The sequence below is a fragment of the Notamacropus eugenii genome, chromosome 3 (assembly GCF_028372415.1).
Source record: "Notamacropus eugenii isolate mMacEug1 chromosome 3, mMacEug1.pri_v2, whole genome shotgun sequence".
Classification (NCBI taxonomy): Eukaryota; Metazoa; Chordata; class Mammalia; order Diprotodontia; family Macropodidae; genus Notamacropus; species Notamacropus eugenii.
In genome coordinates, this window is record NC_092874.1 from 170,279,151 (window position 1) to 170,401,123 (window position 121,973).

The following is a 121,973-nucleotide window of genomic DNA, read 5'->3' on the forward strand; positions in this document are numbered from 1 at the left end:
GTGTCTGAGGCCGGACTATAATCCAAGTCCTCCTGACTCCAGGCACAACCCTCTATCCACTCCACCACTTAGCTTGCCTTAGTTTGATTCTTAAATGGTCAGAAAAAAATATAACCTATAATAAAATAAAGTTCATCAGAAGGTATAATTTGAATTTGACGTATAACATACAGCTTTGATTGCTACATTTTGAGACATATAGAAAAAGCAGGATTTCAAGCTAACAGAGTAACAGTGGGTATAATTACAAACCAAAATAAATAAGTTAAAAGAAAAAAAAGAGGATCTGATAGCAGTATAATGACTTGATTTTAACCTTAACGAACATTTGAGTGCCTACTTTATGTAAGGCACTTTCAAAGCCCTGGTTTAAAAAAAAAGCAAAACACCCTCTTGGACTTAAGAAAATCTCCAACTTTATTTTTCAAGAAACATCATAAAGATGAATATACTAAAATAGCAAAACTCATCTCAAACTCGGTGACATTACTGAATGACAACCAAAGACCTCACCAAGAGGTTACATTACAAATACAGATTACTTTAAAGTTTCAGCAATGTCAAGCCCCTCAGATTCAAATGATGGAATGTTTTTCAACTTGCTTCTGAACGATTAAACAGAGCGCATCTTGTTCTATTAGCAGAAACATGGCTCTGACGAATCACTTAGACATCCACTGCCAACAAAGCTAACTTTAAAATAAACTATTAAAAAGGCTGTGAAAATTAAATGCTTATTTTAAATAGTGTCCAGATTCCGTAACAGATGAGATTAATTCATGGGGGGTGGGTGGGGTGAGGTATTAAATACTGGTGGTTTTAAGTACAATCTTTTTATATAATTTACGAGGCAAGTTGAATACTATGGAAAATTTCCTTCACAGCACATTTAAAAGTTTGAATTTAAGCAACATTTACAGGAAAGACATAGCTGTGCTACCATGATGGCTAAGAGAATAATAAAAGGCTGTGCCTGGGTCTTCTAGTCCAGCCCCTCCCAATCTATTTTTAAAGGTTTAAAATTCCATCCTTGAATAGTATTAATAAACTTGTTCTTGGCTACAACTTGGCATACAAGACATACATCAGGGAGAGTCAGTTCCTTTTCCTCACCCTTCATGTTACATAACTGCTCACAAAATTTGGAGATTTCTGGGAATACAATCAGCCAGTGGTCTTTGTGTCCCCTTTTGTCCCCAAAACACCTCAGTTCTTTGGTGGGGGGAGGGGTTTGTGGAGGGGAACATTTTAATTGGGGAGAAGTAGAAAATAGTGTGAAAAGAAGAGCCACTTTTGAGCTGCAGAAATATCATAGGAATTGGACATATCAAAATTAGAAACTGGTTATGCATTCAAATAGCCTTTGGGTTTCTTCTGTGTCATTCATTCCCAATAGAACACTGCTAAAAGTGCATCAAGGTTATGGGAAAAAAAGGCTGTATCCTGTAGATACTGAACGGAGACTTCATCAAACGTTATGAAGCGGCGTTCAAATGTGTGTGTGTGGGTGTTCCCAGTCTGACGAGACTTGTTTTCTGAAAAACCACCATTCTTATCAAAGTCCTCGCCATCCTCTCTCCACTCTTCACACTGAAATTATAGTAATACAACTATAAAGCCTTTACTTAAATCTTAAAAAAATTCTCATGCAACCCAGATGGCACATTCATCTGCAGGGGGTGGGGAGTAAGTGCATGTTTTGTGCTAAAACAAGCCTCCCCTTCCAAAACAGATATACCAGGCACAATAAAGATCAGAAATATGAACAGAAGGCCTTACTTAAAAAAAAAAGATAGAAGGAAAAACACAGATGGTATAGTCAGAACTAGTATTTCAAGACAGGTACTTCAGGACAGAAGATGATTATAAGAGGCCAGGAAGCGAGTGGCTCAAGAATGCCAAATAAAAACAACCAAAAAAAAAAAAAAAAGGTTATGGCATTTACAATCCATGAAGTCAATAGGTTTGAAAGGTCTATTGTTTGTTCTCTACCTCCTTCCCCCTCTCCATTTCTTGGATTTTGCCTGTGTGTGGAAAAAGGAAGACTTAGAAGTGTGGCAGGATGCATATCTTCCACAGGGAGATACCAATGTTCAAATAGGGGATTGTGGGACAGCAATGTGAAAGCTTGATGACAGCTAGAACCAGTTTTCCTGGAACCTCCAACCCCACAAATGGCACAGCAATGGGGAGTTGTGTATTGGCCTTTAAGTGTTTATATTTGTTACAGACCAAGTATCTCCCAGACATCTTCGGTGAGGGAAAGGATCTCTGTGTTACCCCTAACATTTCTTCCCCCTCCTGCCTCTGCCTCTTCAAGGGGGAGAGCAGTGTTGTGAGTATTATCACCATCCTGCCGGACTGGGCCAGCCCATCAGAACCCTCTCCTCTTGCAGTATCCCTCTCTGCATCATCCATCACAAAGTTTCCTTTAGTAGCCCTAGCTTCCTCAGAGCCTCTCGGCGAGCTTCTTCTGTGGAACCCCGGCCAGCAAATTGAACAGTGATGCCTTGGGGGCGGAATCCTACAGCTCTTGGGAGAGAGCCTGACCGTCTCCTGACATCTTGGCTGACAGCTGGCTGCCGATGTTCATAGAAACTCTTGGCAGCATTCTGCCGCGTGATCTTGTTGGGAAAAGCCGAATCTGGGCGGAATGTTATCGTCTTGCCAGTGGAGACAAAAGGGCTGGGCTCACTCTTCAAAGCCTCATGGATACTCTGGTAGCCATTGGGTAGAGTTGTGGATTGTTCTGTTTGTACAGCCTTGGAACACTGATCAATACTCGGTTGTTTTCCTTTTCCTGGACCTGGGGCTTCCCTGATGATGCTCAACTTGCTCAGGGCATCACACGTGGCCTGCTCAGGAAGGAGACTTCTTTTTTGATCAGTTGGCTCATTCTTCTGTAACCGATCTTCCATTTCCCCTGGGGCCAGGAAGGCCACTCCATTGATGTTGGCCAGAACCTGGGCCTTGCGTTCTTGGACATTGACTGCTGCTTTGGAGATGGTCTTATTGAAATCCTTCCCAGCACTGTTAGTGACACTGATGTTGCTTGGGAAGCGATGAACCTTAGGGACGGTCTGGGAAGCCAGGGTATGCCGGTGCCATGGGGAGTGCTCACCATTTTGAGCAGATGGTGAGGCAAAGGTCCTAGTCTTCCATCCATTGAACCTCCCTTCCACTGAAGTGGATGTAGGGGATGGGCCCTCATTTCCTGCCCATCTCTCAGAGATCCTCTGAGCAATAACAAGTGGAGTGGGTACAGAGTGCAGGAGTTTTGGGTGCTCTGCTGGAGGAGAGGATGAAAGAAGCTCCTTCCTGGGAGATGTTGGGGCTGAGACAGGAAGGGGAGGGGCTGGAGGAGGGTTGTTTTCAGGAATGGTGGAGGCTGGCAATGAAATGCTATCAGCTGCTTCTGTTTTGTCTTCCAGGGCAGGCAATTTATCTTTCTCCATGCTTTCTGATTCTGAAAAATGAGATAAGAGAAAACCATCATAAGTTATTTTCCTAAGTGAAAGTAAATTCACTGATTTCTTTACATTGAATTTTAAATGGTCTTAAGGGCTATTTTTTAAAGCACTTTTGTTGCCTGAGTTCCCTTGGCCTCTGCTTTTATTAAAGAGTGGCTGGGATCAGTACATTAGTGATGGTAAAGTGAACAAAAAGATGGCATTTCAAGTCAGAACACTTGGCCTGAGTCTTGGCTTTGCCATTCACTTTGTAGGCCTTGTTATTCTCCTGGTCTTCACTCTTGATTGTGAAGCATTTTATATGATACAGATATAAACTATTATACCAGCAAGTTTTGAAATTGTCCATTAATAGGAGACTCAGAACCTATGCCTGCCATTTTAATAGAGGGGGGAAATAGACATTAGAAGGTTAAGTGGCTTATTTAAAAGCGACTTCAGTTATACAGTTCAATATAGACTCTAGCTTGTTCTAGATGAGGTAACCTTGAGTACTTAAGCTAAAGATTTCAATAGCAGAGCAAGTCTGTTTGTAATCATCAGAAGTACATTTCTGAGAAGACCCAGATGGTGGTTTCTTACTTGATAATGGGCCTAAGTTGCTATCAAAGAACTTTTGGGCACTCCCTTTTGCAAAAGGCACCTTTCTTCTGTTGCTAAATACAGCATGTTCCCTTCTTGATTACTAGGGTAAGGAAATAAACTGTTTGCTTGAAAAATCACATGTCCACATAGACACAACAGTATTTATGTAAAAATTCTCCCAAAAGGTCATTTAAGTTTTAAAATACAGTGGCAAATCAAAGTTTGAAGAAATAACCATGAAGTTAAAGCAATAACTCCTTGGGAGATTATCTGCTACCATCCTTCAATAACTTTCTTCCAGAATTCTTGAGGTCCTACAACTGGAGGAGGGAGGGAATAATGAGAGAGAATAGAAAGGAATGCCTCATCTGATGCCTCATCATGGCATGCTAAGGCTATAGTAACAGGGCACATGGTCTGATAGGACCTGCCAAGATAGACAGCCTTTGAGTATAGTTGTGGTGATTGGCGTCTATTGTTCATGGACTGGTCCTGCTAAATGTAAAGAAGTCCATTCTTCTACTCTTGGAGACCATATACTAAGTTGTAGAGGAGTGGTAATCTGTATCTATGAGGCAGTACCTATAGCAATGAAATGACAGAGCCTGGATGTATTGAAGGGGTAGACCTTTCTCTTTCTGATACTCTAAATTGGCAATGGCCTCTCTCAGCCAATAGGAAAAAGGCATATAGAGTTCCTTGTCCATATGCTTCTTCTTGTTCCCCGCCTCAAAGAAGAGAAATGGTATTCTCCGTACAGAGTAAACAATTCCATTTCTTAAAAGCCCAATTTCCTTTAAGAAGAAAAAGTGTGAAGAGCTACCTTCAAAATTGTGGCAACCAATCAAGAGAACTTTGGGTAAGCTGTCTGGGATGAAAGCATGGAAAGAAGCACAGCATCCTGGGAGCATCGGATCACAGAATGAGAGCTGAAAGGAACCTCAGAAGACATCTAGTACAAACCCTTCATATTACAGATTTCAAAACTGAGGTGCAAGGAGATTACATAATTTGCCCAAGGTCAAACAGACAACATTAGAGAGAACATTCAAACCTGGGTCCTTCTGATTCCAGAGCTAAAGCTCTTTTCAATTGTTCCTCATGATAAATCTGGTATAAGTTGGAAGGTGCTGTGTGGTAGGTATGTGTTGGGCCAATCCTTGACAAAAATTTAGAAACTCTCATGAAAAAGTTATAATTTTTTTAATTTTTAAAATAAATAAAAATATTTATATTTTTAATTTTTATAATATAATGTATTATAATTTCAAAAGTCATTTGTACACCTCCTTATTCTGTTTGTGACTTCAGCTCCTTTAGGGACTTTCTTACATGTATGTCTCTTTAATCACAGGGGGCAAGACAAGATGCTGGCTTGTCTGGACAATCCAATTATCATATACACGTTTCATCCATACAAAAAAACAAATTTAAAATTTGAAAAGCCTCAACAGGTTTCTGCACTGACTAGCCTTGGTGAAGTGTGTGTGGGGGGGGGATTAGGGGGGACTAGTCCTCAGGAATATTAACTGAGTCAATAGGAACCTGGAAACAGCCTTGTTAGTTTGTATTTCATGCTGCACAATCACCTGCTACTTGGGCCACGTGCCGAAGGCATTTCCCTTCTTGGTCCTCAGGTTTCGGCTTCACCAAGTCAATGATATCCTCTGGCTCAGAGTGACTGGAGGCACTCTCTTCCAGTGACCTTGGAGAGTGACAGTGGATACCACTATCACAAAGGGCTTCTTCCTCCAAGTCATCTTCTAGGGAGTCAATGGTCTCTTCAAAAAACAGGATGACGTCCTTCTCTTCATGGGTAAGGTGCTTCAGGCTTTCATCATCCTACATGTTGGGTGGGGTGGGAGAATGAAGGAGAAGAAAAAAAAGAACAGAGCAGTGGTTTTAATGAAGTGGAAACAATACCATAAAAGAGGGGTCGATATACAACAGAGACAGGGGTCCACTGCTGTCTGAAATTTCTTGCTTAGGGAGAGGATGGCAATCAGTTTGCCTGATCCACAGTGTAGATCAATCAGTAACCTTAACCTGCTTGCCATTTTACTTGCCTGAAACAAATATTATTCAGATAAAGTCATCAGAGGCCTATAGGAGTACAGGCTGATTGAGTTGGTCTTGGCAGAAAAGTGAGCTCTCCTTCATTAGTTTCTTGAGAAAAATCAGTTTTTATCTTATTTTCTAGTCTTTATCGCTGTAATCTCCAAGCTTTATCAGGGAAAAAGAAAGGGAGGGAGGGAAGGGGGGGAAAGAGAGGAAGAAGAGAAAGAGAGAGAGAGAGAGAGAGAGAGAGAGACTCTAATAATAAAATACTTGTTATTCCTGCTACAAACATGGATAAAACTAAGGAAGATTAAAGTTGGATAGGGCCGTGACCTGTGGTCTGAAAGGCTTCAGAAGGACTGTCTGAACTGAAATACCTCTTCAGTGAGTATGCCATGCTGTAAGGACTCACAATGACACTGCTTCAGAATAATGTCTTGGATTCTTTATAGCCAAAACCTAATATACTACTATTTAATGTTATAATAGCCTTCTTCCTCCAGCTGCTGGTAGCCCCTGCCCAATTACCTCGCTTTGATTTTGTCTATACTTTGATATGAACATATTTCCTTCAATAGAATGGAAGCTCCTTCAGGGCAGGGCCTTACTTCACTTTTTTTTTTGAATCCCCAGTGGCAGGAACACAGTAGGTGCTTAAGCACATTTAAAGCATATTAAACATTTGTTGATTGACTGATAAATCCCCGAAGTAATGTGGTCTAGCTGATTGGCTAAGAGGCCAGTTAGATTGCTAGTGATGATTAATTAGTATCTGAACTCCTACAGCATGAATTTCCATGAGTATCTAAGCCTGCTTATCATCATTACATTGCTTAGAAGTGCATCTTCTCCTCCCCAGCAGATGTAACTAGAATAACTCTGATGGATAACTGCTAATAGTGACATTTGATGAGAAGTTATGAGGGATTGAAAAGTCTGGGGCATGAAGCAAAACTTTAGTTAAACTCCTGGTTAAAACTCTGACCTGGGGCAGACAGATACTAAAAGAGGTTAAGGAAGAAGTAATGAATTATTTTGTTTAGGGATGCCCCCCCCCCCAATTAACTTAACACTGGCCATTTCCTACCAGCCTCCATTTTCCAGTTTAGTATGATTTAATATCCTTCTGATTTGAGATCTCCAATGCGGACAAGCCTACTTTGACAACACAAACAGAATCTGAAAGTATTCCCCTGCCATAGCCCCCACTTACTAAGCAACTCCACAAACAGATCACTTGACAATTAAAATTTTTTTCAATGACGAAGCATTTGTTTTCTCTCTCTCCCACCTACTTCCCTTCCCCATTGAAAAAAGAAAACAACGTTCTTATAATAAATAAGCATAGTCAAGCAAAATAAAATCCCATATTGGAATCTCATTGTGCATACATTCAGTCGAATATTTAGACCTTCTGTCAGAAGGTCTCACCTTGGTTATTGTAACAGCCCCCATCCACCATCTCCAACCCAACCCTTAGGCAGAAGCCAAAACCTTCTTAAGGCACAGGTTACTTCTTCACTCAGAAACCTTTAGCAGTTCCTCACTGCCTATTGAACAAAATACCAACTTGTAGGCCTGGTGTTTAAACCTCTCCAGTTTGGTTCCAACCATACTTTCTAGTCTTATCTGACATGACTTTTGTTCACATAGTCATCCCATATTCTAAATTCCAGCCAACTGGTCTACTAGCCTGTGCCCTGAATTTAATATGCCACTCTCCTCTGACCTTACACTTCTCCCTTAACAATACTGTTTGATAATAATGTGGTGAAAAAATTATAACCAAAACTGGATATTATAATATCTAATATTAGATCCCACCACTATTCCTCATGCCATTTCTTTTTCAAAATCATGCTTACTTCATGATTCAATGCAGAGGCCTCCTCCATGAAGCTTTGCCTGATGTCTTCAGCTAAAAGGGACCTCTCCTTTGTCCCCATCACACCCTACCTTGTATAGTTAGTTATGTGTGGAAAAAGATTAAATCCCCCTGTCCCCCCACTGAGGAGAATATAAGCAACTTAATCTTTGTGCCTCCGGGGTCCAGCATTGAGCCTTGTACATAATAGGTACTTGAAAAATGTTTATTAACTTAGAATTACTTAATGAAAAAATGGTATAACTGTTGGTCAGATTCCATAAAAACCAATTTAACCCACAATATAGCTGAAATATGTGCATTTAGATTTACACAGAAACATAAAAACAAGATTGGGAGTAGACTCTCTTAGGAAAAGTATATGTTTACATACGTATATATGAATACATATGTGTATATATCAATACCCATATATAAATCCATAATGCTCAATTGTAGCCTTGGGTGGTGGCTAGGGGAGAGGAAGGGGGACAAAAAAGAACAACGTATAAACTGTACAGCAGAGAACAAAAGAAAACCTACAAGGAAGCAAAGAAAAGATGGACACCTTTTCCACCTAACACACGGTATTTAATATCTAGGCTTTCTTGAAATGAGGTTATCGCTACATATTCTGAATCCTCTCCTACGTTCTGCTGCACACGTGACATTTTTTTCTTTTCTTATTTTATATTTAAGTTTATAATGTTTCCTTTTCTTTTCCTATTATGTATTTAAGTTTTAGTATTTGTCTATAATAAAATTTTTAAAAAATAGATTTACAAAACAAAAACAATATAGTAGCGAACAGCCTGCCATGTAGAACAAAATATTTCAACAAGGAGTCTTATGCTTGTTAAGACCAGTAGAATGTAAGCTTCTTACATCCTATGAGGCAGCTAGATGGTGCAATGGTGCAGAGTGCTAGGTCTAGAGTAGGAAGACCTGAGTTCAAATGTGACCTGAGATACTTACTAGGTGTGTGACCCTGAACAAGTGATCTAACCTCTATTCGCCTCAGTTTCCTCAACTGTAAAATGATGATAATTATAGCACCTATCTCTCTGCGTTATTGTGAGGACCAAATGAATTAATATGTATAAAACACTTAAGGTAGTACCCAACACATAGTAGGCGCTTTATAAATGCTTACTCCATTCTTGAAGCCTGGGACTTTTTTCATCTTTTGTCTTTTCATGCCCAATACCTAGCACTGCTCCTCTGAGGTTCCATCTCACATTCATCAGACTGGTAAAGATTACAAAAATGGAAAATGATCATTGTTGGTGGGGCTGCTAGAAAACAGGCACACTAAAACAGTGTTGGTGGGGCTGTGAATTGGACCAGTGTTACTGGAAAGCAATTCAGAACTCTGCCCCCAAAATGATTAAACCATTCATACCCTTTGACCCAGAAATATCACTACTAGGTTATACCCCAAGGAGATCAAAGAAAAAGGAAAAAGTCCTGTATGTACAAAATGTTTATAGTAGCTCTTTTTTTGTAGTAGCAAAAACCAAAACCAAAACCTTGTCAATTAAGGAGGTATCCATTTATTAGAGAATGGCTAAGAAATTATGGTATGTGAATATTATTAGGGTATGGAATATTATTGCACCACAGGAAATCACAACACTCACCATTTCAGAGAAAATTGGGAAGACCCGTGTGAATTGATTCAGAGAGAGGAATGAATGTAATTGATGATGAGAGCAGTGATTAGAAGCAGTAAAACAATTTATGCATTATAAAAAATAAAACCTCATATTTACTTAGCATTTAAGGGTTGCAAAGCACCATACAAATCTCATCCAACTTTTTCTCAATCTTCATTCTCCTTGACTTATTTACAGCCTTGGACACTGTTCTTCACCTCTGTGATGCTGTGATGCTGTTTTCTCCCTAGGTTTTTGGGATACTGCACTCCTGGTTCTCCTCTTACCTACCTGACGACTCCTTCTCTACATCCTTTACTGGATGTAACCTCGAAAAAAATGTTAGTCTCTGACCTGGATGATGTCTTACACAGAGTCCAAGTGAAAAAAAAATGGATCCTTTAGATAGATACCCCTGTTTACAGATGATATTGTGCTGACTGCATCAAACCCCAAAGTACTGGAGGGCTTTTTCTGTGATATTGAGGATTATTCAAAAAAGATTGACCTAACAATCTGTACAGGAAAATTACATACATGAAAAATGCCACTTGTCCACCCAAGGACATGTAGTTGTAAAGCCAGTCTATTTATTGTAGCAGTACTTATATCTAGTACAGGGACTATTGATAAGCAATGAGTTATGCCAGAGTTGAAGAGGAAAAATTTGGAAAATAGCACAGTTCTTCTGATGACCCAAAGCTGTTCCTTGGAGCAAACCCGCACCTTTTTAATACAAAGGTTCTTCAGGTGACGCTATATAGTTGCTTATTTCGAAACTTCACAATCACTAAAGAATCAAAGTTGTGGGTGACCTCAATGTCAGTGAAGCTAACGTTGGTGAGACTAAGGACCATTGACATATTTCTGTTCCTGATCAGTGAGGAAGAAAGACCATAAGGTATATCACCAAAGAAATAGGAAAACAGAAAAGGTGACAAGCTGGTCAGGTAGCAAGAGTGAACGACAGCAGATGCTCCAACAAGGTGTCTTCTACATACTGTAGAATGGGAGTTTCTTGAAGGTGGTGGTACCCATGAATTACAAAACTATCTAAAGGACAGCCTCCAGAATATGGGATGGACCTTACTTGGGGGACCTATGGAGCACGGGGACAAGAACTTCACAATAATAAGGTGGATGGGTGGCGGAGTGATGGAGGCAATGACATGACTGAGATCTTAGAGGCACTGAAACACTCAGGTATGGACAGAGAAAACAATACCTTTGTCTTTTAGGCATCCTAGCATAAGGGTAGGGACTGGATCTAGGATTTCATTGCTATGGAGAACTCCTGGAAAAGAGAACTCTTCCTACTAATGCAGAATCTAAACCCTTTTTGTCAGCTTAGTCTTAGAGCAGGGGTTCTTGAGTGTGTTGCGTTTTTGTGACCCCTTTGGCACTCTGTAAAGCCTACGGCCCCCTTCTCGGAATCATGCTTTAAAAATACACAAGATTACAAAGTAAATAAATTATGCTGAATCACAATGACCAAAATTAAGAAAAAAAACACCATCAAATTCAAAGACCCCTGCCTCAGAGAGTTGCCTAGGATAATGGGAGGTTAGGGGACAACAGATCCAGTATGAGTTGGAGGCAAGACTTGAACCCAGACCTGCCTGGCCAGTCAACTTTTTATCCACCATGCTCTACTGTGTCTTATGAACAAAATATATGTTTTCTAAAAAAATTTCTTTAAATATTTTCTAAAAAGTTTTTCTTAAAGGAACATGCAAAACACATAAAACACATTTAGTCACAAGTCCTTGTACTAGTAATTTTTTAAAATCTGGAAAACCCTTAAGACAAGGAACCCACACATTCACCTTGAATGCATTAGGAAAAACAGGTGAATGGAGAGGTGGATGGTGGCTTTTATGGAGCTTCAGGTTCTTTCAGTGATTGATGGCAATGGTATTTTAACACATCCAGTTTCTCTTAGGACTGGCTTTCCTGTTCTCTCACGCAGGTGGGTCACGAGCCCTCTCTTAGCTAAGGTTAGGCTCACTGGTTCACAAATGTAACAGATGCCTGATGATTCCACTCAAGGTTTCCCGATTTCTCAGTCTCACTTAAGCTCCTGAGACATTCACTTCCCTTTGTTTTAGTTTCTCTAGCTGTCACAGGCAGGAATAAGGCTTTGACCAAATCTGGCCACTATTCAGAAAATACCGACTTTCCTCCACCTCTGTTTCTCGCGCCCCCTCCCCCCCATCCCATCCCAATCTCCTCCATCTGGCAGTACTCATGGCAGGACTCAGATGGGTACTCTGACCTTGGGCAAATTCTTTGGCCTCTCTTCAGCCTCATTTTCTTCATTTGTAAAATGAGAAGGTTGGACTAAAGGATCTCTAATATCCTTTCCAAAAACATAACTCTGGCAGTAGCATGAGCAGGAGGGAAGAAGGGAGGGAGAGAGAGAGATGAAGAGGAAAGAGAGAAAGAGAGAGAGAATGAGAGAGGAGAGAGGGAGAGAATGAGAAAGGGAGAATGAGAGAGGGGAGAAGGAGAGAATGAGAGAGAGAGAGACAGAGAGAGAGAGAGAGAAAGATAGAGAGAGTCTGACCTGAGCAACCTAGTCTCTGTTCTGATTATGAAAGGGGCTTGTATAAACCTGTTTCTTCTAAGGATAGTCACTGAAATCTTTGGTGAACACCTGTGATGTACCATTGCTTTTGCTCTTAGAAGTTTCTTAAATAATCAACAAATGAGAAAGGGCAACTCGACTTTTAACACAGAGCAGAAAGACAAAGAGGGAAAAAATAAAATAGAAAACATGGCCACAAAGTTTCTTAGGATCAGATGGAGCTTGAGGGGGCAAAAAAACAATCTGTTTTCATTCATTCAGAATTCAGTGTGTCTGCTTTGCAAAAGTAAGTACAAATGACAGAAAACAAACTCTCTGTTTCATTTTAATTGAATTCCCTTCCTACAAATATGGATTTTTATATATAGATCTGGGCCGTGAAGGAAAAGAAAATGCTTTAGAATTCCCAATCATTACATACTCAACATAGTGAATAAAGTCTTTCCCACATGTCCACACTTGCTCACATCCCTCTCACCCACTTGTTGGAATATCTCCAATGTGTATGGGAAACTATACTTTCCTTCTGAGGTATGGGGTGTGTGTGTGTGTGTGTGAGCATGTGAGTGTGTATATGTTTTAGGGGTTGTACACTGGGAGACAGTACATACAGGAATACTAAGAAGACACTGCTAACATATTTTAGGCAGAAGAGTTTCAAAATGCTAAATATATTAAATCAGTTATGATACAACTCCCTGAGTCAACCTGCTCCTTCAGTAAAAGAGGAACACTAAGTGATGGGCTCTCCTCCTTGCCATTCTAAGGGAGAACGAAGTATATATTTCTGAACTTACTTCTAATTACCGTGACCTAAGAACAGTCTGGCCAGTGAAAGCTAAATATACCTGTGCAAAATTGCTAGACTCCACCTATAGTTCCATAACAGCTCAGAATCACAGAGAAGCCAAGAAATCCACTAGATTAGAATTTTAGTTCTTATTTAAGTGAAAGATGCAGCATTGGCAATCTTGGAATCTGTATATCTATAGTATAAGTTTATGGATGGAATTATCATCATCGTCATCATCATCATCATCATTATATCGTCATTAGCTTTAGGTAGATGGGGAGAGACAGCTATTGTCATTAAAAAAATCATGACAAGTACTGCATATGCTAAAAAAAAAATCAGTACTCTACCTGATTATTATTACCTACAAAATATTGAACTAACCATCCTACAAGTGGCTATTTGATATGTATAGACTTTTACTACATGCCTCTTTTCAAGGAAAATACACTTAACACAACTCAGTTTTTTCCTAAAAAGAGATGTGACGGTTAGAATATTTCCAAATATAATGCATGTAATCTGTCAGCCACTGTCCAGCTGGACAGGGAATCTGGTTTTTTTTTTTATTGTTTTTGTTCTGTTTTGTTTTTGGCTAGGGGTAGTGTGATATGGTAGCATCACTTGTGAGAACATGCTCCCTTTTAGCCAGCTAAGCATTTCTTTATCATTGCTGTATCATTCATTTGGCAAAGCAAATTGATAAGATAAAAGATGACTGCAGAAGAGGCGGAGAAAGTAAGTGAAAGAATGAGGGTCCTGTGACTTGTTGATATTTAGTCATTTTTCTCTCCCGTCCAACTCTTCATGACCCCATTTGGGATTTTCTTGGCAAAGATATTGAGTGTTTTGCCATTTCCTTCTCCAGCTCATTTTACAGATGAGGAAACTGAGGCAGACAGGGTTAAATGACTTGCCCCACGTCGCATAGCTAGTAAGTGTTTGAGGCCAAAGTGAAACTCAGGAAGAAGAGTCTTCCTGCTTTTAGGCCTATAACTCTATCCACGTCACCACTTAGCAGCCTTACTACTTGTCTTTAAATTGGTCATGCAGTTTCTTTTGGGACAAGACTACAAATACCACTCTAAACTGCTGATTTAGATATTCCCTGATGTCTATATAAAACTTCAGAGTCCACAGCAATCATCTAAGGATGCAGAGTGCAGCAACTATTGGTACTTGTTTTAAGAACTCTATATCTATTTATGGGGCATCAAGGTGGTATAGTGGTTAGAGTTCCAGGCCTGGAATCAGGAAGACTCATCTTCCTGAGTTCAAACCTGGCCTCAGACACTTACTAGCTGTGTGACCCTGGGCAAGTCACTTAACCCTGTTTGCTTCAGTTTCCTCATCTGTAAAATGAGCTGGAGAAGAAAGCGGCATGTTATTTTCAAAGCTCTCCTTTTTATTTGTGTTGCCTACTGACCTTTTCTCTGTTCTCTTCAGTGCATATACCATCAAATACCATTTTTTCTTATTTTTCTTACCTTTTCTCCCCATTTTGGTAACCCTTCAATACTCCAAACTATACCTCTCTCCTCTAAATTGAAAGAAAAACAAAACTTTATTTCAAACATACATCAAAACAAATCCCTACATTGACAAGCCTTATCCCAAAATACATGTCTGTCCTCTGAATTCATTACCTCACCCACAAGAGACGGGTAGTATGTTTTATCACTGGTCCTCTGGAATTGTGGCTGATCATGCATTGACCTTAATTAAGTCTAAGTTTGTTTTTCTTCACAGTGTTACTGTTACTGTATAAATTGTTTTCTTGAGTCCTACTCACTTCATTCTGTATCAGTTCAAACACATCTTTGCAGGTTTCTCTTAAAATGTCCCATTTGTTCTTTCTCATGGTACAATAATATTCCACTACATTCATAAACCATAACTTGTTCAGCTGTTCCCCTAATGATGAGCACTTTCTTAATTTCCAGGTCATTGCTACTATGTTAAAAGGACTGCTGCAAATACTTTTGTATGTATCAGTCCTTTTCCTCTTTCCTTAATTTCATTATTGTACAAGTCTAGTGGTGTTATCACTGAATAAATGGATATAAACAGTTTAAAGATTTTTCAATATGATTTCAAATTGCGTTCCAGGATTTCTGAGTCAGTTCACAGCTTCAACAGTGTATTAATGTGACTTTCCCCCTGAAAACTCTCCAAGAATTGTCATTTTAGGGGATCTTCTTTGTCATTTTGATGAGAATGAAGTAGAACTTCAGAATTCTGTCTAATTATTATTAGCGGGTCAAACTTTGTTTTTCATATCCATTGAGGGCTTGAATTTCTTCTTCTGAGAACTGCCTGTTCATTTCCTTTCGTCATTTATCTATTGGGGAATGACTCTTGATTTTAGATATTTGAACAAGTTTTTTAAAGTTCTTGAATATCAAACCTTTATGAGAGGAACCTGGCTCAAATTTTTTTCTTTCCCTAGCTAACTTTAATTTTAATTACAATAATTTCATATAAAAAATTTCATGTAATCAAAATTGTCCATTTAATCTCCTGTGATTCTCTGTATCGGTTTTTTGGCCATGAACTTCCTTTATCCGTAGCTGCCATAGGTGTTTCCTTTCTTGCTCTCTAATTTGCTTTATATCTAAGTCATAGGTGTGTGTATATACTGGGAACTTATCTTGGTATGATGAAACCTAATTTCTGCCACATTACTTTATAGCTCTCCTTGAATAAGGAGTCCATGTTCTAGGATCTGGGGTCTTGGATCTCACCTGATTTAAACCTTCATCGAAATTCTATGGGCTATAAGAAAGGTTAGACTTGGAAAAATGAACTGTTTATAAATGTACACTTACCATCCATTGTGATAAAAGAATGCCTTTAAAATGATGAATTAAAGAATGTGTCAAAATCTTGTGAGCTCAATCCCAAATTGTGCAAAAGCAACTGATCACAGCAAAAGGAGGACATGTTGGATGTTAAAAGGTTCCCCTCCCCACAAGGAGAAAAAAATAAAAAGGAGGGCAACATGTAAGTTCCTTGAGGGCATGGAGCCACTTACTTGCTGTGTGACCCTGAGCAAATCACTTTCTTTTCCCCTCAGTTTCCACATCTATAAAATGGGGATTTAAATAGCACTTACTCACAAGATTGTTGTGAGTGAGGATCAAGTAAAATAAGCTATGTAATGCACTTTACAGATCATACTAAATCACAATATAAAGGTTAGTTATTCTTATTTTTGCTTTTGTATGGCTTACATATTGCCCCCTTTTTATTTTGTTTTCTTTGTCATTCAATGTTGTATTTACACTTAATTCTCATACATCCTTGCAGGTTGTGCTAATCCCACTTTTGCTGAAAGGGGACTCCCTGGACACAAAGCTAATAGAGTCAAGGAACAAGCCAAATGTGTCCAAAGCCAAATATCCATCCATCCATTTTCAGAAAGAAGATGATGACTGAATTTTAAATCTGGATTTCTGTACCACTCCTCCAAATACAGGCATGCCTTAGACCTGGCTAGAGACAAAGGGCGCTAAATGAGTCTAGTAAAAATGTATTTACCTGATGTCTTGAAAAAGTAATGAAAGGGGATTTAATTGAAAAAGGAAGAAAGACAGGTTAAAAAAAAAACCTGACTACAATATTCACCAAGCTAGATACCATAGAGGATAACTGAAATATAGAAGGAAGAAGAGCTGTAGCCGCTAGCCAGAAATTTGCAGGAGACAAAATTCAAGACAGCATTTGATTTCTAAACACAAATATCCCAAGTTGAATATATGTAACAAAAAGATGGACTAGCCTGCTTAATGTAAGGAGGCAAATCTGACCTCATGAATGGTGCTGGAGGATAGATTTGGCTAGGCTGGAACGTACCCTCTAGAACTAATCGTTAAATTTTCAGTGTGAGCATGTAAACCTTGGAATTCTTCCAACTCTTGTTGGTTAAACATTTACCAGCACATTCAAAATAAACAGCATAGGTCAGACGGGAGTAGGGTGGTAAATATAAAATAGAACACAGTAAATTATGAACTCCTTGAGAACAGGGACTGCCTTTTGTCTCTTTTGGTTTGGTTAACTGTTAGCAATATGCCTAGCACTTAAGAGGTATTTATTGATCGAAAAAAAAGATTGAGGACCAGAACTGTTTTCAATATGTCACATGCAGTCTTAGAACTGCAGGATATAATGGGGCCTTATATCAGGCATTAGAATAGAGAGGAGAACAAGGAAACGACAAATAGTCAGTGCCAGTTGCTAGTTCTAAGACTTGTGACCGCAGACAACTGACACAACAGGGAAAGGATTCATCTAATCCAACCCTCTTAGATTAGCCCCTCGGGAACAAGCATGCAGAGGCTGATGGGTAGAGTGTAGGCCCTGGAATCTGATACCCCAGGACATTTATACAGGAAGGGACTCAGAAGGGACTCTGAACTGAGTTCCAGGACCCAGTGAATCCCAGTTTACCTTGCTTTGTGACCATGGATATTGGCAGGTAACCTAGGCCTCAGAGGCCTCAGGCATTTTACCTGTAAGAATGAAGGGGTGGGGCTGGGCATGGTGGTGCACATTTGTAATCCCTGCTACCCAGGAGGCTGAGGCTGAGGCGCTGGTGGATCTTTTGAGCCCAGGCATTCCGAACTTTACTAAGTCTAGTACCAACACGGTTAATCCCTGGGAAGGAGGGGAGGGAACCATGCTGCTTAAGGAGAGGTGACCTGACCTAGGTTGGAAATAGAGTAGGTGAAAATTCCTGTGCCAACCCGTGAGTGCCTGTGGTGCCTGTGAGTGACCTTTGAACTTCCAGCATAGGCAGGATCGGGAGACTCATTATCAATACCAAAGAAACAAACAAATGAAGGGGTTGACCTCTGTGGGCCCTTCCAATGCTAAATCTACGATTGTATGCTCCTAGTTCTCAGCTTCTGTTTCCTCACCTGTGAAATCAGATTAATAATACCTGAAACACTCACCTCACTGCATTGCTGTGAGACCCAAATGTGGCCGCCAAGCACTCGGCAAACCTTAAAGTGCTTTTTAACTTATCATCCTCCTTTTTAGACAAGAAAACCCAAGAGAGGTGAAGAGATCTGTCTAAGGTCACGAAAGGTTGTAAGTGCCAGAAGGGACTGGAAACCAGGTCTTCTGACTTTAAGGCAGCTAAGGCACGTAGGGATAGGGTGCCGGACCCAAGTTCCAGTTTGGTCTCGGACATTTACTAGTCACTGTGACCTTGGGCAAGTTATTTAACCTCTGTTTTCCTCAGTTTTCACAACTGTAAAATGGTGATCATAATAGCACCCACCTCCCTGAGTTGTTGTGAAGATTAAATGAGATTTGTAAAGCACTTAACCTGGAACATAGTAGGCACTAAATAAACCTATCTTTTCTTCCTTCCTTCCTTTCTCTCTCTCTCTCTTTCTTCCTTCCTCCTTTCTTTCCTTCCTCCCTCCCTCCCTTTCTTCAAGTCCAGGGAATCCCCCCCCCCCCCATACTATGTCATATTATCTCCCATTCCACTTCTCTGACCCTCAGTTTTCTCATCCGTAAATTATAACTTTCATGATGACCTTACAGGATTGTTTGTGTTGTAAGGATCATGAATACAAGGATTACGAATACAATTCATAAACTATTAAGCATTATATAAAAATATATATTAATAAAGGCTAAAACTGCATCCGCTTTTTTTGGCTACTAGGTCATATCACTTACAAACTGATAATGGGGGTGAGGGAAGGAGAAAACTGCCCAAATACATCTACCTCAACAAGATACCACAGGCTGTTGACTTAACCATTAGGTAGAGAATACCATAAGTTCTTGGGAGAGTAGGAAAGCATCTCAGAGTTTTACAGTTAAGGAAACTGAAGCCCATGGAGATGAAGAGACTTGTCTAAGCTCACACAGATTGCAAGCGTCAGAGGTAGGATTTGAACCCTGAACAGGAAGGACAGCGATAGATCTCACGGACTCAGATGTTCATGTACAAATGCACAAAGCTCATCTCTCCCTGTACCCCATTTCTTCTAAGCCTAGGTTTAGGTTGTTAGATCATGGCAGGCTCCACATCGATTCCCCCATCAAAGAGTTCAGCACCTGGTGCAGTTTTCTTTTCCATCCTAATCCCTCCCCTTACATTTGGGATGGCATCCTTTCAGATCTTTGTCCTCACTTCAACCTCCTATCACTCCATCCCTCCCTCCTGCCCCAGTCTGTCATTCTTGGCTTCTCTTTCATCCCTTTCAAAATTTCCACCCTGCAGTTAAAGCCATTCAGCTCGCCACTGTTGTCTACTTTTGAATTCCTTGACTCTGTCCTACTGCTGATCCTTCCACTGACAACCCACAATCATAGGTTACTCCTACCATTTATCTGCATCGGGTTCCCCCCCCATATTTTTTTAAATTATCGACTTAACAAACATGACCATTCCGTTATGCAAACTTTCAGTATACAGAAAACAGAAAAAGGGATTGTACATGAAACAGTGAGCTTTTGTTATAAAGTTTGAAATCATGTATATGTTAAAGTATTTATTTAAATTAATATGGTAGAAACAAAATGGCTCTATGTCCCTTTTGTCTATCACTTCCCAAACCTCCTTATCCCCAAAGGAGTTCTTTTTTGTAACAAATATTCACAATAACGTAAAATAAATCCACATAATGCCAATGTCTGAAAAATGCATCTCCTTTCCCACTTCTGGTGTCATGTTTCATCAGCAATCCTCTGAAATCATAATTGGTGACTATATTGATTAGAGTTCTGTTGTCTTTCAGAACTGTTTTGCTCAGTTTACCGTGGCTGTGTTTCTGATTTTCTAGACTTCAATCTCACTCTTCAGCGGCAGTCTTGCCCTGGAAAATCCGTCCCGCTGCCACGCCAACATCCATCTGTCATTGCTGAGTTCATTCCCAGGAGAGGGACCCAGGCCAGGCCAGCTAACATTCATTCTCCTCCTGATTGTACTTCTGATTTTTTGGACTTCAAGACCATGCCTCAACACAGATACCTTCATCAATCACCCCACTCCTGCCCATCTTCCCTTTGGTTTTCTTTTTCAATTGTTTCAGTCATGTCTAACCCTTTGTGACCCCTTTGGGGTTTTCTTGGCAAAGACACTGGAGTGGTTTGCTGTTTCCTTCTCCAGCTCATTTTACAGATGAGGATCTGAGGCAAACAGGATTAGGTGACTTGCCCAAGGTCACACAGCTAGTAAGTGTCTGAGGCCAGATTTGTGTATTATCTTCCTCCATTAGAATATAAATTACTTGAAAGCAAAATTGGTTTTCTTTTTGTTTATATTTGTTTCTCTAGCACTTAGCACAGTTCCTAGCACATAGTATTACCTGCTCATTTTGTAAATTGTTATGATACTGTCTATTTCACTCTTTATCAGTTTATACATGTCTTCCCAGGTGTCTCTGAATTAGTCATATTTGTTGTGTCATGTCAAACAATAATATTCGTTTGCCTTCTCTGAGCCTCTCCCCTTCTCTCAGTTCATGTACAGCTACCACCCTAGAAGAAATGCTCAACACTTCTCACATGGGCCATTGCAGTCCTCCTAATTTTTGGTCTGCCTGACCAAAGACTCTTCCTTCCTTCCTGACTCAAATAGTTGCTAAAGCAATTTTCTTAAAATGTGAGGCTGACCATGTGATTCCCCTACTCATTTAACTCCTGTGGCTCCCTATTACCTATAAAATCCCATATAAATTCCTCTGCTTAAAGCCATTCTCAACCTGGTTCCATTGTACCCTAATACAATACTCTCCTTCACATAAAGACTATGATCTAGCCAAAATGGCCTTCTTGTTTCTCACATATCTATTTCTTCATCTCCTGCCTTTCCCTTATATTTGGAATGTACTCCTTCTTTACTTCTACCTCTTAGAATTTCTAGTTTCCTTCAGCATGAAGTCTTTCTTGATCTCCTCCCAGCCCCTCCATCCTCAGTTAGGGCCTTTCATTAGTGCCACAAAACCCCCAAACCTTTACTTTTTACATACTCATGTATGTCAATGTTTCCCTTCCTCCCCTGTCCTTCCCAATCCCCAACAGACCAAAACAAGGTCTTTGAGAGCTAGGACTATTTCAGTTTTTGTCTTTGCATCTCCACCGGCTACCACAGTGCTGACTGCATACTGACATGCAGTAGTAATACTTAATAAATGCATGTTGATTGATCACCATTCTCCTGCTGCTGAAATCTGTCAAGCAAGTCACCAAACCATGCCAAATGGGTCCACTCCAAATCTGGGTTGTCTCAACTGGTCCCTCACTGCTTCAGGGCAATTATTCTATTTCCTGATTGATTCTTTTCCTGTACTCTACAAGAGCCATATTTGAAAACTTTTCTTCTCTCAAACCTCCTATTCTACAATTTTCTCCTCAGAGGGGCATCTTGGGTAACATTTTAATAAGAAATGCAGTCTAGGCCTCAGGCTCATTCCTCTGGATGTTCTCCTTGGAGCTTCACTTGCAGCCCCTGAAGGTAAAGGGCCACGTCCCCTCTCCCACAGTAGCCAAGGCCCACAGCACCCTCCTCCAAACTCCCTTCCAGTTCTCCACCAGCAGCCGCAACCCAACAGAGAGTGTGTCATCTCTGGAATGGGTCCAGCCTGTGAGAAGAGGAGGGTCAGTAGAGGAGGCCACAAAGCCCTGGGTGAGAGGCAAACTCCATCACCTTCTCAAATTGGAGCTCAAAATTGATGGTGTTGGCACTGGACACTATAGGACAATGGCTGCTGCCCAGGTAGAAATTGAACTGTCCCCTGAGGTCTCCATGATGCCAGTTTCAAAACAACAAATATCCTGAGTTGTTCCAAGTCCCCTCTAGCATCGGGAACCTAAATTGACTCTTCCAATCTGGGCTGGCATCTGTGGGTCAGTCCTATCTAACCTTGAACGGATTTTGACCAGGGCCTTCTTCCCTGGTTAGCTCTTTCCAGATGCCTGCTGTCCCTAGACCTGCTGCCCACCCAGAACCTGAACTGTCCCCTGATGTCCCCATGATGTCAGTTTCAAAGTACATAATGCTAGAGTGTGCCTCACCCTACATTTGGAGTTGGGATATGGAAGCTTGCCTCCTTTCCTTTGGCTGCTTTCACAGCCTGACTCCTTACATCTCCTCTGAACCCTCTGAAAACGAAAGATACAAATAAAGAATTCCTCCATCAAAAAAAAAAAAAAAAAAGGAAGAAAATGTAGTCTATCCCCCTCATCACAAACTTCTTTTTCTTTTCTATTCTAGACCTTAAAACCCCTAAACATTAATTCCCTTCCCCCTGTCATTCTTTGCTGTAATCTCTGACTCAGAGGGTTTTCTCCTCACTTCTCTTCTTTTTGTGTCATTGGATTTGGTCCCCTCCATTCTTCTCCAAAAACTTGTCTCTTTGGTCCCTCCCCCACCCCCAGTCTCCAGTTCTAAGTTCACTGGCTGCAGTCTACAAATCCAATCAGTTCTCCCCATCATTAAGACAAACAAACAAACAAAAAATACTTCACTTGATCCTATAACCTCCTTAAGCAATTGTACCATATCTCTCCTCCTTTTCAGGGCCACATTCCTGGGAAAATCTGCCCCTTTGTGCTCCCACTCATTTCTCAGCCTCTTGCAACATGGCTAACGAATCTTAACTGAAAGTGCTGTCTCCAAAGTGCTCAGTGTTCTCTTAATAGTTAAATTTGCTTCTCAGTCTTCATACTTCTTACTTCTTTACTGACCTCTCTGGAGCAGATGACTGCTAATAATCTCCCCCTTCCTGGACACCCAGCTATTACAACATGGTAAGTCATCTCTGATGTACTATCCCTTAACCTTTGGTCCTCCTAATGCTCTACCTTGGGCCTTCTATCATCAGATCCTTGGGGCTCAACTACATGCAGATAACTACCAAATATCTATCTATTGATCAATTGATCTATCACTCGCCCTGTTTGATCTCTTCAATCTCTAAGCAGACATCCAACAGGAAATACAAATACACCAAGTCCAAAATGTAAATTATTATTCTACATGCCTTCCCCCAGAACATCCCTTCTCTCTCCCCTCAACGGAAAATGCAAACATATGGTAAACATGTGGGTAAGAATTAATAAAAGGAGAAATAAACAATATTGTGGCAGCGGTTCAGAACACCTGGCAAGAAAGAAGAAAGAGATAGTTCAAGAAACAGATCAAACTTGACATAGTAGTGATGAGGGACTTCTGTACATCTACTGGAGCATTTTGTTTGCAGAGCAACTGTTAGGCCACTAAGTGGAGCTGAGGATCCTGGAGCCAGGAAGACTCAAATCCAGCTTCAGACATCTATTGTGATCCTGGGCAAGTCACTTAACCTCTGTTGGTTTCCTAATCTGTAAAATGGGTATAATAATTGCACTTACCTCCCTGGGTTATTATGAGAATTAAATGAGTAATATGGATAAGTGCTTTTCAACCTTTAAAACACTAGTTTGAAATACTAATTATTGTTATTTCTTAATTCTAGTATCTTCCTTCTATTATTTCCTGTTTGTCATATATATACATATATGTGTGTATATGTATGTATATGCATATATATGTGTATATGTATATATGTGCACACACACACATATATGCACACAGCTTGTTTGTACATAGTGTTTTACATGTCATCCCCTCAGATCATGAGCTCCCCCAGGGCTCTTCCTTGTATCCCCAGAACTTAGCATAATACCTGACATAAAACAAATGCTTAATAAATGCTTACTGACTGACTGATTGATATTCGACCTTCATATGTCAAAGTGATGAGAGAAACCATTATGTCAGACCTGATGCTGACCAGTATGGAAGAAGTTACTGGTGAAGTAGAAAGAATGAAAACATTGAAAGGGAATGACCACGTCACCTTAAAACTCATGATAAAGAAGGAGAAGAAATTCAGGCAAGGCTGAACATATATTTAGATTTTGGGAAAGGTTTCAGAGTTCAGAAGAAGGACAGTTATGTTCCCAAGGACTGAAATTATACAAGGAAAGTTAGTCCAAGAAGTAAATGACATGCTTCGGGATGAAATTCTGATGACACAAATAAAAATCATTGTGAGGGGAAAGAAAAGGAGTAAGCTATTCCAAGAAACTGAAGCGGATCCATCATGAACTCATTCATCAACAAAGGTTTTTTTTTTAATGCAAAAGTTGAAAACCAGAGTGTCTCAACTGAGATGAATACCATGAATGTAGGACGGTCCTCAAAGAATGGTGTCAGAATATTAAAAGCCCAGAATGAGTTCATACTGGTGAAGGATGCCAAGGTCAGCAAAAAAGGGATTTTAAAAAACGACATTGGGAGCAAATATTACTTAGTATAAATTACATAGCTTTGTTGAGGAAAAGCCTACAACAAAAGTCCTTCTCTAATGACTCATCATGACATAGAAGTGACCCTGATAAGACCACCAGCACTGCACAAGCTGGAGCAGCCTCAAGTACAATCCCAGAGATAGGATGCCTCTGCTGTCTTAAACACAGAGGGGCTCGTCACCACTTAGCTTGGTTACGTTCTTTGGCTATAACAGCCTATCCAACAGAGAACGGCAAAATAACCTCCCATGTTGTGTTATTTTCTTCCTCAATAATATTGACACAGTAGTGTAAAAAAGGTCAGAGAGTATTAAGAATCATAGTTTTGGGGTTGCCTATGTTAACAATAATTTGTCTGGCAGTATTCTAAATCTGAGATTTCTATCCAGTGATTATGGAATTGACAAAATATTGAAAGAACTAAATCAACATATACCTTAATAAACAATGACTTTTAAAAGGGCATAGGGAAGAATGGTGGAAAATTCTGGGAAATATACCTTGAGGAGATAGAACAGAGTGAACTCAAAGGCTCTTAAACTAAATCTGAGTAGAAGCCCAAATATTTTTGAGAGATGAACATGCCATACATAGTGCACATTGAGCAAATGAAATCGATTGCTTTACTGTGAAGGGAATATCTGGGTACTAATGTGAGAATCATTTCTAAATAATCTGTTAGGTCAGACCATAAACTAGTTGGAGCAGAGATCTGAAGCAATCAGCACTGCACCACAAACTAGAAAGGCAAAGATTAGAACAAGACGCTGCATGCATTTACAACTCTTCTCATTTCACTGCCAAACTCCTAGAAAGGATCTCCTAGTCTCACTGCCTCTGATAGTCTCACCACCCACTCCCTTCTCCACCCCTTAGAGTTTGGCTTCCAATGGACCTCTTTACTGAAACTGTTCTCTCAAACGTTACCGATGATTTCTTTTCTTTATTAAAGTAAGTTTTTATTGATGCCTTTTTTGGTCTTATGTCATCATAGTTCTCCCCAGGATCCCACCCAAAAACATCTCATATAACAAATAGCATTTTTTAAAGACAAAGTATGAAAAGAAGTAAAAGAGGGGAAAAAATCAACACAATTGATTAATATATTCAAAGAGTCTGAAAACATGTGCACTGTGTAACACCTGTGAACCTCCCACTTTCACAAAGATGTAGGTTAGAAGAGCCATCTCAAAATGGGTGAATTCTTAATGGCTAAATCTGGAATATACTTCCATCTTATCTCCACTTTTTAGAAGTCATACATTCTTTAAATGTTAAATTCAGGTGCCATTACTGCCATAAAGCCTTCTCTTAATCCTCCCTACTTTAGAATAATCTCTCCTGTCTCAATTTTTCTTATATTAGATTTGTGCGCATGTTGTACTGCTCTCCCCTACACTTCCAATGAAAAAGTAAACTCCTTGGAGACAAGAATAATTTCATTTTTTCCCCTTTATATCCCCCAAGGGCCTTGTTTGCCTTGAACCTAGTACAAATTTGATAAATGCTGAAACAAAATAGTTCCAACATGATCAGTTCATACAAGCTGTTAATGTAGGAGTTCTTAATCTTTTTTTTTTTTAATTTTCTGAACCCACTTGGCAGTCTGGTGAAACTGAGGTCCCTATTCTAAGATCGATTTTTAAAATATTTGCAAAAGTATATTTCAATATAATTAGTGTCCTTTGTAATCCTAGTATTTTATGCATTTAAAATGTTATTTTGAGATGGCATCCATAGACTTCAGTAGACTGCCAAAGGGATCCATGTTACACAAAATATTAAGAACCCCCTGATCTAAAAGAAATTACACAAATCTGGAATAATAACAGATGACTGGAACCTATCTGCCAACTGAGTTGAGAAACTCAAAGTTCTTTGCAAATAGCCAGCAAGACTAAATGGCAGATATGTAGCAAGAGTGGCAACACTGAACTAGAATTCAAGTCCCTCTTCTGTCCTGTACTACCTGGGTGACCGTCAGACATGTTGCTTCACCTATCTCTACTTCAACAGTGGCACTAAATTTCAAAGGCTGCTTACTGGTCTCATGGTACCCTGCACAAAGTAGATCCTTGATAAATGTTTGATGAATTGAAATACCAAAGACTTGCTCAACGAACAACTCAATAAAGACTCAATCTCAAGCAAGGCAAGGCAGCTTACTAGTAAGCACCTGAGATTTATGGAGTTAAAGGGTTGTCTCAATTCTTTTTTTCCTAATTTTATTTATTTATAAAATGAGAATAATGACATTAGATCTTCACTTACTTCACAATTGTAAAGAGGTAAATCTGTGAAGGGTCTTAGCTTTAAGGAAAGGAATTACATACTAATCATATGACTTACTTCCTTGAGCCTCAGTTTCTCTATCTGTACTGAGGATAACACATTACCTACTCCACAAAGTTGTTACAAAGAAAATGCTTCTGTCCCCCTAAAAGATAGGGGGGAGAAGGAAGAGGAAGCAACTTGACATTGCTCAAAGGAAGAAGATACAACCTGAAGAACAGTGGATGAGCAAAAAAGAAGAGGGAAAGACCAAATCTCAAAGGGATTAATATGAAGCAAAAAAAAAAATCGTTTTATTTGACGTCAATAAAGCTTTAGGAGCCTCTACGATTAGCAGAGAAGACCAAAATATTTCTTTTCTGAGCTTTAGAAACGTTAAGATTTATGCTTGGTATAGGTTTATATATACATTTTAGGAATGTACTAACCTTTGTGTTTCCTACATTTACTACAAAACTTACATGGGGTTAGAGATTATGAGCTACAAAGGAACTCCAGAGATCCAACCCCTCCTTTGTTTAAGAGAGGAGGAAACTGAAGCCCACAGAAGTTAAATGATTTGCCCAAGATCATACAAGCATTAAGTGTCAAAGATACTTTGAACCTAGGCTTTAAAAATCAATCAATAAGCATTTATTAATCTCCAGTCACTATAAGTGCTGAGGATACGAAAGAGAGACACAGAGAGAGAGAGAGAGAGAGAGAAAGACTATCCCTGAGCTTACAGTTTAAAGCAGGAGACAACATGTAAACAAATATCTACACAACAAGCTATATACAGGATAAATAGGAAATTAATAGCAGAGGGAAGGCAACAGAATTAAGAGGGTTTGGGGAAGGCTTCCTGTACAAGGTGGGATTTTAATTGGGACTTAAAGGAAGCCAGAGAGGTCAATAGTCAGAGTGGAGGAGGAAGAACATTTCAAGTTTGAGTGACAGCTAGAGAAAATGCTAAGAGATGTAGTGTCCTGTTCATGGGATTGTCAGGAAGCTAGGATCACTGAATTAAAGAGTCCATGGTGGAGAGTAAAGTATAAAAAGACTGGAAAGGTAAGAGGTTATGAAGGACTCTGAATGGCAAACGGAGCATTTTGAATTAAATCCTGGAAGCAATAGGGAGCCAATGGAGTTTGTTGAGTACGGGGATGATGCAGTCAGACCAGTGCAACAGGGAAAATCACTTTAGTGGCCAAATGGAGAATGAGTTGAAGCTAGAGAGACCTGAGGCAGGTAGACCCACCAGCAGCCTACTGCAATAATCCAGGTGTGAGGAGATGAGAGCCATGACAGTGTCAGAGGAGAGAAGACAGAGTATTTGAGAGATGTTAGAAGGTGAAATTGACAGGTCTTGGTAACAGATTGGATATGGGGCTAGTGAGGAGTCCAGTATGATTGTTAAATTGCAGACCTGAGGGACTGGGAGGATGGTGCTTCCCTTTACAGTAATAGAGAAGGTGGGGTGTGTGTTGGGGGAGGTAGGAGAAGGGTTTGGGAGAAAGATCATGAGTTCCATTTTGGACATATTAAGTTTAAGATGTCTGCTGGACAAATTTAGTTTGAAATGTCTGATAAGCAAGTGGAGATGAGAGACTGGAGGTCAAGTAGAGAGAAGGGGCAGGATAGATAGACTTGAGAATTATCAGCATAGAGTTGGTAATTACAAGCATGGGAGCTGATGAGTTCACCAAGGAAAGCAGTATAGAAGGAGAAGGCCCAGGATAGAACCCTGAGAGTCACCTAACAATTAAGGGGCATGATCTGGAGGAGGGTCCAACAAAGGGGAAAGAGAAGGATAGATCAGATATTTAGCAGCATTGCCACTCTACCCTTCTCTGTGAAACACAGCATATGGAACTCAAGACAGGGAATCTTCAATAACCAGTTAAGAAAAAGAGTATTCTCTTCTCTTTAACCCAAGCTATGATCTTTCAGTCTTGTAAATTAAGGGACTTAACTTGGTATCTACATATAGAACTTAGGTCTCTGGGAGTGCATCTCTATATTTCTTATATGGCCTAACAGGTATGCAATTTAACATCCTCCATGTTTGCAAAACTGGTCTGGAGACAGAATTTCATATTTAACTTGGGCCCAGAAATAGAAACCATATATTCTCAGGGTGGTGCCCAGAATGTTAAATTCCATTCTAATCTGCCTCCTCTCTGTACCTTGGTCATTTCATTTTCTCTGAAAGAGATTGGTTTCATTCTCTTTAATTTCTCCTGAATTTATGCCATCATTGTCATGAGAAATCAGGGATACAGTGGCAAAGAAAGAGCTTAAAAGATGGCAGGTGATATGGAGAGTCATAGAGAAAACTGGGGTGGAAGACAGTTGTAGTCTGAAGCTCTCAGTCCAAATCCTGGCTCTGCTCTTTACATGTCACCCGAGGCAAATCACTTCACTTTCTTGTAACTTGGTTTCCTCAACTAAAAAGGAGGCTAATCTTTCTGTACCTAACTCAAAGGATTGTTGTGAAGATCAAATGCATGTAAAACACTTTTAAACCATAGCAGAGTATATGAGTGTCATTTACCATTATAACATATAAAAAGTTAGTATTGTTTTTACGTTTAAGGCACACATTCAAATCCTCAGTATTTTTGGAAGTTTTCTGTTAACTGGTTCTATTCTAAAGAGTTAGTAGGTGCTTAAGTATAAACTGGATGATTGATAAAACCATAGAATTTGACTACAAATTTTGAAATTACTACCTGTCTACAAAAGGTCTCGAAAGCACATCATGTATGTAGTCTCTTACCTTTACAACATCCATATGAAGGAATAAAGTAGCAGATACATTGTTTAAATCTGGAAAGGCAGAAACTGAGGTATTAAAAGTGTCACATTATTTGTTCAAATTTCACCTCAAATAAACTAAATAAGTTCATTCCCCAAACAAAAGCTCCTTGAGGACCACCTCAATGATTTCTAAAAGGTAAGAAGAGACAGGATCTAAGCCTTCAAGTCAATGGATGGTCAATGAACATTTTTTGAGGACCTACCATGTGCCAGGCACTATGCTAAGAACTGGGGATACAAGGAAAAGGAAAAAAAAAAAGTCCCTGCTTTCCAGGAGCTCACAATTTAATAAGAGAGACAACAAGCAAATAGTTATGTATCCTATCTATATAGGATAAATAGAAGTAATCAATAGAGGGAAGGAACTAGAAGTAAGGGAGACTAGGAAAAGTTTCCTGAATAAGGTGGGATTTTAGCTGGAACCTGAAGGAATCCAGGAGGCAGAGATGAAGAATGAGAGCATTCTAGGTATCAGGGACAGCCAGTGCAAATGCTTGGAGTCAGGAAATGAGTATCTTGTTGAGGGAATATTAAGGAAATCAATGTCAATGGATTGAAGAGTCTTGGAATAGGATGAGAAATAGGTGTAAAAACACTACAAAGGTAGGGTGGACAGGTTATGAAGAGCTGTTGCCCTTTACTAATTAAATGAGTTAATGAAAAATCTTAATATGTCCCACCTCCATTATGTAATTTCAAGAATGTCCACAATGTGATCTACACAGCTAGTAAGTGTTGGAGGTCAGATCTGAACTCATGAAGATGAGTCTTGCCAACTCCAAGCCTGGCACTTTATGCATTGTGCTACCTACCTGCCCTGCAGGCTATACCATCATCTTTCAATTGGCAGTAAAATCTGAGAATCACAAAACTAGAAGGCATTTTGCCCATTGTGACCTCTGAGATCAAAACAGAATTTTCAGGTCAGCTGGGTGGGCTGTCTCATACATCTCAGAAACACGTCTTCTCACAGTCTGTCTCCCATGGGTTCTATCAGTTTGGCAGCAAGGCTATGTCACCAGGAATGACCACTCTCTGGTGATAACAGATAGAATGCTGCCATATTGAAAGCTCAGCAGAACCCTGCCTGCCCACTAACAAGCAGAAATGCATCTTGGAAAGCAGGAATTTAACTCTGATACTACACTTTATACAATAGACTCTAGTTTATCTCCCCCCACCCCCCCAGACCCCAGGATTAGGGTGAGGTAGAGTCTACACTTCCCTGACAGACCTTTCTCCTTCTCATCTCTCTGCTTACACACAAACACAGCACCAGTTATCTGGTCTGACTAACTGGAAAGCTGCCATCCAGGAAAAATGAGGAAGCCTGCAACACAAGTCATTATGATAATATATTAATAGGAAAACCCAACTCTAATCTTACCCAGAAACTTGACTTTGCTTCATGAATCATCTAAAAACATTCTTATCCTCAACTATATCCCACACCATAAAGTTGACTGTGATCTTAAGGTCAGGAAGTATTTTGACTATAAAATGAATTTAGGAATAGGGATTAAGACTGGATCCATAAAGTCACTGACATAGGGAACTCTCAGATGAGGAAACGCCTTGTATCAAAGTAGGTTAGTATCTTCTCTGCAACTTATTGTTTTAGAGAGTTGCCTAGTTAAGTGACTTATCCAGGGACAAACAAAAAGTATGTGTCAGTGGCAGGACACACATATGTGTGTCTTCTCGGCTTTCTGCTGACAGCCAGTTCTCTATTCACTATATCTATATATGATTTCTCTCAAAAATGTGAAACACATTTTTAAAGAAGTTTTTAAAAAATTTGATGATTTATAATTTTAACATGTTCTGAACACATTAAAAATATGTACTTAGTAGCTTTTTAAAGACTTTTAAAAAAATTTGATAATTTTTAATTTTAATGTTTACCCAGCTTTTCTTTGCACATGAAAAATATCTACTTAGTAGAAGTTTCCTGGGCACATTAAAATACTGGTAATGAAGAAAACCAATGAGAAACAGATACTTATTCAACTTGAATGCTGATTCTAAAAAGAAAGAAAATAGGTTAAAATTAGGAAAATTAGGAAGACTGAGAGATAGACAGCACCTTTGGCTGAACTCCCTCTTCTTCTCTTGTATTCTTCCCTACCTGGGAGAGCCCATGACAGATGGATTCACACCTTTACTTTGGGCAAGTAACTTAGCCTCTCTTGAGCCCCATTTCTTCACTTGTAGAGAAAGAATTGGTGGGACTTGGCAACTAATTCTGAACTGGGGTAATATGGAGAATGGTATTGCCCCCGGTAGAAACATGGAAATTGCAAAGTAAAGGCACATTAAGGAGGAAAAGATGCTGAGTTCAGCTTTGGACACACTGACTACTTTTGGATTTCAGGTAGAGATTCAGCAGGTAGTTTGAGATGTAGGATTGTAGGATAAAAGGATTATTGATGCTCTTGTAGGTTCTCAAGTACAACTCTGGTAGTCCCTTCATTTTACAAAGGAGGAACTTCTGGCCCAGAGAGGCTAATGGACATGGGAGTCCAGGAGAGAGATTACACTTAAAAAAATAATTTTGGGAATCCTTTTGAGGTTATACATCTGTATGAGTGTACAGAGAAAGAGATGACAAGTGGGAATATGCATAGTATGATTTTGTGTATATATGTATAGATGTGTATGTTTATCGATATCTATATATATGTGTATACGTATGTGTATATACACACACTTATACACACGCACATATATACATTTAATTGTAGCCTTCTTTAGGGCAGAAAAGGCAGGGCAAAAAATAAAGTTAAAAAGTACACAGCAGAGAACAAAAGAAAACCTACAAGGAAGCAAAAAAAAGCTGGATAGCTTTGAAAAGTGTGCAATATTTTCTTACATAGGTTTTCTTGAAGTGGAAATTTATTGTTTTATATTGAATCCTCTCATTTTCTGCTGTGTACCATGGAAATGTTCTTTTTTTTTTTACTTTTCTCATTTTGTATTTAAGTTGGAAATGAATAAAAAATTTACAAAAAAATGAAATAAAGGAGAGTATAGTGGTATCACAGATTGTGAGGAAATGTATTTCCAAGGTGTCTGTCAGAGCCTACCAGGCTGACCTGACAACTGTATGTTTTGAGCTCAGAATGATATGGCAAAGTTGTTTCCAACTTTATGATTCTCAGATTTTACTGTTGAAGGTGAGGTGACAGTAAAGACCATATTGTGGATGTCCTTAAGATCATTGAGAAGAGAGGTTGGTCTGCTCATCAGCTCATTGAGTTAGTGGGTAGCAATGGGTGTAGGTCCATTCTCTTCTTGCCTTTTACAATGACTTTTTGAGTAAGCTTGAAACAAATCACGTTGTACTTTAATATCTCAGTTTCTGCCTCTTTTGATTTAAACAACGTCTGCTACCGAATTTTCTTCCTTCACATAGATGTTGTAAAACTGTTTTTCAAAATGTGATCCAGGGATTCATTCCCAAGACCCAAGGGTCCAAAAGTTCAAAACAATTTTCATATTTATACTAAGATGCTTTCATTTTTAATATGGTAAATATTGATAGACATAACTTACACAAAAGCTCTTTGAAGAGGGTGGTGTCCTCAGTAATTTTTAAGAATGTAAAGGGGTCCTGAGATTAGAAAGTCTGAGAACTGCTGCTGTAAAGTTAAATGTTCTGGGCTTGTCCACAGCAGAAGAAGGATAATCAGTAAGCACAGGCACTGAGTATACCTCAGATTGGTTCAGCTAAGCCAAGCTCCCTTACCTGAATTACCCATAATGATCCAGCAGTGAAACCCCAGGAAGTAACATTAACAGTCTGAGTTCTTTGTTTTGAGGAATGTCTCAATTCCTTTTTTTCTTAAGATTCATAAAGATTTTATTCAAAGGAGTATTTCAAGGTACATAAAGGAGGCTACAAATTAATGTGGTTAAAAGTGAAAGAATCAGGTGATATGTGTGGCTGTATGCTCACCAAAAACCAGGGCAAAAATCATCTATTTGGTTAATAAGGATCATCTAAGGCAGAACTGAAGCAGAAAGAAACTCTGACAACCACTAAGACCAACGACAGCCTTCCATTCATAGCATGCACCTGGCAGTCAAGGCCTTTGTTTGAAGGAGGCAGATGCCACTCAGAGCATGGACAGATACAGGAACAGGGAGAGGGATTAGGGTTGGGGGTTGTCACACCAAATGTTAGACAGGAATATCAGATTCACAATAAGGCCCTTAAAGTTCAAAAGCTGGAGATTTAATATCTCCTAACTAATTTATTAAGCACCTACTATATGCCAGGCATTGTGCTGAGCACTACAGATTAAAAAAAAGGCCTAAGACAGTCCCTTCCATCAAAGAGCTTATAATCAAATGGAAGAGACAAAATGCAAACTGATACAAAGCAAATTATATACAGGATAAATAGGAAAGAATTAAAAGAGGAAAAACACTGGAGTTAAGAAGGGTTAGGAAACACTTCCTGTAGATGGTAAGATTTTAGCTGGGACTTAAAGAAAGCCAGAAGGGTCAGGAGTCAGAGCAGAGAAGAGGAGAAAGTTATGCCATCTTGATCACTAATTGACCCAATGCCAAATTTTTAGACATCTATGAATAGCCTTTTCTCAGGCTGGCCTCCTCTTGAACCCTTCCGTGTACCACCCTGCAGAGAATGCTCAGGACAGTCCCATTTTTCACATCTGTGTAGTGGGTAGTTAAAACAACTCTTGGTCTTCCAATGCACTGAGCCCTAGAGGCATTAAAGCAGCTGGAAATTCTTTTCTTCTCATGTCCCTGAGCTACTTGCAGGGTGCATCCTTGCTCAGTGACTTCTCTTCTCATTCCTGTCCCCCTTCATCTTGAGCCAGACATACTGACATTGTATAATTCATTAGCTTACGCTATCTGAAAACATGGTCAGATGCCACAGAGTATGTGACAACAACTTACCTGTATACATGTTGCTAAGGCCTCTAGGACCTCTTTCACCCTTACCAAGGGGAGCACTAACTTCTTTTTATTTTTTTTTATTTTTTATTTTTTTAAATTTATTTATTTATTTGACATTCATTTTAACAAAATTTTGGGTTCCAAATTTTCTCCCCTTTTATCCCTTCCCCCGCCCAACACCAAGCATTCTAATTGCCCCTATGACCAATCTGCTCTCTCTTCTATCATCCCTCTCTGCCCTTGTCTCCATCTTCTCTTTTGTCCTGTAGGGCCAGATAACTTTCTATACCCCTTTACCTGTATTTCTTATTTCCTAGTGGCAAGAACATTACTCGACAGTTGTTCCTAACACTTTGAGTTCCAACTTCTTTACCTCCCTCCCTCCCCACCTCTTCCCTTTGGAAGGCAAGCAATTCCATATAGGCCAAATCTGTGTAGTTGTGTTGTATAAGACTAACTATATTTCCCTCCATCCTATCCTGTCCCCCATTGCTTCTATTCTCTTTTGATCCTGTCCCTCCCCATGAGTGTTGACCTCAAATTGCTCCCTCCTCCCCATGCCCTCCCTTCCAAAATCCCCCCCACTCTGCTTATCCCCTTATCCCCCACTTTCCTGTATTGTAAGATAGGTTTTCATACCAAAATGAGTGTGCATTTTATTCTTTCCTTTAGTGGAATGTGATGAGAGTAAACTTCATGTTTTTCTCTCACCTCCCCTCTTTATCCCTCCACTAATAAGTCTTTTGCTTGCCTCTTTTATGAGAGATAATTTGCCCCATTCCATTTCTCCCTTTCTCCTCCCAATATATTTCTCTCTCACTGCTTGATTTCATTTTTTTAAGATGTGATCCCATCCTCTTCAATTCACTTTGTGCACTCTGTCTCTATGTGTGTGTGCGTGTGTGCATGTGTGTGTGTGTAATCCCACCCAGTACCCAGATACTGAAAAGTTTCAAGAGTTACAAATATTGTCTTTCCATGTAGGAATGTAAACAGTTCAACTTTAGTAAGTCCCTTATGACTTCTCTTTGCTGTTCACCTTTTCATGCTTCTCTTCATTCTTGTGTTTGAAAGTCAAATTTTCTTTTCAGCTCTGGTCTTTTCATCAAGAATGCTTGAAAGTCCTCTATTTCATTGAAAGACCAATTTTTCCCCTGAAGTATTATACTCAGTTTTGCTGGGTAGGTGATTCTTGGTTTTAGTCCTAGTTCTTTTGACTTCTGGAATATCATATTCCACACCCTTCAGTCCCTTAATGTAGAAGCTGCTAGATCTTGTGTTATCCTGATTGTATTTCCACAATACTTGAATTGTTTCTTTCTAGCTACTTGCAATATTTTCTCCTTGACCTGGGAACTCTGGAATTTGGCCACAATGTTCCTAGGAGTTTCTCTTTTTGGATCTCTTTCAGGAGGGGATTGGTGGATTCCTTGAATACTTATTTTGCCCTCTGGTTCTAGAATCTCAGGGCAGTTTTCCTTGATAATTTCATGAAAGATGATGTCTAGGCTTTCATGGCTTTCAGGTAGTCCCATAATTTTTAAATTGTCTCTTCTGGATCTATTTTCCAGGTCAGTTGTTTTTCCAATGAGATATTTCACATTATCTTCCATTTTTTTATTCTTTTGGTTTTGTTTTGTGATTTCTTGGTTTCTCATAAAGTCATTAGCCTCCATCTGTTCCATTCCAATTTTCAAAGAACTATTTTCTTCAGTGAGCTTTTGAACCTCCTTTTCCATTTGGCTAATTCTGCTTTTGAAAGCATTCTTCTCCTCATTGGCTTTTTGAACCTCTTTTGCCAATTGAGTTAGCCTATTTTTCAAGGTGTTATTTTCTTCAGCATTTTTTTGGGTCTCCTTTAGCAGGGTGCTGACCTGCTGTTCATGCTTTGACTGCATGTCTCTCATTTCTCTTCCCAGCTTTTCCTCCACCTCTCTAACTTGATTTTCAAAATTCTTTTTGAGCTCTTCCATGGCCTGAGCCCATTGAGTGGGCTGGGATACAGAAGCCTTGACTTCTGTGTCTGTCCCTGATGGTAAGCATTGTTCTTCCTCATCAGAAAGGAAGGGAGGAAATGCCTGTTCACCAAGAAAGTAACCTTCTATAGTCTTATTTCTTTTCCCTTTTCTGGGCATTTTCCCAGCCAGTGACTTGACCTCTGAATATTCTCCTCACACCCACCTCACCTCCTGATCCTCCCAGCCAGCCCTTGGGGTCTGAGATTCAAATGCTGCTTCCCAGCCTCAGGGCTTCCGCAGGGGTGGGGCTGCTATTCAGTGTGAGATTAAGTTCAGGTGCTCAGGTAGGGGCAGGGCTGCCTCACGGGCTCAGTTCCCTCAGGGGGTTTATGCAGAGACCTTCAACAATGGATCAGGGCTCCTGCCTGCTTGGGGAGCCCTGGTCTGCCGCTGCCTCAGCTGCTACCTCCCGAGGGGGCCTGAGTTATGGGGGCACCCCACTCCCCTCTTGACCCGCCAAAGAGACCCTCTCACTGACCCCCGTCACCTGTGGGTGGAGGGACCCGCACGGCTGCTGGAGATTTCGTCTCTGAAGCCTGCTCGGATCTGCTCCTCTCGGTGCCGCAGGCACGGCAGGGCTGTGCTGGGCTCCCAGTCCGCAGTGCCCAGTCCGCAGAGTGAAGGACCTTTTGCGAGAGGTTTGCAGGTCCCTCTGGAACAGAAATCTCCTTCACTCCACTGTTCTATAGCCTCTGTTGCTCCAGAATTCGCCGTGAGTTCCTTTTTACAGATGTTCTATGGGTTGTGGGTTCGGAGTTATGTGTATGTGCGTCTTTCTACTCTACCATCTTGGCTCCACCCCCCACTAACTTCTTTCAAACAACACCTCAATACCTTTTTAGGAAAAACTAGCCTAACCTGCATGGGGGTGGGGGGGAGGTTAAGATATTGCTTCTACCATAGTAAGAGACATCTTTGAAGTGCATTTTAGTCCTCTGGCAGAAAAGTAGTCATTTCAAAATTTTAAGTCAAACTATGTATCTTTATCAGTTATATACAAATACCTACTAATTTAAGAACAGTGCCAATAAACAGATAACTTCCAAAAATATCATGACCTTAAATGCTTGCCTTAAACCTAATTATCTCCATGTAGATGATTCTCAGATCTACTTATCCAGCCCTAACCTCTTTCCTGACTCTCAATAACTTACTATTGTACACTTAAATTGGATGTCCTACAAACATCTCAAATTCAACCTGTACAAAACAGAACCCAACCCCTGTCCTCTCCCTAGTATCCTGATTACTGTCCATCATTCCATCACCTTCCCAGTCACCTAAGCTCATAACTTGTGTCATCTGTAAGTCTTCATTAGCACTCACTGCAAATATCCAATCTTGCCAAGTCTTTTCATTTCTACCTTTACAGCGGCTCTTATGTAGGTTCTCCTTCTCTCCCCTTATAAAGCCACCAGCTCAGAGCAGTCTCTTATTACATCTCACCTGGACTAATACGGTGGCTTTCTGGTTAGTATCCTTGCATTAAGTCTCTCTTTAGTTAGTCTATCTTCCATCTAGTTGCCAAAGTGATCTTTCTAAAGTGTGGGTCTGACCAAGTCAACTCTCTGCTCAATAAATTCCAATGGTTCCCTAATTCTGCTAGCATTCCATATAAAATCCTTTGGTAGACTCTTAAAAACTTTCCCAACTTAAAGCCTCTCATTTCCTACCTATTTAGTCTTCTTACACTTTACTGTCCTCAATATACTATACTCATTGTTGTTCCTTGAATAAATGACCCCTATCTTCCAACTCTGTGCCTTTTCAATGACTATCACCCCTTCCTGGAATGCTCTCCGTCCTCCAAAATATCTCAAATCTCACCTTGTACAAGAAGCCTTTCCTAGCTCTATCCCTCTGAGATGACCTCCCATTTACACTGTATACATCATATACATGTACACAGTCATTGATGTGTTGTTTCACCTGTTAGAATGTTTTTACTTTTAGGGCAGGGAGCATGTTTTAGGCTTTCTGTGAATCATCAGCACTTAGTACAACACCTGACCCATAATAAGCACTCACTGAATGCTTGTTGACTAACTAAAAATTGTGATCTCACCGAGGGACAGGTTCTGAAGAGAAAAGAGGTGAAGAAAAAAACCTTGGATTTAACCACTAAAAAAGCTACCAGTGACTTTGAAAAGAGAAGTTCACGCAGAAATCAAATTATATGGGTTTCAGGAGACAGTGCCTTATCAAGAGATGGGAACAGTGAGTATAGATTCTTGAAGGTTAACAGAGACCAGGCAAAATGTAGCTGCTACTTCTAGAGGCCCCCATCTGTCCATGGAGCCAAAATAACTTCTTTAATTAAAAAAAAAAAAGTTTTATTGGTGACTTTTTTTATATGAATCATCTCCCCAACATACCCCCTATTAAACCCTCTCCTGTAATAAAGAGAAATAGCTAAACAAAACTGAATCACAAAACTAAATCTGATGATGTAAGCAATACTGCTTCCATAGTATCTCTCACCTCTCTCCTAAAAAGAGAAGATGGTGTTTCATCACCTCTTCTCTAGGGCCAAGATGAGAAGAAGGACTTACTTTCCAAAAGGCAAGGCCCCAAACACTTCTACCAGTGAGGAACCCAGGAGTCACTAAGTTGGGGTTTGCCAATAAAGTAGAAAGAGTATTTTTTCCCCCCAAGAAACTGCTTCCAGTCACTCCCAAACTTTCAGTGGTTTCTATCCCAAGGCCTAGAGCATAAAATCCAAACTCCTAAATCTGTTTTTTGCAATCCTTCCCCAATTTATCTTTCAAACATTCTTTCCGATCACTCCCTCTCCGACAGACACTCTTCACTGGCTGGGACACATGTCCTTTGGCTTCTACAGACTAGCTCCTGTTGACACCCCTACCTAAAAGCCTTGTCTGGGCCTCTCTGTCTCTGCAGAGCCTGTGTATCTTCGAGAAAGGCAGTTCAGAGTCCACCTACTCAATGAAGTCTTCCTATATCATTCCAGCCCATAAGATAGAAAGGGATTTGGAACTTATCCAATGCAAAGTCCTTGGTCTGAAGATAGAAAATGGAGTCCCAGGGATTGAGCAAATTTGCCCAGGACTACAAAACAAGCTAATGGCAGGTTAGAACCAGAAGCCTGGTGTTTTGCTACCTGGTCAAGTGCTCTGCTACTCCACCCTCTTCCTTTCTGTCCTCTGAACTCTAGTAGCATTTAGGACTTGGACCACTGATCGGGTCTCAGGGTGTCTTGTTTTGCTTTGTGTTTTGGTGGAACTGTTTGGTGGCAGCTAGGCAGCGCATAGGATAAGAGTGCTGGACCCCAAACCCTCATCTTTCTGAGTTCCAAGCTGGTCTCTGACACTTACTACATGTGTGACCTTGGGCAAGTCATTTTGCCCAATTTTCTTATCTGTCAAATGAACTGGAGAAGGAAATGGCAAACCACCCCGGTGTCTTTGACAAAAAAACCCAAATGGGGTCACGAAGAGTCAGATGTGTCTGAAATCAACTGAACAACAACAAAAATTCTGTGAGTTTCTTGAGGGCAGAAACATATACCCTTTATATCATCCATCAATACAGTATTGCGCACATCATAGGAAGTCTTTTCTGCCTCTGCCTATAGACATAATGCAGAGGGATATCTTTATTACTTTTTTCCAACAGGATGACAGAATTATATCTCCAATGTATCTGCCAATAGTTTTTAGGAGATTATAGTCCTTTTATCTGAACTTGATCTTCTCTAGAGTTTAGCACATAACAAGCACTTAAGAAATTTTTTAAAAATTTAATTATTTATGGTGGTCCGGTAGTGCTCTTTAGAGATAAGGATAGGCATTGGGTCGGTGAATTTCATTGTTATCAGGAACTCCCAGGTAAGGAAACTCCTTCTACTCAAGGAATATCCACAGCTCTCTGAAATCTGTAACTCAGAGAGTGGACTAGAGCAAAGAGGTTAAACATGCTAGTCATATGCCCAAGTGGAGCTTGAACCAGATTAAAATGTAACTGGGAATATGTAATAAAATTAATAAAAATATAATAAAACACAGATAGTGTTAATTTGAGGTTTTCTAAGTCATATTGACTTAGAAGGATCCTTAGGTACCATTTAGTTGCCTCCTCTCTCTATATCCAAGGCAGAACTTGAACCCAGGTTATCCTGACTATGAGATCAGCTCTCCATCTGCTACACCATGCTACCTCTCATGAAATTAAATCTACAACAGTTTTGAGGGTCACTACACTAAATTAAAGACAAGGCATGCTCAATCATCTTCACCTAAATTTAAAATGTCTGTGCCTTTCACACTGCCTGGAGAGTCTTATTGATAAAAGAAAAGGACAAAGTTATTAGTTTTGAATACTTTCATTCTGATTTGTTTTTCAAATCTAGGTGAGAAGTAGAAGGGTAAATTCAAGGTTATTTACTCTACTTTCTATCTTCAAGAGATTCTTTGTCATATCCTAGAAGCTAATATATAGTTAATTTCAATCACTCATTCTTTTTGGGAGGGTTGGGGGAAAGCATTTAGGGTTAAGTGCCTTGCTCAGGGTAACATAGCTAATAAGTGTCAGAGGCTGGATTTGAACTCAGATGCTCCTGGCTCTAGGGCCAGTGCTCTATCCACTACATTACCTAGCTGCCCCCAAATCATTCATTCTAAGGCATTCCAGGGAATTAATTTCTACAGAGACTGATTTTTATCAGTTTATCTTAAGCTTCTCTCTTCTAGTGAATCAACAAATATTCTTTTTTCCCCTTTTTTTGTGTGAAATAGTACTAAAAAGGAAATATGAAAATAGAGTTTTACCATAATGTAGCAGTCCTATCGAAAATTTCCAGTGGCTCTAAATTTCTATGAAGACTTGAGACAGACTAAAATTTCCTCTCTATATGTCCTCTAGACTTCCTATACACAATTATCTGCTCTGTAGTATAACAGGTTAAATCCAGGCCTCAGAATTCCTGGAAAGAAAGAATTGGGACTTCTACTAGAGTAGAAATAGGAAGATGCAGGCAGAATAAGCTTCAAAGATCTAGTGACACTATGCGGCTAATTTTATGAATGTAGAACCTTATCCTTCCAAGAAGAGCAAAACCCAACTCAGCAACTATTAAAATAAGAAAATTTGGTTCAACAACTCTTAAATATCTACTAAGTACTAGTTTCTGTATAGGTACACGCTTGCTGCTTTCCTAAAGTTTTTTGACTTGTGAGGGAGAAGACATTTACACTCCATTTTGTCTATGCAAATGCAATAAGAGATATACAAAGCAATAAGGGAATTTGGAGGAAGATAAGCCACATTTCTAAAACTAAAATTTACTTTTGCAAAGTTTCAGAAGCTGGTTAATGAAGTCCCTGCTTGTTTGGTTTAAGGGGGCAGGCCTTGTTTGCAAGAAGGAGTGATTATCTATCTTGGTGCTGTTAGTGTAACCCTGAGTGGCTAAAATCTAGGATCAGAAAGAGCATGGGTGACCTTCCAGGGTCCAGAGGCTTTGGAAGACTTTGTCTGGGCGAGAGAGAATCCTCAGACTTCTCTGTTAATATCCATTCTGAGGAGACCTCGATTTATTTGGGGGTACCAGTGACCTTGATAAAGGACTTCTCTCACCTAAGTTTTAGTGTACCAGACAGGGAAGGCAGCGGGGTTAAAACGGAACATAAGATCAGCATTAGGACCAGAGAGCTAAAGGAGAGAAGAGAAGTATGTGGCAGGTACAAACTGGAGCTGAGACCAGGTTAAACCAGCAGATATGACAGCTAGTGACAATGAAGGCCAATCCGTTAACTCTTTTTACCCCTGCTCTCCCAGACCGCAGAGCTGACTCTGTCTGTGAGCTCCAATGCAGAATTTACTGTATTACTTGATACTTCTAATAAATTACATGACCACTGCAGTGTTTTGACTAAGCTTATAATTTGTGGTTTGAGATTGAGAGAGGGTAAACTAATCCATGGGAAAGGAGTTTTACCTGGTTTCCTCTAGAGTGGAGGCTGAGCTAGTTAGAGACAGCTTTTGTAATTTTTGGAAATTTGCAGACATACTCCAAAACACACCTATTAGATCACCTTTGAAGGTAGGGAGAAAAAATTTATAAGGAGACAAGCCAGTAGCACATTGAGGCATAGTTGGATTCATGTGTTGTCCCCAAGTATATATATCTTTGATATCCTGTATCACACACCCACTTTTATAAGTTTGGCTTTGTTTGAAACATTTTAATATGAATTCACATTTATCTAAATCATGTTTGAGTCAAAAGAATTTGAATGTCTAATCATACCAAACACTGAGTTTGGTATCTTTCACCAACTGTAGCTGAGAAAACATAGACTTTTGGCTTTTTGTGTGTGTTTTTTTAATATCCCAGGTCTTAAAATAGAAGTTAGGATTTTTTCAAGAGATTGTCACATCTTCTCTGGGTGCTAGTAACTGTGAGTAGATGGGCAGCAGCTTTCGGTTAACTATACCACTTTATTTAAGGAAATTGTACTTAGCAGCATATCACATGCCGATTCTATCCAATGACCCAGGAGGGAACCCACAAACCATCCTCTTTTCTGTTCCACTCTTGCCCTGGGGCTGGGCCTGGTACAGTAGCAAAGTTCAACAAGAAAAAAAAAATCCAACCACATAGATTCTAAGAAACCCAAAGAAAAAGCTTCTTAATTTAAAAAAAAATTATGTTAGGATTTGCACCCATATGCACACATATGTGCACACGCACACACATTCGGTATTGCCATCACTTACCAAGGTAAAACTTCTGGACTGAGAACTGCTCCTTCTGCTGTCCAGACTCCCATCTCTGCTTAAGTCACTGTGCCTGTAACTGGGTGACATGTCAGAGTCCATTTCTAAATAATCTGATGTCAGATGATTTCTGGGCATCCCCACAGGAAGCTCAGCAACCTGCTTGGTCAAACAATGGGAAAAGAGGCCAGCACTGAATCCTGGAGTGGAGGATCATTTCTGGAAGAAAAAAAAATTACATGCCATGTAAGCGTGACCTCAATCTTAAATTGACTTTCGACCCACAAAATGAAAGTGCCAGCACGAGATCAGCTTATTCAGGAAGTATACTTGAATAAGTTGACCATTAGATCAAAACAAGTAAATGAGAAACCTGAGTCCTAGTTCTGTCAACAACGTGCATGATGACTTAGTAACCCAAAGTACACACGGGGCCGATTAAGTAGATATGATGAGGGCTCTTTTAGTGCTAGAAACGCAGTGGTATCGAATTGGGCGCCCTCTTCTGCTGTCACAGTACTGCAATTTCTTTTCTTTCAGTGCTTCCTCAATTACATGAATCTAAACCAAGAGTTCTTAACTTTTTGTGTGTCACTGTATTGAAGTCTATGGATTTCTTCTCAGAATAAGACTTCTAAATGCATAAAATCAAATGCAGAGGCTTACCAAGGGAAACAAATAAGATGAAATACAGTTAATAAAATAACAAATTCATGGACCCCAGCTTAAAAACCCTCCCAATCTAAATAATGAGATCTAGGCAGACTTATTCTTAGCTCCAGAGCTACTATATTAATCAGAATTGGTAAGAAACAATCCTGATATCATCTTTACTTGTCCCACCATTTTATTCTATGATTTTAATTCCAAAGGTACTAAGTCTAGCATAGTATTAAAAAAAGTGCCTGTGTTAACTAAAAATAAAATTAGATGTTAGTTTCTTTAAAATTACAGCCCCTCTCTAACTCTCTCCCTCGAGCTTTTCCAATTCCACCCTAAATCTCCATTGTTTTCCTACTAAACTAAGAGAGCCTAATTCAGAGATTTTTTTCTACCTGGAAAGTGCTTGAGCACATCTAGTTGAACCGAACAGAAACAGAGAGTTGTCTAGACTCTAGCCTAAGGTCACATGGTAAATTGGTACCAGAGCCTAGTCAAGAAATTGAGTCTCCTGATTCTCAATCTAGTGTGCTTTTGTTACTTGGGGTCACCTGGTGCTTGAATCCTTCGCTATTCCTCCGGACTTCCCCTACCCCCATGTTGGTAATTACTTTCCACCTTGTTTTTTATTAAGTCTTTTTTTAGTCATTTCCAACTCTCCATAATTCCATTTGGGGTTATCGTGGAAGAGATAATAGAAGTGGCTTGCCATTTCCTTCTCCAACTCATTTTACAGATGAGGAAACTGAGGCAAACAGGGTTAAGTGACTTGCCCAGGGTCACACAACTAGTATCTGAGGCTAGATTTGAATTCTCACAGAGAAGTCTTCCTAACTCCAGGTCCAGCACTCTAGCTACTGTACCACCTAGCTGCCCACCATGTTTCACATCTCTTTAATGCACTTACTGTGCACACTATAGTTGCTTTGTTTGTCTTATTTATATACTCGGCTAAACTCCAGGAGAATGGGAGCTAGGTCTCATCTAAACTTAAAAAAAAAATCTCTCCTAGTGATAACACAATCACTTTAGCACAAAGCTCTGCACCGAATTGGAGTTAATGCTTGAAGGATGAATTGAATTTGCTTTCTGTTCCAACTCCCTGCAGGCAGCCAGCGGGGGGTCCACTCAGGATCTTCCAGACAGAATAGCACTAGGAGTCCTTAAAGTGAAGCAGAAAAGGTGTCCAGAAGCCAAGGCTACTGAACAGATCCATTTCAAACAGGACAGATAGGATTGCAAGTGCTAAATCTACAAGTTAGAGCCCAGTTTTGCAATCAAACCTTCAGATTTTTTTTCAAAACCCAGTAACCCCTCAAACGTAAAGATGATTTATACCATTTTCTCTGTTCTCCTCAAGAGCAACTCTTGGCTACCTCCTTTGCAAAGCTAGTGTTTTAATCGAAGGTGGTCTCAGGTTTTCTATACCCATTATTTAATAAACAATCTTTTTTCCCTCAGCCTCAGACACTGAAGCACCATGAAAAATTCCTCCCTCTGTCCATTTATATGTCCAAACTCATGTCAGCTGGCAAAAGCTTGTGGCTACCAACTGAGGCTTAGCAGCCAAACGTGGAATTTTAGAATCCTTCAGAGATCTGAGTGTTATCTTCTTTAGGATAATACCAAATTCTTGGGGGTGGGGGAGAGGGAGGGGGAAGGGGAAGGGAGGTGCTTCAACAAGGAAATCAAAGAACAAGGCAACTGAGTTGTCCATATAAACTCACTTATTCTCATGTAGTCTTCTGACTATTTTGGCGGACAGCCCAGCCTAGCTCCCGAACAACAGGAAATCAAGTGCCCTTAGCAAATCCGATTCCAACATTAGAGGAGGTAACAAAACACTGGGCAAAAATGGCTACGATCCTATGGAAATTTACTCCGTATTTGCTCCATGAGGAAAGTCCTTCTAATCACCTATTTGTTGCTAGGATTCTGTGTGGAGCAGCCTATAGTGCCTTCTCTGAGGCTCTTGGGATCAGATGAACCCACATAACCTTAACAACAATTTACCTAAAGAACAACTTATCACAGAGAAGCAGTGTGGAGTTGTGGCTAGAGAGTTAGTAAGGCCTAGGTTTGAATTCTGCTGAAATTACTTTCTGATTGTCTAACCCTGGCCAAGTATCTTAACACCTTGTACTTTTTCTCTCCCCTCGTCCGCCACTTGTAAAACAGTTCCTACCTCCCAGGATAGTTGTGAAGGTCAAAAGAATGACTATGTAAAACACTCTGCAAGGCAGCTAGGAAGTTCAGTGGATAAAGCCCTGGGCCTGCAGTCAGGAACATTTGACTTCAAAATCCGGCCTTGGACATTTACTAGCTGTGTGACCCTGGGCAAGTCTCTTAACCTCTGTTTGAGAAGGAAATGGTAAACCACTCCAGTATCTTGTCCTGTGGACAATATTGACTTGCTGTGGTCCATGGGGTCAAGAAAAGTCAGACCTGACTAAACAACTTCAAAAGCACTTTGTATTCCCTTTTTGTATTCTCAGCACTTAGCGCAGAGCCTGGTACATAGTAGGTGCTCAACAAATGTTTATTGATTGATTTGTAAACCTTAAAGTCTCATTATGAAATAGGGATCATAGAGATACTTTCTGAAGTATCAGTTCATAAGTAGGCAAAGGAATTATAGCTACATACTTCCCTCCCCACTTAGGACGGTGGCAGAGAATATTCAGAGAAAAGACCATGCTCCTAGGTACTACTCTTAATCGGGATCATCCATCTTCAGCTGAGTGACTTTAGAAACTCTATGGTAGTCTTTCTACTCAAAGCAACATCGAGGAATCTCTGGACCAAAGAACACGTCTACTTCAAGGTAAGGCAGGGATGGGAGGGATGTCAATTTGGTTCAGGGGTGGGTAGGTAACTTGTGGCCTTGAAGCCACATGTGGCCCTCTAGGTCCTCAAGTACATCCCTTTGACTGATTCACTAGGTCCTCACTTGAGAACCTAGAGGGTCACATGTAGCCTCAATGCCGCAAGTTCCCCACCCTGATTTGGCTGATCTGGACCAGTTTTATACACAGGAGAACTCCACTGCTAATCCTCCATCTAGGGGAAGGATTTACAGTTTGTTACAGCTGTACGCAATAGTCAAGAGTAACATCCTCAGGTTCTCCTTTTCTCTGCTTCATCTGGAAGATATTGTTGGTCATTTCATGCTTTGACCTCCTCAGCCCCAAATTCCAGCTCAGGGCTCAGCGAAGCCCTGACTGTTTGCCTGGAGGCTCTCTCAGTTTGTGGGTAAGTCCTTCTCTGATATGGAAAGTAGCCACAAAGTTCAGATGCCTCCTCTGATCATGACTCAGGCCATCTCAATCCTTATCTGTTTGCTGTCCCTGGCCTCCTCTTATCCATTTAGACTCTCCTCTACACCAGACCTAATACTTAGACCTTTTCACCAGACCTTCTAGAATCCAGACCCCAGTAACTTAAGAAGTTCATCTACTCCTCTTTGAAGCAACACCCTAGGGCCCAAGCCAGTTGACTGGTAATTGAGTGTGTCCAAAGTAGCCCATATAGACAGCTACTGGCAAACGTCATTCTATGCTTCATCTTCACGTCCCATTCAGCCGTCCATCATGGGTCACCTGCCTGCCACCGAGCGGGGACCTTCTCCTTCCACTTCCTCAGAACAAATACCACCACTCTAGGTACCACTCTTGTTAGGATGTAAACTTCTTGAGGATAAGGACTACAAAAAAAATCTATCTCCAGTGTTAAGCAGAGTGCTGGGCAACTAGTAGCAAGTACTTAATACATGCTTTTTAAAAATACATTTGACCATGTGAAGGAAAAATTTTTTGCTTGACCAAATCCCTAAAGCTACATCTGTTTTTACCAAAGATATGCCCATGCACAGTGATTTCTTCATACAGAAAAAAATTGCACTTTTAGATTCCTTCCCTCACTTCACTATCAAATTGAGAAGTCTCGATTCATTCTTTCTAGTATCTCTCCCAGTAGCTGTTTTCATTCTATTCCATACTTTAGTAACTTCTTCCAAAACAGGGATTCTCAACCATTTTGTGTGTGTCCTGGACAGTCTGGTGAAGCCTATGAACTCTTTCTCAGAATGTTTTTAAAAAATAGAAGAAAACAGCAAATTTCAATTAGAGGTTAATAAAAATAATGATGTAATTTTCCCTCATCCAAGTTCCCAGTTCCCCTGAAACACATGAAATTGATACATTTAGTATAGAACCTCTATAAATGCTTATAGATTGATTGATTGAGTCCTCATCACCTCTGTCATCCCAGCCAGGCTCTCATCCTCTGTGTAAACAGCTACAGATGCAGCTTCCTAAAATACCACTTGGATCGTTTCCCCCTGATCAAAAACCTCCACAGGCTCTTCACTTCCCAGAGTAAAACTTGTGAAACTGGCTTTCAAGGCCCTCCACATCCAGCCTCATCTTCTGCTATTTTTTACATAAAATTTCTGCTTATATCAATCTAATCTATTTACTGTACCCCTAAGGTACAACTTCAAGACTTTGCTTGTTGTGAACCTTGCTTCTGAAATATCTTCCCTACTCTTTTCGGTTCACCTAAACCCTATCTTTCCTTTGTATCTTTCAGCATAATATTATTATAATTATAACTAACATTTATATAGCATTTTAAGGTTTGAAAAATGACATACATATTATTTCATCTGAACATTACAACAGCTCTGGTAGGCAGGTAATCTTATTATCCCCATTTTACAGATAGGAAAACTGAGGCTGGAAGAGATTAAGTGACTTGTCCAGGACCACACAACTAGTAAGTGTGTCAAAGGCAGGAGGGGACCTCAGGTCCTCCTGGTTCCAGCCCAGAGTTCCATTTACTGTACAACCCAGCTGCATCCTCCATGAGTTCTTTTCTAACCACCTCAGACCACTGTCACCAATTCTTCCTAAGAGTGCCAATAGCATTTGATAATCATTTAGCACCTATATGTTTCTTAGTTATCCCTTTATACATTATTTAACATATTTAAAATTTTAAATATATATTATTTTAACACCCTATTGTGATAAGTAGTTCATTTTATATTGGCCCTTGGGGCCAAAAGTTCACTTATTTCCCTTCTCCTTTACTTTAGGGAATCTAATTTAGATTTTAAAAAGTTCTGAATTCAGACACAATTGCTTTGAGTCCCCTGGTTAGGAAAAATCCCAGAGTCTAGGCAGAGACAGTGGTCTTTTGCTTATATACTAGGCAGTTAGGGAGCACAATAGACAGAACAGTGGACCTGGAATCAAATGGCATGAATTTAAATCCCACCTGAAACACTCATTAGCTATATGACCCTGAGCAAGTCACTCAACTTACATCTTCTTTGGTTTCCCCATCTATAATATAGGGATAATAACAGTACTTACCTTCCAGGGTCCTTGTGAGGATCAAATGAGATTAGGTTTGTAAACAGCCCAGCACAGTGCCTAGCACACAGTAGGCATTTAAAAAGGTGTATTTCCTTCCTTCCTTCCTTCCCTTCTCTTTCCTTTCCTTTCTTTTCCTTCCTTCCTTCCTTCTGTCCATCTGTCCGTGGGTTGTTGTCAAGATCACAGAGTGACTTGAATGTCACGCTAGCCATCTGCACTCCTCAATAGGTAATGTCAAACCACTGAAGGTTTTTGGCTTGTAGACCGTTAAAATCAGACTTCTACATAATGTAAATTAGTCATACACTTTCATGAAGGCTGACCTAGAAGGAAATGAGACTAGAGGTAGCTGGCTATTTAAGGAGACAATTGTAGGACTCCAGGCAAGACGCAAAACCAGCCTCAACTCAAGTGATGGCAAAAGAAATGGATGAGTGATTGTAATGATAGGACTTGGCAACTAATCGGATGCTAAGTTGAGGGGAAAGGAGTATTCAAAGGAGCCTGAGATTTCAAGTAACAGGTGACTAGAAAGACTGTGAATTACAGCATTTCAGTCATAGAGATATGGAAACCAGAAGGAGAAACAGGTTCAGAAGGAAATATAAGGGGGATGGATAGGACAGGTTGGCATGCTAACGGGATATCCAAGTAGCACTGTCTAGTAAGTGGTTCTGGAGCTTAGGAAAGAAGGTAAGAGTTTTTTTTAATGAGAACACAGTGTGAGGCTTGAAGATACCAGAGGAGATTTGATACTATCATCACAGGGAATTTAATAACTAGCATTTATATGGCACCTATCACAGCCTTCCATTTCTCACCCAGCTGCATGACTCTGGGACTTTCCTGACTTCTCCCCAATGCTCTTGGTAGCTCATTATTGGGAAGCTCCCACCAGCCTCATCACTCCTTTCTGCCCCTCTGATTGGAAAGTGAGGCCATGAACTCCCAAAGCTCCATGGAGGAGGGAGCCCAGCTCAGACATATTACTTCTTATCTAGCTGCACTATTCTGCCTTTCCTCTAACATCTCATCATGTCCCCCTTCCTCCTCTCCTTTTTTTCAGCCTTCCTCCTATTACTGTCTTCCTTCATTATCCCATGTACCCCTGGAGGGCAGGGACTGTCTTTCTTTTTTCATATTGTATCCCCAAGGGCTCAGCACAGTGTCTGATATATGTAGTGCTTAATCAGTATTTATTAATTATTATTGACTAATGCTGCACCAGACACTGTGCTAAATGCTTTACAAATATTATCTCATTTGATCTTCACAATGACCCTGGCAGGGAGGGGCTGTCATCATCCTCATTCCACAAGTAGAGGCATCTAGGTGGCACAGTGGATAGAGCTCTGGGTTGGGAATCAGGAAGACCAGAGTTCAAATCTAGACTCAGACACTTCCTAGATGTGTGACCATGGGTAAGTCACTTAAGCCTGTTTACCGCAGTTTCCTCATCTGTAAAATGAGCTGGAGAAGGAAATACAGACCCACTCCAGTATCTTTGCCAAGAAAAAATCCCAAAAGAGTAGAACACAACTGAAGCAACTGACCAACAAAAACACAGGTCTGGAAAGTGACTTGCACAAGGTCAGACAAGCTAGTAAATGTTTGAGGCTGGATTTGAATTCGGGTCTTCCCAACTCCAGTCCTAGCACTCTATCCAATGGGCCACCTAACTAGAATCAACAAGACTTAAACAATAGATTGTGGAGTAGTAGTGCAGGCAAACAAAATGACACAGCTTCCCAATTTTCTTCAGCACCACATGTCTTAAAGTGGGAAAAGAAAAATTCCATGTGTTGGTAATCTAAGGGGTCAAAGTATCTCTCTCTTTCTGGTTCTGTTAGTAGAGAACAGTTTGGGAGGAAGGGGAGTGGTTTCTATTAAAGATGGAAAGGGGAAGGAGAACAACTTTGGGAAAGTATTCAAGCAACGTTCCTTCTTTCCACTGATGCTCTAACAAGGACATGTTGTTCAGTCGAGTCTAATTCTCCATGACTCTATTTGGGGTTTTCTTGGCAAAGATACTGGAGTGGTTTGTCATTTCCTTCTTCAGCTCATTTTACAGATGAAGAAACTGGGCAAGCAGGGTTAAGTGACTTGCCCAGGGTCACACAGTAAGTATCCGAGGACAGATTTGAAATCAGGAAGAAGAGTCTTTCTGACTCCAGGCCTGGCGTTCTATCCACTTTGCCACCTACCTGCCCCCAACAAGGGGCATGGTGGAAAGTTATTTAGTAGATTAACCATTTGCTATCTTGGATACTTTGAAAGGCACAGAGATCCTAACTTGAGATACAGCCCACAGGAATTTCAGCTTTTGGGGAGGAGGAAAGCATAGTGTTTTTAAATCCTGCCTGTCTAGAATAGGGAGGGCAGGTCCAGAGGATGGAAGTATCCAGGGCAGACACCTTAAAAGGGAGTAAAAACAAAGAAGGCAAATGTCCACTGATTTACAATTTTGCCTAGTCAGTCCTAGGATGACTTGACCCAGTCTATGTAGAAATTTGAGGTGGAGTGAGAGGAAAGAAACTGGTACTTTAGACCTTTTTATTTCTTAATAGTATTTTATTTTTTTCCAATTACATGTAAAGATAATTTTCAACATTCATTTTTGTAAGATTTTGAGTTCCAAATTTTTCTTCCTCCTTCCTTTCCCTCCCTCCTCCCCAAGGCAGCAAGCAATCTGATATAGGTTATCATGTACAATCATATTAAACATAAGTCCACGTTAGTCATGCTGTGAAAGAAGAATCAAGACAGAAGAGAAAAAAAACAAGAAAGAAAAAACAAAAAACAAAAGTGAAAATAACAGCTTCACTCTGCAATCAGACTTCATAGTTTTTTCTCTAGATGTGGATAGCATTTTGCATCCTGAGACTTTTGGAATTGTCTTGGATCATTGTACTGCTGAGAAGAGCTAAGTCATTCACAACTGATCGTCTTACAGTATTGCTGTTACTGTGTACAATGTTCTCCTGGTTCTGCTCATTTCACTCGGCATCAGTTCATGTAAATCCAGGTTTTCCTCAAATCTGCCTGCTTGTTGTTTCTTATTCATATACAGCAACTTGTTCAGACATTCACCAATTGATGGGCATTCCCTTAGTTTTTAATTCTTTGCCACCACAAAAAGAGCTGCTGTGGATAATTTTATGTATATGAGTCCTTTTCCATTTTTTATGATCTTTTTGGGATACAAACCTAGTAGTGGTATGCTGGGTCAAAGGGTATGCACAGTTTTACAGTCCTTTGGGTATAGTTCCAAATTGCTTTTTGTAACACTAATTGCATTAGTGTTCCAATTTTCCCACATTTTCTCCAACATTTATCATTTTCCTGTTTTGTCATATTAGTCAATCTGATAGATGTGAAGTGGTATCTAAGAGTTGTTTTGGTTTACATTTCTCTAATCAATAGTGATTTAGAGCATCTTTTCATATGACCATAAATAGCTTTATTTTCTTCATCTGAAAACTGCCTGTTCATATCCTTTGACCATGCATCAATTGGGGAATGACTTGTGATAAATTAAATTTTTCAAAAAAAAAATAGGATCAATAATTTAGGGGCTAGAGAAGATAGGACATAACAAGGAACACTCTGGCCCCAAATTTTAGAGATGAGGAAATTAGATCCACAGAGATTAAATGACTTACTCAGAGATAATGAATGGCAGGGCTAGGAGTCCTCTGACTCTAAAATCCAGATGCTCTTTTCATTGCATCATGCTGCAGTGAGATCCAACAATGACTTTTTGAATAGTAATCCTAATTCAACACACTACAGACCTCTCCCCATTGTCCACCGAGTTACGTGCAATTTAGATTCTTTAGACATTCTATGTTTTGTATTCAGATCACATCACCAGAAGAAGACTTGTGTGAAAAAAGATGGATTTCTCTTTCAGGGAGCAGCTTGCATTATATATGCTGTACTTTTAGTCCTTGTGTATGGAGGAAAAACTGCTAGTCAGCAAGACCTACCTTGAGTTTATCCAGACTAGCTAAACAAAGTCACAGCCTCTTTCACAGAATCACAGGTGCAAGGAACTTAGGCAGCATCTATGTCAAGGGTTCTTAGCCATTTTTGTGTCTTGAGCCCCTCTGGGAGTCTGCTAAAGCTATAGACCCCTTTTCAGAATAATATTTATTGCTTAAATTCATAACTGCAGGAAATGCTATATGTCAGTGAGAGGTTAGTAAAAATGAAGATGTAATTTTTTCCCATCTAAGCTTATGGGCCCCTTGAAATCTAAAGCCTATTATAGACTCCCAATTAAGAACCCATGATCTATCAAAAAAAATAAAAGAGGGGGAAAGAAGCTATTTGTCCAAAAATATTTATAGCAGCCCTTTTTTGTAGTGTCAAAGACTTGGAAATCGAGGGGATGTTCATCAGTTGGGGTATGGCTGAACGAGTTGTGGTGTATGATTGTAATGGAATATTACTGAGCTGTAAGAAATGATGAGGAGAGTTTTAGAAAAATCAGGAAATATTTATATGAACAGATGCAAAGTGAAGTGAGCAGAACCAGGAGAACACTATACACAGTAACAGCAACATTGTAAGATGATCAACTGTGAATGACTTAGCTATTCTCAGCAATATAGTGATCCGAGACAATTCCAAAAGGTCTCATGTTGGAAAATGCTATCTGCATTGGGATATATTTTGCATGATTGAACATGTATAACCTATATCAAATTGCTACCACTTCAGGGAGGGAGGAGGTGAGAAAGAGAGGGAGAAAAAAATTTTTAATGAATGTTAAATTTTAAAATCAAATTAAATTTTAATGAAGGTTGAAATTTTTTAAAATGAATGTTAAAAATTGTCTTTACATATAACTGTGGGAAAAAATAAATTATTTTAAAAGAAAGAACCCCTGATCTAGTCCATCCTAGTCCATCCTACACCTGAACAAATAATTCCCAAATTCCCATTGTATAAAAAATGTGGTCCTGTGGCCTTTGTTAGTAGACCTCCAATTAGGGGGAACCCATGAATTCCTCATGTAGCTCATTCCATTTCCAGACAGCTCTAATCATTAGGAATTTCCCCCTTAAATGAAACCTAAATCTGCCCCTTTGCAGACACTTTTGCTCTAATTCTGCTCTCTGAAGCCAAGAAGGACAAATCTAATCATTCTTTCATGTGACAGCCACTTCAGACACTTGAAGACAGCAATCATGGTCTCCATAAATTTGTCTTTAGTTGGACTGACTGATAGAAAAAATAATTAGTCTTAATCCAGGTGACTTGGAATTAAGTAGGCCCCAGGTGTCTAGGCTAGCACTTAGAAAAGAGAATGTAATTTAACCATGGCCAGTGTTTATTCTCTGCAAGAGAACTGCAGAAATGTAGGTGCAGGTCAGGGTTTAGGGATTCCAACTCTTAGTCTCTTCTGTTAGTAGTCCAGCATTTGCCACATAGCCTTATGCCCTCAGTCTTGGCACACGGCATAAAGAAAGTAACAATGTTTGCTCTCAAGGCAGAGGCAGCCCAACTAAAGAAGGAATGGAAATTTGAACAGTTTCTGGAAAAGCTTCCCCTTTTCCATTTCAAGCTATAAATTATAGAAACCAACGTGGTACAGTGGAGAAGTATTGGAACTGAAATCAGAGGTTCAATGTCGGACTGCCCTTTAGTAGCCGGGTAATTTGTCCAAGGACAAATTTCTCTGAGTTTCTCTTATTATCTGAGACATGGGGATAATAATATGCACTATCTACGTCACAGGGTTTTTGTAAGAATCACATAAAAAACAGTGAAATTACTTTGCAACTGTAAGAGTGTTACATAAATGTGGCCAGTGAACTGGAATTGAGAGAATGTCAGTAATGAAAAGAATATTGTCTGGGCAGCACTGTTCCCAGTTAGAGTACTGGCTCTGCCTTTAAATCATTTTATGACTTGGGGTCACTGTTGCCTCAGTTTCTTCATTTGTAGAGGTAAGGGGCTCAGATGAGTTGGTTTCTAAGATCCTTTTCTAGCTCTAAAGTTTTATAACTGTCTTCATCTACTCTCTGTGGTTTTTGTCATCATCTCCCCCTTTCATCTTTATAGGGATTTTAGGAAAGATTTCATCCAAGAACATTAATGATAATAAATATTAATTAATTATTATAAATAAAACATGAAAGTCCTTTACAGTGAGGATAGTTTCTGTGTTGTTATAATACTTAATCATCAGTGTTTTTTTTTTCTAGTACATAAGCAGTGCGGGTGGCGGGGAGGGGAAACAGTGAAATAACTTTCTTTAATGTCAGTTTTGCTCATGTGACAGCTTCAGTAGTAGGGAAACAAGAGCTGACTTAAAGTAGGACTCTCACTTTCTTACACTATGTTTTTGTTACGGTTCTAACTGCGGCACATTCTCCTCTTGCAAGACACTGCACTTTTAACAGAAATGTCAAGTTTGTAAAATGAAAGCTAATCAATGAATTGTTCTTAAGAACCCTTTGTGTTTTCAGCTTGGGCATATCCTAATTCATTGATTAAAAAAAGCAGTGGGGGGTGGGGTGGAAAGGGGAAACAATGGTGTGCTTATTGTCTATTATTTGAATACAGTAAAACGTCACAAAAATTCAAGGTGAATTTTCAATTTTCATTTTTTCTAGAAAATAATTTCTATAAAGGAATTAGATTTTACTTTATCCCACCTATTTATTTGGAAGTCAAACTTGTCCCTATCACCATTCTCACTTGAGATCAAATTCCTCATTTTGTCCAGGATTTGCTTAACCCCATCTTTCTCTGATAAAATGTATAGAGTTGACACAGCAAAGAAGACCAAAAATCGCTCCTGTTGTTACCACCCATTTTCTTCGAAGAGTTTTGTCTCAATTCAAGAAAAGGAAAACCACTAGCACTTTGGTCACTACGGAACTGGAAATTATTCAAAACTCTTTCTGAAATTTCAGCTTACCTGTAGTGTCATGATCACGTCACAGCTGGCACATTTTCCATTTTCCAAAATATACTGTCAAGGAAAGTATCCAACAGAAGAGAAAAAACAAAATACCTTCAATGGTACCTTTTCTCACCAGGCCTATATATACATGGTTTGCTCTAAGAGGACCATTCAGGCTAAGAACTCTTACTATATTGTCCCATTGGTCAATGAATGAGTGAGCTCATCGATTTAAATGCTGCCTCCACTGGTGCAAATTTCAACCCAACCACACCTTTTCAAAAAGCAGTAGAGGAGAACAAGTCATAGGAAGCTTGATTTAGGATCCAACAAAGCCAGATCCTCATGAGAGTATTTAGAAATGAAACCAGAAGGGCAGCAAGAAATATACGCAAAAATGGAACAGGTTTTCCAGCATTTCTCTGGTGACCTATTCTCATGACTGATGACAGTGAATACCACATTTGAACTCTGACACCTCAGTCAGTACCTCAAGTGCTATATAAGGAAGTGGAAATGGCATATTAAAATGAGATTAGATGTATACCCTATATCAGATTCCATGCCATCTTGGGGAGGAGGGAAGGAAGGGAGGGGGAAAAATTTAGAACTTGAAATTTTATAAAAATGAATGTTGAAAACTAAAAATAAATAAATGTTTTTAAAAATGAACTTGGCAATGGCAGAAAATATGGTAAAGAAATTAGAGATCAAAGGGTTTTGGATTACTGAGGAGCCTCTACCTGTGTATCATAAAGACCGTCTTTAAGAAGAGTTGGGGGGCCAGTGTGTTACTTTGTTGACTGTACTTATTTCACAGATTCAGAGCTGGAAGGCATCACAGAGGCCAAAACACTCATTGTATAGACATAGAGTCTAAGGTTACATGAATTTCCTCAAAGAGTCCTAGGTCATAAACATCAAGACGTATACCCACATCTTCTGAAGTCAGAGTGGGTGCTCTTTCTACTATTATAGGGAGAGCATTAATGAATCAGTCAACAAGCATTTATTAATTGCCTACTATCCACCAGGCACTGTTCTGTAAGCTGGGAATGTGAAGACAACAATGAAACAGGCCCTCCTCTTAAGGAGATTAGATTCTATCATCTTTGGGAAGGGATGGTGATTTTTTTTTTAAGTCTCAATAAAACATTTAAAAAGAATCAATAGATGTCAGCCACAGGAAACACTGACCACATAAGGTGAAATTGTTCATATTAACAACCATAAGATGGCAAGTAGGAGTCATGTCAGAATGAGTTTCCTGCATTCAGACTGGCTAAAAGCAAAGATCAAAGTCATTATCAAATTAGAAGATGAGAGGTGAGAAGATACTGCTTTGAAATTACAAATTCACCCTGACCTATTTAAACAAGCCAAGAAAAGTTCAAGTCAAAGGAAAGGTGACCACAATAAAAGGTCCCAAGAACCTAGAGAACACCTCAGCCATCAAACACTGGATCCTACATCCAAACTGACACAAATGGCCAATCTAATGGTGGGTGAGTCTTAAATTCATTTGGAAAACATTACAGAGCAGCATGGTTGATATTCAATATTAATCACAAAACAAAAGGAGTTTTGGAGAGGGAAACAAGACTGGAGTAAAGCATGGTGCTCAACCCAACCAAATGAGGTCATTCCAAGAACATTTACAGGTGAAACCAGGAGGAGGAGGATTAACAAACAGACATAAAATGAAACAGATTTGGTTTGTGAATTGATAGTGCTTGTGATCTTTAGCCATGCTCCTCTGTAACATTTTCTAAATGTCCTTCTGTTAGTCAACTGATTAAAGAAACAAAGGCCAGGTATCTAATTTTAACAGTCTTTTATAATACTGCTCCAACTTATCTCTACAGACTCATATCTTTTCATATTATTTCCTTGCATGAACTCTCTCTTCCACCCAAATCAGCTTACTTATCACTTCCGAATATAACAATCTCCCACCTCTATTCCTTTGCCTAGGCTGTCCCATATGCATAGAATAGTCTTTCTTCTAACCTCCCTGAAATCTCTCTTTCTCAAGACTCAGTTCAAATGGAGGGTGGGGGTAGGGAGAGGGAGAGGGAGAGGGAGAGGGATGAGACAGTGAGAGGCAAGGGCAGAAGTGAGATTTCGCAGCATCAGAGCGCTCTATGTGTCCAAAACTAAACTCATAATGTTTCCCCCAAACCCTCCCCATTTTCTACCTTCCCTGTGCCTGCTGAGTCACACCATCCTTGTAGCTCCTTAGGCTGACAATTTAGGAGTCATCCTCAACTCCTTGCTATCTCACATTCCCCACATCTAATCTACCAGAAATGTCTATTGATCTCACCCTTGAAAAATCTCTTAAACATGCCTCCCTTCTCCCCTCTGATACTGCCACCACTTTAGTGCAGCCCCTCATGACCTCACTCCTGGCCTATTTCCATAGCCTACTGGGGAGTTTGCTTACCTCTTCTCCCCACTCCAATATACCCTACAGACACCGATGCCATTTTCCTAAAGTGCAAGTCTGAACATATCAACCCCCACACCCCACCCCACTCAATGAACTAATGGCTTCCCACAGCCTCTAGGATCAAATAAAAACCTATGTTTGGCACTCAAAATCCTTTATAGATGTGCCGCCCCCCTGCAAATGCCCAGCTCATCTTACACCTTATTTCTTACCATATATTCTTCCATCTAGTGACACTGGCCTCCAACACACACTCTATCTCTCAACTCCTGACATTTTCCCTGGCTGTCCAATATGACTAGAATGCTCTCCTTCCTTCTTCATGCCTCTCTTTTGGCTTTCCTGACTTCCTTTAAGTCCCAGGTAAAAATCCCATCTTTTACAGGAGGCCCAATCCCACTTAATTCTAGTTTCTTCCCTCTGTCACTTATTTCCTATGTATCCTGTATATAGCTTGTTTGTACATTTTAAAATTTTTTTTATTTTTTTAAATTTATTTTTAGTTTTCAACATTCAGTTTTATAAGATTTTTTTCCCCTTCCCTTCATTCCCCCCTTCCCAAGATGGCATGCAATCTGATATAGGCCACACGTGTATGACCATATTAAACATTTCCACATTAGTCATGTAGTGAAAGAAGAATCAAAACAAAAGGAAAAACCACAAGAAAGAAAAAACAACAAAAGAGAGAAAATAGTATACTTCAATCGGCATTCAGAATCCATAGTTCTTTCTCTGGATGTAGATAGCATTTTCCATCATGAATATTTTGGAATTATTTTAGATCATTGCGTTGTTCAGAAGAGCTAAGTCTAACAAAGTCAGTCATCACACAATGTTGCTGTTACTGTGTATAATGTTCTCCTGGTTCTGCTCACTTCACTCAGCATCAGTTCATGCAAGTCTTTCCTGGTTTTTCTGAAGTCTGCCTGATCACCATTTTCATTACATTCATATACAACGACTTGTTCAGCCATTCCCCAATTGATGGGCATCCCCTCAGCTTCCAATTCTTGGCCACCACAAAAAGAGCTACTATAAATATTTTTGTACATGGGGGTCCTTTTCCCTTTGTTTGCATATTTTTGTTATTAGACTATAAGTTCCTTGAGGGGAGGTACTGTCTTTTGCCTCTTTTTGTATCTCTAGTGATTAGCACAATGCCTGGCATACTTGTTATTCAGTCATTTTGGTCATGTGTGACTCTTCATGACTTCATTTGGGGTTTTCTTGAGAAAGATACTGGTGTGGTTTGCCATTTCCTTCTCTAGCTCATTTTACAGATGAGTAACTGAGGCAAACAGGTTAAGTGACTTGCTCAGGTCACATAGCTAGTAAGTATCTGAGGCCAGATTTGAACTCAGGAGGATGAGTTTTCCTGTCTTTAGGCCCAGCCCTCTATCTACTGCCCCACTTAGCTGCCTCAACAATCTTCCATTTAGGGTACCAACAGTTAAGTTTTAAAGATGGCCTAAAAACTGTAATTCTTATCACTCTTTGTCTCCCCCTTTTGCCATTCCACAACTATCACTGCAGAAAACAAAGAAGGTCCCACCAGACTAAATCTATTTTTTATTCATCAGTTTCATAGGTTACCATGGCCAAAGCTTTCATTGACTGGTGGGCAAGCTACTAGTGAGAAGCCTCCCTGTACTAAGTTAAGCTGGTCATCACACTGAAGAAACAAGGAAGGGGGTGAGGAAAGTACCTAGGTAAATATCTGTGAGTAAACACACACACACACACACACACACACACACACACAAACACACACAACTTTACATTTTCTGTTTGTGTGTAAATGTCACATCAACTTTGTTTTTGGTGTATACATGTGTATATATATGCATATATGTGTGTATACACATACTATATGTGTGTATATGTATATATATATATATACATATATAAATATACAAAACTCTTCCAAAGTTGACAGATGCTAAATTGAAAAGTATGTATAATAAACATGAATGTTTATCTTTGTATCAACAGTACTCATTATTGGTCAACAGACATAAAGCACCTACTGTGCGTGTGTGCCAGGCACTGTGCTAGTTAATGGAAATACAAGTACAAAAGCACTTGAGAAGTCCTGGCCCTCAATAACTAACTGCACTTCTTTACATATAGCAAATTGTCAATAAACATTTGTGGAATTAAATGTTTATGTGCCTATGCATGTATCCACATTTAGGGAGGCATATGCACTTTACACATACTGGTTATATTATAATTAATCAAAATGGCAAAAGGTTAAGCTAAAAGTTGGCATGGGAGCAAATGAACGAGTTTTATGTAAAATGAGAATACTAATACTCTTGGGTTTCTATTCCTTGTGTTGGATTTCTTGATATTCAAGAAAAGTAAACTTTGAAAAGAAAAGAACACCTCCAGAAATATCTCCTAAGTATGCCAGGACTCTATTCCAGTACTGTGGGGATCAAGCAAGTAAAAATTCTGCTGAGTTGTTTTTTGTTTGTTTTTAATCTTGGTAGAACCAATATAAATTCATAAGACTTTACATTTTCCCCTTGGAATTTCTTCAGTAAAAGCCCTTGTTCTTTGAAGTGCAAGAACCCAGTTGAGAGTATTGAACAAACATTTTCTAAAAGACTGGCAAATGTATTGGCTCCAAACAATACCAAGCTTTCATTTAGAAGGAAAAAGAGGTTTACTGAAAAGAGATCTCTAAACAATGTAGAGAAACGAGTTTGCTTTTAGATTGGCCCTCTATTGTGAAAAGCTCCAGCTGTTAACGTGGGGCCAGTAATTTACTTTGGACCACACCACATAAAAGTAATTGATTTGCTTAATGCAAACAGATCACTACAAAGGCTTTAACTAAGTAATCTGGGCTGTTAACAGACCCATAGGGAAGAGGTCTTTTTATAAGAGAATACTGTCAGCTAAGAGAATGGTCTAGACATACCATTGTGCCTAAAGTTAAACCTCATCCCCCAAATGGGTGGGATAGACTTCAGAAGATTAAGCCTCTTAGAATAATAAAGCATTACCTAATAGAAAGCAGTGTGAAAGGCACCAAGAGGAACTGTGCTGACTTCAGAGTTCAATTTCATAAAAGCTTTGCAAGGTACCCATCTCAAATTTTTATTGTTTATCATTTTAACTCATTTTACATTTTGTTTGTGATAACAAATCCATGGACTACTTATAACATCAAAGTAGTTTATTTATGGGGAGGTAAATCTGTCAGTGTAAGTTTGGAGGTTTTTTTTGTGCATTAGAAGAAGCATAAAAGTAAGAACTCTTCTCATACTAAGATAACATTAACAGGAGGGAGACAAAAGTAGCCATTCTGATTGGGAGTGATAATTACACCATCTTAGGTTTGTTTGTTTTTTTCTTCACAGTAATTTATATTTTATTCATTTTTCAGTCTTATTCATTTTACCATCTACTAAACTTCACTTGGGAGCAACACAAGGGACTCTTTAAAAAAGCTATTTTCCATCTTGACTTTTATAGTCCTTTTCATCAAGACATTAAAAAGCACAAATAGGCAAAACCTGGCTTTGTTAACTCACTTAGCAATGGTATTTATAGAATTTAATACAGTTAGGGGCATTGGCATATAATGGGTATGTCTCAGCCTTTGGCCAACGCAGAAACCTATGTCCAAGAAGAACTCAACAAATGCCGTTGCTTGTTAAGAACTTCTCTGGACTTTTTTTTTTTTTTTTTTACAAATCAACAAGTGTCTGTTAGGCACCTATCATGTTTTGGACTTGGTGCTAAGTGCTAAGGATACAAAGAAGGGCAAAAGACAGTCCCTGCTCTCAAGGAGGAGTCCCTGTTCTCATAGGGGAGACAACATGCAAAAAGCCATGTACAGACAAGATATGTACAGGATAAACTGGAGACAGTCACCCCAAGGAAGGTATTAATATCAAGAAAGTATCAGAAAGGCATCTTGTAGAAGGTGAGATTTTTTAGCTGGCACTTGAAGGGAGCCAGGGAAGTAAGGAGTCAGAAATGAGGAGAGAGTTCCAGGCCTGGGGATCAGCCAGTGAAAATACTCAGTATTGGGAGAATGGAGTAGTTTGTTCCAAGAAGAGCAAGGAGGTTTTATCCCATCTACTCTACACACTATAAGGACAGAGGCTTGGCTTAATTTTGTGTGTCCCCCTCTAGTACCCAATTCATTAAAGACTTGTTGAGTTAGATTTGCTTGACTGTTGTTCTTTTAGCTCTTTCAGCTTTACTACCTGGACTTATAACCTTAAAGGGAACTTAACCTTTGTCTCAGTTTCCTCATCTGTAAAATGAGAAAAGTTGAACTCATGGCCTCAAAGGTAGCTTCCAACCCTAAAGCTGTGAACTTATCATATGGTTTTTAAAAACTCAACAAAATCAGAATATAGAATTAAAACAGTTAATGCACATGCATTTATTAAGCACTTACCATATGCCAAGTCCTATGCTAAGCACTAGAGGTACAAAGGAAGCAAAATCCTGGTCCCTACCCTCAAGGAGCTCATTCTGCAAGAGTTTAAATGAGCCTGTAAGATTAGATTAAATTTTCCATTTGACTAACCTTGCAGTGCCTTTATGGAAGAATTAGATACACAATTCAGGTTTCATGTCAAAAAGCTGCCTTTTTTTCTTCCTGAAGTGGAAATCAAGCTTTTTTTTTTTTTAAATTAGATGTTTCTTTCTAATTCTTTTCCATGGGAATATAACTAAAACCCTAATGGAAGTAAAAAACAAACAAAAACAACATAACCACAATAAAAAACAATTATGGTTCAGCACACAAATATTCGTATTATAATTATCTTTTCAGTGTTTAAGTCAGTGAGGTCAGCCTGCATTATGGAAAACTGAATCCACAATCCAATATTTCTTGAAGACCTATTATGTTTAGTAGGCAATATTACTATGCCTACTTTGGATATCAGAAAGTTGAGCTACACAGCAGTGAACCTGGAAAGTGGGGCAAGAGGTGGGAATGAGGTTCTAGATCCAGGAGCCAGGGATCTTTTTGAATGTCTGACATTTTCAGGGGTTTCCTTCTAATGTTTGTATTTATGTCTTTCCTTTGCTAACACCTCAGTAAAAGTATTTACAATATTTGCAGATCTCTAGACTTTCTTCTTGATCCAGTATGGAAGAGACAAGAACTAATTTCCTGATCTCTACCCCACTCTACAGTGTAGACTCTTCAAATCTTGATTTGATAGAAAATCAGTAGGGGGTTATAGAAAGAACACGAAACAGTTAATGCACATGCATTTATTAAGCATTTACTATATGATGGGTACTATGCTAAGCACTGGGGACACAAAGAAAAGAAAAAGAACATATAGAAAGGTACACATTCTACTGCTTATTATGCATATGACCTTGGGCAAGTCACACTCTTAAGTGTGTCTACTGTAAAATATAGGTAGAAATACTGTAAAATACAGATAGAAAAGAGATAAATACTTCTATCAGTATAGTGTATAGCAAATGAGAATGTATGAAAGCACTGTAGAAAGGTGAGTTATTACCATAACAAAAGTTAGAAGACAATGGTAGGAGGTATCTTGCACAGCTTTTGATAAGGCAAGAAATCATAACCAGACAGGATAGAAGAGATTATAGGAGAAAAAAATAGACCAATTTAGTTCTATGAAATGAAAGTTTTTACACAAATAAAATTCCTGTAGCTAAAGTCAGAAGAAAATATACATACTGGGCAAAAAATTATTTGCATTTCCTCTCCCTGGTAAAAGTCTGATGTCTAAAGGGAAAAAAGACTAAGAACTAGTCTTAAAATAAAATGGTTATGGGATAGTGACAGTTTTCAAAAGAAGAAACAAGAACTATCAACCACTATTGGAAAAAATTCTTCAAAAACCACTAATAAAAAAATAAATACAAATTAAACTAATTGAGGCATCACACCCATCAAAAATTTCAAAGACTGGAAATGGTAGGAACAAGTAATGTTGGAGCAGCTATAATTCAGTCCAACTGCTCTGTTAAGCAATTTGGATTATGCAAGGAAAGTTGTTAAATTGTTCCTTATTCCCCCTAAACCCCTTCCCCTTCTTCCTAACTTCCCTAGTGCTGCAGAAGGAAACATCATTCTTCTAGTCACCCAGACTTGAGACCTAGGTATCATCCTTGTCTCTTCATTCTTCCTTACCCCACCTCCCCTCCCCCACAGGAATCAGGTCCTGTGTATTGACCTTTGTAACATCTCTCCTCAGACTGGGCCATCACCTTGGTGCAGGCCACACCTGGACTATGGAAGGACTCGGCTGGTTAGTCTCTCCACCTCAAGTTTCATTGCATTCCAATCCTCTCTCCACTCAGCTGTCAGATTGATCTTTCTAAAGCACTAGTCTGATCATCTCACCCACTAACTCCCTATATCTGTATAAATATAAATTTTATATGAATATAAAATCCTCTGCTTCGCTCTGTAACCCATCCTACCTTTCTAGTCTCCTTTCTTGCTTCTGTTGACTCTGATCCGTTGACACTGGCCTCCTTGGGCATTTTTATTGGCCGTGTCCCAGGCTTGGTATTCTCTCCCTCTTTATCTCTGCTTCCTGGCTTCTTTCAAGTCTCTCACCAAAAGTCCACCCTCTGCAAGAAGCCTTTTTCATTCCTTCTTAATCTGCGTGCCTTCCCTCTGAGATCATCTCCAATTTATTATGCCCATATCTTGTTTGTGTCTCCCCCATTAGACTATAAACTCCTTGAGAGCAGAGACTCCCCTACCCCCCACCTCTCTTTGCCTAGCTCTTAGCACACTGCCTGGCACACAGTAGGCACTTAATAAAGGCTTGCTGACTCTCATCCGGTGATGCCATTTCTGAGACTATACGGCAAGGTGATTACTGACAGCAAGAAGACACAAATGTACAAAAACATTTATAGTAGCAAGATTTGGGATAACAAAAAGATAGGAACTTAATATGTGCCCGATGAGGAAGGAACAGCTGAACACATATGAAGAATTCAGAACATGGGAAGACTTGTATGGTGATATAGGGTGAAGAAGGCATAATAACCAAAGGAATAATATAGATGATAACTAAAACTATATAAGAGAACAAAAATAGGCAACAAAAATCAAGTCAAATACCACATTGTTGATAGTAGACCAACATACATCACGTATCACACTTCCTTGATGTTGAAGAGACAAATGATGATGCAATCACATTAACAGATGGGGGAAATGGTTCTGTGCGTGTGTGTGTGTGTATACATGCACACATGCATGTATCCTTGAGACATGGGGAGAAGCCTAGGAGAAAGGGCAAAAAAGATACAGTAGTGACAAAGAGAAAGAGCGATCTGATCAACAACCTTGTAAATGAAAACAGTACTGAAAGAAGTAACATCTCTGATCAATACATTGAATAATCTAGAAGGCTGATGCCTCCCCGCCTTCCCTTGGTGGAGAAGTGATCATGATTTGGCTGTTGGGGGAGACTGAGAAATACATTTTCAGACAAGTCCAATACATTTTTTTTTTTTGCTTGACTATACTTATTTTGTTACAAGGGAAGCTTGTGACAGTGATGTAAAAAAAAGTGTCTGAAAAACTTTTAAAAATACACAGAAGGAAGTTCAGACTGGGACACAGATAAGCTAGTTAATGTTGATAGTACCACATTAAACTTACTATATTAAAAAAACAGCACCCCCAAACCCAAGCTCTCTGTAATTGGTTCATGATTTCATATTCAATCCTCTTTGTTTCAGGCTTTCTTTGTACATGGAAATACTTGTTGATGATTTTCTAATTTATAATAATTTTTAAAATGGTGATCCAGAAGGCAACACTATAACACATAAATTTAAAAAAAGTAAGTACCCTATAATAATGACCACTTTTACTCTACATATGAAAAAGTTTTGGTGGCTGCTGATATAAATCTAATACAAAGGAAGTACATATATAAACAGAGTAAAAGCAAAGCACAACTAGGCGAACAATATAGAAAATTATTTTGCTAATATTTTAAAAATCCTGCTATAAGGCGGTTGGATGCAGATTAAATGCATTGATCAATCTTTCATTCATTCAATAACCATTTAGGAGCCAGATATAGAAGACAAAAATCAAACAATTCCTGCCCTCAGAGAAGAAATGATGACAAACCTCTATTTTCAACATTGTGGTGGGAGACCATGGATGTTGCCTGCTGCCTCTACCATCAGTCAGCGACTGGGTGGCATGGTTCTGATGAACTTTTTCCCTCTTTTACAGGGAAGGGTTCTATGTGAGAGGGGAGGGGATGTGGAGAGTAGAGGATTGTATTGGAAAATGACTAGGATGGAAAAAAACAAAAAGTATTTTTAAAAACCCTTAAAATAAATTCAATGAAAAAGGGAAATCAATTCTTCACAGAACCTGGAGACATTTTGTAAAGATTGAATGGTAGACTGTTCTCTCTGAATTATATGTTCCTCAGCATCAACCTTTATGACACAGATGACAAATCCCAATGCTTTCCTGAAACATACTGAATCACAATATCTTTAGGAAGAAGGCAGTAAGTTTAGGAAAGTGAGAAAAGCATCATTAATAGCTAAAGTCCACAGTTTTCCTTGAAACTGCATTTCTTGGCTAGAGAATCAGGATGTAAGATACTCAGATTCTGTCTTTCTTTGCTCTTATTCTGAGAAGAACAACACGTGTACAAGTGCCTCAGCTACTACTTATGGATAGTGGGAGCTTTTCTGTAGGAGCAACCAAAGAAATGCTTCCTCAACTCCAAGAAGAGGGGCCATGCAGATGGGGTAGAGCTGCTGCCTCACTTCTGGAAGGCAACAAGGTCCTAAGGCAGCTAGCTGCCACCACAACTTTCATTGTTGATCAAAAGAAACTGAGACCTAGTTCCTTATCACCTTGGAAGCCTCGTTCAGGTCTTTGGCAGATATCTCAACATAGCAGGATTCCTTCCTGAAATAATGAAAGGGTACCTGAAGGATGGCTTTCACCTTTAAAGTAATTGAAAGACTTGGTAATGAGGTACTACAATAGTATTAGGATAATGCATAGCATGATGCTGTCCACACAGTAGAGGCTCACTGTATATGATGCTTTTGCACCTCCTTTAGTTCAAAAATACCTTCCCTTGACCTCTCTCTCTTCCTTCTATTTCTCTCCATTTCTGCTCATCTTAATCTTTTGATATTTCCTAGAGATGATCAGCTACCTTTAGAGTAAATATCAGGTACCAACTTCAGATTGTATAGGTGTCTGAGAATTCAGGAGCTGGTGCCAGGTGCCTCCAGCACCTGATAAAGGCTCTATGAATTTGACTCATACAAACTGATTGTCTAGACACCGACATGGAAGAGTGCCAGACACATGTAGTACTCCTTTGACAGTTTAGTTGTTGTATCCAGTGATTCAGACATCCCTATCAACAAGAAAGTTAATGTATCTCCCCCACCTCCCCACATGCCCCCAAAGTTCTCTTTTTTTCTTCTTGCCTTATTTTTTTCCTCCCTCCTTACTCATTTTGGACACAGGAAAGGGGTGGGGGGCAACAAACATACACACATCAATGTATCTCTAAAGAAAGGACATTTTTGGAGCTGTTAACAGGAACTCATTTAATTCCAAGGGATTAATCTATTGTAGCCTTAGTAATAAACACACAAACTTTCATACTCTCCATTCCAGCAAGACCATTTCAATCCTTTCCATCCTATCTCAAATAAGAAGGGAGATGGTTTATATTTGTACACTGACTTCACAAATTAAAGACCCCTTTCCTCTTAGAGAACACAACTAATTATATGCAAACGGCAGACAGATTTCCAGAGCAGAAACTTGCTTATTGCCCAGTGGCACAAAGTACAGTGATTACACTCTTTAAAAAGTAGGGGAAAACACTAAGAAAAGTTTCCCCTTTGAGAACTTTTCTCCATGTTTCCCCTTAGTACTGGTGTATCCACTACCCTAAACTGTTTTTCAAATAAATAGATTTTTCCCCCTTTTTTACTACATTAAAAAATGGTGGGGGGGAGTAGTGTAGTGCAGGTTATAAGGTAAATAAAGAAAGGCAGTCACCAAAACCAACTTGAACCCATAATAGAACATGAATCCCATCTACTGATAAAAGTTTTCTTTAGCTCCTGTTAGTTTTCTATTTCTGAATATTACTTTTGGCAGACAGTTATAGCTTTCTGAGGGTGGTTCTTGGAGAGGGGAAAAAAGCAAGACAAAATTTGGGCTCAAACAATACTGGGAAAGTTTGAAAAACCAGTGAGCTGAGAAACAGTTTATTTTATTGCCTTTTGTTAAGTTGTCCCACAATAGCCACATTTTTTTTTCCTTTTTAATCCTTCCCATACTGGCTCAATAGAAAATCCGAAACATTTGGGTATGATTCAATTACTAGCTGGGGGGGAGGAGAAGGAAAACCTCATCATTTAGTTCTGGAGTTAGGTTTACTAGGGGATAAAGGCTTGTGCCTCAGCTTCCAGGTAAAGTGGAATCCTACAATGCCCACATGAAGTTTAGAGAACAGTTTAGAGTTTGCAGAACAGTTTAGAGGCAGAGGTCCGGGACGGATTCCGAAGACTACGAAGGGGAGAGGGCATATCAGGCATTCCCTTGGGAGGTGAGCACGTAATTGCCAAGGTGAAGGGGGCAAAATAATGGGTGAGAAGCAACAGCGAAAGTATAGGTAGGTAAACTCGGGGATGAGGGGTGATTATTAGTAAAAGCCACCTTCTCCTAGTTACAGGTTGCTTCCCCCTCCCCCCCGCCCCGCCTGCGTCCCCAACTAGTTGCCACGAACCCCTGAAATCCCGAAGGACAAACAAGTTTCCTTGTTTGGAGTGGAAAATGCCACCTCAGTCCCCTTCACACGCGGATTCAATTCAATTCAGCAAGCAGACTTTTCCCCGATGTGGGGGGAGGGGAGGAGCTGTCAGTCCCACTCAGAACTTCTGAAGAGAAGGGAGGGAAAAGGGTAGAGAAGAGCAGAAAGAGCTGCAAGGGGGAAGATCGCGGAGAGAGGGGAAATGCAGGGAAAAGTGGAAAGGCGGCGGGGGGAGAACAAACAGACCTTGGGGCCGATTCTTCGCCCATCAGTTGGGGTAAAATCGTTTCTCCCAACGCAGACCTTAAATGCAGTTTCTAGTATTGAAGTCTCGGACAGAAGCGACCAGGGCCAACACCCCCTCCTCCCGCACCCCCCAACACACACAGCTAGGCGCGACAACTCCAGCCCCCCCGCCCCCAGCCCCCAGCCCCCATCGGGAGGGCCGGCTGCCCTCGCTCACCTAGCCGCTGCCCGACCGGCCGTGCGAAGCCCCGCCGTCAGAGGGGCAGCAGGTGCCAGGCGGGAGTCCGGGGCACCCTGCGCGTCCCTCCTGCCTCCCGCACTGTCCCCGAGCCGCAGCGGCGGCACAGCAGCCAGCACTCACCCATGCGCACTGCAGGACACGGAGGAGCGGGCGGGCTGGCCGCCCGGCTGAGCCGCCACCTCCCACCTGCCCGGTCTGCGAGCCAGGCATTTAAAGGCGCAGGCCCCGAGGCTCCCCCCACCTCCGCCGTCCCCCGTCCGGCTAGGTGTCGGGGGCTTCCTGGCCCACGGCGGGCTGTTAGGGAACCGGTTAGCTGGAGGAAAGCTGCCCTGGCCCAGGAGTTGCCCGCATTCGGACTGCAGGCTGACTCTAATGTCAACGTCCCCGGCTGGAAGGGACCTGGAAATTCCGGCTTCTTGTCATCCAGCCCCCCGCGCTGAAGATGGGCAAGGGGGGTGAGGACGGAAGAGGGGAAACCCAGGGGGCAGAGGACGGGCTAGAGAGTCGGAAAAACGGGGCCTCAGATCTCACCTCGGGCACGTCCCAGCCGTGTGTGACCGCGGGCAAGTCAACCTGAGACTCAGTTTATCCGTCCGTGAAAATGAGTCTAATAATAGCTGTCATACCTACTTCAGTAGTTTTTTTGTGAGGCTCGAGAGATCCTATAAGTAAAGCGTTATGGAAATGTTAGGCGGTACTGTGTTTAAATAGCACTGCTTGACAAATGAAAATAAGACCTTCTATTCTATATCTGCCACGATGCAAATAACTTCCTAAGAAGGTGTACAGCGAGTCATGAACTCAGATCAGCTAGACTGAGGATGACACTTCTTTCATAGGCTGAGAGAGTAGGAAGAAAGTGGAATGATTAGTGGGGTAGAAGGAGCATCATTTTAATGATCAGTTTTTATTAAATCCCTGAACATAAAGTTATTATGAACAATCTTCTGTACCAGAATTGTAGTCTTGAGTGAGATGATAGGGTTTTTCTTATCCACATTTTACAGATGGTCAAAGGGGAAGTAGTTGGTTTCCTACAGTGGTCCAGTCATGGGCTGAGCCCTGGTCTAACCTTTCTTATTTTTCAACTCTCTCAAGGGAAGGAATAAATGCTTGATCAGAGGGAAGAAAACTACTATCCTTTGTCTGATATTTAATAACACATAGCTCTCACCTAACCCTGCATCTTTAATTAATGTTTACAAAATACTTTAATCTGCCCAATATGCTAGTAAACTAGGCAAGGTTACAACTTGTCAGAGAGGTACAGTAGGTTGGTCACTTGACCCAAGTCTTCGAGAAAATTATTCTGTCCGAGAGCCAAGATAAGTCAGTCAGTCAAGAAGCATTTATTAAGCACTTGCTGAGTGCCAGACTCCGCTAAGAACTAGAGAAAGGCAAAACTAGAGTCCCTGCTCTCAAGGAACTCACTTTTTAAGGGGAGAGAAAATGTAGGACAACAAAAAAATTACTTACAGGCTATGTACAAAGTAAAAGTAAGGTAATCTCAGATGGAAGACATGGGGGAGGGGCGCAAGGAAATAATAAAAGCCTCTTGCAGAAGATGGGGTTTGAGATGATGTCATTGAGTTTCAGGGCCTGCATTTCTCCACTGTACTTTTTTCTTCCTCCTTTGCGTCCCCATGTTATGTTGTGACAAGAAATTTGACATTATAATGGATTAATATTATTTAATATTTATTTAACACATATAGTGTGGCAGGCAGTATTTGCAACCTATATGAAAGAATAACTTCTAAAGGAATTCACAGTCCGAAAAAAAACAAAACACATGGTTGTAATGGTAAAACGTATTTTGAGAAAGGCTCTCAAAGGTTTTTTAAATGATGATTATTATTATTTTTGGCTAGGAAGGCTCTGCCATCCTTCCCTTTCTAACACCCCTTCTGAACTTTGGGTAAACAGTGAACTCCTTGTTGTAAGTCTGTGAGAGAGAGGGCAGGCATGGATAAATCCCATCAGAATTGCTCAAGCTAGTCATTCTCCAGTGCATGAGATCCTAGCCCTATTGGAGTAGAGGGATGCTGTTTCTGGTACTTTTCCTTTTTCTCTATGGTAGTTCTTTTCTTTTGAGGAAGAATGGTTGGAGGATTAAAGAGGAATGAAGACAAAGCAGAACAAACTAAAAAGGGGTAAGAAGAGAAGTGGGCATCCTGAGAAACACTAAGAAGGTAAAAACTTAGTTTAGGTACAATTTCTTCTTGAAAATATGAGAGAGAAGGGAGAGAGAAAAACAAAAAAGCATCTTGAGTCTGATTAACAAACATCATAGAATTACTGACTTTAAATGTTTCAGATTTGCACACTGCTTCCTTCACAGTCACTTTTTCCAGTACAACTTGTGGTTGTCCTGTATTAAAAAGTGTTGTTGATAAATGTTCCCCTCCCCCAATATAAAATGTTGCTTAGAAATTCTATTCATGAATTATACATTTTTATTTGAAGCAAGGTAGTCTTCAATCAATCCATCAATAAGCCTTTATTAAACTATGTGCTAGGTTCTAGGGACATAATGACAGAGAACGAACAACTGCTTTTCTCAAAGAGCTTACATTTTTCAAGTTAAACATTTATTTTGTTTTAAGAGTTGCCTTGGAGAATTGGTTGGAATAAATGCTAGTGGCCACTAGAGGGAGTAGGAAAATAAACAGTGAAATAAGAATGCTAGCCAGTCACTAGGATGTTTCTGTCACTTTTCTTGCCTAAAATCTTTAGGATTGGAGAGGGTCTAAGAAATCTCTTAGTACAATCTGCTTATTTTCAGATGGCAAACCATGGCTAATAAAAGAGAAATCAAAGACTTAGGCTCCTCAAAATCATAACAAGGTGGTTTCAGGTGTTCTAGAAATCTGGATACTTATTTTTCTTAAAAGAAATATTGCTTAGCTGCTTATATGAGTATTTAACTTGAAAAAATATTTATAGAAGAAATATTAATGATTGATGGAAATTATAATTTCTTGGGTTCTAAACAGAAACAAAATTGGGAGGCTGACATTGTGTATGGCTATAAAGATGACTTACTTCTTTGTAAGTAGAATGCCAGTGGACTCCCAGGAAAGCAATTACTAAGGATGATGGGTTAAAAGGTACAGCATGTGATGAAGAATGAATTGGGAGAAATAATAGTTTGGTAGTTTATTATTTATGGTAATAATCACATTGATTGTAAATACTGGAAGTTGTTCTAAGTAAGTGATTCTCTGTAAAAGAACATATACTAAATTAGGAAAGGATTAGCAACCAGAATATTGAATATACTATTTGATGTGTATATTCTGTTTCATTCTTTATTTTTTATTTGTTAAAGTTTTATTGATGACTTTTGTTTTTTGTAAAACTGACATTTCCTGATATTACTTACATAGCTATGCATAAAATACCTATATTACTATATATACACATTATAATACCTTTAAACCCATTCTTATAAAAGAAAAAGTTAAGCAAAAACTACCAACCCTGTAGCTCCATTGACAACACGTAACATTCCCCACCTAGAATCCTCTGTCTCTCTACTAAGAGATGGAAAGTGAATTTCATTATCTGGTCTCTAAATTAGGAAGTGACATTTTACTATTCCATTGAGCAATTGATTTGTGCTGCTACAAAGGCATTTCACTGTGAATGGAGTTAGTTCACCAGAAAGCCTATGTTTAGGCTTTGGATTTTTAATAATACTCAAATGTGTCAAATTTTTCCCTTTTCTGTGGGCATAGGAATTTAGGCATCAATCTAGGGGATTAATTTCCTATGTCACTTGCCAGATTAAATTTTTTTCAATGTTTGCTTTGAATTTAAAGAAAATATTGAAAGGGATCTAAGAAACTTTTGGGGCTTTGTCCCTCTAACTTACTTAAAATAAAAATGGTTCACATGAGAATATAGTAAATCAAAGAAAATATGTAATTTATATTCTGTCATATTTTTTCCGATTTTTAGTAGATGTATTTTGAAAGTCAGGGACTCACAATTAGTCAGTGATTAAGTGACAGGTCTTGCTGTCAGCATGATTTATGAAACTAGGATCTTTTGTCTTGGCTTTTAGACCCCAGAATTCAAGGAATTTTTATGAGAAGAAATATGGTCAGAAGCCAGTTCTAATGGATTTGGAGAATTGTCTGGTGACAAGTTTCCTGTTATCTCAAACTATTTATGATCCCTCCCTTTCCATCTAGATCTCCAAGCAGGACGTTCTAAAAGTTAGATGCCCTCATAAGAGGGCTGGGTGTTGTTAGTATAAGTGATGAACACTGGGTTTCAAAATTAAGACTTCTGGTAGAATCACTAGTGACTACCTCTTAGCAAAAAGAGATAAACTATTCTAAAATTGTGACCACTGGTAATTTAATATCTTACTTCTGCTCTGGTAACTCAGTTTAATGAGAAAGAAAGGAAGAAAGAAAGAAAGAAAGAAAGAAAGAAAGAAAGAAAGAAAGAAAGAAAGAAAGAAAGAAAGAAAGAAAGGGAGGGAGGGAGAAAGGAAGGAAGGAAGAGAAATAAATCCCTTATTTTCTTCTCTGATTTATTGGACTGCATAGATGATTCTAACCTTCATAATAAGGTGTCAACATATTTTATACACAAGTATAATGACTGCATGAGTATATTAATATATTCATATGGTCAACTCTACACACCAAAATTAAAGGAGAGTTTGTACATTCTGCCTCTAAATCTTCATTCTCCACTCTTGGGTTACCCTATTTTGGGTCTATTTTCTCTCACAAAGCTCACTTTCTTCCTATCTTAGGCCTTTAGACAAGTGTTAACCCCCTTTTCTCTCCCCTACTCCATCTTTAAGTGTCCAAACTAGGTCTGTATCTGTTATCCTAACATGGAAGCACTGATTTTAAGAGGTAGAAGGGATGGTAGGCATCGAATTCAACCTATTCATTTTATACATGCCTCAGGACCACTCTCTTTCCCCCTAGTTGTAGACTACTTGAAGGTGACTTTGGCTCAGCATCCACTCAAAATTGCAACTCATGGGCTCTTCACTAATATTTCTTTTAGTCATAACAATAGCTGGTATTTACACGGTGCTTTAGGTTTTGAAAAGAGTTTTACAAACATTAACATATTTTATCCTCATATCCATCCCAACAATAGAGAGACGCTATTATTAACCCCATTGTAGAGATGAGAAAACTGAAGGAGGCAGAGGGTAAATGACTTGCCCAGGCAAACAGGGAGCATCCTGTTCTCACCCCATACCTGCAGGTGATCACTATCCCAGGTATTTCTTGTACCACGGGGGGAAGAAGGGGTATGTGTAGGGAGTAAGAGTGGCCAGCAAACACATGCAGGAGAGGAATTCATGAAGCCAGGCTGCTTGTTTTTCTAGATTTGCATCCTAGCTGTAACTCCTCTCTAATGCTGCCCTCCTGCAGAGTCACTGAAGTCATCCGTTTGTCTGCTAATGTTATCAAGCTGTGGGTTGCTGGGCCTCAAGCTGGTCTTGTGTACTACTGGGCTGTGTGCAGCATGCTGTTGCTCACTGGCACAGCCCTTTTACTGAGCGGCCTCTCTGGGTCCTCTCTTGCTCTGTACTGCCATCTGCTGACCTGAAGATTCAAATGTGTCATGCAGGCCTGCTCAGCATTTTTAGTTTTAGCTTCCATGGCTATTGCAGTTCACTCCAGCTCTGTCTCTGTCTCTCCTTAAAATTCTAATTGTGCCCTAGTTGTTACTTGGGTCTGTGCAAGTCCAGGCTAATAATAGCTAACATTTCATTCCAGCTCATTTTACAAATGAAGAAACTGAGGTCAACAGGATTAAGTGACTTGCCCAGGGTCACATAACTAGTAAGTATCTGAGGTCAAATTTGAACTCAGGTCCTCCTGACTCTAGGCTCAGCAACCTATGCCATTAGCTGCCTATGTCTGTGATACACACACACACACACACACACACACACACACACATACACACACACGGTGTAGCAGATAGGCTTCATGCATGAGTCTCTTATAGAGAGACTCTTATTAAGACCACAAGAGTGGTCTTAATGACCTTCTCAAATTAATGAAAAACTACAACATTACAGAATTAGTATGGTGGGGGTGGCAATGCAATTCTGAGGGGAGTTAAAAGAATTATAGGATAAATACTAGAAATATAAAAGTTTCGTAACTCTTGTTCAGTCTAGAATTACGCTACTAACTACTCCTCTGAGTATTGAGCTGAGGAGATGTTAAACAGGGGACAATACAAAATACAAGCTTCATTTCCAAGCTAAATGTTGGGAACAATATAAAAAGCCATTATGATTTCAGATGAAAATCATACAGCTATTTTTCTTAAATGCTTCATAAAACCTACTTGATACAACACAAGCATTGTTAGACAAATTTGTTAAATATTCAGTTCTTTCATAAATCAACTGAGCATAAACCATAATGATGCCATGAGGGAATCTGACATATATTAACCACCATCTGTGATACTAGGAAAGATTAAGCCCTAAATGAAAACTAACCATAAGAGGCATCACTGTTGCATGATTCACTATCTATAGACATAATCATTCTTGTTTATTTCCACTGAGTTTTATTTTCAAGTACTTAGTCGTACCTGAACTGAAGTGAAATACTCTGGAGCTAAAGAAATCCTTCACTAACTGACTCACCCCAGGCTAAGCAAGCCAGGGACAAACTTGGCAACTGAACACAAGTTTTTCTCATTCCTAGACTGATGCTCTACTCAGCAGAACAGGCTGCCTTTGTAAAAAGTGTGCTACAGTTGGTAAATATATATGTAGTGGAGGTTGAATTGACCTGTAGGGCTCATCCCAGGGAACACGTGCTCAGGACAACCTTAGAAACTTCTGGTGGCTCCAAGGCTGTGGTGACTCAGAGCTTTAGCCTTTGGGGAATGACAGACTTCCTCGATGCTTTCAGCCATGTGGGGCCCCATGCTGAAAAGACTTACTGATTTGATGTGAAGCAAAAAATTCTGAGTGGTTTCTTGGTCCTCCATTGCCCCGTGGCAATATCATTGAGTGGGATGTGATATCATTTTAAAGAACAGTCAGGTTCTGGCTGACATTCTCTTTCTTTGACCCTCCAGATAATATCCCATCTATGCATCACGGCAGTTACATATTACAGAGTAAGGAAACTCCACTAAGGGAATTTGTGTCTGAATCCCTGGCTACCTGTTCTACTTTGTGTTTCCCTTCCTAAGGAGGTGAGCAAGCATCAGCCTTAAGTTGGATGGATCCAAGATTGGAGGTGACCTTATGAGTTCATATGGTTCATATGAGTCCATTGAATGAAGTTAACTGGTGACAAGGGGAGTTTCTTCATCAGAGGTGACCACTGATCAAAGTAGTAGGGCAAGCCACTGACCTGGTTTGTCAACAGACATGGTCTTTGAGGAAAAGAGGGTAAAGCAGAGGTGATGCGTAAAATGACTCATCATCAGCCCAGAGCACTTTCTGTTCTGAAGATGTAGATTCTGTTACTCTGGCAATGCAAGCTATGAGCCTTCCATGTTTAGCATTTCCTTTGGGTGCTTCATATTATATTCATATTAATATATTTATATTATATCCTCTTAGTAAAAATTATACAAATATAGTTTTACCCAGAAAATGTGATATGAAAGATCTATATTTATAAAAGAAGCAAGTTAGGATGTGATTGTTCATGTCACCAAAGGATTGTTTGTTATGTCTTCTCCCATTTTTGCCATCTAAAAACCCCTTGACATCATTTCCAAGGCAGAAGGAGATGGCCCTTCTCCTTTCCATGTGGATCTGGTCCTATTCCTTCCTGTTTTCTTTAGCAGACTGGATCCTTAATCACCCACCCCCGCTTCTCTCAAATCTTCCAACTCTCCCTGTCTACTGGGTTCCTTCCCTACAAACATTCCTAAGACTCTACCACCATCTTTTAAAAGCCCTCTGTTGACCCTCTCATCTCCTCAAGTTAACATCCTATATATTCTCTTTCTTAGTCAAACTCCCCAAAGCTGTCTGCACTCTCTGTGTCTACGCCCTCTTCTCTCACTACCTCCTTAATTCTTAGGACCCCATACTTCAGCTGAAACGAGTTTCTCCAGAATTATCAATAGCTTCTTAGTTGTCAATTATGTTGGTCTTTTCTCAAAACTTACCTTCCTTGACCTATGAGCTGCATTTCATACTGTTGCTCAGTATCTATTCTCTCCTCTTTGGATTTTTTAAAAAATATATATTCATTTTATTTATTTTTAATGTTCTACAATCACTACCACAAAACTTAGATTTTTTTCCCCTCCTACCTGCCCCCTTCTTCCCCCCTCCCTCCCCAAGACGGAATACAATTCTATATAGAATCTACACATACATTCCTAATGAATACATTTTCACTATAGCTATGCTGTGTAGAACTAAAATAAATGGGAGAAATCATATAACAAACCAAAACATGATACACGCACACACACAAAATGATCTGCTACATTCTGTGATTGAATTCCATAGTTCTTTCTCTGGATGTGGAAGGCATTTTGCCTTAGAAGATCATTGGGAATTTTTTTTTTTTTTTATGTCCTTGCATTGCTATGAAGATTCAAGTCTACCAGAAAAAGCTTTCACGCACTGTGGTCATTGCTGTGCACAAAGTTCTCCTGTTTCTGCTCCTTTCACTCAGCATCAGATCGTATAAGTCTTTCCAGGCCTCTCTGAAGTCTTCTTGATCATCATTTCTTATGGTGCAAATAGTACTCCATTACATTCATGTGCCATAATTTATTCAGCCATTCCCCAATGGATGGGCATCCCCTTTATTTCCAGTTTTTGGCAACTACAAAGAGTGCTGCTATAAATATTTTTGTACATGTGGGACCCTTTCCCATTTTTATGATCTCTTGGGGATACTGTCCTAGAAGCAATATTGCTGGGTCAAAGGGTATGCACATTTTTGTAGCCTTAGTTCCAAATTGCTCTCCAGAATGGGTGGATTCCTCTTTGGATTTTTGTGACACTGTTTTCTCTTAATTCTCCTCCTACTTGTCTGACTGTTCCTTCTCAATTTCTTTTTCTGAATTGTTATTCTTTTAGCTGTGAGTATACCTATAAGATTCTGTCCTAGGCCCTCTTCACTCCTCCTTCTACATTCTATCTCTTGGTAACTACATGCCATAGATTTAATTATCATTTCTATGTCGATGATTCTTCCAAGACCTACATATCTATCCCAGTCTCTCCCCTGAGCTTCAGTCCCACATTATTAATTGACTGTAGGACATCTCAAAATGAATATCTTGGAGACATCTTAAATTCAATATGTCTAAAATTGAACTAATTATCTTTCTACTCAAACCTTACCCTCTTCCAAACTTCCCCATTTCTATCAAAAGCATTACCATCCTCCCAGTTACTTGTCATTATCCTTAACTCCCCTCTCTACCTCACTTCACAAAGCCAGTCACCAAAGATTGCTGTTTGTACCCTACCGCCCACAAACATCTCTTGCATCCAGCCCCTACTTTCTACTCATACAGCTATCACCTTAGTTCAGAACATCATCATCTCTTATTGTAACAGCTTGCTAATTGATCTTCTTGCCTTAAGTCTTTCCCCATTCCAGTGCAATCTTCATATTGCTGCCAACATCATCATTTTCCTTAAGTATACTTAAGTGACTCCCTTATTTAATCCCCTCTAGTGACTTCCTATTGCTTCTAGGATAAAATAGAAATTCCCCTCTTAAACTTTTAAACTTTCAACATACACATATATGTTGTGTGCATATATAGGTATATATGTATGTATATATGTACTTGTCTCTACCAATGGAATATAAGCTCCTTATGGAATGTATTTTTGTATATACGTACACACAATATATGCATATATGTGTATATATATATATATATATAATCAGCTTTAATTCATCAAGATCTGTCTCCTCCCACAATTAACTGAGAACACAAGACAAAACCCATTACAAATCTATAGAGTCAATCATAACAGATGTCCACATTGTCCATATCCAGAAGTATATCTGTCTCATTCTGCATTCCGACCCCTTAACTTCTCTATCACGAGGTGGGTAGCATCTGTTTCTTCATTAGTCCTCTGGAAGCCTGTTTGATCTTTATGCTGATAAGAGTTTAGCATAATAGTATTCTGTCACATTTATATACTATGACTTGTACATTGATTCCCCAGTTTGTGGATACCTCCTCAGATTCCCATTTTTTGCTAGTGTAAATATTTTTGTACATCCTTCGAGTTTGTTTTGCTTAGGATGAGTTCCTCTCTTAATCTACTCTTCTTTCAATTTCACCAGGTAAGGAAGGTGAGACTCCAGGTTCTTACTAAACCTTTCTAAAACTTTCTATGAAGTAACAGGTAGATGAAAGAGTTCTCGAATTCACCAAATGCTTTGTCACTAATGTAGGATTTCTATTAAAAGAGCACCTATTAATAATTGCTTTTATTTTTTTGGTCTAGACTTATGATTTCATGAGTAGCAAACTGCCCATGTAGAAACTTACTGATACAGATTAGAAAATAGTATGATACTGAGGAAATAACACTGGATTTGGAGTCAAAAAACTTGAATTAAAATTCCACCTGTGTCATTTACAACTTGTGACTTTAGGTAAGTCATTCAGCCTTTCTGGAACTCATAAAATGAAGGAACTGGACTAGATGCCCTCTGTGGCTCTTTCTAGTTTTAAATGCTTGTTGTTGCTGTGCCACCTGTTTCAATCATGTCCAACTCTCCCATGACCCCATTTGGGGTTTTCTTGGCAAATACGCTGGAGTGGTTTGCCATTTCCTTCTCCAGCTCATTTGACAGATGAGGAAACGAGGCAAACAGGGTTAAGTGACTTGCCCAGGACCACACTGCTAGTAAGTATCTGAGGTTGGATTTGAACCCAGGAAGATGACTCTTCCTGACTCCAAGCCTAGCCCTCTATCTACTGTGCCACCTAACTGCCCCTACTTTTAAATCTAGGATTCCATAAGCTTCTCTGTAACTTAAAGACTCAGGAAAGTATGGTGATGTTAAATGACTTGCCTGTGATCACACAGAAAGTACGTATAAGAGGCAGGGCATGAACTCACTCTCTCTGACACTGGCCCTTTATCTACTACACCACTTCTAGACACAGAGAGTAAAAGTATTGCAAGGAAGTAATTCAATGCAATATGATATTTGGCACAATGGTAATAAGATAATTGATGGAAATATCCTTGAAGACAATTTGGGTATGTCCTACCCATGATGTATATTACGTCTGGGTAAGTAAATAAAGATGAACTTGATTCTCTGTTCTTACCCAGCAAAGAGAGTGTTGGATGGTGGCATTGCTTTGTGATCTTTAAATAAATGAAAAAGTATCTTATAACTGAAACAGGAGCATCAGCATGTGCCAGGATGACATTTCAGCACTAGCTTGTGAGCTGACTAGTCCTTCTGAGTTCTGATCACTATCCCAGCACGGCATTGTTTACAAGCTTACCATCTGAGCTTGCCTCCTTGAATCAGCGTGTTGTCAGGCTGAGAAGCCTGATTGGCTGCAATTCCAAGATAGCTAAGAGATGGCCCAGTTCTCTTAAAAGTCAAACTGGGGGGACAAGTGCATATAACCAGTTAATGGAGATGGAGTGGGATGGCACAGGGCCCCATAAATACATTCTTGCCCATGCCTACATTTGAAGATAGAATGGAGGGGCGGGGGTAGAGCAGAAATGTGGGGGATAGGGATGGTGAAAGTAGATTGTAGGAGAGTCAACTTCTCCACTGGAAATCTATTTATTTTGACACTTTAAAAGGCAAAGAATATCTTAATGGTCAGATTTGTACCTTACTATATTTGGCCCAAGATTCTAACAGGACAAGATCATGGAGGCAAAAATACAGTAGAAAGAGGGCTTGTCTCAATTTGGGTTTAGAGAATCTGAATTTGAATCTGAGTTCTGTCACTTTGACAGAACGTTGGAAAAGTCACTAAGTTTCTCTGGTCCTCAATTTCCTCATGTTTTAACTGAGGAGATTGGGCCAGATGACCTCTCGGTTTTCCTCCCATCATAGATTTAGGTTTATTTTGGATTTTCTCTCATCTGGGTGTTAACTCTCTATCCTAGCTTGGCTTTATGTGTAGATTTGATAAACACGCACTCACACACCACCTCCACCTTTTTTTTCCAAGTCATTCACAAAACTGTTAAGCAAGAGAGGATCAAGCAGAAATCGATCCCTGGGGCTCTCCACCAGACCTCCTTCAAAGTGAATCATTAAGAACCATTTTACCAGTTCTGCATCCTTGCAACAGGACTGTATTCTAGTTTATGTTTATCCATCTTGTCCAAAGAACAATAGGAGAGACTTTTATTAAGTGCTTACTTGCAATCTAAGTAAGTATATCTACAGTTTTCTCAGTCTAGAAACTACGTCAAAGAAAGAAATTACCTGTTCTGGATGAGGCCATTCTGGCCCTTTGTGGTCACTATGTCTTTTTCTGGTTGTTCACTAACCATCCTTTAAGTAATGAAATTCAAATGATGAATCCAAATCCCTTTATTACTGATGAGTTGATAAGTCAAGATGAGAAACCTCACCTCATCATGTTTTCCTTTAAATTTATTTTTTGTTATTTTTATTCTAGACCAGTAATTTTATTATTATTGGGAATTCTAGTAAGGAAACATCCTCTGTCACTGCATATCAACAGCCTTCTGTATTTTATAAATATCTTAAGATATCTTATATATATCTCTTTATTTATTTATTTTTTGATTACAACATTCATTTCCACAAAATTTTGAGTTCCAATTTTTCTCCCCATCTCTCCCCTTCCCCCACCCCATAACACCTTGCATTCTAATTACCCCTTCCCTCAATGTGCCCTCCCTTCTATCACACCCCTCCCTTCCCTTATCCCCATCTTCTTTCTTTTCTTGTAGGGCAAGATAGATTTCTATACCCCATTACCTGTATTTCTTATTTCCCAGTTATATGCAATAACAATTCTCAACATTCGTTTCTAATACTTTGAATTCCAACTTCTCTCCCTTTCTCCCTCCCCACCCATCCCCATTGAGAAGGCAAGCAATTCAATACAGGCTATATATGTGTTGTTTTTCAAAAGACTTCCATAATAGTCATGTTGTATAAGACTAGCTATATTTCCCTCCATCCTACCCTGTCCCCCCTTTATTCTATTCTCTCATTTGACCTTGTACCTTCCCAAAAATGTTTACTTCTAGTTACTGCCTTCTCCCATTTGCCCTCCCTTCTATCATCCCCCTCACCCCACTTGTCCCCTTCTTCCCTACTTTCCTATAGTGTAAGATAGATTTTCATACCAAATTTAGTGAGTATGTTATTCCCTCAAGTCATATGTGAAGAGAGTAAGCTTCACTTTTTCCCTCTCACCTCCTCCCTTTTCTCCTCCATTGAAAAAGATATTTCTTGTCTCTTTTATGAGTGATAATTTGCCCCATTCCATTTCTGCCTTTCTCCTCCCAATATATTCCTCTCTCACCCCTTAATTTTATTTTTTTATAGATATCATCCCTTCTGATTCAACTCAACCTGTGCTCTCTGTCTACATATGTGTGTATGTGTATAATCCCTCCACCTACCCAAATACTGAGAAAAGTCTCAAGAATTACAAATATTATCTTTCCATGTAGTAATGTAAACAGTTCAGCTTTAGAAAGTCCTTTATGATTTATCTTTCCTGTTTGCCTTTTCATGCTTCTCTTGATTCTTGTGTTTGAGAGTCAAATTTTCTCTTCAGTTTGTCTTTTCATCAAGAATGCTTGAAAGTCCTCTATATCATTGAATGACCATTTTTTTCCCTTGAAGCATTATACTCAGTTTTTCTGGGTAGATGATTCTTGGTTTTAATCCCAGTTCCTTTGACTTCTGGAATGTCCTATTCTAAGCCCTTCAATCCCTTAATGTAGGAGCTGCCAGATCCTGTGTTATCTTGATTGTATTTCCACAATACTCAAATTGTTTCTTTCTAGCTGCTTGCAATATTTTTTCCTTGACCAGGGAACTCTGAAATTTGGCCACAATATTCCTAGGAGTTTCTCTTTTGGAGTCTCTTTCAGGAGGTGATCGATGAATTCTTTCAATATTTATATTGTTCTCTGGTTCCAGAATATCAGGGTAGTTTTCCTTGATAATTTCATGAAAGATAATGTCTAGGCTCTTTTTCTTATCATGGCTTTCAGGTAGTCTCATAATTTTTAAATTGTCTCTCCTGGATCTATTTTCCAGGTCAATTGTTTTTCCACTGAGATATTTCACATTACCTACTATTTTTTCATTCTTTTGGTTTTGTTTTGTAATTTCTTGGTTTATCATAAAGTCATTAGCATCCCTCAGCTCCACTCTCACTTTTAACGAACTATTTTCTTCAGTGATTTTTTTGAACTTCCTTTTCCCTTTGGCTAATTCTGCTTTTTAAAGCCTTCTTCTCTTCATTGACTTTTTGGACCTCTTTTTCCAATTGAATTAGCCTATTTCTAAAGGTGTTATTTTCTTCAGCATTTTTTGGGGGCTCATTTAGCAAGCTGTTGACTCGATTTTCAAGCTCTTCCAATGGCCTGAGCCCATTGCTTATTCATTTTGGAAGTACTGGATGCAGAAGCCTTGACTTCCTCTGACAGTATGCATTATTCTTCCTCATCCAAAAGGATGGAGGTAAATACCTGTTCACCAAGAAAGTAACCTTCTATGGTCTTATTATTTTTCCCTTTTTTGGGCATTTTACCAGCCAGTTACTTGACTTCTGAATCCTTTGTCAAGAGGAGGGTCCTAGTGCTCTTCCTCACCCTAGGACTGTGCTCAGGGCTGAGATTCATATCAGCTGCTCTATTCCCCCAGGGGCTTTAGGCAGGGATGGGGCTGCCACTCAGGGCTGAGGTTCAGATCAGCTGCTCAGTTCCCCCAGGAGCTTTAGGCTGTGTGCTTTGCAGATGGATGCTATTGCTGCCACCACCTGGGGCCAGTGCTGGGGGAACCCTGCTCCCCTCTCGCCCAGTTGGGAAAGCCCTCTCACTGACCTTTGAAGCCCTCTTTGGTGCTTGTGAGTTGAGGGATCTGAGACCCTCCCTGTTGGGGATTCAGCCCCAGAGGCCTATTCCAGTCCTGTTCCTCCCCATGCAGTGTGGCCTGGGCTGGGCTCTGCTCCACTCAGAGTCCCGTGGGATAGACCTTTCCTGTCACCTTCCAGGTTACCTTTGGCTGGAAAACGCTTTCACTCTGTTGTTCTGTGGCTTCTGCTGCTCTAGAATTTGTTGAGAGTCATTTTTTTACAGGTATTTTATGGACTGTGGGGGAAGAGCTAGAGTATGTGCATCTTTCTATTCCACCATCTTGGCTCTTCCCCCTCTCCTCAATTTCTATCTTCTATATATCTTTTTAAAAATTTTAAAAATTCATTTTATTTTTAATTTATGGAATAAGACAAACATTTCCATAACATAGTATAATAAGAATAGATTGTACATGAAACTACAAATCTGTTATGTACAACTTGCTATTCCTTTTAAATATATAATGAAATTATTACGTAAATTTTTTCCCTTTTTTTCTTCCCTCCCCCTCCCCCAGCAGAGATGGCTACCATTAGACACAAATAGTTATACATATAAAATTATTCTATATATACTTTTATTTGTTGGTACTTTCTCTGAATGCATAGAACTATTAGGCTTTTTTCATTTTTCTCTAAGTTTGTGAACACATACTGCTAATTTATTTTCAAATTGTTATGTTATTATAAATGTATTTTTAAGTTACTTAGTTAACCTTTGTGTCAGAGCTTATTTTATTTCCCTCAGAGATCTATCTTCCCTAAAACATGGAAAATGCCCCCTAACTTAAAGTGGAGCCTGCAAGGTGGCAGCGGAAGACAGCTGCCTCAATCTTTTTGCTCTCAGGTCTGACCTTTTTCTGATAGTGAGCACTCTACTGTATTGGTCTGCCTGGGAATGTCCCAGCTAAGTTATCTACACCATTCTGGATGTTATCAGAAAGGAGCTGGCTTCTTGTCACCTCAGGTTTACACTGGGGCCCCTCATCCCCGCTGGGCACAGAGTGTCCCAGGGAGCAGGTTTGCGGTGTCTCTTTCAAAGATGGGCATAGACTTATCCTTTAGACCTCAGGAGTTCTTAACCATTTTTTTGTGTGTGTGTCCTGGACCTTCCTTGACAGTCAGGTGTGCCTTTGGCTCCTTCTCAGAATAATGCTTTTAGATGCATAAAATAAAACACAGAAGATTGCAAAGGAAATTGATTACACTGAAATGCAGTTTTCAATATACTTAAAAAGCTAGTTCCTATACCCCAAGCTGCGAGCCCCTCTTCTAGAGCCTCTCCAGTCTGGTTCTAACATATTGTTGTTTATAATCAAGCAAGGACAAGACATTTGAGTGCTACATATAAAGTTTGATAATTGGGTAATTGGGCTCCTATCTATTGCGAATCTTGAGTCCTCACTTTTACATAGGTGATTCAACTCACACAATAAGCACCAGCCACCATGGAGAACTAAATTCAAGGCATTAAAGTTATGTGCGCTTATGAAAAATATATTAAAATTCCTCTGTTATTCCCTACTATATCATATGGCTGCCTACCTTGAAAAGGCCCAGTCTTGACTGACCCTATATTTGGTTATGGTGACCTATGTCCTAACTCAGACTGGTAGTCTTTTCAAAGTTACTTTGGAAGGATAAAACATGTACCTCCTCAAAAGCCCCCATTTTAGCTCCCTGGGGATTATTAGGCCACCTTAACTGTCTTCAGCTCATTCTTATATGGCATATTACACAAACCAAACATCTGTACAAAAAGCAGAAAACTCCAGAGACCACCATAGGTTACACACAAAAGGGCTATATACTCCTAACACAGAATACATATTATTCTAAATCCCAATGTATGTACTCACTTAAGCAGCTGCCTTAGAGGTAGTAGGGTGTAGACAGCTAGGTAGCTCAGTGGATAGAGTGCTGTGCCTGGAGTCAGGAAGACTCATCTTATCTGGCCTCAGATACTTATTAGTGGTATGACCCTGGGCAAGTCACTTAACCCTAAACAGGCTCAGTTTTCTTCATTTGTAAAATGAGCTGGAGAAAGAAATGGCAAACTATCCTGGTATCTTTGCCAAGAAAACCCAAAATGGTGTCATGAAGAGTCAGACATGACTGAAGTGACTAAAAACTAAAAAAAATAACAGTTGAGGAAAGAGAGTCAGGAGAGACCTGGGGTTTAAGACTGTCTCTGGGAGTAGCTATGTAATCCTGGGTAAATCACTTTATCTCTGTGAGCCTCTGTTTCTTCATCTGTAAAATGGGGATAATTAATCTTTTACTACCTAGTTCACAGGGATGTGAAATCCCTGTGAAAAGGGGCAGCGAGGTAGTACAGTGCATAGAGCACCAGTGCAGGAGTCAGGAGGACCTGAGTTCAAATCTCATCTCAGACACTTGACACTCACTAGCTGTGTGACCTTGGGCAAGTCACTTAACCCTAATAGCCTTATCCTGGGTTATCTTCAGTCATCCTGATGAATATCTGATCCCTGGATTCAGATGGCTCTGGAGGAGAAGTGAGGCTGGTGACCTGCAGAGCCCTCTCTTACTCAAAACAAAGTCAAATACAAGTAATATCATCATTTCTCTGATGGCATGGTCTTCTTCTGCACCGAAGGATGAACACACACAGGGATGTTGGGAGGAAAGCACTTTGTAAACCTAGGAATACCACAGAAATGTGACTTATCGTGAACTATTAGTAATAATTATATTCATGCTCAATATTCATGAATTGTGAAAGCAATCAAGCTTCTTTGAGTGGGAGGGGGTCAGCTTCTTTGAGTTGTTTACAGAAATCTGGAATGGTTCTAGGTACAGAGAGACTAAATAGCAATAACTAGAAACATATATAATATGATATAATGTGATGTTATATGATACAACACAACACAATATAATATAATTATAATATCAGCTTCTCTCTTGAAATCTCAGGCACTGTGAATTTTTGATTTGGCATTAATGGCTTTAAGGAAGAAATGATTTGGATGGCAAATGGAGCTTGTGGAGGGCATTTCCATAGTCCAGGGCATTTCTGGCCTTGTAAGAAAAGTTTGACTGTCCTAAGAAGGACAAGTGGCTTGCTCTGGGTCCTACATGCCCTGTGGCAGACCTAGGATTTGGTCCCAGGACATACGCTTGTAGTCCAGCACTGATTTCTCTGCAGTTCCCAGTCTCTCTCTCTGCCTTCTTTGTATCCTGAGGAATATTTTCCTCCCCAAAGTCTCCACTGTTTTCAGCCTGGTCTCATCTTTGCCCTGCCTCCCATTAAAATTAAAATTCATTTTCAAGGGAAGAATCTGAAACTCATTTACACTAAGGTGGAAATAATCAATGATTTAAAGAGTTGCTCAAATAATTTCCCAGAGATATTTACATTTTAACAGACGACAAAGCTCCTGTTGAATTTCATATGAAGGAATGAAGCCAAAATGAAGGAATTTTTTGACATTGGCAAATAGAGAGAAAGAGGGACTTGCAAGAGAGAGCTCTTGAAATCACACCACACAGACAACCACCTATTCATCAGGTCAGTTCTGGGCCATTGAGCTCTATCTATGGGACTCAAAAAGCTGTTTTCCTGATTTTGCTGCTTCAAGCCTGGTCTCCACTGAAGGAATTTGTAGTTAGGTATAGTGTTAAAGTGGCTGCACAGGTCATGAGAGTGAAAAGGAACTCAGTCCCACTTCTACATAGCCTTCCTACAGTCTTCTAGACTTTCATTTTGGGTTCCTTATCAAGCAGGCACTGGTAGAGAGGAGAGACTTTTCTCTCATACAAGAAACTGGCATACAGGAGAGGCTGGGAGAAACTTTTGCTTTTTCTTTGTATCCCCAGTGCCTAGGATGGTGCCTGTAACAGAGTAAATGCTTGTTGATTAATTGATAATCTTGTTTTTTAGCTTGAAAAAAAAAGGAAAAACAAAATCTTGGTAAAAATATGCATAACATAGCAAAACAAATTCTACATTGGCCACGTCTAAAAATGTATAACTCATTCTACAACTTGAGTCTATCACCTCTCTGTCAGGCGATGGGTAGCACATTTCATCACTGGTCCTCAGGAATCATGGTTGATCAGTGCATTGATCCAAATTCTTAAGTTTTTCAAAGTTTTATCTTTCCACTGTGAAGTTCTGCTCACGTTATCCTGCATCAGTTTATACAAGTCTTTGTAGTTTCCACTGAAATCATTCCTTTCATCATTTCTTATGGTACAACAGGATTTTCTCACATTCATCTACCATCATTGTTCAGCCATTCCCCAGTTGGGGAGCATTCCCTCCCTTATTTTCCATAGCTCTTTGCCACTATAAAAAGAGGCTCCATAAACATTTTTGTGCATATGGGTTCTTTACCTCTTCCTTTGATCTTTTTGGGGATATAAGCCTTAGAGTAGGATGGCTTGACAAGGGGACAGCCTCTCACTGTCTGCATAGTACAGCCTAGTGTTCCAAACCAAATCTTGCTTATGGATCACTTATTAATCTTGGAAGAGTAATTTTTTTCTTTTGAAAAAAAAACTTTTTCTTTTGAAAAAAACACATTTCCCAATGGATCTCTATCTCTTCCCACTGCCAGAGAACCATCTCTTCTAATAAAAAGTAAAGAAGATGAAAGCAAAACTAACCAAACTGAAAATCACAGGATCATAGGATCACAGAATTAGACTTGTAAGGGAACTTTGAGATTATGCGGTCAGATCCTTCTCCCCTCATTTTACAGATGAAGAAACTGGGGTCCAGAAAGGTTAAGTGTGGTATCTAGAGTCACACAGCCATTAAGTGTCTGAGGTGGACCTGAATAAATATTTGGAGAATTTGATGAGAAGAAGAATGTAGGTAAATTTGGAGTACTTATTTAGAAGGATGAATTAACCCTGTTTTAAAACTTTATTCTATGGTTAAATCTATATGGGAAGAGTCAAGGGGAAGGGAAAAATCATTTATATAGTACCTCCTATGTGCCAAGTACTAGGCTAAGTGCTTTATAAATTTTATTTCACTTGTTTCTCACAACAACCTTGTGAAGCAGATGTTATTGTTATCCCCTTTTTACAGATGGGGAAACTGAAGCAAACAGAGGTCAAGTGACTTGCCTAGCTAGGGTCACACAGCTAATAAGTGTGTGAAGCCAGATTTGAACTTTGTTTTTCCTGATTCCAGGTCCAGTGCTCTATCCATTGTACCCGCCTCTCTCCTGTCCCTTCTTGCCTGGAATGCTCTACTCGTACACTTCCACAGTCAAAAGCTGCCTTTTCTCCTTGGAGTTTACTGCCTAGATTTCTTGCTCAAAGACCAAGCCTTAAGCCCAATTCACTTTGGAGCTCATAGACTGGACAACAGGTCCCCACCCACCTAGCACAGAGTGAATATAAGTACTAATAAATAGTAACTGTTTCTCTTTTACCCAGGAACCCTGATGGTCTTCCCCTCCCAGTTTGATTTTTTTGCTATTTATTTTCTTTATTAAAAGGAGCCAATCCATGAGTAACTACTTCAAGAGGCCTATTCAGTGTATCTCACTGAAAGTGAGCATGTGATAAGACCTTAGCTGGAAAGGGCCAGGGTCTCCCATTGCATCCTGGGTCATTCATCCTGATGAATATCAGGCCACTGGACCCAGATGGCTCAGGAGGAGAAAGTGAAGTCAATGACTTTGCACAGTCCACCCTCACTCAAATCAAAGTCAACTGCAAGTCATCTCATCATCTTGATGTCATGGTCTTCTTTGAGAAGGAAGGACAAACACAACCACATACCTGATTCTTAAGAGGGCTGACTTCTGTTTCCAACTCTGCCAGCAAGTTGCTTGTCCACCCACCTCGATGTCTTTCTGAGCCACACATCTCAGAATTCTTTAAGGGAAGAATAATTCTAGTTGCCTGCCAAATGATAGGGAAGGAATTAATGTTTTATAAAGCATTTTGAGATTACAAAAATTATAGGTCAAACTCAAGTTATGCTTAACTCTAGAAACTACCAAGGAGTTAACTGTGGTCACACACTTTACCTGAGGTTAGAGCATCAAGATGCTGATCCCATTTGTTCCATCTTGATCACTGCTTAGTGAGAAGCAAATAGTCCAGTGACTCCTTTATCTTTCCTATCTTTCAGAGACACATGAGGCCATAATACAATGCTTTTCTGTTGTTTTTGCAGAGATGGATTGCCAGTTAGGGCAAATGGATGGTTCAATAGACTAGATTGACAGCATAAGTACTGAACTATCATCCTATCAGCTGCCAGCACTCCATAGCCTCCTATAACTTCTCCACTCTTCTTTTATCCTCTGGCTCTCCATAATCTAAAAACTAGATTTGGAAAAAAAATGAAAGAATCAAGGTAAAACTTTCTTGAGGATTTAAAGGAGGATATGGGCAAGAATGATAAGATATGGATGGGTTATGATCTGAATCAGCCTAAGGCAATTGTAATTAGAATGAGCAAGCAGGGCTTTGTCCCAGAACATCGATAACATACACACCTCTTCAATATCTAGAAACAACTGGGCTTAGCATCTAGTTAGCAAAGATGATTAATTAAAATTGAAAGTTACCAGACAGTTGATTTCCTCCTCCCAATCCATGCTATATTTCACAGGAGTTCCATGTTGCCTCTCTTCTGGGCAGCTGGCCTCCCTAACAGCAGCCTTGAAGGGTCCTGCAGTTTGTCTCTCCCTCTCCCCCATAGAAATATCTTCCTCCTTTGTATCCTGGGGTCTCTTTCCCTGCATCTAAACTTGTATTAAAAAATTTATTTGTGGGAGACATTTCTTACTGCTTTTCCTAGGCACCAAAATGGGTAGCTATGGCTTTGGGAATAATAACAAGGTCACAGATTTATTCAGATGTAGCAATGCTGGAGTAGGGTAGTGATCAGGGTTTTTCAACCCTTCCTATTTTCGTGTTACTGACTGACTTGTTGCCCCAAAGAGTTTCTCAGTATAAATACTCTTTTCCCGCTCTGGGAAGTAGTATCAAAGAATTTGTGATTCTCTTTATCCTTCACAAGCTCCAAGCCCTCAGCTGGAGACAGTGCTTCTGGTAAAACATCTGAGTGTTAGATCTACTTTGTAAACTTCATAGACCCTTTTTCTGTGATTAAGTTTGGGAAAGACCAAAACCATTAATGAAAGGATCAAAGGATAAGGAACAAATAAATGGTCAAACAATATGGACAGGTAGTTTTCTTTTCTTCCTTTGTCTAAAAACAATTTTAACAAAGTTATTAGGCAAACCATTATCCCTCCCTCCGCCAAAGGTAGAGTAAAATGATGTTTTTTCATTTATTACTAAACTTGTTCCTATCATTCATTTACATGTAAATGGTACCAAACTACATTTTGTCATGTTTTATAATCCAGAGAGGAGTTGCCATCACTATTTCGTAGTTCAAGGTAAAATAAAAAAACCCAGAAGCATCCAACTAGAGAGGAAAGTTGATATTACAGATATATAGAATCTCACCTCCCAATTCTCAAGGTAGCTCTTTATATGGTAAGGCACTGACTATTGGCACTGTTGGAGCTCATTTCTGGCTAACCACATGGAACTTTCCTCATGGGGGCAAAGGTCTTTTGGTAGTTACCAACTTTCAAAAATTATCACTCAATTAAGACTAAGTACTTAGGAGAAAAAGGAAAAGGAAACAGAAAGAAATGATTATTAATAACCAATAACTTGGGGAGATCCAGGGTTCTCCCCTTTTTCTAAAGTCCTGATTTCTGAAAGTAAAAGGAGAATGAATTAACGCTCCTCAATCTTAACCAGACCCCACCCACCTTTACAAGGAATTTAATCTAAGATGGGGAAGCCCATTGTGCTCTACTTGGTTTGGGTGGGTGGAAATTCTTTCATTAGATTGCCCAAAGCTGGGAGTAGTCTGGGTATAGAGATAAGTTTCTCTGTCCAAGGGTTATGTGATGTCATTCTGAGCTCTTAGTTTTAATATAACCAACCTCTCATTGTGTTAACCAATCAGAATTGATTGCCACTCCTCTTCCCAAAGAACCTGAGGCTGGGCTGCCATGACTGCCTGGTCTAAGACAGATGGCCAAATAACCATCATTTTATTAATAACTTGCTGACCTTATTAATAATATGATTAAATTACCTGGAAACTATGTCTTTCAACGTTTTTAGTCACCACAAAGACTGACAGAACATGAAGGTCCCTATCAAAGTCACCTTAGAAGTAGTCAAAAGGGGAGAGTGGTTTATTAGAATTAATTTCCTGAGCATTACTATATTTCACTTAAAAGTATCCTATCAAGTTGTCTTTCAGAGATGAAAGTAAGAAATATGAGTTTGGAAAAAAAAAATGTTACCTTTCTAAAGTTAGTCAGGATCAAAGATCACAGATTAATAAAGGATAGTCTCAAGACAGTGAACAAGTGGTGCCTGGAAGAAATAAGTTTTGGAATGTGTCATTTGTTAAATAAAAAAGGCCAGATGCCTAAAGGATGGGATACCTGTGAGGTTTCTTAAAGATGAAACAATGAAAGGACTATGAAGACTAGAAAGCCTGTTTTTCATAGGCTTGTATTTAGTAGTCAAGGGAAAGGGAAGAGAGTTTTGAGGTGAAATGCTTGCTCTATGGCAGACCCAACACTACTAATGATATTGTAAGTACAAGCTTCAAAACAGAAGCAGTGATAAGCCAGGGGAGCAAATAGGAACCAAGCCCCCCAATTCAGCAGAGGGAATATAAGTTACAAGTGAAAGGAAGTATAATCATGCTGAAAGTTACAACAGGCTCATTGTTTATCCCAACCCCTCTGGTAAGTACCCCCAGAAAATAGTAAAGTAGAATAGAAATTCAAAATGTCTTCATCATTCTCTTAATAAGCTCCATCCAAAATATCACAGGCTATTGATGGTCAGAGTTCAACCCTCTCCAGCTTTCAGTGGCCTCTGTGGCCCCAAATAATAGACATTATGGAGCTTGGGTCACAAGATATGGATCTGCAGAATAAATGGCAGTTCCTCACCCACCTTGAGAAAAGGTCATCATTTATAGGTTGATTATGCAAACGGTTATCAGACAGCTCTCTTTCAGGGAAAACTCCAGTTCAAGGATTATTCTGAGCATTTTTCTTAGGTCTTTGTATATGGACACTCTTAGGAATAGGGAAAAAGGAGTAAAGTGGAAGAAAGAATTCTCTGTCAAATAGTACGATGGAGGGAATGGAACTGAACCCTAAACATCTTGTTTTCTGAACTGCCATGGTCTCCATGCAGCCAATTACCAAACTCTTCATTATTCTTTTCTTCCCCTTCCAGTCTTTCATGGTCTTCACTGTTACCTTCTTCCTGCTCCCCAGCATCTTTCTTTTAGTCTTTTTTTTGCTCTGAATCTTCCTTTTTCACCTTTCTGTTCAGACCTACGTGTTTCTAATGCTACACGTCTCAAACATTTTGGCCATAAGACCCCTTTTAACTCTTAAAAAATTACTGAGGATTCCAAAGAGTTTCATTTATGTAGGTTATAGTTATAAATATTGGTCCTATTAGAAATTATGATTAATCAGTTTTAAAATTAAAGTTAATTCACTTAAAATAACAAAAAGTTATTGCATGTTAACATATATAACATGTCTTATAAAATAGTCACATTTTCTAAAGTGAAATAAAATACTGAGAGGAATGACATTGTCTTACATATTTTTGCAAATCTCTTTAGTGTCTGGCTTAATAGGTAGATTCTCATATCTGCTTCTGCATACAATCTCTTGTAATATATTGCTTTTGTTGCAGTATATAAATAAAATCTGGCCTCACAGTTTGTAGGTGGAAAAAGAAGTATTTTAATAAGCAAATGACATCTAGTATTACTTACAGATAGATACTTTGCAGATATCTTGAAAGGGTCCATCAAGGGACCACACTTTTAGCACAACTGTTCTAGTGCATCTTTCAAAGGGGAAATGAAAGACTGAAACTATGTCTCTTCTATGTCTGTTAGTACATCAACAGCATTTGTGCTCCTCCATTTCCTTTCTATTGAAAAGTTGTTGACATTGGACATGGGGTACATGTATAGCACTAACCCACTCAAGTGAAGTCATCTGAGAGCTGGTGCTTCAAGTCATTTTGGAGATGGTGACTCTGTTGGGAAGGGTCTCCTTGATGATTCCAGTGAGGACACAATAGGTTCAAGTCCTCTGGTTTTTTTGCAGGGGTACCCCCACTCAACAGTACCCTCACTAGGTTCTAGGACAGGGGAGGCACCCTCAGAAATATACCTGATTGCTCCCACCTCCCTACCCTAAACAGGTGTTTTTCCTATCTGGGCATCATTACTACACCACCCTACCCCAACCAGTCCTCAGATTTCACACTGTTGAGGATCTGTGGGCATCTATGAGTCATAACCTCTCCCATCAGAAAGCAGATTTCAAAGGGAGGAATCTAAGCTATCAACAGGCATGTGAAAAAAAGTTTCGAATCACTAATCATTGGAGAAATGCAAATTAAAACAACCTTCATGTTCTACCTCACAAACATCATGTTGGCAAAGATGAACCCTGCCCCCCCAAAAAGAAAAAATAGCAAATGTTGGAGGGGCTGTGAGTGAGAAGATCAAATTATCTCTAAAATGAACTCTCTGCTTGAGTTGCCACAGAAGGTACAAGGCTTTTGCATGTTGTCTAAAGAACTCTCCTTCCTGGTAAGGAAATAGGTATTAGGGGATTTTCCATTCCTGCATTTCACTTTTGCTTGCTTTATTTAATAAACCAATTCTCAAATTTCAGCTCTGTGGCATGCAGTTAAGGACAAAGCATCAGGAGGGAATGATGACTGAGTGAGACATTTGAGATGAAGGAGTTGGGATTACCATTTTGTTCCATCATTTGTACGATTTTTAAAGATTTACATCTTTGAAAGTTTAGGAGGTTTTAGAATTTCACTTCTGGGCAACCTCCTCCCTTTAGTCAATTAGTCAGTCAATAAGCATTTATTAGATACTTACTACATGGCAAGCACTGTGTTAAATACTAAAGGGAAAGGACCAAGTATTTGTTAAATGCCTACTATGTTCCAGGCACTGTGCTAAACACTGTACAAATATTATCTGGGCATATAAAAAAAGGCAAAAGACAGCCCTTGTTCTCAAGAAGGTCACAGTCTAATTGGGGAGAAAACATGCAAATAATGGTATCCAAACAAGATATATACAGGATAAACCAGAGAAAAGCAGCTGAGGGAAGGGACAACATTAAGAGAATCAGGAAAGTTTCTTATAGAAGGTTGGATTTTAGCTGAGACTTGAGGAAAGCCAGGGAAGCCAAAGGAAGAGATGAAGGCATGGGGGCAGCATTTTATCGTTGTTGTTGAGTCATTTCAGTCGTGTCTGACTCTGTGACCCCATATGGAGTTTTCTTGGCAAAGATACTAGAGTAGTTTGCCATTTCCTTCTCCAGCTCATTTTACAGATGAGGAAATGGAGGCAAACGGGTGAAATGACTTACCCAGGGTCACACAACTAGTTAAGTATCTGAAGTCAGATTTGAACTCATGAAGATGTCTTCTTGATTCCAAGTCAAATGCTTTGTTCACTGAGCCACCTAGTGATGTCCCTTTAAAAAAAATCACTGATTTCAGATGGATTCTTGTGTTTTCTAACAAAATAGTAAAAAAAATCTCTAAGTAGTCAATTCTCTCCATTCCTAACTTATTCAACTTCATTCTACTTCTGAGTACTATGTGACCTACGCCACACACATTTTTTGAAGAAGATATTTTAGTTTCACAGGACAAATGTTCACTTAGGAAGTAAAAACCAAAGACTCTAATTTTTCACTTTCAAGTCAATCCCACATTTTCTCTTGCCTTCAGTATATCTCAATTTGGATGGCCTATGGTCATCAGATTCAACATGTCCAAAATCACCACACACCTTCCTTGTCCATTATCAGTGACACAATCATCATGGTTAAATTAGAAAGAGTCCAGTTTAATGCTCTCTTTTCTACCTGGGGCATTAGTGGAAAGACTGGCTAGCTCCACTGTCAGCCACCCTCCTCTGACACTCACTAGCTGTATGACCTTGGGCAAGTTCATCCATTCATCCATAAAATGAAGGAAGTGGAGATGATCTCTGAGATCCTTCCCAGTTCCAAGTCTGTGATCTATACTAGGGACTGAGGATACATTAAAAAAGTTTATATTCTATTAGAGGTAACAACATGAACACAGATACATATATACAAAATAAATACATTGTAACTGAGGGGTGTAGAGGATGCACTGTTAAAACATCTCTAGTAGTGGGTTCAAATTGGGGGGATGAGAACAATAGTCCGTAGATAAGGATCCCTGAAAGTGGCACATTTAACTTACTTTTAAAGTGTATTATTTCCTATTTGGTGGTTGTTGCTAATTTTGGTAAATATTTCCCTATTCCCTTTTAAACTTGTTCAGGCTGCATTGAGGAGCATTGTGAACTACAGGAGGCCCTTCTTCTGTGTTTGACACCTCAGATTTTGGGTACTTAGCGAAATTCCTTGTTTACTGAGTTGAACTGAATATGGATTCAGAATGTCATGTGGTTGAAGCCCTGCCTCTGTATTTCCATTGCTACTGTTGTTATTTGTCTGCTTTTGAAGAGGACCACTGATATCTCAGGATGATGTCTTGACTCATGTGTGGATTGGATGTAAGTAAGGCAGAGTTGCTCAGTCATCAGCCTCACTACTTTCTCTTCCAGAATCACTGAAGTCCAGAGGCAAGATGAAAGTTGAGATTATTGGTGATAGCCTGGGATCCAGTGGATGACCTTGGTGTTTTCAATGTCTGATCTTTAATGTTCTGAACTTTAATGTTCTACAGTGTCTACTTCAGCTGTCTTCATGGTCATTGGGACAAAGTATTCTCATACACCCATTCTGCCAGGGGGATGTCTTCACATACTTGGGGTAAAGGTCCCGCTGACTAACTGATGGCTTTGAGATCCATTGGTTACCCTCAGCCTGGTTTAACCTATCTGCCAAGATGGTTTTGATAGTTTTATCAGGGTGTGACCAATGTGCATGCTACAGCCTCTTGCAGTCACAATCCTCATTGCAATATTTCCATTCCAATGATCCAGGTAAAGACCTTCTGCACCTTAGACCTGGATTATTTCAACTTCAACTAACTTCTATCTATAATCCTAAATGCTCCCTCTTCCTGATTCAATCCATCCTGTGCAGTATTGCTAAACAGTCGTAATAATAATAATAGCTAACATTTATATAGTACTTACAATGTGCCAGATACCTTGCTAAGTGCCTTACAATTATTATCTCATTTTATCCTCTCAACAACCCTGGGAGGTGGGTGCTATTGAGGTCCCTGTTTTACAGATGAGGAAACTGAGGCACAGAGAGGCTACAGTGAGGTGGCCAGGGTCACACAGCTAGTAAGTCCACAAGGATTCCTTTCAAACACTGCTTCCATTTTGTAACCTGAATGCTCAAGCACCTCTGTTGGCTTTTGTGGCTTACCATGTCAATGCAAACTCTTCTGCCTGTATTTCAGGTGCTGCTCAGGATCTGGCCACATCCTACCCAGTCAGCCTATTTCCCTTTAACTCTGGTCTCAGTTCTGGTGAATCTAAGGTAGGACTTCCTCTGGGAGCTGGACCCCTTTCTCTCTCCCCACCTTTACCAGCTTGGCACTTGCAGGTTGCAGATTAGGTCCCCTGGAGAAAGGTCCCTTCCTTTAGTTCCAAAGGTCCCCTACTCCTCTGAATTCCTAAAACTATAACTCACAAATTCCCACCAACGTGCTTACTTTTAATTGTCAGTTGGGAGAGACAACTAGATGAAAGCAAGGATATTTACTAAGGTGCACATGAAGCAGCTGAGCCTGATTCAGGCTGGTCCTCTGTTACTTTAGGTCAGATGTTACAGCTGATTCAATAGCTGAAAAAGTGAAGTTTACTTAATCATAGCATAGAAAGGATACTCAAGAAGGAAACTGCATTACTTTGCTTGGGTAGACATAGTACCCCTTGTCTCTGTATAGAAATATGTGTGGCTTTCAGGAAATGATCTGGAAACTCTAGGGACTCTGGGACAGCACCATTAGAAGAGATGCTATACAACATCCCTCCTAATATCTGGGGCACACTCTCCTACAAATACAAATGGAAGTAGCAGGGAAAGTGAGCTCAAACTTATAGTACACTGTGAGTGTTCTATGTAGGGAATGACACATGTAGGGAATATGTAAGAGGTAAAGAAAAGACATGTTATAGTAATTTAAAGAAAGGATCAATTCAAAGAGGTAAGAAAGCTTCACAGAGGAGACAGAACTTGAAATGAACTTTGGAAATTGTGTCAGATCTAGACAGTGAGAGAGGCAGAAAAGAGCAAATTGTGTTTGGACATTAAGTCCTTTGAGACATAAGGACTATTCCTGCTTATAATTCCTCCTGTTTATAATTCCTCCTACTGAGAAGGCTGAGGCTGATGGCTTGAGCTCAGGAATTCTGAACCATGCACTGTTTTCTTAACACCTTGTAATCTGGCTAGAGTTAAAGGTAACTGGGTGTCTATACCACATCCAGCACCAAAATGGTGAGCCTGAGGGGGGACCACTAAGCTACCTAAAGAGGGACAAATTGATTAGATCAGACAAAGAGCAAGTGAAAGCTTTCGTGCCGATCAGCAGTGAGATTGTACTGGTAAGTGGCCCCTGCACTTCTAGTCTAAGTGAGATAGGGGGACCTAACGATAGAGGGAGGGAGGGAGGGAGAGAGAGAGAGAGAGAGAGAGAGAGAGAGAGAGAGAGAGAGAGAGAGAGAGACAGAGAGAGAGACAGAGAGAGAGACAGAGAGAGACAGAGACAGAGAGACAGAGAGAGAGACAGAGAGAGAGATAGAGAAAGAGACAGAGACAGAGACAGAAACAGAGAGAGAGAGACAGAGAGAGAGAGATGAAGACAGAGAGACACAGAGACACAGAGAGACAGAGACAGACTGAGACAGACAGAGACAGACACCAAGAAAAAGACAGAGAGATAGAGCCAGACAGACAGAGACACAGAAAGAGACAGACACACATACATAGAGACAGACAGACACAAAGACACACAAACACAGACAGAAATAAAGAGAGACAGAGACATAGATAGAGAGACAGAGACACAGATAGAGATACACAAAGAAATACAGATTCAGACACAGAAACTGAGCTAAATACAGACAGAGAAAGATAGAGAGAGAGACATACACAGAGAAATACGGGTTTGGAATATATGACTGGAAATTTTGGAATGAAATTCGGATTAGAAATACAGATTTGGGAGTAAACAGCATAAATGAAGCCATAAGAAAAGATTCAGTTGCTGAAGGAAATAGTATAGAGAAGAAAGAGCCAAGAGCCAATGACTGAACCTTATAGAACATTCCTTATAGAAATATTTATATTTCAGAGTGAGGGAGGAGAGATGGAGAGAGAAGAGGGACCAGTAACAGAAGTCAGAGCAGGAATCTTCAGAGGTAAGAAGAGAAGCAATCTAAGCATTCCACAGGATCATAGGCTTGGAACTGACAGCTCAAACCCTTTTACTTTACAGCTAAGGAACTGAGACTCAGAGAGTCCAAGTGACCTGCCCAGACTTACACAGGTTCTAAGTGGCAGAGACAGAACTCAAATCAGGTTTTCTCACTCCAGAGTCAACCAGTTTTCTTTCCATCACACCAAATATAGAGGAAGCCAAGGAAGAAGACAGTTAAAAGGAGGGAGGGAGAAGGGAGCAGAGATGATAATGCCAAATACTGCAGAGACCAAGGAGAAAAGGACACCAGATTAGAAGGTCTCTGGTGACCTTGAGAGAACAGTCTCAGTGGAACAGAGGAAGTCCAAGCTGCATTACAGGGTGTTAAGAAAAGAGTAAGTGATAAGGAAGTGAAGAAAGAGGCAAATTAGAAAATTTTTCTAATTACTCACTAGAGAAAGCTGGCATTGCAAGGGAGGAAAGAATAGGGCAGTTACTAGGGTGGGCAGTAAAGGGTTTTGTTTTTTTTTAAAGAGAGGAGAGGCTTGTGAATGGTTGAAGGGAGAAAGGAAGGAAACAAATGATAGGGATTAAAAATGCTGGTGAGAGACCTGAGCTCTGGTCATTTGGGCAATTCTGCCACCTAAAAGAAGAGAAGATGTTAGGAATGTATGGCTAGCTGTACAAGAACCCCTGGGAATATTTGCTATTGGTCAAGTATGAGAAGTTTATATCTGAGAGCACCCTGAGAATGAAGTGGTAAACTGAGTCTAGAAGGAGGCCCCAGATTGAGGGCTAGATGGAACCTCAGGGGTCATGTAGTCCAACCCCTTCATTACATAGATGAAGAATCTGGCATCCAGGGAAGTTAATTTTCCTGAAGTTAGACACTGATGGGATTTGAATTCAGATGGTCCAAGTCTACTGAACCAGCAGATGAATGCTTATTTTCAGAATATATGAATCACAATATACGGAAGGGGGAAAAAAGGTGAAAGTAATCCAGAATAATTACAACTCACATCATTGTGGCTACTTCTTGGAAAATTCTTGTAGAGATTGCTGTGAAAAAGTTTAACTCTGGGAATCAAAGGGCTGAAACTGAACTAGAGATGATCTTTCCTCTCTCCCTCCTGTTTTGGTTTTTTTTTTTTGAAATTTCTAAAAAAAATTTTAATGGATGCCTTTTGTTTTTATATCACTGTTTTTGTTCATTTATTTTCAGTCATGTCCTTCATGACCCCATTGGGGGATTTCTTAGCAAAGATACTGGAGAGGTTTGCCATTTTGTTTTCTCTAGCTCATTTTACAGATGAGGAAATTAAGGCAAACAGGGTTAAGTGACTTGCCCAGGGTTACACAGATAGTAAGGGACTAAATCTAGATTTGACATCAGGAAGACTAATTTCTATATACATCTCTGTTTGTCTTTTCCCCAGAGGACCATCCTTTAGATTTAAGAAAAAAGAGAAAAAAACAGTTTACCAAAACTAACTGTCTTGACATTGGCTGACAGTTTAGGCAATATCCCCTGTTCAAAAGTGTTATCCCACTTTTTCAATAAAAGGACCTTTCTTTTTTAGGATGTGTCTACTATGTGCAAGCACTTTTCTAGGTTTGGAAGAGAAGTAAAAAGATAATTGTGATAAAGTCTGTTCCCTCAAGGAGCATGGGGGCTCCATTTAAGTCACTTCTAGTAGATGGATAGGTACGCTATTTAAAAAGAGTTAGAAAAGAACTTTCTGCTTCCTTTGGAGGGAAATCAACACAGAAGAGGATGGAACATTCGATGCTGGTGCTGATCTAAGAGCACGCATGATCAGCCTGCCTCAAGATTAGCTGTTTTGCAGGAACTAGGATATCGTGCTGCTGTGTGAGAAGATACAACCTCAGAGTTATCTTCATCAAGTCTGAGAACCAGAACAAATGGAAGTCAGGATCAAGTATACTGTAGCCGTCTTGGCCACTGGGTGGTAGTGTATTTCTCAGAATTAGAGATAATTTTAGTAGTGAAAGTAAAACAAAATAAAACAAAAAGACAAGTAATCAAACTACTCCGAACAAAAAAAATGCTGGAAGAGACCTCCATACTCAAAGCAGCAGTAGTTATCCCAGGAATGTCAGCCCCACTGAAGTCTGGGTAAAAGACACATTTGGAAAAGGTCTGAAATAACATGTGTTATTCTTCAGAGAGGGGACACCTTAGAGGGCCTTTATTCCATGAATACCTACAGTATGCGCAAGAAAGTAGTCATTAATAATTCAGTACATCCCTTGCACTAAAGTTAAAGCCCCTCTTGTTCACAGGGTGATGAAATCTGAGATAGATCTCCCATGGGCTGCTCTGGCTCAGAGGAGCTGTATTTAGGACTGTGGCCAATTTTTGATGTCTGCATTCCTTAATACTAGGAAGGGAATGAAGACAAGTTCTGGTGATGATGGATTTCCTCCCTTCTGGATCTATGTTTTTTAAATTTTATAAAAATTCCATGAAAGGGGGTGAGAGATGGTTGGCAAGCTCAGCCTGAGGTTGAAAAAGCTTCCCCAGGATCTAGGGACTTCTAGACACACTGGATCATCATCATTAACAAACAAAGCTCTAACCAGGTTAAATTGCTATAGTCAGTTACAAGTTCTAATACTGAAAAAAAGAACAGAAAGAGGAAAAGGAGGACCCACTTGGCACCTAACTTCAGATTCTCAGGTTTCTTAGGGTCAAAGGTATTGGATCTACACAGTTCTCCCTAAAGGACTCCACGCTGGAACACCTTGCGTCATAGAAATCAGATTTTCAGAAAGATGAATGAGAAAATATGGACCAAATGCAACAATTAGAATCAAGGCTTTTGGTAGATGCCTTTTTTGTAGTTGTAGAAGTTCTCAAAATCAGGAAACATTGCTAGCAATGGATTATAGAGAGATGAGAAGCAAGGTCTAGGTGTGAGAAGATTTTCCGGAAGACGAATGAGAAAATGTGCTCCAGTCGCATTTGGAACCAGAGGAGGAGAAACTATTTGAAGGAACACTTCGAAAGAAAAGGAGTGGACAGGACAGTTGTTGGTAGAGAGAAAAAGGGGAAATCAACATCGACAAATTAACAAGCATTTATGTGCCCACTTGCTGTGTTGTGGTCTGAGCTGGGGGAAGAGGCAAAGTTTATTTTTATGTAATTCAAAGTAGTTTTGATGCCTTTGGTATTGCCATCTTAGATGTTGCTGAATCCTCTGAGCTGAATCTCTAGAGACCATGCCATTGATTTTGTAACTTTCACTATGAGTCTGATCAATGTCAGTGATCAATGACAGTGCTTATACCCACACAGCACAGACCTAGCCAATGCTTCCCCTCCCAAATTCTCCATCTGCCCTGCTATTGAAGTTAATCCTACCCCAATTCTCATTCCATTCCACCACTTCCTCTGGAAACAGTAATAAAATCAACACTATCATTGTTTTTGCAAAAGGCATATCTTCTTTTGTTTGTATTCCCAGTGCCTAGGACAATGATTGGCAAATAGTGAGCACTTAATAAAAGTTAGTTAACTGGGGCAGGTAGGTGGCACAGTGAGTGAATAGAGTGCTGATCCTGGAGTCAGGAAGACTCATCTTCTTGAGTTCAAATCTGGCTTCAGACTCTAGTTGTGTGACCTTGGGCAAGTCACTTAACCCTGTTTGCCTCAATTTCCTTATCTATAAAATGAGCTGGAGAAGGAAATGGCAAACCACTCTAGGGGCAGCTAGGTGACACAGTAGATAGGGCATCAGAACTAAAGTCAGGAGAACCTGAGTTCAAATCTGGCCTCAGACACTTATTAGTTGCGTGACCTAGGGCAAGTCACTTAATCCTGATTGCGTCCAAAAAACCAAAACAAAACACTACCACTCCAGCATCTTTGCCAAGAAAACCCCCAAGGGAATCATGAAGAATTGGACACAACTGAATGACAGTTGTGCTCTGCTGGAGCACAAGCAGCTGGGACACTCACCTTCTCTCTCCCCTAAAAGGCTCCTCTGCTGTGGCCTAGACACGTAGTTCATACCAGGCACAGCCCTGGAGGGCATGGACTCTAATGAAAATTTTCATCTTTAACCAGAGATCCTTTGTCCCAGACACCAAGTTATTTAGAGTAAAGAGCAGAAACACTCCTAGCAGCCTTTGGCACATTTGTGTTTTAAATTAAACTTTCTGGTCGGGCCTTGGGTATCCCCAGGCAGCCTCTACCCTACTAAGTGCTGTCTCCACAAAGTTCCAATCTTTCTAGCGGTCCCTAAGTTTCTCAAGTCCAAAAACCTTCCTGCTGGCCCATACAAATTACTGGGGGTTTAGGATGGGAATAGGAAAGCACAGAGACAACAGATCTACCACTATCCAACCCCTACCACAAAAATACTTAAACAATTTTTTCATGGAAAAACCCTATATGTTCATTTCATGTTGCTTTGAAATCACAGAAATTAGGCGGGGTGGGGGCGGGGGAACAAATACAACCCTAAAGCATAGAGCATCCCCAAATTCTCAGCTTTCCCAGGAATCTGAGAACAGCAGAGGGACAAGACACACAACATTATCTACAGTGCTAAGTTAGGGAAGGGCTTAAACTCTGGACCAGGTAGAGGTCAGGGAGACTCCGCCCCAGGACCTCAGCTCTCTTCATCAAGAGGCTCAGAGACTCTCTCCCTTTCCTGTGGATCATTTACTGGCCCATATATTTATACTGTAATCATATGACATGCATAGCTTGCATAGACATAGGCACATATAAGGTAGAGACAGCAACTGGACTACTTACATTAGTACAGGGAAGTCCCAGTGAGGAAATGCAGGTTCCTTCTACCAATGCAGGTTATTTTTGATTTATAATTTTGAGAGCTGTCTAGACCACAACCAGTTTGTGACAGTCAGGACCTGAACTTATTAGTGACTTCAAGACCACCATCAATGGAGAGAAAAAGATATTCAGCGTACAATGTGATTCAGATAGAGAAGAGAAAATTTATTCCTACACAGCAAAGAAATGCTCATTATAATAGAAGAATCATATTACACATTAGTAGGATATAAATCAGACTTTAGTAACTTTTATCTTCTAACTGCTGTTACAGACTTTTGAGAGGATGATACACGAACTTCACCAGAACATAAAGTGGTTTTCTGGACTGCTAATTACGCATTTTATATTTTGCTTTTGCTCCATATTGTCCCAAAAAACTCTTATCATGGGATGCCTTTCCTACTGCCATTTAGTTCTGACCCAATAGGATCCAGGACTTTGGGGCCTCTGGAATTCACAAGGTCATTTCTGAGGCTGGACAGGTATATCTTGGAATAGTTATTCGTTAATATCAGGTAAGAATAAATACAAAAGAGCTCAAAACCAAGCTCAGGCAAGACCTGTGCTTTTGAAGCCATATGCTCATGGACTCATGGAGGCCATACTCCCCTGAGTTAGGACAAGAAACTCCTTCCATTCCTCCTTTTCTTGGGAAGCAGCTCAAAACAGTCCTGGCTCAATTTGCAGCCAGAAAGGAAGAAAGTGGCTGACAGGTGGTTACTCCCTTTATATATCTACTGTATCATTAATTCTTCTGGCTCTCCAACCAATATGAGGATTCTACATCATCAACCAATGTTAACCTTTAACCTCTTGACACATGGCAGGAAACAGACCACAAAGTTCCCACATAGTTGACCATAACCAGGAATTGTAACTTTGAGTATGTGCCATGGGATGGCCCTTCTAGGCCAAATCATCCTCCTCCCTTCCCTATCCCATGTTTGTCTGTCTTAGAGTAATCAAGATTTAAATAAAGATTATTTAACCCTCTTCTACATATCCCCAGACTATTATACTTTTGGAATAATTGTTTCTGCTCCCCATAAGTTTGTTTTGCTTTGCTTTATTTTCTCTATGCCTTTCTTCTTTTGCTCTTGTCAATTCTTTCTATTTTCAGTATACTTGCTTTCTCGTTGGAAGATTTCCACTACTATTTTTCACTTTCTTATATGCTATGGGATAAAAGCTCTAGTTTGTTAGAATTATATCTAAATTTCAAGTAAGGACCCAAGTTCCCTTTTCAGTAAAGTGCTGTGTACAAATATTATGTCACTTGTATTTTGGCTTCTTGGGGATGATATTGAGGCAGGTAGGTGGTGCAGTGGATAGGAAGTGGATAGGACTGGAATCAGGAAGAGCTGAATTCAAATTTGACCTCAGATACTTACTAGCTGTGGACCCCAGACAAATCACTTAACCCTGTGTGCCTCAGTTTCCTCATCTGTAAAATGAGCTGGAGCAGGAAATAGTAAACAACATCAGTATCTTTTCCAAGAAAATCCCAAAGCTCACACAAAGAATTGGGCACAACTGAAAAATGTCTGAATAACAAAACAACAGAGGGATCATATTTGCTGATTTTAAGTCATATCTGAGTAGCTGAGGTTCTAAGATAATCTCTAGAGCAGTGATGTAAAACTCCAATAAAAATGGAGGTCAAGTGTCTCCCACTTAAAACACAACCTCTGCCAAAGAGTGGATTCTTAGCATTGGGGGTGGTAGCAGCTTTACAAACCAGCCCCTCCCGCAGTGAGCTTCTAGCTCCGGTCACTTCCATGAAGCCTCTTGTAACACAGTGCTTCCAACTTCCCAGTGTGTCTAAACTCCAAACAGATGATCAGTTTGGCTGGGATAGAGTGATTAAAGATGGTGTGACTGGAGATGTAACAATTAAGGAATTGTCATCTATGTTTAGATTGATGAAATTTTAGCTCATCATTGTACAAGTGAAGCATCTGTCCCTTTACTGCTTTAACCATTGCTTTGGTAGATGTGTTGCATGGAAGAGTTTGCTGGCAAAATGGTTACAAAATGTATCTCTATCACCTTTCCACAACATTTTTCTTGATTCCATGGTAGCAAAATAAGTGCTGGTTCCTGTTAGATGAAGGACTGAACCGTCATGTATGTACTATTATTTGTACAGCAAACATGACAATTCTTTGCACCATGTTTTTTAGAGATCCTTTACAGAGCAGGATATTCTTTTTGTTCAGTTGTGTCTGACTCTTCATGAACCTGTGGACTATAGCATGCCAGGGTCTTCTGTCCTCCGCTATCTCCTGAAGTCTGTCCAAACTCATGTGCATTGCTCCCATGCCACTCTCTATCCATCTCATCCTTTGCTGTCCCCTTCTCTTTTTTGCCATCAATCTTTCCCAGTATCAGTCTTTTACAGTGAGTCTGGTCTTCTCATGTAGTCAAAGTGTTTAAATTTCAGCTTCAACATTTGTCTTTCTAATGAATAGTGAAGAGTTAATTTCTTTAAGCATTGATTGATTTTACCTCCTTGCTGTCCAAGGGACTCGCAAAAGTCTTCTCCAACATCACAATTCAAAAGTGTTGATTCTTGGTGCTTAGCTTTCCTCAATGTCCAACTCTCACAACCATGTATTACTACTGGAAAAACTTTAGCTTTGACCACATTGGGCCTTTGTCAACAAGGTGATGTCTCTGCTTTTTAGTTCATTGTCCAGATTTGCCATAGTTTTCCTTCCAAGGAACAAGTGTCTTTTAATTTCATGGCTGCAGTCACTGCCTGCAGTGATCTTTGAGCCCAAGAACATAAAATCCAACCCTGCTTCCATCTCTCCTCTCTCTATCTGCCAGGAAGTCATGGGACGGCATTAGGAACAGCTAATTATGGTATTGCCTGTATTTTATGGAGCGTAAAGGAGCCTATGCTCAAAATGTTGTTACTTTTGTCCTTTCAAATCTGGTGCATGTGATATATTTATTTGTTTTTTCCATTGATCCCAAGCCAATCTGGCCCAATGGGCTCTTCTCCCTAATCTTTTTTTTTTTTTTTTAGAACAGTATGTCTGTCAAAAAGCTGTTTACCTTCTGTCTTGGGTCTGACACTCCAGAAAGTGGTTCTATGCTGTTTTTCAAATGAGAACTGAGCCCACAGGTTTTCAGGAGTTCAAATAAAAGTGCTCACTTAACCTAGCTGAATTCCTTCTTTGCCTCTCTAAGGAGAAAAAAGGAGGACATGAGGCAAGCATTAATAAAGTCTCTTCAAATGAGAGCTGAGTAAGAGGCAGGAGTCGTCTTCAGATTACAGGATCAAAGGTTCCCTTGAGGCATACAGCCAAAATGCTAACCTGTAGTTTTGCATGCAAATTCAGTAATGAACTATGTATTAGGTTCCTTTTTGGATTCCTGTCTTTATCAGTATAATTGTATTTGAAGCCTCACCACCTAATTCTGGCAAAGTCTCAGTTTTTTGGCTATCTTAATGCCTTTTCTTGGCCACTGAGTTACCTGGGCTATTGCTCTAGAAAATAAAAGGAGGAACCCTTAGGACTAAAGTGTTGTCAGGCGTTAAAGCCTTGTCTGTTTGTACCACTTTTCCCAAGAAACCCTCTGGTCATCAGAATGTTTCATTTTAAACCAATGTTGTAAATTATTTATCTGATTTTCCACTTACACCCTCACGTGAGACACTCAGCAACCAGAGCTAAATCTTAAATATATTTCGGGCTCATTGGGAGCCCCTTTCATTGCTTCCCTTGAATTTTTGGGACTAGTGACCTGGGGACTACATTGCATGGGTACCCTATTTATTCTTCTACCTCTCCTTTTTTTGGGAGAGGGGAGGAGGATGGGCCCTGTGATCTCATTGACAAAGAGAGTTCCCTGTGAGGAAACTGTCTCCAAATCCCTGGGTCAGGGAGAGATAATGTGCTTTGCCAAGGGTCGCACAATCAGTAAAAGTGAGAGGAAGGACTTGAACATAGGTACGCTTTCCTGACTTTGGCCTACTTGGTAGCTATCCTTACTACAACATCTTTGCCTTTTGCACGAGCAATAAACCAGCCCATTTCTTTTGTGGGCAGAGGGCCACCTTCCTACTAGGTAGAGTAAAAAAATTTAGGGAGGAACTTTAGAAGTCATATGGCCAACCTTATTTTAGAGATGAGGAACTGAGACAAATAGAGGTTACGTGACTTGCCCAGGGTCACATAGCTAGTAAGTGTCAGATCCTCCTGACCAAGTCTAATGTTCTACCCACTGTACCACTTAGCTTCTTGATTGATTGGTTGGTGTTCCCTAATTCCAAGCTCCCTGGGTACAGTGCCTGCCTCACATACCCTCACAACCCATATACCTACAAAGCTGGAAAGGCATTGTTGTTATTGAGTCATTTCAATCATATCCAAATCTCCTGACCCCGTCTGGGTGTTCTTGGCAAAGGTACTAGAGTGGTTTGCTTTTAACATATAGTGAGAAAATGATTTTAAGACATATAGTATGATATCAGAAGGATGCTCTGTGGACACATCAACAATTAGAAAAAAGTAGCAGAGTTGAGATACCCTGTATATGAGCTATATTTGATTGGATCCAAGCACTGGATTCAGGTTAGCATTTGAATGCTTAGATCCTGTGACCTGGCTTGGGATCTTTGTCTGGGCCCTCTCTCTGCTTTTATTATCATGGCTGAGGTTTTGTGAAAGATGACTATGTTCCAGGGAACATTAATGTGCATCCTAAAGTCCCTAACTGTGAGGGCAGGGGTTAGGAATGAGAGGAAGACTGTAAGGCAGATCCTGAACTCCTTTTTAAAAAGGTAGAATAAATATGCAGAATGACATGGCCAATGTGGGAATTTTCTTTTTCTTTTTTTTCTTTTATTTTTTTACTTGGATTATTTTATTTGTTTTCAGCGTTTGACAATCACTTCCATATATCTTAGACTTTTTTCCCACTCTCTCTCCCTCTCTCTCCTCTCCCTCCCCACTCCCTCCCTGAGATGGTGTACAGTCTTGTATAGGTTCTACACACACATTCCTATTAAATGCATGTTGCATAGAAGAATTAAAATGAATGGGAGAAACCATAAAACAAAATGAAGCATAATACACAAGAAAATGGTCTGTTATATCTGTGATCCAATTCCACAGTTCTTTCTCTCAATGTGGAAGGTGTTTTGCCTCAAGAGTTCATTGGAAATTTTTGAAGTCCATGCATTTCAATGAAGTACTAAGTCTGCCTGAAAAATTCCTCGCACACTGTGGTTGTTGCTGTGTACAAAATTCTCCTGGTTCTGCTTCTTTCACTCAGCATCAGTTCATATAAGTATTTCCAGGCTTCTCTAAAGTCTTCCTGTTCATCTTTTCTCATAGCATGATAGTATTTTATTACATTCATATACCACAACTTGTTCACTCATTCCCCAATTGATGGGCATCCCCTTGATTTCCAGTTTTTGGCCACCACAAAGAGAGCTGCTGTAAATATTTTTGTACATGTGGGACCCTTTCCCATTTCTATGATCTCTTTGGGATAGAGTCCCAGAAGTGATATTGCTGGGTCAAAGGGTATGCACATTTTTGTAGCCCTTTGGGCATAGTTCCAAATTGCTCTCCAGAATGGTTGGATCAGCTCACAGCTCTACCAACAATGAATTAGTGTTCCAACTCTCCCACATCTTCTCCAACATTTATCATTTTCCTGTTTTGTCATGTTAGCCAATCTGATAGGTGTAATGTGGTACCTCAAAGTTGTTTTGATTTACATCTATCTAATCAATAGTGATTTAGAGCATTTTTTCATGATTATAGATAGCTTTAATTTCTTCCTCTGAAAAGGGAATTTGTTTTTCTTGACTATACATATTTGTTACAAGGGTTTGTTTTTTTTTTCCATTACTTACCACCACCACCACTGCTCCTCTACCCAGTAGTGAAGGAAGGGAGGAGATAGGAAGGAGAAAAAAATAAATGTTTATTAATTGAAAAAAATAAAACTTGATTAAAAAATTAAAAGGCGCCAGGATTATCAGATAACTATAAGAAGGCTCTAGATAGGGTGATAGAGGATGGAATAAACTTCAAAAGAAGAGAAGTTTCTGAGTGATGGTGGCAGAGGGAGTGACTAGAAGTGTCAGAGAGTATCAGAAATCTGACTATTTCTCTTCCTGGCTCACTGCAGGGGTAAGGAGAGCCTGGGAAGATGGGAGTGGGATTGTTGAAGAGAAGGTTTACCAAGTACTGAGAGGGTGACTAGGAATGTTGTATCTTTCAGAGACAGAGAGAGTACTATGTTCCCACAAATGGGCAGCTAGGTGGTGCAGTGGACAGAATACCTGATCTGGAGCCAGGAAGACCTGACTTCAGATTTGACCTAAAGACACTTAACTAGCTGGGTGACCTTGGGCAAGTCACTTAACTCTGTTTGCCTCAGTTTCCTTATCTGTCAAATTAGCTGGAGAATGACATAGCAAACCATTCCAGTATCCTTGCCAAGAAAACCCCAAATGGGGTCATGGAGAATCAGATACAACTGAATAAAAACAAGTGTTTCCACAAATATAAGAAGATGGAAGAACTGTGAGAAGCTAAAATGAATGCAAGTCTGTTAAGATAAGAGTTTTTCCTTTGAGTTTTCATTTGTCTTCCTTAACGCCTGTCTAGTACACTGTTTCTAGCTTTATCACATTATTTTTTTTAACAAAAAGAAACTCTGCATGATATCTCTGGTTTTATAAGAATGCTGGATTTGAGTCAGAAGACCTAGGTTCAGATCTCAACTCTGCTGTTTACTATGGAAGTGACTGTTGGCAAGTCACTTAATTTCCCTGGGCCTCTGTTTGCTCATCTGTAAAACAAGGAGGTTGGATTAGATAATCTCTATAGTTTCTTGCAGAATTAAACCCTATGATCTCTTACACGGGTATCTAAATTTTAGAGAAATGCAACCTGAGATAGTGCATCCAAATTAAGAAAGTGATAAATACCAGAAGAGTGAACGCCCAAGTTCACTTATCTGCCATAAAATCTTATGGGAGAATGCCAAAAGCAACATCGACATGGTTTGGCTTTGAAATCAAAGTATCATTTTAAAAGCAAACAAATAAACTTAATGCACTTAGGGCCACTACCCTTTCATTAAAAGCAATTTTAGGACAAGACAAAATAAACACAAGGTTGGTGGGAGCATTATTAAAGATGAAATTTTCTATGCTAATATATATGTATATACATGTATATACACACATATGTATCTATCCATACATTGTGGTTTGTCTGTTTTTTGAAGAACACCAGTGACATCATGGGTGATGTCTTAACTTATGGCTGAGTCAGATTTAAGTGAGGCAGAATTGTAAAAACCTTCAGTCTCACTCTCTTCAGAGTCATCAAAGTCCTGTGACAAGATAAAAGTCAGGACAACTTGTGATGGCTCAGGATGAAGTAGATGACCTTGGTGTCTTCAATATCTGACCAAAATCTAAGCACTCCATAGAACCTGCTTCAGCCACCTTCGTGGGCATTGGAATAAATTGTTCTCATCCACTCATTCCACTGGCAAAAGTCTTCCCATGCTTGGAGTAGACATCCCACTAACTCAGTGACAGGTTTGAAGCTGTCAGTTCCCCTCAATGTGGTCCAGCCTGTCTGCTGAGAAAGTTTACCTGGGTGTGGCCACTGTGCAAACTTCTTGGAGCCACAATCACGTGGACACCAAAGATGGATGAGCAGCTCAGAAAATGGTTTGGCAATCTTACATAAAAGTCACAGTTTCATCTCTGACTCTGGATTATTCCCTCTTACTCTAATGAGATTGCAATTCACTCTGACAGTTTTAAACCACTTGAAGTAGCCACAAGCCTCTCAGGCATTCTCTCTTTTGGGGGCAGAGAGGCAACAGGAAAGGAGGAACCTGAAGGCTAAAAGGATAAGATAATAAGTGGCTACATGACCTGAATGTTAAAGGTAATAATACAAAAAAATTAGGAGAAAATGAGCTCTGGTACCTTTCAAAAATTATGGGTAGGAGGAGAATTCTTAACCCAACATGGGATAGTGCAGATAGTAAAATACAAAATAAATAATTTTGATTACTGAATATTAAAAAAAAACCATTTGCAAGAATAAAATCAATGAAGATAGAGCTAGAAGAGAAACACTAATGGAAATATTTGTATCATATATGACCCAAAAAAGTTTCATATCCAGGGGTGGAGAGGGAGGGAGCTAAAGAAGTTGGAACTCAAAGTGTTAGGACCAAATGTAAGGTTCTTACCACTGGGTAACAAGAAATACAGGTTAAGGGGTAAAGAAAGCTATCCGGCCCTACAGGACAAAAGAGAAGATGGAGACAAGGGCAGGGAGGGAGGATAGAGGGGAGAGCAGATAGGTCACAGGGGCAATTAGAAAGCTCGGGTTTTGGGGGGGGAGGGGATAAAAGGGGAGAAAATTTGTAACCCAAAATTTTGTGAAAATAAATGTTAAAAGTTAAATAAAAAAAAAAAAAAGAAAAACAGGACCACTAATGCACTTTTGGTAGAATTGTGTATTTGTCCAAACTTTCTGGAGAACAATTTGGAACAATATCCAAAGAGTTATAAACCTATGCATACCTTTTGACCCAGCAATACCACTACGAGGTCTGTATCCCAGTGAAATTAAAAGAAAGGGAAAAGAATCTATTTGTCAAAATTATTTACAGCCACTCTTCTTGTGGTGGCAAAGTATTGGAAACAGAGGAGATGCCCATAAATTGGAGAATGGCTAAAGAAGTTGTGGTATATGATTGTGATGAAATACTATTGTACTATAAGACATGACAAGCAGGATGGTTTCAGAGAACCCTGGGAAGATCTATATAAACTTATGCAAAGTGAAGTAAGCAGAACCAGAAGAACATTGTATACAATAACAGAAATATTGTAAGGATGATATTTAGCTACTCTGAAAAAAGTAATTCCAAAGGACTCATGATGAAAAATACTCTCCACCCCCAGAGAAAGAACTGATGAACTCTGGAATGCAGATAGAAGAATACTTTTTTAAACTTTATTTCATTGCTTTAGTTTGCTTGTGTTTTCTTTTGCAACGTGGAAATATATTTGGCATAATCTCACATATTTAATAGTAATCAAAGTGTGTGCCTTAAGGAGAGGGAAGAGGTGGGAGGGAGGGAGGGAGAGAATTTGGAACTCAATCATTTTTTTAAATGATTGTTAAAATTTTTACATATATTTAATAAAATAGGTATATAAAAAAAAAGTTTCATATCCAAAACATACAGGAATTGACATGAATCCGTAATGCCAAGAGGCAGTCCCTAATATCTCAGTGGAAGAAGGATATACACATAATTTTCAAAGAAGAAATGCAAACTCCAAGTGATCATATGACAGCACGTTCTAAATCACCAGTGGTAGAGATACAAACTAGATGTAACATCGAACGACTCTGAGTTGTAAATTGGCAAAGATGACAAAAGGGAGGAACAGTAGTGTTGGAGGAGTTGTGGGAAGACAGGTACACTGATGCGATGTTGGCAGAATATTCAGCCACTTCCCAATTGATGGGCATCCCCTTAATTTCTATGTCTTGGCCGCCACAAAAAGAGCTACTGTAAAGTCATGCAGTTGTTCTGAATTTCAATAAGAATTAAACAAAAAAAATTTGTTCAACCATTCATATCCTCTCATCTTCTACTGGGCATCTATTCCAAAGAAGTCAAAAACAGAAGTTTATGTCCATTTTATATTAAAATATTCACAACAACACTTTATGACAGGAAAGAAGTAGAAATAAAGTGCATACTTATCCATTGGGGAGTGGCAGGAGAAAACCCCACCCTATGATATAGGAATACAATGGAATATTATCATACAGTAAGAAAAACCAAGATTGTATGCAATTCGATATAGGCTCAACATATACATTATTATTAAACATTTTCACATTAGTCACGTTGTATAGAAGAATTAGAATGAATGGAAGGAACCATAAGAAAGACAAAACAAAACTAAACAAAAAAAAGAGAGCAAATGGTGTGCTCTGATCTGCATTTAGACTCCATATTTCTTTCTCTGGATGTGGATGGCTGGCAGGCCTAGAGGCTTAAGGGCTACCCGAGTCTTACCTTACCTATCGCGGGTCTTCGGCTGGCCAAACCGGATAAACTATGAGAGAAGAGACTTTCCAGAGTCGAACAAGGGTTAGGCTTTATTCAGGGTCTTGGTTACATGTGCAGGGGGAACTTTTCCTGAGGAGAGAGGAATCTCCCAAGGAGGCAAAGATCTTACAGTAAGAGAATGGAAGTGGAAGTGGAAGAGGGGAGAGAGAAGAGAGGAGAGAGGGAAGAGTGGCCTTCTGCCCTCTAAGGGCCCCTCAGCGCTAAGAGCGCCTTCAGGCTTTCCTGACCCTACTTAAGCTCTCCCTCGGGGATGCTCTCTCCCAGCACATTTCTCAAGGGAAGAGGCGGAAATGCACGAGATAGCTCGGTCTCACACCTCAATTCCCTGCTGTTCCCTGGGGGGCCTCATGAGAACTCTAAGGTTTAGAAGTCCTCACCTTTACCTGGCCGAGACGGTCCACATGGAACTGAGCTTACACCCCCAACAGATGGCATTTTCCATCATGAGTCTTTTGGAGTCATTTTAGGTCCTTGCATTGCTGAGAAGAACTAGGCCTATCAAAGTAAGCCATCACACACTGTGGCTGTTACTGTGTACAATGTTCTCCTGGTTCTGCTCCCCTCACTCAGCATCAGTTCATGTAAGTCTTTTCAGGTTTTTCTGAAATCTGCCTGTTCATCATTTCTTATGGAACAATAGTATTCCATTACATTCATATACTGCAACTTGTTCAACCATTCCCCAATTGGTGGGCATTCCCTTGATTTCCATGTCTTGGCCACCACAGAAAGAGCTACTATAAATATTTTTGTACATGTTCTTGCATATTCTAAAAAGCCCCTCACTTGACCCTAGCATGCCTCCCTCTTTATCACAGCCAGACTCCTAGAAAAAGCTGTCTCCTCATGATGTTTCCATTTTCTCTCCTCTCACTCATTTAAATGAATCTTTATTACTAACTTGACAAATATCAACAAACATGAGATGCACCTAGGGGCTACAGTGACCTGGAGTCAGGAAGGCTGAGTTTAAATTCAGCCTCCGACAAACTAGTTCTGTTACCCTGGCTAAGTCACTTAACCTGTTTGCCTCAATTTTGTTAACTGTGAAATGGGGATGACTAGTTTTCCTTCCTTGAATATCATCCTTAACTAACCTTCCACACAACTGCCAAATTTTTATTTCTAAAACACAGGTCTGCCCATGTCACTTCCCCACTCAAAAAATTCACTGACTCCCTTTTACCTCTAATATAAAATTCAAAATCCTCTGATATTTAAAATTTGCAATCTGACTCTAGTCCACATCTCCAGACTTACTATATACCTCTGGCTCCAGATCATTCTAACCAAACTGGGCCCCTTGCTTTTCTTCACACAAGACATTCATCTCCTACCTCCATTCTTTGCACAAGTCGTCTCCCATGGCAGGAATATTCTCCCTTCTCCCCTCAGCCTCAGATTCCTAACTTCCTTCAAGGTTCACCTTAGCCATTCTAGATTCCCCAGTAGCTACTGCCTCAGCTATTCCAAATCTTGAATATACTTTGTAGCTGTTTTGTACTTACTTACATAGGTAGTAACCCTTACTAGCTGTGTGACCCTGGGCAAGTCACTTAATCCTGTTTGCCTCAGTTTCCTCATTTGTAAAATGAGCTAGAGAAGGAAATGGCAAACCACTCCAGTATCTTTGCCAAGAACACCCCAAATGGGTCCATGAAGAGTTGGGCAAGGCTGAAGAATGACTGAACAACATATTTACATGTTTTCCCTGATAGAAGATAAGCTTCTTGAGAGTAGGGGCTATTTCATTTTTGTTATCATATCTCCAATATCTAACAGAGTTCCTGACACAGAGTAAAAACTTAATAATTGAGTTATTGAGAGGCAGTGTGGTGATAGTGAAGAAGGCAGACCACTTGGAGGCAGAACTCAATGATGATCCTTCTTAGTATGGAGACATCAAACTTTCTGAAGAAATGAGAGCCTTTTCTCTCTTTTCTGACTCCTCCAAAATAGACCTGACTTTGGACCTAGACAGATAAAGTTCTTATCAGGAAGCAAGCTGAGCACAATGATAAAGACATTCAAGGTCTGGCCAATAATGGCCAATATCAGTACCTTGGACAAACTATGTCTTCCCTTCCAGAATGATGATATCAAAGACCTCAAGGCCACTGGCAATGCTGAGGAGCAGTTGAAACAAATATTGTAAAGGTTTTGAGATAACATAGGAAGCTTTTGAGGTCCAGCACACCATGAAGATTAACACAGTCAGTTCTGTCATCTGACCACATCTTCAAGACCAGTTGGTGGATCACAAAAGAATATAATTTCAGCAAATTCTGTCTCAGATGTTCATTCACTATGCGATTCTGGGCAAGTCACGTCAGCACTCTGAGCCTTAGGTTTGTCATCGGGGAAAGGAAGGAGTTTGCCTTGATGCTCCCAGATCCTTTCTAGCTCTCAATGTATGATACATTTTTGTTGTTGTTTAATTGTTTCAGTCTGTGATCCCATTTGGACTTTTCTTGGCAAAGATACTAGAGTGGTTTGCCATTTTCTTTTCATTTTACAGATGAAGAAACTGAGGAAACAGGGTTAAGTGACTTTCTCAGGGTCACACAGCTAGGAAGAGTCTGAGGCTACCTTTGAACTCAGGTTTTCTTGACTCCAGGCTCCGTACTCCTAGCTTCCTCATTTGATACATATTTATTATATTTTAATTAGGATATCACAGTGAAAAGATTTATAATCTGAGCACCCACTCAACTCTGCTACTTCGAACTTGTATGATCATGGGTAAGTCATAGCATTTTTCAAAGACTCAGTTTCCCAATCTGTAAAACAAAGCGACTCAAATACAGAACATAAACATGTATCCCCATAGTCTAGCACAGCGCCTGGTACAGAGGCTCTAAATAAATGCTTATTGATTTATTCATCTGGAATGATCTCTAGGATCTTATCCATTTGCAAGTCATGACACTCACTCTGCTTTCTCCACTCTCCCCAAGAAAGGACAAAATATGGAGATATAAAAGAAAGGTCGCTACTTGGACTGGAACCAGGAACTGAGAAATGCTACTAGAGAAAACTGAGAGTACAACTAGAATCATAACAGTTACAGCTATGAGGGACCACAAAGAGTTGTCTAGTCTAACCTCCTCATTTTACAGATGAGGATATGGTAGGGGAAATGACATGCTTAAGGTCACACTGGTAGTAGCAAAGAGAGAATTTGTATCTGGGTGTTTCTATGTCAGTATTCATCCAAGTCATAGAGAAAATTAGGCACCCTGCTCACTCAAAATGAATCCGGGCTCCCTAATAATACAAAAGATGGAGTCAGACTAAAAAAGTTTATAATGAAAGATTCAAAAAACCACAGACTTATTTTTTTTTTGGTAGAGATATACTATCTTTATATATAGTTTACAAAATCTATTTACAAAATAGATCACTTACTGGTGATCATTAATATTCCAAAAGGTTCGTTTGTTTTATAAAGGGATTCACTATAAGATCTCTTTCTTAGTTTCATGGCTTGCCGCGGTTCCAAAGGGATGTTCCTGACTCTAGCTCTCTAACCACCACACCATCATAAGAGCATATCTTTATAAGACACTGCTTTTACAAAAGGCTCATAGCAATCTGATGAGATCGGCAATGCAAGTAGCCCATTTGGCAGTGCTAAGTGACTTGCACAAGACTTCCCAAGTATCTGAGGTTAAGTAGGCATGGCCTCCAATGCTTGTTTTATAAATTGCAGATCATTAATTACTTGAGAGAGGCAGGAGGAGTGTGGGTATGGGTGTGGGTGTCTAGAGAAACTTGAAACTAAAGTATTTCGTAGTCTAGGTATCATTGCCAAATAATTGTTTGGAAAGAAACAAAAAGTATCACTAGAAATTATCATTTGAGTCAATTGGAAATGGAGTTGATTTATAGAAGCAACTGGGTGGCTCAATGGACAGAGCACCAGCCCTGAAGTCAGGAGGATCTAAGTCCAAATCTAGCCTCAGACACTTATTAGTTGTGTGACCCTGGACAAGTCTGCCTCCAAAAAAAAAAAAAAAGATTTGATTTATATAGAATTGTCATATTTTAAATATACATGCATTTAGAAACACTTCTTTTTGTGGTATTAAGAAATGGTATGTGTGAATGGTGATTCCTTTTAAGAGATTCAGTAAGCCCCTGATTTAAAAAAAAAAAAATCTGATCTTTGATTTCATCAGTATAGGGAATTCATACTGAGGGAACCCCCTCTCCTAATGAAGGTCAGCACCCGCTCTAGAACTCAGTCTGAGTTGTCTTGAGCGATAGAAGTTAAGTGACTTTCTTACGATCATACAGCCAGTATGAGACTGAGGCAAAGTCAAGGCAGAGGACTTTACCCGGGTCTTTCTGAACCAGAGATCAACTCTCAATCCTCTGTGTCACTTGAATGAGCACTAAGCCTAGTGGCTGGCACATAGTAGGTACTTAATAAATGCTCATTAATAAATGCTTATTGACTTACAGTTATAATCGTCCAGTTTTTGATCTGTGGAAAGAAAGAGGATAAGTTAATAAAAACATCTGTCCATTATCCAACTTAATTACATAATGGCAATTTATATAGAGCAAATCAATATAGTATAATGTCTAAATAATAGAGATCCTGCCCTAGAGAGATCAAATTATAATTTCCTTTCTGTGAGATAAAAAACTTCAAATTGTCAGGCTTTACCTTCCTTTGTTTCTGTATTCCTTTTCCCCTTCCTCATTAAAAACTTATTTCTCCTTGGGCTTGGATTCTTTTCTTCTCCTCTTATTTATTTTACAGGGATCTCCATGTTCATAAAGAAAGCTAAGGTGTCTCAAAGTTTCATTACTATTAAATAATGAGCTAGATGTTCCTGTGTGGCTGGTAGAATTCATTTAATTTCTAGTCATATCTCATTTTTGTATCATTCAGTTCTTGATGGCTCACATATCAATAATCCATAGGTGGATGGAACATCTGTGGTTAATTTTGTATTCTATTCTGACTTCAGCCAGCACACTTCTGGGCTATATTCCTTTGCTGTCAATTGGTGCATACTCAAGAAACATAAACTTGCTTTAATAGCACTCTCTTCCTCCAAATTCCCATAATTAATAAGAAGGCTGATTTAAAAAAAAATCATAAACTGTATTTCAAGGTGAAACATTATGCTATCTGCTTTTGTATTATATAATGATAATAATAGCTACCATTTATATAGCTGCTTTAATGCTTACAAGCACTTTACATATATTATCTCTTTTGACCCTCATAATAATCCTGGGGAGGTAGGTGTTATTGTCTTCATTTTACAGATGGGGAAACCGAGGCTGAGAGCATTTAAGTGACTTGCTTAGGGTCACAAAATTAGGAAGGATGTAAGGGAAGATTGGAACTCAGGTCTTTCTGACTCTAAGTGCAACACTGCTTGGCCACCTAGATGCCTCCATCCCTCTATGTGTGGCACTGTCCCATTTAATTGGGAAATGCCTGAAGAGACTATGTTAATGTCCTTAGTGTAAGATTATAGGATTTAGGGTTGGCAAGAATGTTAGTGATCATCTTAGTCTAGCCCCCTCATTTTACAGTTAAGGAAGAGTTGGGTTTCAGTTGGCTCTCAAGATACCTGGGTATACCCAGAATTGTAGATGGCTCTCCTGATTTTATGAAGTGACTTAGCCAGCTGGATCTGAAAGCCAAGTGGTATTCTAGGCAATGTTCACTCAAATGGCCTTTAGCCAGGAAAGTGAATATCTGCAATGTGTCACTGAGGGAGAATGAGAAATTGTTTTCCTTGGAGGGCTCGAAAATTATGATTGATTCTCACCTTCTTACATGGTTTCCTAAGTGTGTTCTTGCCTGAAGAAGGAGGAATGGATTAAACGTGCTCTCCAAGTCTATGACTCCATGACCAGAAAATAAATTCTGCTTTTAAGAATGGACTGATGCCATATTGGTGAGAGCAAACATATTGCAATGAAAGGTGTGGGTTTTTTTAAAAATCTAATTAGGCAACTGAACCAAAATTGTAAAGGAATTGAAATGAAAGGTGTTTTTTTTTTTAACTTAATAAATTGGACCAAAATATCCCTGGGAGAAAACCAGAGGCTAAGCAAACTAGCATTTAATTATGTTTTGGGATCAGGGCTGGAGATGGGGGATGGAAAGGAAATGGGGCAAGAGAAGAGTTTACCCCAATATTTACTACCTCTTCCCTGCCCCTCCTAACCCTAGCATTTTTGTATACTGTTCTAGCCTTTGGATGGGAGACAGAAGGTAAGAGATATGGGAAAAGCTTTCTAGATGAATTTACAGCTACTTGAAATGGGGAGTACGTAAGACTAATAATTATAGCTTAGTTTACAAAGCACTTTCCTCACAACTACCCTGTCAAGCAGGTAAAGTCAGCATTATTATCCTTATTTTGTAGATGAAAGATTAAGTGATTTGCTCAAGGTCACACGGTAGCTGAAACTGGATTGTAACCCAAGTATTGTATTTCCAAAGTCCAACCATCATAGGTTTTTGGAGATGGAAGGGAACCAAGAGATCTAGGCGATCTAGGCATAGAATTGTCACCCAAGAGTTGAAACGGACCCCCATACTCCATCTAGTTCAAC

The 121,973-nt window shown here is 39.7% G+C and overlaps 1 protein-coding gene and 1 non-coding gene across 3 annotated transcripts; both read right to left on the bottom strand.

The window, feature by feature from the left end:
- Window positions 1-393: 393 nt before the first annotated feature.
- PROSER2 (proline and serine rich 2) lies at window positions 394-70,055 on the bottom strand. Of its 2 annotated transcripts, none has more exons than XM_072653336.1 (4): window positions 69,941-70,055; window positions 43,111-43,329; window positions 5,645-5,897; window positions 394-3,466 (listed from the first exon to the last, which is right to left on the bottom strand). In XM_072653336.1, the coding sequence occupies exons 2-4, from the start codon at window positions 43,246-43,248 to the stop codon at window positions 2,418-2,420; spliced, it is 1,440 nt and encodes a 479-aa protein (XP_072509437.1). In that variant the 5' UTR covers window positions 43,249-43,329; window positions 69,941-70,055; the 3' UTR covers window positions 394-2,417. The 2 variants fall into 2 exon arrangements, with proteins under 2 accessions (XP_072509437.1, XP_072509436.1); XM_072653335.1 differs by lacking the exon at window positions 69,941-70,055 and adding an exon at window positions 69,797-69,933.
- On the bottom strand, window positions 34,315-34,440 carry LOC140497945 (U6atac minor spliceosomal RNA). The gene has a single exon (XR_011964944.1). It is a non-coding gene; the product is annotated as a U6atac minor spliceosomal RNA (small nuclear RNA).
- Window positions 70,056-121,973: the final 51,918 nt, after the last annotated feature.

What these genes read in the sequence shown, in the direction of transcription:
- PROSER2 (XM_072653336.1), bottom strand. Translation starts at nt 43,248, where the DNA reads ATGCCCAGAAATCATCTGACATCAGATTATTTAGAAATGGACTCTGAC. An exon ending in AGTCCAGAAGTTTTACCTTG is followed by an intron (nt 5,898 to 43,110) that starts GTAAGTGATGGC and finishes CCCAACATGTAG; the next exon opens with GATGATGAAAGCCTGAAGCA. An exon ending in GCACGTGGCCCAAGTAGCAG is followed by an intron (nt 3,467 to 5,644) that starts GTGATTGTGCAG and finishes CTCATTTTTCAG; the next exon opens with AATCAGAAAGCATGGAGAAA.